Here is a 118,062-nt window from a genome sequence, read left to right as displayed (position 1 = left end):
TACCAACTAGTATACAAGTAAAATGGTTTAACACTCCTTTTATTTCACTAATTTTTTTTAGTCTTTGTGTCTTTCTTATAAGCAACTAAATGTGCTGGGAACTAAAATTTGATACATATATAGCAATAGGGCACAGTGGCACACTGTTAAAGCAATCAGAAATTGCTCGACTATCTAATTCGTTTGCTGCAATCTTTACTTAGGACTGCATGGACCAGAAAATCAGAGAACTCAGTGAGGAGCTAGAATCAGCTAACCGAAAGTGTGAAGTTTATCGAGCCAACTTGCTTTCAGTTTTGAAGGACATTGAGGATCACAAACAACTGCTAGCAGTAAAAGTTCATAATGTGAAGCTTAGCCTCAAGAATGCCATTTAAAAGATACCGTGCAGTTCCCTCGATGTACAATTGTACATTATAACTTTATAAGAGATTTTTTTGTTTAGCTCAATTACTCACAGGATTTTTTTCTCTTTTCTACATAAAACATTGTACATTGTGTGGATAGTAAAGAATTAGAGTTATGTAGGCCTTTGACATACATTGTAACAGTGTGTGTTTCCTAACATCAATATGTAATTAACAGATCACACCAGTAAGTCAGCTTTCTTCTGATATTCTCGGAATAATATTATTTTCCTGTAAGATTTACCCATCTTCAAAAATAATTTCTCTTCGTAAGTTATTCTCCTGATTTATTGTGACTGATCTATTCCGAACTTCTTCATAAGTTTTAATTTTGCAGGTTGGCAAAGGTTGTGGCTTCATGCAGTTAAACTCTGACACTGCTATATGTCCTGGGTTTTTTTTTTTTTTTTTTTTTTGGTCTATAAGATTAGCTTTTGTTATTTTATTTTTATAGCCACATTAAATGGTACCTATTTATTTATTTATTTTTATTGGGCTTATGAGATACAATCGTACAAGAGTTAATGCTATATGACTGTAAATTATTCCTCAAAACAAAAAAAATGACTGAATTATGAGAGAAACATAAAACAAGGTCAAACTAGGTGAAAAACACAAATTTTAAGGTGATTTTTTATTTACTTATAAAAAAAAAATCACCTTAAAATTTGTTATAAGAGGATTATAATTATTCTAATTTGTAAAAAGTTATACTTATATATTATAAACTTTTATCATTTTTTAATATAAATTTTATTCTTAAAAAACACGCATAATAATGTAAGATATTATGGCCTCAAAAAAATGTAAGATATTATAATATAATCAAACTCAGAAATGAAAATATTTTTTTTCTTTTCAAAACAAGATTTTATTTTATGATAATTATTGGGATTTTTGTTTTTTTTGAAAGCATTGGGATTTTTTTTTTCATGCTTTATTAACAGTTTTTATGATATATTATATGTTTGACGTTCCCTAAAAATATAAAAAATATTTGACGAATATATTATAAAAAAGATAATTTTATTTCTCCAAGATAAATATCAAAAAAAAATATTATGTGTGCAATTACAATCAATAAAAGCTATAGCTTTGCCTTTTATGCTGGAAAAAAAAATCTGCATTGGCCTCTTATGATGATTGATTGATTGTAGAAGCATTGAATTAAAACCCTACAATAAGCTGTTGAGCTTATTTTCATTCTCTAACTACAATGCCCTTGCGTTATAAGAACAAGATGATGTTAAAAAAAAGGCAGTTTTCTACCAAATTCGAAGCGAACAAATTCGAATTGCTAAGCAAATATGGTTCAGACTTGACCGAATTGGCTGAGAAGGTATTCTATATACAACATACAATATTTCCTGTTACATTAAAACTGATTTTTGCAATCATGGATTGAGGTTCGGAGAAAGTTGTCACATTCACTTCAGTAGAGTGATAGTTTATGTATATTTGTAGAATTGTATGATTGTTAGATACGAATCATACGATAGATTGGGATAGTTTGACATCTAATTTTGAACCGAGTGAGCATATTATGTTGTCACAATGTCACTGACAGTTTTGTGGTTTCGCAGGGTGAATTGAATCCTGTTATTGGCAGGGGAAGAGAAATTGAACTTGCTATGCAAATTTTATGCAAAAGGAGGAAAAACAGTCCTTGTTTTCTTGGGAGTCCTGGCATTGGACTAACTTCAATTGTTGAAGGCCTTGCGCAACGAATTGCTGCTGATTCAGCTCCTCTTCGATTCCTGGGGAAGAAGGTACGTTCCTTTATACTCACTACAAGCCTAAATGCTAGCATTATTGTACAATACAATAATTAAAAGGTACAATTTATATACTGTATTAAGTAAAAGTAATGCTTCAAATCAAACGTTGGTTGTACAGGTTATAGCGATTCAGAAGAGAAATATTTTTTCGGGTTGTGAAGCTTCTTTGTCTGAGATTGAGCAAAGGGTGACCGCGTTAATTGAAGAATTAAAACAAACTGATGGAATGGTCATTCTGTTTATGAATGAAGTTGATCTTCTTTTAAGAATAGGGGACAAGATTGATCAAGTAAGCCTTATGTGCAATACTCACTATACATTCATATATATAATCAAGTAGAAGATGTCACACAAACTTGTCGATGCATTTTTCGTTCCTCATATGACATTATACCAAACATACAGGTATAATGTATGCTCACATTAAGAATTAAGAATGTATAAATAAATCAGTGTGTAGGTGCCTTTACAAAGAAAGAGTACCAAACTTACATAGAGTCAAATACAACTTTAAGAGAACGTTTTCAGCCCGTCGACGTGCCAGAGCCAACAGTTGAGGAGACTCTCCAATGCTTGAAACTTTTACATGTAAAATATGCAGCACATCACAATGTTAAATACTCCAAGAAAGCTTTAGTTGCTGTCGCTCAGCTATCAAGACGTTCCCATAGGTAATGTTCTAAATGACTCGTGTACGTTCTTTTTAGTTGAAACATATTTACATTTAATAGTGTGTACGAAATTAAACATGCCTAAATGAAATGTATCAACTAATACAAAACGAAAGAGCCTAAACAGTTCTTTTAATTTGATTAATCTACTGCAGTGATGGTTTTGTGATCGACAAGGCAATAGACATGATGGACGAAGCAGGAGCTCGTGTGAGTCTTCAATTGACAAAAGCGGCATCAGACAAGAAAGTAAAGGTGACAAAGGAGCACATAGCATCCTTAGATAAGTCAGCTAAGAAGCAAGTCGGAAAGTCTTTTATGCATAGAGTTAGCACCCTAGAGAAGCCTAAATCACTCCTCGAAATGGAAGCATGTCTTAGGAAGCATATCATAGGACAAGAAAAAGCAATTGAAACACTTAGCAGTGCCCTCCTTCGCGCTAAAGCAGGAATCAGGGATACTAAGCGGCCTATTGCAAGCTTCATTTTCACTGGCCCAACTGGTGTAGGGAAAACAGGACTAGCCAATGCTGTAGCCATCGAGTACTTTGGATCGTTGAAGCACATAATAAAGCTCGATATGAGTGAATACAAGGAACAACATTCTGTTTCAAAGCTTTTTGGTTCACCTCCTGGATATGTAAGTCATGAAGCTGGAGGTCAACTAACCAAAGCAGTCATGAATCAACCCGAGAGTGTAGTTATGTTTGATGAGGTCGAAAAGGCTCATCCAGATATCTTCAACACGTTACTTCAAGTGCTCGAAGATGGTACTTTGACTGATGGTAAAGGTACCAAATTCAGTTTCACCAAGACACTCATTATTTTCACATCAAACATCGGTCACAACTTGTTCAACCAATCAAATTACGATTCAGAATGTGGTGGAGAACAAAACTATCAAGACCTAAAGGAGCAAGTTATGGAAGAACTTAAGAAGTTTTTCAGACTTGAACTGCTAAATCGATTAGATGATATTGTAGTGTTTCAACAAATTAGAAATCGCGATGACCTGATGAAGGTATTGGAGATAATGCTTGACAAATTATACGAAAGGTTGAAACGCAAAGACATAACTGTAGAGATAAAGGATAATGTGAAGAACAAGTTAATAGAAGAAGGGTATGATCCTATCTATGGAGTTCGCCCATTAAGGAGGTGCATTACCAGGCTAATCGAGGATGCCTTAGCTCAGTGGATTGTCGATGGAGATGTTAAGACGGGCGATTCACTAGTCATTGATCTCGATAGTCATGGCAATGTCATTAAGCTCTAATTTTTTTGCATTATCTACGCAAAGCCTTGTTTTAGAGACAGTCACAATATAACTTTTCATTATAAGGGTGATTCTTTTTTACTCTGTTGATTTCTTACCTTGTTTTTACAAAAAAATATTTTATGGTAACTTTTAGTATCTCATGATAAGTTATATTATATTATGATTTAGAGCTTATTCTGAGGTCTATAGTTTGAGCAAATGCAGATTGAGAGTACATCATAAGAATCAGTGGCGTATCCAGGAATTCCGAACTGTGGGTTCGGAATCTTAAAAAACAAACGATGCTCATATATTAATTAAATATTCAATATATAAGTTCAAATTTTTTATTACAAATGGATGGATTAAACAGTTATAAAATAATAAATAAAAAAAAAACCTACAAAAGCATTCTTCGAGTTTTATACTTTGAAAGCGTGCTAAAACATTACTACTTCTATAAATGATAAATCTATAATTATATTGCAAAAAATCAATATTACACGAAAATTCGAAAAACAAAAATCCCAAGTCCCCAATAAACACAAATTTGATAATGAAATTTTTTTCTAATTATCAATTAAAAGACCAAGTAAAAATTTTAAATTCTAAGTTTCTAAATTCAATTTGTACGTCAACAATATATCAAAACTAATTAAACAAATCAATAATTAATCTAATTATCACTAATTTACAAACAAATAATGATTTAAGAACTAAGAGGAGTAGAGGAATACGAGGACCGTTGAAACTAATACGTACTAAAGGATAAAAGCAATAATAATATTAGATAAGTATGAAGCAAGTAAAATAAAGAACTCATAATATTTCTTCATGCTTACTTCACCAAATACAAGAGCCATATATGTAGGCTAACAAACAACAAATAATAAGCTAAAAAAACTGAAAGTATTATGCCATGTTTAACCCATAAACCCACTAAATAAACTCATTAACTTCTAAATTCATTTAATTCTCTAACTTAACAAAATGACCAACATACTACTCCTAAAATTATTGACCCAACTATGGACTAACTCATGAAGAACAACGGAAGAAATCGAAAGGGGGGGGGAAAAAAAAAACAAAAAAATGAGGGTGGTTGGTCTCGAACCCATGATCAAGAGGAGCCTCACTACTCTATTAGTCACTCCCTTACCAATGTGCCAGAGTTACATATTTGTTTATTTACTTCACAAAAATTTGTTTTAACCTTATTTTTTTTTCTTTTTTAAAAAAAAAAAAAAAAAAATCAAAACTTATAATTTTTTTTTCAAAAAATCAAAACTTATAACCCCCCTAGATCCGCCCATGATAAGAATCATTCCTCGTATTTGTTTTGAATTGTTGTATATGATTTAAATTTTTAAGGAAAATTTGTTGAAAATCATCTTATAAAAACCAAATTTTGTTGAAAATCATCTTATAATTTTTTTAATTTTATTTTTTAATTTTTTTTTTTTTTTTTTGTCAAATCACACCTGTTTAAAATTTTTTTTGTTGAATCCCACCACTTTTCGAATTTTGACTATCGATTCACATTTTCGGCGTTGATTAGCATGTGCACCTCACGTGACCTACTTAACCCCACTTTTCTATTATTTTCCCCCCTTTTCCCTTCATTCATTCTCTGTTCGTCACTAACATTTCCGTGCAATTATATAAAAGGCTATAAAAACCAAAGTATGATGAAGAGAATTGACGAAGAGGGGAATGAATGGTGGGAAATGGGGGAAAAACAAAAAGAAAAGTAGAGTTAAGTCTTAAGTGGGTCGCGTGAGGTGCACATGTTAGTCAACGTTGGAAATGTAAGTAATTAGTCGGAACCCGAAGAAATGGAGGGACTTAACAAATTTTTTTTTAAAACTGGTGTGCCTTGACAATTTTTATTTTTTAAAACACAAAACAAAAATTAAGATGGTTTTCATCAAAATTTGGTTTTTATACAAAACAAAAATTACAAGATGATTTTCAACAAAATTTGTTTTTTATAAGATGTTTTTTAACAAATTTTCCAATTTTTAATTAGTACAGTATTAGTAAAGTATGAAGTATAAGTTGTCCTTAATTAGCTTGGTACCTCGAAAATTGTCATGAGTTTGTTTAGTTCATGTACTAGTGTACTACCAGTACCATTAACTGTTGTAAAATTATAACTTTAAATCTTTAATTTGCTCTAGCGTAAAACTGAAAGAACTAATGGCTCCAAAAAAAATAAGAAAATGAAAAAGATACATATGCTAGCTAGGTGCAAATAAGCTAATAATCAGTGTGTTCTTTAGTTAAAGAACGTAGTACGTCTCTATTAGATACATATGGTATCAAGGAAAATACAAAGGAGGATTATGATGGGCAAAAATAACTTAGGATGAAAGTGAAGAGATTCCTAGACATAAATTAAATGGGATCTTAAGAACAATAAATATTTTGTTGCAAACCCATTAGAAGATAAAATATATGAACTTCAAATAAAAGGTAGTACCAAATTTTTATTGAACAAAGAATATCGAGTACAATTGTATAATACAAATTAAATACACCTAGGAGGGATTTACCTTCTAGGAAGGGCCTTCCCAATACCTAGGGTCTAGAACAACCATGTATAACAAAATATAACAATTAAAGCTAATAAAATCAAGATAAGCAGACTGCCTGCTTTAAAATAATCGAATCAGCTGATCTTCAAAACAAAATTATTCATCCCATAACAGTAATAACTCTGATCGACATAACGGACAGGTTCCTTTTCTCTTATGTATCCAACCAAGAAAGCAATTCTTGTGAAATACATGAGAACAAGGAAGCATCGCCACACCGTCCGACTTCCCAAACTCCTCTAAACATATTGAGCAATTCTCCTTAACCCCCGAATAACCATTACAAAACCGTACTCCACTTGCTTCTAGACGAAATTCTATGTCTTCTTCCTTGTCGATAATCTCCTCATCATCACCAATATCATCCAAGTACATAGGCTCCTCTTCCTCCTCCTCCTCCTCCTCGTCTTCCTCCATCAACTCATCATAGTTGTACGCGTGATCATCACCATTCTCCTCCTCCACATGGTACACTTCGGCCTTGACGTGCATAACAAGTGACTTACGGCCACAATCACGAACATCATCGAGGAAGAGCTCACAACTTTGTACCACAACATCAACAATAGAATCCCAAGCATTACTATTAACATCATTATCCTTGAGGCAATTCACGACCACATCTTGTAATTCCCAATAAGGGGACTCTCTCTCGAACTCTAAAATTACATTCATTGTCTTCACGTTAACGTCGACGTCAAGGCCGTCTTCTTGGTACGACATGTTGACGGTAAAGAGATCATCAACTGGTTTATGGTTATCACTACTAGTGTTGTTTGGCTCCACCCAAGATGTAACTTCAACCCCTCGTTTTATCGATGAGGTTAAACATTCCATATTATTCATAATTAAGGTTTAAGGCAAGGCTTAGATCGATGTTATGAAAAAGTTAAGGCAATTTTTTTTTTCAACGGAGGTTAAAGGCAATTATTTATAAACAAACAATATATAAGTGTGGCTGACTTGCCCCACAAGGTCACGCCAATTTTTTTTTAATTTTTTTTTTAATTTTTAGATTATCTAATTATTTTTAGATTATCTAATTGATTATAGTAATGATTTGCCATCTATCTTATTACACTCATCCTAACCGACTATCTTTTTCTTTTCTTTTTTACAACTAATTTTGGAAATATATAATAAGAACAAAGATATTATGAGAAAGATATACAAAATCTATATAGGATTCTAACTTAAATTTGGAAATATATTTTAAACATGATTTTGGAATTTCCTTGCGTATAAAGAAAAGTTCTTTTTTAAGGGTTTGGTTTGAGAATTTTCTCTACACATAAATTACACTTGAAATTTTTGTTATTCCTCAAAAGTGGAAACACCACAAATAGCTCTACTTTAATATTTCCATGACCAACCAAACCATGAATTCCCCTCTATTGTATTCAAGGTCAATTTCTGGATATGATGTGTTATCTTGGGCATTTGATGATTACTCTACTTCAACCTCAAACCCGAACCCAAACCACCAACTCGACGACGTCTTTACAATCCATATATGTTACAATGATAGCCGCATCCCTAACGGAGAAAAAATTGTTACGCATATGTTAGATAGAACTACTGATTTCGAAGATGAGCTTACAGAATTGGAAGTTAAGGAGTGGCTTGGAGAACTTTACGAGGATGAATATTCTGATGAATGTGTCTATGAAGCAATTGAACAAAGTTGTCAGAAACTTCTAGAAGATGTTGAAGCTAAAACGTGTACTTCTCTTGCATTGATTGTCAAGATAGCCAAGGTGGCTGAGACTATGGATATGGATATCGAGGATGTTGCTAATAATAATAATAATGATTTCGAGGAAGATATGAATGAGGATTATGATGATATCGATGAAGAGCTTAGGATGGAAGTGAAGAGTTTCCTACGGAAAAGGGAGTTCCTAAGGCCTATGAATAAAGAAGGGTTTTCATCAAGTAAAGAATCGAGGGGTTGTTCGATTTGCTTGGAGGAGTTTGATAAGTCAGATGATGGTTGTGAACAAGAAGGCGCGTTTCTTCCTTGTTCTCATGTTTTTCATGGGGAGTGTGTTGTTTCTTGGATTCTTGAGGGGAGGAATACTTGTCCATTGTGCCGATTTAAGTTTATGCCTTGTTATTTGGTCTTCGATGAAAATTAAGTTGTATTACGCCTCCTTGTGTATAAGGGTGGTGCTATTGATGTATATAAGAAAACGTTCCAATTTATTACTGAATATATGTTGTATCGATCTATTCTTTCACAAATTTTAAAATAACTCTGTTTTCTTTTTTAGCCATGTTTTAGGATTGTATTATAACTTGTGTGACAATATTGATAACTCATCAATGACATACGGTTGTATAATACTAATTGTTTGAAACTTTATATTGTAGCTTTTGATGCGATTGTGAAAGACACGCTGATTGAGCCTATTGTAGAGTATATACTATCAATCCAAAATACATCAATTATTAGACAACCAAAAGTTGATTTATATTTACATCACAAGTCTAAGGTAAGAAATTTGTATTGAACAAAGAATATCGAGTACAATACAAAGACCCTAGGGAGGGACTTACCTTCTAGGAAGGGCCTTCCCAATGCCCAGGATCTTGAAAACTGGTTTATAAATAAAATCTTATTACAACTTTTTAAAAAAATAGTAATTATATTCCTGCAGGCTGCAACATGCGAGCTGAGAAACATGCTTCGTATGTAATTAGCTTGTTCTGTGTACGATTGGAGAAAAGTGGGTAGACCGGGAGGCATAGAGCTCAGCCTGGTCTGGTGATCTGAATACCTCACCAACGAACGTGTTAACATCAGATTGAGGGCCATAGCTATTGTAATCAATGCTCTTTACAACAGAGTCTGCTTGAATTTCTTTCTGAAGGAGCTGTAGCATATACAGAAATAAGTAAGACTACTTGATAACAAGAAAGCTGCTACATCAAGCAAAACAGAAGATGCAAAAAGTTCGCGATCTTTACCTTAAATGATTTTGCATCATGTTTTGCTTAGCTAAGTACTGGTGGAGCTAGCTTAGCAAAAAGCTAGATATAGGAATCAGGATATTCTAAGCCATATGTACTAAACTAATAAAAATAACACCTTTTAATATAAATTTATAGTCTTCATATACTGCAACCCCCACATTTACTAACCTAATTCTAGCTGCAAATTACATTTAGGCTTCTTAAGATAACATATGGCAGAAAGTTCACCTAGTTTTCACAATGAATTTTTATAATTAAATTAAATCAGCAACAATAACTCTATTATTAGGGAGCAAACATACACACAATCACACAAGATAGAAGTTGTTGCACAAAGGCGACACACATATAGATGTAGATGTATGGAACAATGAAAAACAACAATGTCTAATACTAGTACATAAACTGAACAGAAAAGTGATCGAGTTGGATATATACCTGAAGGCCTTAGGTGACATAAAAAATGTCTATGCCGGCTGATAATAAGCAAGACAACAATTGACCAGCACAACTAGCAGATCGAGCAATTATGACCTGTTAGAAGTTAAAAATGGATCACAGATTACTGTATTAGACGAAACTTCATACACTAGTCTGCTAAAAAAAATAATGACATGTGGTTGATTCGAGGAAGGGATATGATAGACTAGATAGAATTTGCATTATGTTAAGTTCTAAAATAAATGAAAAGGATGCAAATTATATGACAAACTATTTTTAGAGCAGAGAGCTTATAATAAATAATCAAAAATAGAATGAATTGATAGATTGGAGTGCACATACTCAGTTAATTGTAATGTTGGGGATGTGTTGAATGTTGGGCCAGTCCTTCCCGTCGGGTTGTTTACAACTTTCTTTTAATTCATTTGGACACTTAAAGATCTCAAGTTTCCGAAGGGAGGTGAGGTTCCGCATTGATTCAGGAATTGATTTTATGGCAGTGCAATCAATGATGGTCAGGGAACGGAGACAGTGATGAAGCGATTTCCAAGGCATGCCATCATCAGCGACCTGGTCTTCAGAGAAGCTAAGTTGATGATTGCGATCCAACACTAATGACTCCAAGGCAGTGAGATGCTCCAAACCCCCTTTTCCGAGTCTCAGCAAATTTGGGCAATAAGAAATTCGAAGGCTTTGTAGGGTAGAACTGTACTTCCGAAATACATCCTCCAATTCTGATAAACTCTCCACCTTCTCATTGGATATTATGTGGAGGTAATTAAGAAATTGGGAGCTGTGCATTGACTTGAGAACACCCATGTCATTCAAGTCCAACTTTTCGAGGCTTGGACATGAAGGAAATGATGTTAACTTGGGGCAATGTAAGATAACCAATTTGGAGAGACGAGGAAATGTGAAGCTACTCCTCAAGATATGGTCATCATCACCCTCAACCAAATCCTCCTCCCTCCACCATCCTTTCAAACTTTTGAGTCTGCGAATTTCAAGAGTTTCAAGGGAGGGGAAGAAAGTAGTCAAGTCTTGACGGTCATTGCCGGTGTTGCTGCCTTTATTTTCTATGTACTCCAACTTCCACAATCTATCAAGAGATAGAGATTTCAGAAAATGCAATTTACTCAACAGTGGAATTTGCACCAAGTTGCTACAAATTTTGAAATGAATGTTGACAAGGTGCTGGAAAAAAATAGCCCAATTATCTTGTTCTCTACCCCACCTTGGAATTGTAGTACCCTTGTAATACCTCAAGTCAAATTTCTTGAGATTTGAAGGTGGCTCCAGCTTTTCCATCACCCTTTCCCATTCTACACACCCATCATCATCATAAGAAAATTGTATTTCAACCTCAGTGAGATGTTTCATACCCTTCAAATATCCTCCTCCTCCTCCATCATCATTCATGTAGTTTTTGCCGATTTTGATCTTAAAGCCACCTATTAAGTTGGTTAGGGGTTTTAGATCTTTCAGGTCTCCCGCAAATCGCTCCTCTGTAGCAACTCTCCTTTCCATACCCACCACAAACAATGGCAGCACCCGAAGGTTGGTCAACTTACCCATGCCTGATGGCATACTAGTTAACTTATAACACCTACTTAAATCAAAGTGCCTAAGACTTGTCAACATATCCATGCCTATAGGCATACTAGTTAAATTGTGACAGTCACTTAAATCAAAGTGCCTAAGACTTGCTAACTGACCCATGGTTGTAGGAATACTTTTTAAGCTATAACAACCTCTTAAATCAAAGTGCCTAAGACTTGTCAATTTATCCATGCCTGAAGGCAAACAACTCAACTCATGACAATAACTTATATTCAAGTACCTAAGATTAGTCAATTTATCCATGCAAGGCATACCAGTTAACTTTTTACAAGTATTTAAATCCAAATGCCTAAGATTTATCAATTCCTTAAATTTTTTTGGCAACTCCCTCAATTTTCCACCGCAATGATTTAAATCTAATGTATGCAAGTTATGTAGTCTACTAATAGAATCAGATAGTCCCTCTAAATTATAATTAAAAGAAAGGTCAAGATACCTTAAATGCAGTAGCTTACCAATTGAATCAGGCAACTGTACTATACCTGCACCCCGCAAAACCAACACCCTTACACACATCCAACTGTCAATCTGTGCATTCACCGGATAACCTAATTTACCCCTTGATATAAACGAACGTATGTTAGTCTTCAATGAGTAATTTTGTGAAAAGGTACCACGACCAAAATACACATGACGAATTTTATCTCCCAATTTGGCTGTATTATAGCTTACTACACCTAATTCCTCCCTCCCTACTTCTAGAGCAACATCATGCATCAAGTCATGGATTTTCACGGTCTCAATTTCACCATATCTATCCTTCTTTACATCTTGAAAGAAACATCTCCGTACCAAAATAAGAAAATGCTCCTCTGCCGCATCTTCTATGCTTTGACCTCTGTCTAGAGACACAATATATCCTTGTGCCATCCAAAGGCTAATCAACTTCTTCCTCTTGAGTTTAAAATCTTTGGGAAATAGTGCACAATAGCTAAAACAATTCTTCAAAGAGGGTTTAAGGTTGTAGTAGCTAAGCTTTAGTATAGACATAATTTCATTATCACCTTTTCCAATTCCAACAAACCCGCTGTGGTAAAATGTCTGCCACTTATTTACAGGCTGCCCAAATAGAAGGCTTCCTACCGCCTTTATAGCAAGTGGGATGTTGTAGCATTTTTTAACAATCTTCTTCCCGATTTCAACTAATTCAAGATGACTTGCGTGCTCGTGTTCCCCTTTATCAAATGCTATAGACTCGAACAAGAGCCACGAATTCTCTTCAGATAAACCTTGTAGCTTGTGCGTATGTTTTTCTCCAATAATCTTTGCAGTCATCTCCGAACGTGTAGTCACCACAATCCGACTACCCTCTTGACCTAGCGTTAAGAACCTGCAAAGATTACGCCATTTCTCACAATCTTCATTCCATACATCATCAAGAACAAGCAAGTACTTCTTTCCTCTTAATTGCTCTTGAAATTGCTTTTGCACCAACTCCATTGAGGAGGTATCGTCAGGCCTTTTACCAGAAAGTAATTCTAGAATTTTACAAAGAATCACTTTGACATCAAACTGCTCCCCATCTTGATCAGAGACACAAACCCACAACCTTAACTTGGGATCCGGAAACTCTGCTTCAACTTCATTATCGTTACACACAAGTTGGGCAAGAGCAGTTTTACCCAACCCTCCAACTCCCACAATAGTCACAAAGCGAAAACTTTCCTGAACATCATTGGGACCTAACAACATATCAATGACAGCCTTTTTATCATCCTCTCTCCCAATGATATCCCCTGCATCCACATAGGAGCAAGTTTCCTCCCTTCTTCTACAAATAGGCTTATAGTCAACACTAAGCCCAAATTTGTGATGGTTACTAACAATACTATCCAACTGCAATTTAATTTTCTTAACCTGACTAGACATTCTATAAGCTTGACTTACCTCCTTACCAGAAAAAAAGCGGCGTACCTTTTTAAGGAATTTATCATCCTTGTTGCCATCAAGCAACTTGAGCTCAGCAAGGATGAAAAACTCATCGAACAGATCATCAGCATCATAAATAGCAGCCTTGAGATCCTCGATATAGCCTCGTGTTTCGAAGGGGAGCTTCCGCTTGGAGTCGGCATCAAGGAGGACGTTCTTGATGGTAGAGACGGTTTTGGTGAGGTCTTGGAGTTGAGATTTGTAACCCCACATGTCACAAATCTCTTCGATGATTGCAGACCCGGTAACTTTAATGAGCTTTTCAGCAAGGACGATTCCGAGTTCGGCCATTGGGATATGGGAATAGAATTTCAATGAGATGTAATGAGAATAGAATGGGGAGATGGGATGAAGAAGTAGATTTATTGTCGAAATGAGGCTCCACTTTTGAATAGAAATCAATACCTTCCAGTTGGTTTCCATGAAATAGAATAGAAATGGACAAGAAAAAGCAAAGTTATGCAACAGTTTAATAATCATGTTTTACATTGTACCAACATCTGCATGTTCAAACTACTTTTTAATTAAAGTCTACCTTCCCTCCGACAATCAAGCTTGATTTTCACAACTTTGAACTTGAAAATAGCAGCTTAATTATGTGCTTTGCATCTGGTCCATTGTTCAAGTTTCGGCTCCACGCCTTCGTTTTCTACGTACAGTAGGATAGGATAGTTGTAGGAACTTGTTAGATCCGTCTTAGTTTTTAGTTTTCAAGATTCGAACCCGTGACCTTTATGTCACGCTGGCTCCGATACCATGTTAAAGGACCAACTCAACCAAAAGCTTAAGCTGATGGTTGAGGCCCAGGAATATGTTTTATACTCAGTTAATATGAGAAAATAATGTAGAAAATACTAATAATACAATTATTATTGAGAAATTTAGAAAGTAATAACCAACAAGAAATAAAAGTTAAACTAAACCATGTAATCTGTATTAAGAAATAAACAAAGTATAATCATGTCCGACACTAGCTATAATTGGTTTTTGGTGCAGTAGTGATTGGGGTTGCACTTAGTAGGGTGGACTGTGTGTTTGATCTCCCACAACAACAATTGAAAGGGGGAGAAAAACTTAATCATCCTGAACTGAGCCCCAACCGAATGAAGAAAAAAAAAGTACAAGAAAGTCCACAAATCCATAATGATAATTCTGGAATCAAGATTTAGGAGATTTAGCAAAGTGCAGAGATTTACTAGGAACAATTAGATATATGGTGTAAACTTTGATAGATTTATGGTTTATGTATCTTGGATTGATAATATAAACATCCAATTAAGGTAATCTCAAATTAATAGTTCCATTCTTATTAAGTGGAAATAAGCAATCAAAATACGCCAGTCAAATCTTTGAATTCAATACAAAGATCCTAGGGACGGACTTACTTTTTTAATCAACCAAATTTGGTGGAGTTCGTATTGTGACTTTGAGGTTATAAATTCGACAATTGACACATATTTTATTTACCCAAATTGGTGCAAGAGATGTGATCGAAGCTTTTAGAAATCAAATATTACTTCAATATATTGAACATTAGCATATATAAATAGTAGTCACAACTCATTGTTGAAAGCAATATAAAGTTGTCAGAGTTGAAATCTTAAAGAGTTTATCATTGCAAAAACCATTTGCTCACCTAATGCTGCAAATTATATCCAGGCATCTAAAATGCAAGATTACTTGGCAGAAGATTGCCTAGCTTCTCATTACGAATTTCTTATTATAATCCAATCTAGTAACAGCTCCAAAGCTTTAGTCTGGTCATGAATCAAGTATGCATGCATTACCTCGATTTCACTAATCCGATTTGTGTGTATAATCTCAACTATCAGTTCCTGTGCAAGGTTCAACCATTGCAATATTTAAGTTTGCAAAATTAGTTTTAAATTAAGGAATTTATACATACTTCTTAAAATTAGTTTTAACTTAAATGTGAGTGATACCAAACCCTAGCAGAAACTTATTATGATAACAAATTGAAGATATTAAAATTAAATCAAATTCTGGTAATTAAAGCATATAATTAAGAATTGAGTTTTCCGGCAACATACCTTGAACCAACGAACTTCGGCAAAGTGAGAGGGGAGAGGATCAAAATTGATGAAAGTGAAGAGATTCCTACACATAAATTAAACGGGATCTTAAGAACTATAAATATATTGTTGCAACCCCATTAAAAGAGATAAAATATATTTCCTCAAAAAAAGATAAAATATATTAACTTCAAATAAAAGGTAGTAACAATTTTTTATTGAATAAAGAATATCGAGTACAAATGTACAATACAAATTAAATACCCTAGGGAGGGATTTACCTTCTAGGAAGGGCCTTCCCAATACCTAGGGTCTAGAACTCTAGAACAACCATGTTTAACAAAATATAACAATTAAAGCTAATAAAATCAAGTTAAGCAGACTGCTTGCTTTAAAATAATCGAATCAGCTGGTCTTCAAAACAAAATTATTTATCCCTTTGTTATTTGAAAGTACCCCAATTAACACGTAATAACTTCGATCGACATAACGGACATGTTTCTTTTTTCTTATGTATCCAACCAAGAAAGCAATTCTTGTGATATACATGAGAGCAAGGAAGCATCGCCACATTGTCCGACTTCCCAAACTCCTCTAAACATATTGAGCAATTCTCCTTAGCCCTTGAATATCCATCATAAAACCCTACTCCACTTGCTTCTAGACAAAATTCTATGTATGTCTTCCTTCGAACCTCAATAATCTCCTCATTGTCGGTATCATCCAAGTACATAGGCTCCTCTTCCTCCTCCTCGAGACCAGGAACCTCCACTTCTTCCATCTCCATCGGCTCATCATCATAGTCGTCGTACGCGTGATCATCCCCACCCTCCTCGTCATCCACATGGTACACTTCGGCCTTGACGTACATAACAAGTGACTTACGGCCAGAATCACGAACATCATCGAGCATGATCTCACAACTTTGTACCACAACATCAACAATATAATCCCAAGCATTAATTTCAACATCATTATCCTTGAGGCAATTCATGACGGCATCTTGCCATTCCCAATAAGGGGACTCTCTCTTCAACTCTAAACTCACATGTATTGTTTTCACGTTCACGTCGTCGAGGCCGTCTTCTTGGTACGATAGGTGAACGGTAAAGAGATCATCAACCGGCTTCTGGTCATCATTACTAGTAGTATTGTTTGGCTCCATCACCCAACATGTAACTTCTACCCCTCGTATTGTTGATGATGTTAAACACTCCATGTTATGCAAAATCAAGGTTAAAGTTTTTTGATACTTTGTGTTATTATTACTTCAACATTCATACATAATAATTATATATATAGAAAATATGTAAGTGGGTGGCTTACTCACCAAGCTAGCACTTCATTACCCACGCGGATATGCCTGATTTTTATTTTTTGAAAAATAAAAATAAAAATCTTAATTTTCTTATTGGAAAGAAGCACTGTGATTTTCTTGAATTAGTGTACTACAAATCTTCCAAGGATTCCAAGTTTGACTTATCTATTTTATTATTACAAATAAATTCAAAAAGTTGCCATAAAAGAATGAGAATAGATAAGGGATCGAGTGAATATTATTAAGGAAAATAAAATTTTAATTTTTATCCTGATTCTTTTTAATTTACTTGTACATCATACAAGTATATCAATATATCATTCTTTGTAATTTACTTGTAATTTGCAAATTATACAGCATTTAGGCTTCTTAAATAAGACATGGCAGAAAGTTCACCTAGTTTTCACAATGAATTTCCAGAACTTATTTACAATCGAACCAGCAACAATGACTGCAATCTCGTCAGTCAGGTTTGCAAGCAAGTTTTACCTGGATTTCTTTAGTCCAGTCTACATTAGGAAGCAAACGTAAACACAATCAAACAGCGTGGATATTAGCCTTCAATTTAGGAGTTTTTTTGAATATTTTTTGCCCAGAAATAAAAATTGCCGAAATGTTTACCACGGTCTCTAATACCCTCCGGAAGTCCAATTGGGTTGGTGGAACTATCCAATTTGCCTTTAAACGACCAATTTACCAGTTTAGAACTTGCGCCGATTTCATTAACTCAATTCTACGACAAACATTTATGACAACATATAATGATCATATATGGTTCCAAACGGCATTATATGACCCCGAGATGTATCCCCTATAATCTAAAGGCTTTTCGACACCGGGCCCCGAAACCTCCGAAATTTTTCAAAAAGCGTGGATATTAGCCTTCAATTTTGGAGTTTTTTTTTACTTTTTTTTGCTCGAAAAATAAAAATTGCTGAAATGTTTACCATGGTCCCTAATACGCTCCGGGAGCCCAATTGGGTGTGTGGAATCATCCTATTTGCCTTTAATAAACGGCTAATTTACCGGTTTACAACTTGCACCGATTTAATTAACTCAAACCTACTACAAACATTTATGACAACATATAATGATCATATATGGTTCCAAACGGCATTATATCCACGGTTTACAACTAGAATTTTTCAACATCGGGTCTCGAAATATCCCAAATTTCTAAAAAAGCCTGGATTTTAATTTTGGAATTTTTCAACTTTTTTTCGCCCGGAAATAATAATTGCCGAAATGTTTACAAGGGTCCCTAATATCCTTCGGGAGTCCAATTGGGTGGGTGGAACCATCCAATTTGCATTTAAAAAGCCAATTTACCGGTTTACAACTAGCACCGATTTCATTAACTCAAGCCTACCACGAACATTTATGACAATAAATAATGATCATATATGGTTCCAAACGGCATTATAAGACCCCCGAGATATATCCCCTAGAATTTCAAAACTTTTCGACATCGTGCCCCGAAATCTCCAAAATTTCTCAAAAAGTTTGGATATTAGCCTTCAATTTTGGAATTTTTGACTTTTTTTCGCCCGCAAATAAAAATTGTCAGAATGTTTACCATGGTCCTTTATATCTTTTGGGAGTCCAATTGGGGGTGGGTGGAACCATACAATTTGCCTTTAAACAGCCAATTTACCGAATTAAAACTTGCACCGATTTCATTAATTCAAGCCTATTACGAACATTTATAACAACATATAATGATCATATATGGTTCTAAACGACATTATATGACCCGAGATTTATCCCCTAAAATCTCAAGCCTTTTCAACATCGGGCCCCAAAACTTCAAAAATTTGTCAAAAAGCGTGGATATTAGCCTTCAACTTTGGAATTTTTTGACTTTTATTCACCCGAAAATAAAAATTGCCGAAATGTTTACCATGGTCCCTAATACCCTCCAAGAGTCCAATTAGGTGGGTGGAATCATCCAATCTGCCTTTAAACAACCAATTTACCGGTTTACAACTTGCACCGATTTCTTTCACTCAAGCCTACCACGAACATTTATGACAACATATAAAGTTCATTTATGGTTCCAAATGACATTATATAACGCTGAAATGTATCTCTAAAATCTTATTTCTTTACGATACCGGGACCCAAAACCTTCGAAATTTTTTAAAAAAGCATGGATATTTTCAATTTTGAAATTTTTTTACTTCTTTTCGCACAGAAATAAAAATTTTCGAAATGTGTACCATGGTCCCTAATACCCCCCCGGGAGTCCAATTGGGTGGGTGGAACCATCCAATTTTCCTTTAAACGACCAATTTATCAGTTTACAACTTTCACCGATATCATCAACTCAAGCCTACCAAGAACATTTATGACAAAAATAATGATCATATATGGGTCCAAATGACATTATATGACCACGAGATGTATTCCCTAGAATTTCAAGACTTTTAGACACCAGGCCCAAAATACTCAAAAATTTCTCAAAAATTGTGGATATTAGCCTTCAATTTTTTGACTTTTTTTCGCTCGGAAATAAAAATTACTGAAATGTTCACCATGGTCCCTAATACCCTCTGGGAGTCCAATTGTGTAGGTGGAACCAACCAATTTGCCTTTAAATGATCAATTTACCGATTTACAACGATTTCATTATTTCAAGCCTACCACGAACATTTATGACAACATATAATGATCATATATGGTTCCAAACTTCATTATATGAACCGAGATGTATTCTCTAAAATCTCGAGTCTTTTCGTCTACGGGCCCCGAAACCTCCAAAATTTCTCAAAAAGCATGGATATTAGACTTCAATTTCGGAATTTTTTGACTTTTTTTTCGCACGGAAATAAAAATTGACGAAATGTTTACCATGGTCCCTAATACCCTATGAGAGTCCAATTGGGTGGGTGGAACCATCCAATTTGCCTTTAAACGAACAATTTACCGGTTTACAACTTGCCCGATTTCATTAACTAAAGCCTACCACGAACATTTATCACAACAAATAATGATCATATATGGTTCCAAATGGCATTATATAACCCCAAAATATATCCCCTAGAATTTCAATACTTTTCGACACCGGGCCCCAAAACCTCAAAATTTCTCAAAAAGTGTGGATATTAACCTTCAATTTTGGAATTTTTCGACCTGAAATAAAAATTGCCGAAAGGTTTGACATGGTCCTTATTACCCTTCGGGGGTCCAATTGGGTGGGTAGAACCTTCCAATTTGCCTTTAAACGACCAATTTACCGGTTTACAACTAGCACCGATTTCATTAATTCAAACCTACCACGAACATTTATGACAACATATAATGATCATATATGATTCCAAACATCATTATATGACCCCGAGATGTATTCCCTAAAATCTCAAGGATTTTTGACACCGTGACCTGAAACCACCAAAATTTCTCCAAAAGCGTGGACATTAGCCTTCAATTTTGGAAATTTTTTACTTTTTTTCGCCCGAAAAAAAAATTGCCGAAATTTTTACCATGCTCCTTAATACCCTCAGATAGACCAATTGGGTGGGTGGAACCATCCAATTTGTTTTTAAACAGCCAATTTAGCGGTTTAAAACTTGCACTGATTTCATTAACTCAAGTCTACCACGAACATTTATGACAAAAAATAATGATCATATATGGTTCCACACGACATTATATGACCCCGAGATGTATTCCCTAAAATCTCAAGGCTTATCAACACCGTGTCTCGAAACCTCCAAAATTTCTCAAAAAGCGTGGATATAACCCTTCAATTTTGGAATTTTTTAACTTTTTTTCACCCGAAAATAAAAATTGCCAAAATGTTTACCATGGTCCCTAATATCCTCCGGGAGTTCAATTGAGTGGGTTGACCCATCCAATTTGCCTTTAAACGGCCAATTTACCCGTTTACAACCTGCACCGATTTCATTAACTCAAGCCTACCACGAACATTTATCACAACAAATAATGATCATATATGGTTCCAAATGGCATTATATAACCCCGAGATTTATCCCCTAGAATTTCAATAATTTTCGATATAGGGCCCCGAAACCCAAAATTTCTCGAAAAGTGTGAATATTAGCCTTCAATTTTGGAATTTTTTTGACTTTTTTCGCCCTGAAATAAAAATTGCCGAAACGTTTACCATGGTCCTTAATACTCTCCGGGGGTCCAATTGGGTGGGTAGAACCTTCCAATTTGCCTTTAAACGACCAATTTACCGGTTTACAACTAGCACCGATTTCATTAACTCAAGCCTACAACGAACATTTATGACAACATATAATGATCATATATGGTTCCAAACATCATTATATGACCCTAAGATGTATTCCCTAAATTCTCAAGAATTTTCGACACCTTGACCCGAAACCACCAAAATTTCTCCAAAAGCGTGGACATTAGTCTTCAATTTTGGAAATTTTTGTCTTTTTTTTTTGCTCCGAATTTTTTTTTCCAAAATGTTTACCATGGTCCTTAATACTCTCAGATATTCCAATTGGGTGGGTTGAACCATCCAATTTGTCTTTAAACAGCCAAACCGATTTACAACTTGCGCTGATTTCATTAACTCAAGCCTACTGTAGGGAATATTTCAAGCATTACCCCAAACTTGAATCCCACTTTGATCATACAATAAAGTACAGTGGCGTCAAAAGGGAAAGAAGATAGAGCAAAAGAGTCGCCAACAAGTTTTAGGAACTTGTAAACTGTTCACAGGGTGAATGCCAGGTTACACCCCTTAACGATCCATGAGATCGTTAACTCCAATAGGTCTGGAACCATGATTGGTGTTCGGGGATGAAGGTACAAATTCAATCTAAAAGAGAAAGAACCTGCCCTAAAAATAGGCCTCTACTTTATTCTTCTCGTATTCATGTGCGCTTTTTTACTAACTTGCAATCAATAGGTTTATCCTAAACCTGTTTATCTATGTTGGTTGAATATTAATGCACAAATATATCTATTATTGGCGATCACTTGAATTATAATCATATTAACCCTAAAACAAGATTATTAATTATCTTATTAAGCGTGATTACAAGTACAAATTCCCTTTAAACATGCATAAAATGCGTGATCAAGCAATAAAAACAAATATATTTCAAGCAACATAATAATTATCCAAATAATAATAATAATAATAATAATAATAATAATAATAATAATAATAATAATAATAATAATAATAATAATAATAATAATAATAATAATAATAATAATAATAATAATAATAATAATAATAATAATAATAATAATAATAATAATAATAATAATGTTAAACTTGCACCGATTTCATTAAATCAAGCCTACCAAGATCATTTATGGCAACACATAATGACATATATGGTTCCAAATGCCATTATATGACCCCGAGATGTATTCCCTAAAATCTCAAGGCTTTTCGACACTGTGCCCCGAAACCTCCAAAATTTCTCAAAAAGCGTGGATATGACCTTCAATTTTGGAATTTTTTGACATTTTTCGCCCGAAAATATAAATTCCCGAAATTTTTACTATGGTCCCTAACACCCTCCAGGAGTCCAATTGGGTGGGTTGAATTATCTTATTTGCCTTTAAACGGCCAATTTACCGGTTTACAACTTGCACCGATTTCATTTAATCAAGCCTACCTCGAACAATTATGACAACATCTAATGATCATAGATGGCTCCAAACGGAATTATATAACCCCGAGATGTATCCCCTAGAATTTCAAGACTTTTCGACATCGGGCCCCGAATCTTCCAAAATTTCACAAAAAGCGTAGATATTAGCCTTCAATTTTGTAATTTTTGACTTTTTTTTGCCTGGAAATAAAAATTGCTGAAATGTTTACCATGATCCCTAATACCGTCCGGGAACCCATTGGGTGGTTGGAACTAGAGGTGGTTATTGGACAGGGTACCCCAATGATAATAGGGTCAGGGCCAAGCTTATAGGGCTTTTAATGGACAGGGCCCTTATTGGGTAGGGTCAATATAGGGCCAACATGTTTTTCCAATTTAGTTGATAAAGAAAATACATAATGTAAAAATAATTATATAGATTAATTTGTATTCATATGTATTTAATAATGACTTTGTCCAATATTTATTTTAATTGATATTTTATAGGCCCGCTCATTATTGACCCGCGACCCGCATTGGCCCGACCTATATTGATCCTATAAAATGTGACCCTCTTTGACCCTGACCCGCAACCGACCCGCACCGATCCTGACCCGACCCGCCCAATAACCAGGTCTAGTTGGAACCATCCAATTTTCTTTTAAACGACTAATTACCAGTTAACAATTTGCATCGATTTCATCAACTCAAACCTACCACGAACATTTATGACAACAAGTAACTATCATATATGGGTCCAAACGACATTATATGACCACAAGATGTATTCCCTAGAATTTCAAGAATTTTAGACACCGGGCCCCAAAAACTCCAAAATTTCTCAAAAAGTGTGGATATTAGCCTTCAATTTTTTGACTTTTTTTCGCCCGAAAATAAAAATTGTTGAATGTTTACCATGGTCCCTAATACCCCCCGGGAATCCAATTGTGTAGGTGGAACCAACCAATTTGCCTTTAAACGACCAATTTACACGACTTACAACGATTTCATTAGTTCAAGCCTTTCACGAACATTTATGACAACATATAATGATTATATATGGTTCCAAACGACATTATATGACCCTGAGATGTATTCCCTAAAATATCGAGTCTTTTCGTCAACGAGCCATGAAGCCTCCAAATTTTCACAAAAAGCGTGGATATTAGACTTCAATTTCGGAATTTTTAGACTTTTTTCGCTCGAAAATAAAAGTTGACAAAATGTTTACTATGGTCCCTTATACCATTCGAGAGTCCAATTGGGTGGGTGGAACCATCCAATTTGTCATTAAACGACCAATTAACCGGTTTACAACTTGCACCGATTTCATTAAATCAAGTCTATCACGAACATTTATGACAACAAATAATGATCATATATGGTTCCAAACGGAATTATATGACCCTGAAATATATCCCCTAGAATTTCAAGACTTTTCGACACCGGGCACGAAACCTCCAAAATTTCTCAAAAAGCATGGATATTAATCTTTAATTTTGAAAAATTTTGACTTTTTTTCGCTCGAAAATAAAAATTGCCGAAATTTTTACCATGGTCCCTAATATCCTATGGGAGTCCAATTGGATAGGTGGAACCATCCAATAATTTGCATTTAAACAACCAATTTACCGGCTTACAACTTGCACGGATTTCATTAACTCAAGCATACTACAAACATTTATGACAACATATAATGATCATATATGGTTCCAAACGACATTATATGACCTCCAGATGTATCCCCTAAAATATCAAGACTTTTCTACACTGGGCCCCGAAACCTCCAAAAATTTTCAAAAAACGTGGATATTAACCTTCAATTTTGATATTTTTTTTTTTACTATTTTCGCCCGAAAATAAAAATTGCCGAAATGTTTACCATGACCCCTAATAAATTCCGGGAGTCCAATTGAGTGTGTGGAACCATCTAATTTGCTGTTAAACGACCAATTTACCGGTTTACAACTTGCATCGATTTCATTAATTCAAGCTTACCACGAACATTCAGTACAACAAATAATGATCATATATGGTTCCAAATGATATTATATGACCCCGAGATGTATCCCATAGAATTTCAAGACTTTTCGACACTGGGCTCTTAAACCTCCAAAATTTCTCAAAAAGCGTGGATAATAGCCTTCAATATTGGAATTTTTTTGACGTTTTATTCCACAAAAAATAAAAATTGCCGAAATATTTACCATGGTCCTTAATACCCTATGGGAGTCCAATTGGGTGTGTGGAACCATCCAATTTGCTGTTAAACGACCAATTTGCCGGTTTACAACTTGCACCGATTTCATTAATTCAATCTAAATTATAGACTATAGTTCCCTAGTATGTTGTCATGTATATTATAGTCAAAGGAAATAATTAGCTTGATAAAAATGATGATTATCTATTTATAGTTAGTTGAACCCGAATATGACCTGATTTGGAAATGACTCGACCTGATTGTAACCTGCAAATTATTGACTTGAACATAACCCGACTTGAATCCGAGAATTACCTGATTGGAAATTACCTAACCTTGTTATAACCTGCAAATTATTGACTTGAACCGAACCCGACTTGAACCCGAGAATGACCCGACTTGAAAATGACCCGACCTGATTATAATCCGTAAATTATTGACTTGAATCGAATTGAACCCGACTCAAACCCGAGAATGACCCAACCTGATTCTAACCAGCAAATTATTGACTTGAACCGAACCCGAGAATTACCCTAACCCGTTTTAATTTAACCCGTGAAAACCCGACCTATTGTTCACCCGACCCGAATGTAACCCGACCTATTATTAACCCGATCTACACCCGACCCAAATTCGATAAGAAGTATGACCTGACGTGAACCGACTCAAGCATGACCCAACCCAAACCCGACCCGCATAGGTTATGGAATTAATCCGAATTGACCCGACCCGAGTTTACCCGACCCAAACTCGACCCGTTTACCCGAATTGACAGCTCTAGTTGCAACCTCGTTAAATTAGAAGATAACATATATATATTTTTGAATAAAAGGTAGAAATTGAACAAATATTGAGTATAAATAATGTATAATACAAACACCCTAGGAAGGGATTTACCTTCTAGGAAGGGGCTTCCCAATACCTAGTGTTTCTGTCTGATCCCGACACCACAGAGAACTTGGACTTGAGATCCTGATACTCCTATCGGCAAGCTGAGAACCTACACAATGAGAAGAAGTTAGCTAACCCCGGGGTGATCCGGGGATAACCACTCCGATGATAAAGTCAGAAAGGTGTTTAAGAAAAAGAAAGTAAGAGAGAGAAAAAGTAGAGAGAGATTAGAGAGATAAAGAGTGTAATTAATGTCCTCATTAATGAGGTCTTACCTACTATTTATAATGGTTTATCTTGACAGGTGGCTCTCATCCATGCAGAGCCTTTTGTGCCAAGTGTCGAGCTTCTGTTGCCACGTGTTACATTTCGGTGGGCCGACATGTCTTCAATCTGTGACATATCAGCATCTTCTCCATGATTACTAAAACCTGATCATGTTTTCATAAGATATCGGTCATGCCAGATATCATCCCATACAATTAGCCCCCCAAGTGAGGACGTATGATTACTCATCGTCGTGCTCAGTTTATACCAATAACAAGCTGATTCCGACGAAACAAACTTTGGGTTCCACATCTCATTCTTTAGAGTTTTCCTTGTGGTGTAAATTCTACTGTAGCAACGTTTCTTGTACTCTGTCAAGCACCACTTGTTAACAAAGTTTTACTACTGATGTTGTTGTCTTGGCTTCGTCACAATTCATCTTACTTGCTTGCTTGATTTATATTCAGATAAATTAGCTTGCACATATGTATTGTAGGTCTATATTTAAGCTCTATGTTCTTTTGCTGAGAAGTTTTATACTTGTATAAACTCCATTTCCCCCCCAAGTGACCTTGTGTGCTGATAGCAGACAAGGTCTACTTTCTGTAAACTATCTGGGAGCGAAAAACTCCGTTTTCCCCCCCAAGTGACCTTGTGTGCTGATAGCATACAAGGTCTACTTGCTGTAAACTATCTGGGAGCGAAAAAACTCCGTTTTTCCCCCCCAAGTGACCTTGTGTGCTGATAGCAGACAAGGTCTACTTTCTGTAAACTATCTGGGAGCGAAAAACTCCGTTTTCCCCCCCAAGTGACCTTGTGTGCTGATAGCATACAAGGTCTACTTGCTGTAAACTATCTGGGAGCGAAAAACTCCGTTTTCCCCCCCAAGTGACCTTGTGTGCTGATAGCATACAAGGTCTACTTGCTGTAAACTATCTGGGAGCGAAAAACTCCGTTTTCCCCCCCAAGTGACCTTGTGTGCTGATAGCAGACAAGGTCTACTTTCTGTAAACTATCTGGGAGCGAAAAACTCCGTTTTCCCCCCCAAGTGACCTTGTGTGCTGATAGCATACAAGGTCTACTTGCTGTAAACTATCTGGGAGCGAAAAAACTCCGTTTTTCCCCCCCAAGTGACCTTGTGTGCTGATAGCAGACAAGGTCTACTTTCTGTAAACTATCTGGGAGCGAAAAACTCCGTTTTCCCCCCCAAGTGACCTTGTGTGCTGATAGCAGACAAGGTCTACTTGCAATAAAATTGAAGTGTAACCGTTCCTAAAAATATATTTTACTAATTTTTTTTTTTAGGCGGGAAAATATTTACACGTGTCACAAATCCTGCCGTTGCTTTTTGAAAGGGCTTGTTAATTAACAGCCGTAGGATTCCTGAACCGCCTTTCATTTCAATTGGCGATTCAGTTTTTCCTTTTTAGATCAAAAATCCACCATTTTTACCATTTCACACCTCTTCTCCTTCTTAATTTTCTCCCGAAAGAAATTCTTATCAATCTTGCGCTTAGTTTGTGCATTTCGTCTCGTCGGGCGTTCCTTCTCTTTCTTCGTCGCTTTCATCTGTAAAAGGCGTTCCTTCTTTTTGCGATTTTCTTCGAAGGTATTTTCGTACCCTAACCCTTGATTTTTATGCTGTTTTATGTGCTTATATTCAATTAAATGTCTGAGGATAGTGTTGAAGAGAACTTTCCTAACCTTAGTACTGCTAGGCGTCGTTTAATTAGGCAGTCTTTAGGTAAAGAAACTGGTAGTAATAGGGGCAATTCATCTTCCCTTTCTGACAATATCGACTATCCCTTTGAGACGTTAACTTCTGAAGAAGAAAAACGTGCTTTTATGATACATAGGACTATTGCTCACCGTGAAAGTGCCTTTCACCCCTTTAACCCTGATATTCCTACCGATACTGAAATTCTTGACGTTGAGCCTGTTAGTGTCCGTTATCACTTACGCAACTTTACTGGGAGACGCTATTTTAACCAATACGGCACTAACGTTGGCAATATAGGTATTAACACTATGCCAAGGGTAAGGAGTACCAGTTATCAGCCTGAAGTTGCTGCTCGTGAAGCCGCCGAGGCTGCCAAAGCAGCTAAGGCAGCTGAGGCCGCTAAGGTGGCGGAATCTAGTAAAAGACCTGGTCAAGGTCAGGTTATAAGTTCTTCTTCAGAAGAACTTGGGGACGACATCCCACCAAACCCCCAGGAAGGTCAGGTATCTCCTGTGCATGATTCTGCCGTCAACTCAGTTTTAGGAGATGACGAAGCTCAGGAAGATAGTGTAAATAACGAGAGTAGGGATAACATTGTTGATTTAACGGCTGAGGTTATCCAAGAGGAGAGTTTGGACGAAGGATACAATTCCGAGACTGACAGGGCTGAATTCCGACAACCCATAGTCCTTGCCAACGATGGAAAAGTTGCGAAGGAAACAATAAGTGAAGCTTTTAGGAAAACGGCAATTACAAAAGATTACTGCCGTCGTGCGAAGAGGTTTTTTAATCTTCCTGACGGCTATGAGTTGTCTCTTCCTCCATCTGGTGCTTCAGTATTGGATTGCCCAGCCGGGTCCGTGGCCGTTTATCTGAGACATCTAGACTTCGGTCTCCGTTTTCCCCTACACCCATTTGTAGCCAAAATTTTGAAGGCCTGGAACGTTTGCTTAGTTCAGCTAACCCCTCAAACTATTCGTGCCGTTATTGCCACAGTTTGGGTTATGCTTTATCGGAACTACCCTTTGACCCTTAATGTATTTCGGCGGCTAATTACCCTGAAGAGAGATGGACAGTCTGATGGGTGGTGGTCTTTGTACACTCAACCTCACAAATATACCGTCCATCCAAAACTTTCTAGCTGCAAAAACTGGAAGGACAAGTTTTTCTTCATGTCTGTTCCAGATGATTATCCCTTGAGAAGGACTTTTTTCAAGCCTCATCCTCATTTTGACTCAATCCCCGAGAGAGATCTCGGGAAACATGAAGAGAGGGCCGTCAACCATTTTGACGTTTCCGAATTCGACGAAGGTGACGGCAAAGTCCGTCTCATTCCTGCGGTGTGGGTGCCGAATGTGAGTTACATTCTGGGCAACGCGCCGCTATCACGCGTCGGTCTCTGTTGGACTGACCAGCATGGTATAACTTACTTTTCCTTTTACTCCTATGCACTCTCTTATTTCTATGACGAAGACGGCATAGCTTACATGCTACCTTCCTCGTCCTTTCTTTATTGTCATTTGTATCTCTCTCCTTTTTTTTTGCATTTTACCGATTTTTTTTATTTCTTTTTCTAGGTACCGACAAGTTGGATAATAGGCTACTCGGCCTATCTGCTGACGGGACTAGGGTTATCAGGCGGTGTCCCAAAGCTTGCGATCCGTACGACACCCTTGCTACTGTTTGCGGTCGCGCTCCAGCCATCAGTGCTAAAAGAAGAGCTGAGATCATGGCCGATGAGAATGCTAAGAAAAGAAAACTTACACCTCTTGCCAATCGGCGGGGTGGGATCGTGATCTCAAGCCCTCGGCAACCTGAAGGGCGTGCCGAGAAGAGAAGGGATCAACCGGCGCCCGAGAAAAATAAAGAGCAGTCGGTTCCTGAGAAGACCCCGACTGCCAGCCAAGTTAAAAGCCCCGAGGCCATTGTGAAGAAGGTCATTCAGGGTATTGAGATTGAAGATCTCACCTCTGCCGAGTCTCCCCCTCAGCCTCAGGTTACAACCGTAATCGCTCCTATGACAGTTGGATCGGACTCCAGCATTCCGGCCTTGACTTATCGATCCAATCAGTGGATCGAACGAGTGTCTGGACGGTTTCCAGAGGAAGTTTTAAGGGGGTTTTCTGTCCCTCCTGGCCATTCCGGCGACCGCTGGCAACCAGCCATGGATGTCGGCCGGAATGAATCCATGATAACCGACGACCCTATGCAAGGTGGGAATCTCGGTTACCGGCTGCTGAGTAACCTGACGCTGCCAATGGACAGACCCGCTGGTCCAATCGGCCCCCTTGCTGCGTCTCATATGCATAATTTGATGAAGGTTAGTGTATTACTTACGCGTATATACTTATCGTCTTTATCTCTTATTACTATTGGTATTTCTATATATATATTTCAAGTACTGATATCGGTTTTTTTTTTTTTTTTTTTTTTTGTATGTATCGTACAGGCCGTCATGTCTGGCACAGAATTGGTTGAGATGTACCGCTATTACCAGGAAAAACATCATCAAGCATCTGCCAACGAAAGCGCCATGCAGGAGGCCATCAAGAATGCTGAAAAGGCCCTCAGTGATCTGAGGAAGATAAAAGAAAATGACGACAAGGAGATGTCGGCCTTGAAGATCAAGGCTGAGAAAGTTGCTGGGTTAGAGTCGGAAGTGCAGAGTCTGAAGACTCAAATTGCCAAAAAAGATGAAGCCATCCAACGTCTTCCTTCCGTCGAGAAGAACCTCGAAGATGCCAAAACCAAAATTAAGAGCCTTGAAGAGAAGGTTCAAAAAATGGAGGCTGACAAACCTGGTATTCGTCAGCGTGCGGTTGGCCGTTATCTAGCGTCCGATGAGTTCTGCTCCAAACTCCAGGACCGTTTCGATGGGGGTTGGACTGCTGCTCAGAGGTGTATTGCCCACGCCGCCGGTTGGAAGAAGGATGATTGGGCAAAAGTTGAGAAGGCTTTCAGCGAGGAAGCCTATAAGATTCCTTCCGGCTTTGAGGCGCAGCAATTCTCCGAAGAAGACTTATATAACTTGGCGCCAACTGCTGACGACGGCCCCAGCAACCCCAGTATTCTGGACTCCCCGGTGCCTGAAAACGGTCAATCTTGAAGGGGCGGGCAGTCATCACCGACATCTTCTTGTGGGTCTTGTATCATTGGGCCTTATCAGCTATAACTTTACTTGTTTTTTGTATGTATGGACATTTCTTTTGACAGTGCTGTTTTATCGGCATATACCCTTTTTTTGTGGTGATGCCTGTCGATTGTTATTTTTATCTATTATGTATTAACTGTGTATAAATTTGTACACTTTTCGCTATAACTGTATTGCTCTCTATCTGCTATTTTCTAACTTGTTTACAATTATTCCAGTATGATAACTGCATAATCTTGCAAATTAAGCATATATATAGAGAAGAACTTGTAAAAAATAAAACTTACTTGGTAGTTTGCTTGAAATCTGCCACTGAAAGCTCTCTAAAGAATGTCGGCCTCTGTAGATACCAGACTTCGAAATTTCATCCTTGGTGGACACTTTATCAAGACTGCATTTTAAAAGGTGCCGACATACTATGGATACCATTATTGTACTGAAAACTTTAAACATTTTTTGAAATTTTAAATATTCTTCAAATAACATATCATCATGCAAACAACATACCATACAACCTCCAATAGCATATAATATATCCAAATAACATATCCAAATAACATATCATCATGCAAGCAACATAATATATCATTATGGTACTCCTTGCCCCCCTTAGTATACATAGTTCTTCTCGGAGCTATGTATACTGATTCGTAACTGGCTGTTGGTAGTTCAGATTATAACAACGGTCACCCACTGCTTTGATATTACAGTCAGTTAGGTACCCTCTCGGCGATCACATTCTGAGCTATGCCTCATGTCGGCATATACTCGAATTGATTTGGCCGGTATTTATACTTTGAACCAGCAACCTCATGAGTTAACGTATACAACTGATCAGGTTGTACAACTGTTAACTGCATGGAAGCGGTTTTGAGCTGTCCGTCCCATTTAACGATGTTTTGTTAAATGGAGGATGCCTATTGAAATGCACATTGTCTGAATACTTCTTCATTCATCACCGATATCTTTGTCCGATATCAGCTTCAAAAAGTGAGGTTTATTCTCTACACATAGTATTTTTTCAATACAGCTGAATTCCATACATTCTTTAGAGGAGTCCCATCCAAAGTTTCCAAGTAGAATGACCCTTGGACGATGATAGCTTTAATCCGATAAGGTCCTTCCCAGTTTGCAGTCAGTTTCCCGTCTTCATTTCCCTTACCGGTTGCGGCGGTTCTTCGTAGCACCAGATCCCCTATCTTTAACGGCCGATGGGATACCCTTCTATTATATGCCCTAGACATTCTTTCCTTGAATGCAGCTGACTTAACGGCTGCTTTTTCTCTTAGTTCTGGCAAGAAATCCAGTTGTTGTCGTAGGAGTAAATCATTTTGATCTTCACAGTAATGCTGAACTCTGAATGTCGGCAGTCCAATTTCTGCCGGTATGACTGCTTCTGTCCCAAAAACCAGGTTATATGGTGACTCTCCTGTGGCCTCTCTTATTGTTGTCCTATTTGCCCACAATATCTCCGGTATCAAATCTGCCCACAAACCCTTTGCATCTTCGATTTTCTTCTTTATGGCCGTTATGATCTGCTTGTTTGCTGCTTCTGCCTGGCCGTTTGATTGTGGATGGCATACTGCTGCATATGCAAACTTCACTTTATACATCATCAGAAGATCTTTGACTGGCTTGCAATCAAATTGAGTTCCATGATCAAAAACCATCGCCATCGGCAACCCAAACCTTGTAAAGATATTTTTCCATATAAACTTCTTCACTTCTGCTGCCGTGATCTTTGCTACCGGCTCTGCTTCTATCCACTTTGTGAAGTAGTCAATTCCTACTATCAGATATTTTCTGCCTCCTGTGGCTGATGGGAACGGCCCTACTATATCCATTCCCCACTGGGCAAATGGAACTGGGTTTAATATCGGCGTAAGGTCATTTGGGGGGAGGTTGATAACTGGGGCATACTTTTGGCACTTCTCACATTTTCTAACATAAGCCAAAGCATCGGCGTTCATTGTCGGCCAATAGTATCCCCTTCTCATAGCTTCTCTGGACAGGGCTCTTGCCCCAAGATGATTTCCACAACTTCCTTCATGCAATTCTTCCATTAACTTTACCGATTCAGATCCTGTTATGCATCTCTGTAACGGCAGTGAAAACCCTCTTTTATATAACTGGCCTTGATACATAACAAACCACACACTATCCTTCTGTAACTTCTTTAACTCCCCCTTGTCTGTCGGCCCTACACCATGAACAATGTATGCCAGTATTTTATCATACCACTGATCCCCTATCTCAACAGAACAGACAGTTGCCGGTATCTCATCTATGCTTCTCTGCCTGAGTATCTCAACCATTACTGTTCTCTCCAAGTCATTAAAACTTGAACTTGCCAATCTTGCCAGTGCGTCTGCTTGAGCATTTTTCAATCTGGGAACTAATTTAATCTCAAAGTATTGCAGCTGAGCCGCTAACTGCTTCATTTTCTCCAAATACTTCACCATTGCCGGCTCTCGAGTTTCATATTCCCCACTGAACTGGCTTGACACCAGCTGTGAGTCAGTTGTCAGAACTAGCCGTTTTGCCTCTGCCGCTATCGATAGCTGCATTCCAGCCACTGCAGCTTCGTACTCGGCCTCATTATTTGTTGCCTTGAACTTGAATTTCATGGCGTATTCAAATATTTTTCCGTCTGGGGCCGTTATCACAATTCCAGCGCCTGCCCCCGTTGCTGTGGCTGACCCATCAACGAATACCTGCCACGTCCCCAACTCTTCTTCTTCATCTATGTATGTGGTTTCTACAATGAAATCTGATAGTGCTTGAGCCTTAATTGATGTTCTAGGCTTGTAACTTATCTCATACTCCGACAACTCTACTGCCCATGCAAGTAACCTTCCAGACGTATCCATTTTTCGCAATGATTTCTCCAAGGGATGGTTGGTGAGGACTTCTATCGGATGTGCGTCAAAGTAAGGTCTTAACTTCCTGGCCGCTATTAATACAGATAAAGCCATCTTCTCTATAACTGGATATCTTCGTTCTGCCGCATTCAGAACATGGCTGACAAAGTAAATCGGTTGTTGACGTCTCTTCCTTTCAACCAACAAAACGGCTGCTACCGTTTTTGGTGACGCCGAGATGTATAACTGCAATACTTCTCCCTTCTCAGGCCTGGCAATTGTGGGAAGAGATTTGAGATGATTCCTCACTACTTCCAAGGCATCACTTTGTTCTTTTCCCCACTCAAACGCCTTATTCTTTCTCAGCACCATAAAAAACGGAAGAGCCTTATCAGCTGATTTGCTGATGAATCTGGTTAACCCTGCCATCCTGCCCGTTAACCTCTGTATATCACGAATGGTTTGTGGTTGTTTCATTTGAAGCACTGCATTCACCTTATCTGGATTCGCATCTATCCCTCGTTCACTGACCATAAAGCCCAGAAACTTCCCTGATCTCACTCCAAAAACACACTTCTCCGGATTCAGCTTCATTTGATACTTTCTCAAGGTTTCAAATGTTTCCTTCAAATCGGCTACATGGTCTTCTGTGCTCTTGCTCTTAACTATCGTATCATCTACATATACCTCAACATTCCGCCCTTTCTGTTTCTCAAAAATCTTATCTACCAACTTCTGATAAGTTGCCCCAGCATTTTTCAGTCCGAACGGCATTGCCTTATAACAATACACACCTGCATCCGTTATGAAGGCCGTTTTATTCCTGTCGGCTCTATGCATGCTGACCTGATGATACCCTGAAAAAGCGTCTAGAAAACTAAGCATTGCATGACCGGAGGTTGAATCAACCAGTCTATCAATCCGAGGTAGCGGATAGCAATCTTTTGGGCAAGCTTTATTCAAGTCTGTAAAATCTACGCACATCCGCCATTTCCCTGTCGGCTTTCTCACCATAACTACATTTGCCAACCATTCTGGATACGTGCAGGGCTCTATAAACCCTGCCGCCAAGAGCTTATTCACCTCGGCCTGGATCGCCTCTATTTTCTCAGTCGAGAAGTTGCGCTTCTTCTGCCTTATCGGCCTGAATTTTCTGTCAACATTCAGCTTATGTTCCATTACCTCAGGATGTATTCCTGGCATCTCACTGGCCGAGAACGCAAAGACATCAGCGTTCTCGCGCAATAAACTTATCAGATTGCACCTAGTCTCCACATCCATATCAGCCCCAACTTTCACTGTTCTACTGGGGTTGCCTGGCTGTAACTCAACTTGGATGGTTTCTCCTCCTGGCAACGGCCTTGGTGTTTCTTCGGGCCTTGCATCGAAGTTTTTCATGGCCAGATCTTGCACTGTCGGCTCACTCTCCTTTGCTGGGTTACATGGAACTGCAGTACTTCCAACTGGGTTCTTCAACGCTGTTACATAACAGGCTTTTGACATAACCTGGCCTCCATACACCTTTTCCACGGCTCCCAGGTTTGACACATAGGCTATAGCCAAATGGTATGTTGATACCACAGCCTGCATGTCATGAATTATCGGTCTGCCGATAATTGCATTATAAGCCGACTTGACATCCACCACTAAAAATTCTGCCATCACATCCCTTGCTTGTGGCCCATCACCCATCCTTACAGGCAACACAATACTCCCCTCTGGCCTCACTGTCGACCCATTAAAACCAATTACGGGATATGATACCGGCTTCAAGTATTGTCTTCCGATATTCATCTCTTTAAAGGCTTGAATGAACAGGACATTTGCCGAGCTACCCCCATCTACTAGTACTCTTTTGACATCAGCACCATTTATCCTGGTTATCAGGACTAACGGATCGTCATGCGGGAATACTACACCTCGTGCATCCTCTTCTGTAAATACAACTTGCGGTATTGATGCCGGCCGAGGACGATTGTCTATATCTAGAGCACACACCAGATGTCGGTGCTCCGCCAAATGTTTCTTTGCTCCACTAATCGTTCCCCCATGAATCGGCCCGCCCGTTATCACATCTACTCTTCCAGTAGATAACGGCGGCATTCCCGTGTCCCCTTGTCGGACTATCCTCCCTTGAGTCCTTTCGGGCCTCGCTTCTATTTGTTGCCTCTCAGCTATTTGCGCTGGTTGTTGATTTCTACCAGTATTCAACCGATACTGTGCTAAGTGCCCTTTTCTAATCAACTCCTCAATATTATCCTTCAACTGAGTACATTCCTCTGTGTAATGTCCCACATCCCTATGAAACATACAATACTTCTTTACATCTCTAGACTTCGCCTTCATCGGAGTCGGCCTTGACCAATCTTCTCTATTCTGATTCACTGAGTAGATTGCGGCCCTTGGTGCATTCAAGGGAGTGTAGGTGCTGTATCTCATTGGGAGTCTTGTCGGCCTGGTATCTTGCCGACTTCCTCCTCCCCTTCCTGGGGCAGGAGCTCTTGACCTGTTTCCTCCAGATGAAGTCCCTTCATACTGACTTGGTCCCTTTCCAGCTGCCACATGTCTACTACTTGTTTTCATCAGCTCTTCACTTTTTATGTAATCATGGGCTTTACTGAACGCCGCTGCCAATGTCGGCAGGCTTTTTCTTGTTAGATATCTTTTGAAATCCGAATCAACCAACCCATTCATCAAAGCCATCACGGCTATCTCCTGTTGCAACCTCGGAATTGTGTTTGCCTCATTATTAAATCTCCTGATATAATCCCTCAAAGATTCATCCGGTTTCTGCTCTACAGCCATCAATTCTCCAGAAGTTCTCTGCCTTACACTATTACTGACATATTGCCCTACAAACATCTCAGTCAGTCTTTCAAAGCTGTCTACTGACCCAATTTCAAGGTTGTTGAACCAATCGGCTGCAGCCCCAATCAGAGTTGTCGGAAATACCTTGCACCAAACTGCATCCGAGTTTGTGTATAGCATCATGTGTCCCTCATAGGACGTTATGAATCTTGCTGGATCCCCTCTTCCATCATACCTACAAGTCGGCATTTTCACCTTCTCCATTGGTTGATCCAAGATGTGCTGGGCAAACGGGGATGCCCTTAACTGCACCACCGTGCGCACTGCTTGCCCTTCCACTTGCGAACTCCTTTGTTGCTGAGTTCTGGTGCTCATAGCACGGCTCGAGGATTGTTCATCCTGCCGTAATGTTGTATGCGTCCTTACCGGCGACTCATGTCGGGGCCTCCTTGACGGGTTCTCCAACTGATTATACTGTTCTTCTTGGTTTCGGTGCAATACTCCTCTTTCTGCCTGAGCAGCTTCTCTTTCAGCTCGTGCTGCCTCTGCTTCCTTCCTTTTCCTACTCATTGCACTCATCACCCTGGCAGCCGTTTCCAACTCATCCGGGGTGAATGCTGCCATAGGATCCTCTGCCTCCCCTCCTCCTGCTGGGGGAGTTATCGGCATATGGAACTGGTTATCCTCTAGGGTATGGGTTTCATCTACTATCTCCACCTGGGGTTGTCCTACTGGTGTTCCATTGTTTCCAGTCATGATTGTTGTTGTTATACACGTGTTTTATTTTTGTGTGAGGTTCTTAGGCGATAGAAGTGATCAACTGCTCCCCTCCTTCTAGCGCCAAATTGTTTCTGTCTGATCCCGACACCACAGAGAACTTGGACTTGAGATCCTGATACTCCTATCGGCAAGCTGAGAACCTACACAATGAGAAGAAGTTAGCTAACCCCGGGGTGATCCGGGGATAACCACTCCGATGATAAAGTCAGAAAGGTGTTTAAGAAAAAGAAAGTAAGAGAGAGAAAAAGTAGAGAGAGATTAGAGAGATAAAGAGTGTAATTAATGTCCTCATTAATGAGGTCTTACCTACTATTTATAATGGTTTATCTTGACAGGTGGCTCTCATCCATGCAGAGCCTTTTGTGCCAAGTGTCGAGCTTCTGTTGCCACGTGTTACATTTCGGTGGGCCGACATGTCTTCAATCTGTGACATATCAGCATCTTCTCCATGATTACTAAAACCTGATCATGTTTTCATAAGATATCGGTCATGCCAGATATCATCCCATACACCTAGGGTCTGGAATAACCATGTTTAATAAAACCTAACAATTAAAGCTAATAAATCAAATTGCATACTAGTACTGAATATATGTCTTCTAAACCTACTTTTAAGAATTCTTGAATCAAACCATCCGATCACGTCTTCGATCACAACAAAATTATTCCTTCATATTCTTTTGAAATTTGATCCAAATTAAAGTACCCCGATAAGATTTAATGCAACAGTAATAATTTTGATCGACATAACGGACATGTTCTTTTTCTCTCATATATCCAACCAAAAAAGCATTTCTTGTGATATACATGAGAGCAAGGAAGCATCGCCACATTGTCCGACTTCCCAAACTCCTCTAAACAAATCGTGCAATTCTCCTTAGCCCCTGAATAACCATTAGAAAACCTTACTCCACTTGCTTCTAGACGAAACTCGATAATCTCCTCATTGTCGATATCATCATCCAAGAACATAGGCTCATCTTCCTCCTCCATCAGCTCATCATCATAGTCGTACTCGTGATCATCACCATCCTCCTGCTCGTCATTTACATGGTACACTTTGACCTTGACGTACATAACAAGTGACTTACGACCAAAGTTACGAACATGATCAAGCAGCAGGTCACAACTTCGTACCACAACATTAAGAATAGAATCCGAACCATCAACATTAATATCATTATCCTTGAGGCAATTCATGACGGCATCTTTCCGTTCCCAATTAAAACAAGGCGACTCTCTCGCAAACTCAAAACTCACATTCTTTGTTGGTACGTCGTTAAGGCCGTCTTCGTAGTACGATAGGTGGACAGTAAAGACATCATCAACTGGCTTTTGGTCATCATTATTGTTTTCCTCCATTATCGAAGATGAAATTTCTACCCCTCGACTATTATTTGGGGATATAAACGCCATTACTGCCATGTTAGGCAAAGTTGAGGTTGAAAGGCTTAATTAGATGTTAAAGAGTATATAAACTTTAATTAATAAAAGGCTTTTTGATATTATTACTTAAACATCCATAATACATAATGATCGTATATATAGAAAATATGTAAGTGGCTGATCGACTTGCCCACCAAGCAAGCACGCGGATATGCCTAATTTTTATTTTTGGACTAGTATACCGATATCTTCCAAGGATACTTATCTATTTTTTATTTTATTTTTTTGAAAGAAAATATATTTTATTATCTTATTACCGAGTATTACTTAAAAAAAGTATATTAGTTACGTACAAATTAATTTAACAAACTGAATGATTATAGGGCAAAGATGATCTTATTAGCCGCGCATAGTCGTCCCTATTTGATTGATTTGGAAATATAAAAAATAGTATATTTCTAAAATAGCTGTAAAAATAAAAATAAATAAATAAATAAATAAAGATAACTAAGGATTCGTTTGACATCGATGTGGTTTTTAGTTTTTTGGTTTTTTATTTTTCAAACTTATATGATGTATGTCATATAATGAAACAAAAATTAGACAAACTTATTAAAATTATGATATTTTTGAAAACTGATAACAAAAAAGTAGAAACATCTTTTTCTTGTTTCTTATTTTTGGTTTTTTGTTTTCAATGCCAAACAAAAAATAATGCCAAACAAGCCCTAATATATACTCTAAATTTGATTGATTTGGGTGCACTATTTGAAAAAAAATATTAAAAAAATTACACATTAGCCGTAAGGTACGACATTCCGCTATTTTCACTATCTTATTACATTCATCTTATTGACTATCTTTTTTTTTTTTTTTTTACAGCTCATTTTGGAAATATATTTTTTGTTTTTACAGATATGAATATTGAATAAGGAGATATTCAAAATCAGAGAGATATACAAAATCTATATAGAATTCCCATTAATATTTGGAAAGATATAATAGGCATAATTTAGGAAATTCCTTGCGTTTAAAGAAAAGTTCTTTTTTAAGGGTTTGTTTTGAGCATTTTATAGGTTAGATATACAAATTGCACTTGTAATTTTCTTTATTCTTGAAAATAAAGTGAAAATACCACAAATAGTTATTACTTTAATATTTCCATGAACACCCAAACCATGAATTCCTCCTTATTGTATTCAAGGTCAATTTCCGGATATGATGTCTTATCTTGGGCAGTTGATGATAGCCTTAATCGCCAACTTGACGACGTCTTTACAATCCATATATGTTACAATGATAGCCGCATCCCTAACGGAGAAAAAATTGTTACGCATATGTTAGATAGAACTACTGATTTCGAAGATGAGCTTACAGAATTGGAAGTTAAGGAGTGGCTTGGAGAACTTTACGAGGATGAATATTCTGATGAATGTGTCTATGAAGCAATTGAACAAAGTTGTCAGAAACTTCTAGAAGATGTTGAAACTAAAACGCGTACTTCTCTTGCATTGATAGTCAAGATAGTCAAGGTGGCTGAGACTATGGATATGGATATCGAGGATGTTGCTAATAATAATAATAATAATGATTTCGAGGAAGATATGAATGAGGATTATGATGATATCGATGAAGAGCTTAGGATGGAAGTGAAGAGTTTCCTACGGAAAAGGGAGTTCCTAAGGCCTATGAATAAAGAAGGGTTTTCATCAAGTGAAGAATCGAGGGGTCGTTGTTCGATTTGCTTGGAGGAGTTTGATAAGTCGGATGATGGTTGTGATTTGTGAACAAGAAGGCGCATTTCTTCCTTGCTCTCATGTTTTTCATGGGGAGTGTATGGTTTCTTGGATTCTTGAGGGGAAGAATACTTGTCCATTGTGCCGATTTAAGTTTATGCCTTGTTATTTGATCTTGATGAAAATTAAGTTTTATTATTACGCCTTCTTGTGTTAAGCCTTTAAGGGTGGTGTTATTATTGATGTATAAAAGAAAAAGTTCAAAGTTATTACTGAATATATGTTTCACAAATCTTCAAATAACTCTGTTTATTTTTAACCATGTTTTAGGCTTTTATAACTTCTTGACAATGATTATAATTCACAATTATATATTGTTATATAATACTTATCGTATGAAACTTGACATTGATTGTGTGACAACAATGATCCTTTATTAGATATTGTAGCTTTGGATGCGATTGTTAAAGACATGCTGGATGACTAATCATATAAAGAACCGTTCAATAAAAAAAAAAAAGAAAAAAAAAATCATATAGAGAAAAAAGACTTGCCAAAGAGGCAAAGAGCGTGGAATTTTAATGTTCTACTGTAGTAATTAGCATAAGGAAATTAGTTTGAGACTATCGGAATTCAGAGTATTTACTTTCAATCCAAGATATATCAACCATTAGACAACCAAAAGTTGATTTACATTTACATCATCAGTCCAATTGTTCCTACCTGTAACAAGCTTTGCATATTTAAGGAAACCATATAGGTAGTACATTGAGATAAAGAGAGGCAAAAAAGGAGAATCTTATTTATACGTACGTTCTTCGTAGAGGAGGTAAGATTGATGATTCTTTTTTAAATTAAAAGGTAAGAAATTTGTATTAAACAAAGAATATCGATCGAGTTCAATACAAAGACCCTAGGGAGGGACTTACCTTCTAGGAAGGGCCTTCCCAATGCCTAGGATCTCGAAAAACTGAGCTTATGAGCAAAATCTAACAACTGCTAGTAAAAAAATGGACCAATAAAAAAGAACAAATAAAAAAGAACCGATCTAACATAGCTGCAGCCTGCGAGCTGAGAAATATATGTAACATTACTTGTTCTGTACGAATGGAGAAATGTGGGCTTGCCTGTAGGAGGCATAGAGCTCAGCCTACTGATCTGAATACTTGATCAACGGATGTGTTAACATCAGATTGAGGGACATAGCTATTGTAATCAATGCTCTTGAAGGAGGCGTTACAACAGAGAGTCTGCTTGAACTTCTTACTGAAAGCAGCTGTAGCATATACAGAAATAAGTAAGACTACTTGATAACAAGAAAGCTGCTAAATCAAGTAAAATAGACGCTGTAAATAATAAGGTCGTGATTGATCTTTACCTTGAAGGACTTTGCATTATGTTTTGTATAAATACACTAGGTACTGGTGGAGCAAAAATCATTTTATAGGAATCAGGATATTCTAAGCCATATTTGTTCATAAGAACAAAAAGCTAGTCTTGCTCAAAACGACATTGACAAGTGACAGGCTGACAGCTCCACCCTTGTCATAGTGTTAGAATCCAACCTCTTTATTATGTATTCTTCTTTATTTTCCTTGTAATTTCCCCTTTGTAATGTCTCTTTAGTCCTTCTTTTTATTTTCTAGGCTCCAGGGAGAATTATTGTGTTACTGTCATTTCAATGTTCACTTGTAATTCTCTACTAATGCAATATAAAGCTCTTTAGGGAGCGCATGGTTATTCAATCTACGCTCTCTACCCCTTTGCTATTGCTTTAAGACTTGTGTGTTGTTTAAGCCTTTATAGATATTGTGCTTACCTTGTTTTAAAGCATACCCTCCAAACCAAGAGACCCTCAAAAGACGCCCTCATCTAGTCGGTTCTGCTTGTGCCCGCTTCGAAGTATCGGCCGTCACAAGCCCCGGCCTAGCACCCGTTGTTGACGAGTGCTTTCTTAAGATACCTTGGTCCGTGTTGCTGTGTGCTTACGAACCTCCCTCACTTTAGGCTTGCGTCCTTGTCGCTAATAGACAAGCGCGCGCCGCACGATCCGGTGTCAAAACTCTCGGACCGTGACAGCTGGTATCAGAGCCAAGTTAATCGAAAATGTCGCTCGACGAGACGCTAGAATACTCATGGGAAGAACGACTTGCATGGCTTGAAGGCAAGTCGGAAGAGTGGGCTGTATTGGGAGAAAGGTTGCCTAAGCTCGAAGATATTGTGATAAAACAAGCCGAGCAAATAGAGAGGCTTACTTCGGCAATCGATGGGTTGACGGAGCAGCTTAACTTTGTGCAAGGCGTAGCTGACGAGGCACAAGATAAATGTGCAACCTTGATGCATGCTCAAAGAGGGCTCGGGGGAACCGGAGGTGCTAGAATAAAACCTCCCAAACCTCGAACCTTCAATGGCACGAGAGATTCGAAGGAAGTGGATAACTTCATCTTTGACATGGAGCAGTACTTCCGTATCTGTCAGTTGGAGGATGGACTAAAAGTAGATACTGCCACGATGTATTTAGTGGACGACGCCAAACTCTGGTGGCGCACGAAGTACGCCGACATCCAAGCTAAGAGGACGTCGGTAGACACGTGGGAAGATCTAAAGAAAGAATTGATGGCTCAATTCTACCCGGAAAACACTGAGTTCATTGCTCGCACCAAGCTTGCGACTCTGCAACACAAAACCTCCATTCGTGAATATGTAAAAGAATATTCGGCTTGCATGTTGGAGATCCATGACATGTCGGAAAAAGACCGTCTATTCAACTTTGTGCGAGGTCTAAAAGATTGGGCCCAAAGAGAGATATGGCGCCAGAAAATTGATACCTTGTCAAGTGCTATAGCTGCAGCTGAAAGGTTGATGGATTATTCATCAGAGAGGGTGCCTAACCAAAAGAAGAGGAACATGGGGTCAACTTCAAGTACTCCGAAGAGCACTAGTGGTAACTCTCAAACCAGCTCGAACAGTGTTGGGAACAGATATAGGAGTGGGGGAGAGGACTCATGGAAGGGCGGAGTCGCGACATCCACAAACAGAGGTGGGCCCGCCGGCTCATCATCATCATGGAACAAACCCCTCACTTGCATACTCTGTCGCGGACCGCATAAATGGTTCGAGTGCCAGCACAAGGCGGAAATAGACAACCTCCAGAAGAAGTTGTCCACGATGTCCTCAGAACCCACTAAGGGAGATGACAAAGAGGAGGACGTTGTCAGCGAAGAAGAACCCTCTAAGTTAGGGGCAGTGTATTATATGTGTGCAATGGAAAAAGAGACATACGGGAACAAGAGCCGAGCCACCAGCTTGATGTACGTTGAGGTCGTGATAAATGGGAAGAAAGCCCGGGCAATGGTTGATACGGGAGCTACCCACAACTTTGTCACCAAGCGAGAGGCAAGCAGATTATTAGGCCTGAAGGCCGTGCATAGTGGAGGTCGAATGAAGACCGTTAACTCTGAAGCTCAGCCAACTTGTGGGGTGGCAAAGAACGTACACACGAAGATTGGGGAGTGGAATGGGACTCTGGATTTCACAGTGGCCACAATGGATGATTTTGAGCTGGTTCTCGGGATGGACTTCCTACACTCCAGTAAGGCTGTCCCGATGCCCCACCTAGGGTCCTTACTTGTGACCAGCCGCCAACCATGCCTCTTGCGGACACACACCCAAGCAGAAGAAGGGAAAGAATTGAAAGGCCCCCTCCTCTCGGCAATGCAACTCAAGAAGGGGATTAGGAGGAATGAGCCTACGTTCCTTGCTACTCTCTCAATGAAGGAGGAAGAGGAGGAGGGGGACATTCCCGAGGTCATTAGTGAGTTACTGGGGGAATATTCTGACATCCTCCCCAAGGAGCTCCCGAAATCTCTTCCCCCTCGAAGGGCCATAGATCACAGCATTGAGCTGGTGCCCGGTGCCAGACCACCCGCGAGAAGTCCCTATCGGATGGCCCCTCCAGAGCTCGCAGAGTTACGAAAACAATTAGATGGGCTGTTGGAAGCCGGATTTATCCGTCCTTCTAGAGCTCCCTATGGTGCGCCGGTCCTTTTCCAGAAGAAGCAGGATGGGAGTTTGAGATTGTGCATCGACTACAGAGCCTTAAACAAGCTTACGGTGAGGAACCACTATCCAATTCCTTTGGTGGCTGATTTGTTCGACCAGCTAGGAGATGTAGTGTACTTCACCAAGCTCGACCTAAGGTCTGGATACCATCAGGTTCGAATTGCACAAGGAGATGAACCAAAGACGGCCTGTGTCACCAGGTACGGGGCGTTCGAGTGGTTGGTCATGCCATTCGGGTTAACAAATGCTCCTGCAACATTCTGTACGTTGATGAATCAAGTTTTCCACGAATATCTGGACAAGTTTGTGGTGGTCTACTTGGACGACATCGTAATCTTCAGCAACACCCTTGAAGATCACTTAGAACACTTGAAGAAAGTGTTTAAGAAATTGAGACAACATCACCTGTTCGTGAAGCGAGAGAAATGTGCCTTTGCGAAAAAGGAAGTAAGCTTTCTGGGTCATTTCGTAGGAGGTGGCCACATAAGGATGGATCCGAAGAAAATCCAAGCCATTAGTGATTGGCAAGCACCAAGGAACGTCTCGGAGCTAAGGTCGTTCTTGGGGTTAGCTAATTACTACCGACGCTTCATTCAAGGATACTCTGAGATAGCGAGCCCTTTGACGGAGTTGCTAAAGAAAGACAACAAGTGGGATTGGTCAGAGAAACAACAGGGGGCTTTCCTCAAGCTCAAAGAAGTAGTAATGAAGGAGCCGGTCCTAGCGCTCCCCAACATCAACAAGCCGTTTGAGGTTGAGACAGATGCATCTGATTATGCTTTGGGCGGGGTCTTACTCCAAGAAGGACACCCAATCGCTTACGAGAGCCGGAAGTTGAGTGATGCAGAAAAGAGATATGCAGCACAAGAAAAAGAGCTCTTAGCGATTGTTCACTGCTTGAAGGGGTGGAGACACTACTTGTTGGGCTCGAAATTCATTGTCCGCACCGATAACACGGCGGCTAGCTACTTCCTCACCCAACCAAAATTAACGGGAAAGGAGGCTCGTTGGCAGGAGGCCCTTGCCGATTTTAATGTGGAGTTCACTTACAGGCCGGGAGCAAGCAACAGAGTCGCCGACGCCCTGAGTAGGCGTGCGGATCTTGCCGCAACATACAAGCTTGCCCCCATGACTTCAAGCAGCATTGCCACGACAGTTAGGGATCAAGTTCGAGCTTATCTACCAGATGACCCGATGACAACTACCTTAACGAAGATGATTGAAGAAGGGAAGACCAGACGTTTTTGGATGGAAGATGGTCTCATCTTCACCAAAGGTACAAAACTTTTCATCCCTAAAGCAGGAGGATTAAGGAAGATGTTGTTGAAAGAATGCCACGATACTCTGTGGGCGGGACATCCAGGTTGGCAAAGGACGTTAAGCTTACTCTCCATGGGGTATTATTGGCCCGGGATGAAGGAAGACGTTATGCACTACACCCGAACTTGCTTGGTTTGTCAACATGACAAGGTAGATCGTCAGAAACCTGGAGGCCTCCTAGATCCCCTCCCTGTTCCGTCACGTCCGTGGGAAAGCATCTCGATGGACTTTATCAGTGGTCTCCCCAAAGTAGAGCAGTATTCAGTTGTGATGGTGGTGATCGACAGATTTTAAAAATATGCCACCTTTGTTCCCTTGCAGAAGGCCTGCGGTGCTGAGGAGACGGCGTCATTATTCTTCAAACACATTGTGAAGTATTGGGGGTTGCCGCAAAGCATCGTCAGCGACCGAGACACGAGATTCACGAGCATATTTTGGACGGAATTGTTTAAGTTAATGGGGTCCGACTTGAATATGTCTTCGAGCCACCACCCTCAATCTGATGGGCAAACTGAGAGATTCAACGGTCTCTTAGAGGAATACTTGAGACATTTTGTCAGCGCCAATCAGAAGGATTGGGTGAAACTCCTCGATGTTGCTCAACTGTGTTTTAACGCCCAGAAGAGCACAACATCCAACAGAAGCCCTTTTGAACTGGTGATGGGCCAGCAACCCCTCCTGCCTCACACAATAGCAACCTCCGAAGAGGGGAGAAGCCCTTGTGAAGCACGAGAGTTCAAGCGAGAATGGCAGCAAAACATGGAAGTTGCTCGTGCTTACCTAGAGCGAGCATCGAAGAGAATGAAGAAGTGGGCAGACCAGAACAGAAGGTCGTTGGAATTTAGTGTGGGGGACATGGTGATGGTGAAAGTCCTGCCAGAGCAACTCAAGTTTCTTCGAGGAAGAGATCGTCGACTGCTCAGAAAATATGAAGGCCCCATCCGCATCACCAAACGGATTGGGAAGAGTGCGTACAAAGTTGAACCGCCAACGTGGATGAGGATACACCCAGTCTTCCACGTTAGTCGCCTCAAACCATATCATCCAGATGCAGAAGACGATAGCCGCAACAAAAGCTCCCGCGCCAACATCAGAACCAGGACGAGAACCTCCCCAACAATCGAAGGATGAAGTTGCTATTTCTTTTTCTTTTGTGTGTAAGTTTGTTTGTGAGTCGACGAGGTCGTCGACGGCTTAAGTGGGGGAGGATGTTAGAATCCAACCTCTTTATTATGTATTCTTCTTTATTTTCCTTGTAATTTCCCCTTTGTAATGTCTCTTTAGTCCTTCTTTTTATTTTCTAGGCTCCAGGGAGAATTATTGTGTTACTGTCATTTCAATGTTCACTTGTAATTCTCTACTAATGCAATATAAAGCTCTTTAGGGAGCGCATGGTTATTCAATCTACGCTCTCTACCCCTTTGCTATTGCTTTAAGACTTGTGTGTTGTTTAAGCCTTTATAGATATTGTGCTTACCTTGTTTTAAAGCATACCCTCCAAACCAAGAGACCCTCAAAAGACGCCCTCATCTAGTCGGTTCTGCTTGTGCCCGCTTCGAAGTATCGGCCGTCACAAGCCCCGACCTAGCACCCGTTGTTGACGAGTGCTTTCTTAAGATACCTTGGTCCGTGTTGCTGTGTGCTTACGAACCTCCCTCACTTTAGGCTTGCGTCCTTGTCGCTAATAGACAAGCGCGCGCCGCACGATCCGGTGTCAAAACTCTCGGACCGTGACACATAGGAACTCATCAAGAATTCACTGCAGACTCAATGGAAAGGGGTTAATACAATGATCACCAAGCATTATAAACTTCAGACTGATAAAACAAATTGCATTAGGTACATACTCTAACACGTATGCGACTGGACTAATCAAGAATCACTGCAACCCCCGTTTTAGCTCTCTTACTTAATAAGCTAGACAGGAAAGCAAATTACTCCAAACTTGTTCATCAGAGCACAACCAAATTAAATCCCAATAAACAAGACACTTTCTCTTTGAGATGTGTACATTTATTTCACAATCGAACCAGCAACAATGACCCAGGAGCTGCAATCTAGTCATCAATCAGGTGTGCACACAAGCATTACCCGGATTTCTCCAGTCCAGTCTATATAAGAAAGCAAACACATAATCACACCAGATAAATTAGTAATTGAGAGGGAAAAAAAAAATGAAAAACAATTTAAACGCAGACTGAATGGATTGGAGTGCGCCTACTTATCTGATTTTAATGTCGGGGATGTGTTGTATCTTGGGCCAGTCCTTTCCGTTATGTTATTTACAACTTTTTTGGGGGGAATATTAAATCAAATCTGGGGTATCTGTATCAGAATTGGGAAGAAATTAAAAGGTAAAAAGATAGAATGCAGAGCAAATGGCGAACACCTCAGTGTAAATGTGTAATTGCTTACTGGAATGATATATTGGGGATGTGTTGAATCTTGGGCCAGTCCTCCCCATTTGGTTCGTTGCATCTTTCTTCTAGTTCTGGACATTCGAATATAATAAGGTTCTGAAGTGAGGTAAGGTTCCGCATTGATTCAGGAAGTGATTTAATGGCACTGCAATAAGAAATAGACAGGGAACGAAGACAGTGTTGGAGGGATTTCCAAGGCATGCCGTCATCATCTTCAGAGAAGCTTAGTTGATCATTGCAATCCAAGTGTAATTCCTCCAAGGCAGTGAGATGCTCCAACCCCGCTTTTCCAAGTGTCCTTAAATTTGAGCAAAAAGAAATTTCAAGGCATCGTAGGGAACAAGTGTATTTGTATTTCAGGAATACATCCCCATACTCTGATAAACTCTCCACCTTCTTATTCTGATGTATGTGGAGTTTATTGACTGGATAATGTATTAAGTTGAGAAGACCCACGTCATCTATCTTCACCTCCCTTAGTGTGACGTCACCTTGTGAATTTCCAAAACAGTCAACCTCATCCAGGTCCAAATCTTCGAGGTTTTGACAGGAAGGAAAGGAAGTTAACTTAGGGCACTCACGGATAACCAATTTGGAGAGACGAGGAAATGTGAAGCTACTCCTCAAGATACGGCCATTATCATCATTCTCAATCAACTCCTCTTCCCTCCACCATCCTTTCAAACTATCGAGATGCCAAATGCTGAGTGATTCAAGGGAGGGGAAAAATGCCGTCAAATCTTCTTCGTCATTGCCTTTGTAACTGCTTGTATTCTCCATAAATTCCAGCTTGAACAGACAATAAAGTGACAGTGACTTCAGATTACGCAGTTTACTCAATAAGGGTATCTGCTCCAAGCTGTAACATATATTAAGTTGGATCTCGACAAGATGTGGGAGGGAGAGTGCCCAGTTATCCGATGCTCTACCCCACCTTGGAATCGTCGTACCCTTGTAGACCAATAAGGTGAATTTCTTAACATTTGAAGGTGGCTCTAGCTTTTCCATCACACCTTCCCACTCAAAACATTCATTATTTCCATCCTCATCCACAGAAAATTCGATTTCAACCTCAGTGAGATATTTCAGACCCTTCAAATACTCTCCTCCTCCATCATTCTTGTTAAATTTGCCGATTTTGATCCATATTCGACCTTCTAAGTTGGTCAGGGGTTTAAGGTCTCCGAGTTCTCCCATACATTGTTCCTTTCCAGAAATTCTCTTTTCCATACCCACCACAAAGAATGGTAGCACCCTAAGATTAGTCAACTTACCCATGCCTGATGGCATACTAGCTAAGCTATGACAATAACTTAAATCAAAGTGCCTAAGACTTGTCAGTTGACCCATGCTTGTAGGCATACTACTTAAACTATGACAATTACTTAAATCAAAGTGCCTAAGACTTTTCAACTGCCCAATGCTTGTAAACATACTACATAAACTACGACAATTACTTAAATCAAAGTGCCTAAGACTTGTCAACTGACCAATGCTTGTAGACATACTACTTAAACTATGACAATTACTTAAATCAAAGTGCCTAAGACTTGTCAACTTCCCGATGCTTGTAGGCATACTAGTTAAACTACGACAACCACTTAAATCAAGGTGCCTAAGACATGTCAATTTATCCATGCCCGAAGGCATAAGACTCAACTCATGACAATGACTTAAATTCAAGTGCCTAAGATTAGTTAATTTATCCATGCAAGGCATACCAGTTAACTTTGTACAAAAGCTTAAATCTAAGTGCCTAAGTTTTACCATTTTGCTAAAATCTTTTGGCAATTCCATCAAATTTTTGCAACCATTTAAATATAATGTCTGCAGATTATGTAGCCCAGTAATAGAATAAGACAGTGCCTCTAAATGTATACTCCAAGACAGGTCAAGATACCTTAAATGCAACAGCTTACCAATTAAATCAGACAAACTTTTTATACCTATTGAGTTCAAGCACAACACCCTTAGACACATCCAACTTCCAATATGTGCATACAATAGATCACCTAATCTAGGCTGCATTGAAATAAACGAACGTATCTTACTATCAAATGAGTAACTTTGTGAAAAAGTACCATGAACAAAATACACATGACGAACTTTATCTCCCAATTTGGCTGTATTAGAGCTTACTACACCTAATTCCTCCCTCCCTACTTCTAGAGCAACATCATGCATCAAGTCATGGATTTTCACGGACCCAATTTCACCATATCTATCCTTCTTTACATCTTGAAAGAAACATCTCCGTACCAAAATTAGAAAATGCTCTTCTGCCGCATCTTCTATGCTTTGATCTCTGTCTAGAGACACAATATATCCTTGTGCCATCCAAAGGCTAATCAACTCCTTCCTACTGAGCATAAAATCTTTGGGAAATAGTGCACAATAGCTAAAACAATTCTTCAAAGAGGGTTTAAGGTTGTAGTAGCTAAGCTTTAGTATAGACATAATTTCATTATCACCTTTTCCAATTCCAACAAATCCATTCTGCTCAAACGTCTTCCACTTATTGACATGTTGGCCAAATAGAAGGCTTCCTACCGTCTTTATAGCAAGCGGGATGTTATAGCATTTTTCAACAATATTTTTCCCAATCTCAACTAATTCAAGATGATTTTCATGCTCGTATTCCCATTTGTCAAATGCTACAGACTCGAACAAGAGCCAAGAATTCTCTTTAGACAAACCTTGCAATTTGTGCACACGTTTTTTCCCGATAATTTTCGCAGTGATCTCCGAACGTGTAGTCACCACAATCCGACTACCCTCTTGACCCACCATTAAGAACCTGCACAAGCTACGCCATTTCTCACAATCTTCATTCCATACATCATCAAGAACAAGCAAGTATTTTTTTCCTCTGAATTGCTCTTGAAATTGCTTTTGCACCAATTCCATTGAGGAGGTATTATCAGGCCTGAAACCAGAAACTAATTCTAGAATCTTACAAAGAATGACTTTGACATCAAATGGTTCTCCATCTTGATCAGATACACAAACCCACAGCCTTAACTTGGAATCTGGAAACTCTGCTTGAACCCTTTCATCATTACACACAAGTTGGGCAAGAGCAGTTTTACCTAATCCTCCAACTCCCACAATAGTCACAAAGCGGATACTTTCATAAACATCATTGGGACTAAACAACATATCCATGACAATCTGTTTATCATCCTCCCTCCCAATAATATCTTGTGCATTCACGTAGGAACAAGTTTCCTCTCTCCTTCTACAAATAGGTTTATAGTCAACACTAAGCCCAAATTTGTGATGGTTACTAACAATACTATCCAACTGCTCCTTAATGTCCTTAACCTGACGAGACATTCTATGAGCTTGACTCACCTCCTTTTTCTTACCAGAAAAAAAGTGACGTACCTTTTTAAGGAATTTATCATCCGTGTTACCATCAAGCAGCTTGAGCTCAGCAAGGGTGAAGAACTCATCGAACAGATCATCAGCATCATAAACAGCAGCCTTGAGGTCCTCAATATAGCCTCGTGTTTCGTAGGAGAGTTCCCGCTTGGAGTCAGCATCAAGGAGCACATTCTTGATGGTGGACACAGTTTTGATGAGGTCTTGGAGTTGAGATTTGTAACCCCACATGTCACATATCTCTTTTATGATCGCAGACCCAGTTACTTCAATGAGCCTTTCAGCAAGGGTGATTCCGAGTTCGGCCATTGGAATTGAATTTCAATGAGATGAGAATCAGAAGATGGGAAGAATTAGAATTATGGTCGAATTAGCACTTCATTACTACCTAATTCTAATTATAATGAGCTCTGCTTTTTACTGGGGCTCACTTTTAAAGTCACTTTTAAATAAATTTCAATACCTTCCAGTTGGTTTCCATGAAATAGAATAGAAATGAACAACAAAAAGTAAAGTCATGAAATTATTGAATCATATTTTACATTGTACATTTGACTGTTCGGATTAGTTTGCATATGTGCATATCACCAATTTTCACTGATCATTTTACATTGTATGATAGTATATATTTTTAGGTAACTTTTTAAATAATGTACTGTAGTATCTTTCAAATAGGTGTTATCTAGAATTAGTAGGTAAAATGGTTAGAAGACTTAGAACCTTAAATAATAATAATAATAATAATAATAATAATAATAATAATAATAATAATAATAATAATAATAATAATAATAATAATAATAATAATAATAATAATAATAATAATAATAATAATAATAATAATAATAAAAATAGTCAAGTTACTTTGTACATTTCACAATACTTCGTACGTTTTCTTAAGAACTTGATTAGCTTTAAATATCGTTAATTATATTACCGGGTCATAAAAATCATAAAAGTACACTTCAATAATATACTACATATAGATTAACTCAAAAACAATTAATTAGATAACAATTTTTATTGTTACACATATTAGTCATGGTCAAAGTTAATACGAAAAAAATAATTTAAAAAGTCCTATATATAATGCAATTAAGAAGTGGGAAATGGAGAAAGTAGTAAACTGTGGAAAAAAAGTTAAACCATGCTCCTTTAAAATTAAAAAAACAAAAAGATAAACAATGTATTATGAGATAAAGAAAGCATAATCATGTCCAGTAACAACCAATATCTTTCGATTTTAATATAGTAAAGTAAATTGCTTAATGCTTGGTGGCCCTGACTTGTGCTCAAAGTCCACAAATCCACAATGATAAGAGGAAGACATCCAATCTGGATCTTTTGTCCATTTAGGAGATTGAGCCAAGTGCAAAGATTTACTACGATTTAGCCACATAATTTATTAATTAGATTGAACAAAGAAGCCAAACTTGTAAATGATGGTTTTGCATAGACATTGTATGTAATCATAAACAACCCCGTCAAAAAAAGAAAGGAAAAATAAAAAAGAGAATCATAAACAATACAGTATCAAGTATAAAATTCCAATTCTATTTGGCTGGTAGACTTTTGATTTTCTTATTTCCACTAAATAAGAATGGAACAATTAATTTGAGACTATCTCTGAATTAAAAGTTTATACTACGTAGTATTAATCACAGATATATCAATCATAAGGCTACCCATAGTCTATGGAGTGCTAAAGTTTACACCATATGATGTCTAATTGTTCCTAATCGGCAACAGGCTTAGCATAATGAAAGAAACAATTACGGAGCACATTGAAACAAAAGGAAAAATATCAAAGGTGAGAAATTTATATTGAACAAAGAATAGGAAGTGACTTACTTTAACCAAACAAGCTTAGTGGAATTGATGGGAACTTTGTTGTGACTTTGAGGTCACAAATTCAAACCTCACCAACTACATTTTCCCTTGGCTAATCTTGCTTAAAAATCTGATGTCGACAACTCTGCCTGTATCATAGGATCTCGTCAAGAAGTAACTACAAATACAAGGCATGCAAGAAGTTACTCGTAAAAGATTGAGCACAAAACATTTTAAACTTGAGCACAAGACCAACTGAAAGGTTAAATTGCAGTAGTTACTCCAACTTGTGAAAACAAGATCTTTTAAATTTTGCAAATCACATGTATTGTTGGCCTGGGTTGGCTTTCATCAAGTTCAAATCTCCATAAAGTTGGGTTTTTTTTTTTTCTTTTCAACAAGTATTAAAGTATACAACGGTCAGATTAGTACAAGAAGATAGGTTTAACAATTATCATAATTTAAGTGTACATTGAGATAGCATCATTTGAAAGTTTCTTTTAATGCAATACAAGCATCATTTGAAAGTTTATAACTTTAATCATATTTTTAGTAAAAAATTATCATAATTTAAGTGTACATTGAGATAGCAGTAATTCTTAAAAAGGATCTCCTAATGTTAAAAAAAAAATAATTGGACAACCTTGGTAGATAAAAATATTATGTAAAAAAATTGAAGCTATGAGGTATTATCTCCTCAAAAGAACCGAATATACATAATGTTTTGAAGTTTGCAAATCACATGTATTGTTGGGTTATCTAAGCTTTCATCAATTCCAAATTTCTAAAAAGTTGGTTTGTTTTATTATGATTCCAAATCCTAAACCCAGTTTACAATACAATGATACAACGGTTAGTACATTTTTTGTACAAGAAGATAGGTTTGAAGGGAAATTTCAAGTTTATATACTCCCTCTGTTACATATTACTCGCAACAAAGGAATATTTTGTGTCTCACAAATAATACCCCTTTGTTGCGAGTAAAATGTAACGGAGGAGTACATGTTTTTTTTCCACTGTTCATTGGCAAAACCGCAACTTTTTATCTGTACTTTTACAAATTCAAACCAACTACTCTAAATTACTAGCTCAGCTCCAGTTTAAGGTTCAACCATTGCTAGATTTCAATAGCATTAATTTGCAAAAAGGAAGTTTTTGTGTCCTTAAAAGTTAAAATTAGTTTTAACTAAGTGTGATACCAAACCCTAGATGTACAAATTGGATCAAATTTCCTAATTCAATCAACTTACTATGATTACAATTTACAAATTAAAAGTGCGATACCTTTCAATCCTAAATATACTCCGTAATTAAATTCTGGTAATTAGGAATTTAGGACCTATATAAGAAAAAAAAAAAAAAAAAAAAAAAATCTGTTTTCCGGCGACATACCTTGAACCAACGAACGGCGAAGTGAGAGACGAGTGGAGTAACGGTGGAAGAGTTGTCGGAAAATATCTGAAGTTCCGAGTTCCGACCAGTTTCTGAGCTGTACTTACTACATACGATTACTGAAGGCTAGCTACCAATTCAATTACCATTGTTTAATTTTTTTTATTTTAGAGGGAACCATTGTTTAATTTAGTTCAATTTATTTTGGTAATTCTCAATGATAGCCTCATAGAAATGCAACACTAAAATGGTAACTTAATGAATTTATTCTCATAAAATGACCTCAATTTTTTAAATGGTTAATTCATACAAAATAATCCTTTTTTATTCATATAACCAACCTTACTTATGGGATTAAAGCTTTGATTATTGACATGGTTGATTTTTATTTTTTTTAAAGAATAAATAAATGAAAAGGCTGAGCCACCAAGCCAGCCACTACCACTGAGTCCATCCACTTGAGCCACTCCCCAACCACCCCAACCTGAACCGAACCAGTCACCCACCACTCCTCCTACCTAAAGCAAACCATAACACAATTTCCGAGCCAAAACCCTAAACCCACGGTGAATGGAACACTTTTATCATGCTATCATTACGAGAATTTCTCATTTATTTTTGCCTACATAAAGATAAAGAGAGTAAAAACTTTTATAAATTAGGGGTGCATGAAAACATTAACTAAATATCACTAGTCCGGTGGTATACATTAGGGATCAAACACATAATCACATCAACAAATTTTTTGTCACACAAACATGCAAATATAGAGGAATCAATAGAGTACAATGCCTAAAGGCGCTAGAAGATAATCAGCAAGGCAGAAGATGATAATCACAAGTAGCTGAGCAATCATGTGACCTCCTAAATGTTGAGATAATGAGATGGAGGGATAACAAACAACAGCATTAGATGAAATTTTGTAGTAAGTGTAACAGACTAGCAGCTATGATTGCTTAAAATTAATGTCATGCCGTTGATACGAAAAAGGGGTGCCCCAGTAGAATGAAAGAAAATCGAGTTATTGGTAGTGTGCTACATAGAGATGACTAAAAAAACTAAATACAGAGAGCCAGATAGCCACAACACCCACAAGGATCAACTTTAAGCTAAGACAATCAACCAAAAAAACCCCAATTCACCTCAAAAAATGAATCAAATGATTTACCAAGCAAAATCAACTAAAACGGACAACAAGAGTAAGCAGCAATATGGAATAATTAAATCATAAGGACACGCGATGTATACGTGGACTTGTGAGGAGTCCACCCTTTCTTCTTCTCTTATTATGATAAAATTGAGGGCAAAAGAAACCCAAATTAGTCTACAAAGATTTTACAACCAACTAACAAATACAAAACATAAGACTAAAACATAATAGAAGTGCAAAATTGAAAAACATCACCAAACGAAAGAGTTCTGAGACAAGCTGAACAAATTTTAAGACGATGCAACGGTCAAAACTCTGGCAAGGCAGCAAACAACAGTTTTGTGCTGAGAAATCCGAACTGCAGCAGCTTCTCTGAAACCCTCTGCCTCTCTCTTTCTTCTGTTTTGTGCGTGTGCTTCTGGCTTCTTCCATCCACCTTGTTGACTTTTTGGATACACACCCCTTCAAGCTTCTTCTAGAAGCCATCTCATAAAGTCCAAGATGGACATAAAAACCATGAGGCCGCCATTTCTGGACTCACAGACACAAGATAAAAGCATACTAGCTTGTGTTACAAGTAGGCTACACCCATAACACCGAGAAACATATGTACTTTTTCCCGTACGAACTGGAGACATGTGGGTGGGCCTGGTGGCATAGAGCTCAGCCTTGGTGATTCGAACACGTGACCAACGGATATGTTAACAGATTGAGAGCAATAGCTACTGCAATCAATTCTCTTGAAGGAGGCATTACAACAGAGTGTCTGCATCTGCTTGAGCTTCTTTCTGAAAGAATGTAGCATTATATAGAAATAAGTATGACTGCTTCATATTAGAAAGCAGCTAAATTAAGTAAAAAGGTTAGTTCCAAAAAGTTCCAGATCTTACCTGAAAGGAATTTGCATCAAGTTTCACAGAAATACACAGGTACCAGTGTAGCAAAAGGCTTCTGATAGATTAGTATAGTCTATATCATATTTGATCTAAGAAAAAAACGCTAGGGCCAACAGAATTATGACATTGCCCGCTTCACAATTCACAAATCTCATAGGAGATCATCAAGAAGTCACTGCAAATAAAACGGCAAGGAGTTAATAAATTGAGAAAATAAATTTGAACCCGAGCATGAGGCAAACTGAAAGAACATAATAAGTTAATACTTACTCTGACATGTTTGGGACTAATAATGAAACACTGCATATCTGATACTCATCAACAAGTACCTGAGAGGATAAACAAGCGGCCATTTGTAGGTAAACAAACCAAAATAAGATAAGGAAGTACACCCTCCGGTCAATTTAATCACCTAAAGCTATATATTAAATCTAGCTAGGCATCTAAAGATGCAATGCAAGAAAATGAGAAATGTCAGGAAATTACCTAGTTTTCACTATGAACTCATTATTATAATCCAACCCAGTGAGCTGTAATTTTCTCATCATTGATCTGATGTGCACACAAGCATTACTATAAAATTGCTGCACAAACAAACATACAGATGTAAGTCATGTAACTGAACAGAAAAGTAGTCAGACCTGAAGATGTGGGGCAATCGCGATCTAGATTTATGGAACTGAAAATGTCTACACTAGCTGATAATAAGCAAGACATCAGATGACCATCACAACAAGCTAAGCAATCATGAACTCTCCTAAAAGTTAAAAATAAAAAAGGTCACAGATTATTGTATTAGACGAAAATCTGTAAACTAGTACCTGTTGTGATTGCTAAAAAAAAATAATGGCATGTAGTTGATTTAAAAAAAAAATAGCTTATATAGAAAAATAAATGAAAAGGTAACTTAGTTAGATCTTTGTAAGTTTTCTATGGGGATGATTACAAAAAAGCCACACATGCTAAATTTTAGCTCAGGAAGAAAGAGAGATGCAAATTAGAAATTGAGAGTGGAAAATATTTGACAAACTGTTTTAAAGCAGAGAACTTAGGAATAGAAAATAAAAACAAAAAATGAGTGAATGGATTAGAACGCACCTACTCAGATCAGCTACGAAGTAAAATCAATGTAGGGATGTGTTTAATCTTGTGCCAGCCCTTCCCGTTGGGTTTTTTTGCAACTTTCTTCTAGGTCTGGACAGCTATTTATCACAAGTTTTTGAAGGGAAGTGAGGTTCCGCATTGATTCAGGGAGTGACTTTATAGCACTGCATTTTTTAATTGACATGGACTGAAGGGACGATAAGTAGCTTATCCATTCAGGCAGTGCACTAAAATTCTCACAATTTTCAAAAGTGAGGCTTCGAAGGGAGGTCAAGTACTGCATTCCCTTGGGTAGACTTTTCATATTTTTTAGGTAGTCAAAAGTCAAGGAATGGAGACTCTGATGAAGATATCTCCAAGGCATATCATCGTCATCGACCTCGTCTTCAGAGAAGCTAAGTTGAACGTTGTTCCTCAACTTTAATTCCTTCAAGGCAGTGAAATGCTCCAACCCCCCTATTCCAAGTCTCCTCAAATTTGAGCAATCAGAAATTTCAAGGCTTCTCAAGGAAGAGATGTATTTCTGGAATACAACATCCCCAAATTTTGACAAACTCTTCACCTTGTTATTCTTAGATATGTGGAGTTTATTGATCGGAGAGTTTATTAAATTGAGAAGATCCACGTCATCTATCTGCACCTTCTTTAATCTGACGCCGCCTCGACAGGAAGGAAACGCTGTTAACTTAGGGCACTTCAAGATCGTCAATTTGGAAAGACAAGGAAATGTGAAGCTACTAATCAAGATACGGTCATCATCATCCTCAACCAACTCCTCTTCCCTCCACCATCCTTTCAAACTATCGAGATGCCAAATGCTAAGTGATTCAAGGGAGGGGAAGAATGTTGTCAAATCTTCTTCGTCATTGGCATTGTTGCTGTTTGTATTCTCCATATATTCCAGATTCTCTAGAGAATCAAGTGACAGTGATTTCAGATTACGCAGTTTACTCAATGATGGTAATTGCTCCAAGTTGATACAACGATAAATCTTGATCTTGACAAGATGTGGGAGGGAGAGTGCCCAGTTATCCTCTGCTCTACCCCACCTTGGAATTGTCGTACCCATGTACCTCCACAAGGTGAATATCTTGAGATTTGAAGGTGGTTCTAGCTTTTCTATCACACCTTCACTCTCTAAACATCCACCATCAACAAAATCGATTTGAACCTTAGTGAGATATTTCAGTTCCTTTAAATACTCTTTTCCTCCATCATTCATGTAAAATATGCCGATTTTGATCTCTATGCCACCTTTTAAGTTGGTCAGGGCTTTAAGGTCTTTGAGCTCTCCCATACATTGTTCCTCTGTAGAAACTCTCTTTTCCATACCCACCACAAACAATGGTAGAACCCTAAGATTAGTCAACTTACCAATGCCTGATGGCATACTAGTTAACTTTGGATAGTTAAATAAATCAGCAAAGCGCCCCCTAATTTCAAAGTGCCTACAACTTATAAATTCATCTATACTACTCAACTTATAACAACCACTTAAATTCAAGTGCCTAAGATTACTCAATTTATCCATGCAAGGCAAATCATTTAACTTACTACACATACTTAAATCCAAGTACCTAAGATTTACCAATTTGCTAAAATCTTTTGGCAACTCCCTCAATACAGTGCAATAATTTAAATCTAATGTCTGCAGATTATGTAGTCCAGTAATAGAATCAGAGAGTGCCTCTAAACAACAATTAGATGATAGGTCAAGATACCTTAAATGTAGTAGCTTACCAATTGAATCAGACAACCTTTTTGTACCTACTGACCGCAAGCACAACACCCTTAGACACATCCAACTATCAATATGTGCATCCACTGGATCACGCAACACCAAAGTATCCAATGTACACCGCGTTGAAATAATTGAACGTATCTTACTTTTAAATGAGTAACTTTGTGAAAAAGTACCATGAGCAAAATACACATGACGAACTTTATCTCCCAGTTTGGCTGCATTAGAACTCACTACACATAATTCCTCCCTCCCTACTTCTAGAGCAACATCGTGCATCAAATCGTGGATTTTCACGGACCCAATTTCACCATATTTATCCTTCTTTACATCTTGAAAGAAACACCTGCGTACCAAAATTAGGAAATGCTCCTCTGCCGCATCTTCTATATTTTGATCTCTATCTAGAGACACAATGTATCCTTGTGCCATCCAAAGGCTAATCAACTCCTTCCTCTCGAGTATAAAATCTTTGGGAAATAGTGCGCAATAGCTAAAACAATTCTTCAAACTGGGTCTAAGATTGTAATAACTAAGTTTTAGTATAGACATAATTTCATTATCACCTTTTCCAATTCCAGCAAATCCGCTGTGCTCAAATGTCTGCCACTTATTTACAGGTTGGCCAAATAGTAGGCTTCCTACCACCTTTATAGCAAGTGGGATGTTATAGCATTTTTCAACAATCTTCTTCCCAATTTCAACTAAACTAGAATGATTTATGTCCTCTTGTTCCCCTTTGTCAAATGCTACAGACTCGAACAAGAGCCATGAATTCTTTGGAGACAAACCTTGCAATTTGTGTACATGCTTTTCCCCAATAATTTTTGCAGTGCTCTCTGAACGTGTTGTTACCACAATCCGACTAACCTCTCGACCCAACGTTAAGAACCTTCGAAGGCTACGCCATTTCTCACAATCTTCATTCCATACATCATCAAGAACAAGCAAGTACTTCTTTCCTCTGAATTGCTCTTGAAATTGCTTTTGCACCAATTCCATTGAGGAGGTATCATCAGGCCTTTTACCAGAAACTAATTCTAGGATTTTACAGAGAATGACCTGGACATCAAATTGCTCCCCATCTTGATCAGACACACAAACCCACAACCTCAAATTGGAATCCAAAAACTCTGCTACAACCCTTTCATCGTTATACACGAGCTGGGCAAGAGCAGTTTTACCCAATCCTCCAACTCCCACAATAGTCACAAAACGAATACTATCATGAACATTGCTCGGACTTAACAACATATCAATGACAGCCTTTTTATCATCCTCCCTCCCAATAATATCCCCAGCATCCACGTAGGAACAAGTTTCCTCCCTCCTTCTACAAATAGGTTTATAGTCAACACTAAGCCCATATTTGTGATGGTTACTAACAATACTATCCAACTGCTCCTTAATCTCCTTAACCTGACGAGACATTCTATGAGCTTGACTCACCTCCTTTTTCTTACCAGAAAAAAAGCGACGTACCTTTTTAAGGAATTTATCATCCTTGTTGCCATCAAGCAACTTGAGCTCAGCAAGAGTGAAGAACTCATCAAACAGATCATCAGCATCATAAACAGCAGCCTTGAGGTCCTCGATATAGCCTCGTGTTTCGTGGGAGAGTTCACGCTTGGAGTCAGCATCAAGGAGCACATTCTTGATGGTGGACACAGTTTTGATGAGGTCTTGGAGCTGAGATTTGTAACCCCACATGTCACATATCTCTTTTATGATCGCACACCCGGTAACCTCAATAAGCCTTTCAGCAAGGGTGATTCCAAGGTCAGCCATTGAGGTGTTTAGTGAGGAATCAGTGGAATGATAGATGAGCAGGTTAGGGGAATGATGAGCAATAGAATAGATTAACAGGTATTCTGTATTCAAGGCCTTGCATTGCTTTAAAGAATTTTCATTTATGTTTTAGAATTAAAAAAAAAAAAAAAGGCAAAGAGCAAGAGCACATGAACATTGTAAGAAAGCTGGCAAAAGTAAATGTTGAGATCCATCAATTCCGGTGAAATTTGAAATTAATTAAACCATGTACAAGTACGGAGTAATATATTATTACACGACTTCGCCAAAATCATGACCGATTATATTCTTTTCAATGACAAACGTGGAACTATACATGAAGTAACATGATCATTGGGAGAATTATTGATTGGGAGAATCATGAAAAACGTGGAACTAGACATGAAGTAACAAGGAGTAACATGAGTGTTTGACTGTTTGTTCTAATTCTAAAGTACTCCATATCTATTAACTATTATTAAAACAAATCATTGCTAACATCATCAGCCCCTAAAACTAGCATACGTGTCATTTTCACATTAAAAATATTCCCTCTATTTTTCTGTATGATGTCATCAATTATTAAATTTTTTAAAATCTACGCTATACAATTTTCAAAAAAACAAAAATAATTGCCAATAATCTTTTTTACACAAATGATAAAAACTATTTTTATGCATTATAATAAAAAATAAATAAATAAATCGTGCAAAATGCACGAGTATGATCTAGTATTGTTATATTGGCAGAATTATAAAGTTATTATACATGAGCATTGTATCTAGAATCTCGACATGAATTAACTAGGGTTATATTTAATTTAACTAATGTCATGTTTATTTCACCTTATTTTAAAACTTTATTATACATTTTATATCAAATAAAAAAAAAAAAAAAAGATCAAATCAGAAAAATAAATTAAGATCAAAATCAGATGAGGAAAAAAGTTCAAAACATACATTATCGTTTTATGTGCAAAGTTTAATCGTTAAATACCTTAGATTCTTAATGGAAAAAAAAAATGAAAATTACACATTACTACAAATCTAGCAAGAATTCACTACATAAACATTTTTACTTTATAAATTAACGTATATATGAGGTCAAAGTTAAGTCAAGATCAAATCCAATGAACATACATTATCGTTTTATGTGCAAAGTTGGTTTGTTTTATTATACAATGATACAATGGTTATTCGGTTAGTACATTTTTTTCGTACAAGAAGATAGGTTTGAATGGAAGTTTCAATACATGTTTTTTTTTTTAACTGTTAATCGGCAAAACCGCAAAACCACTAGTTTTTATCTGTGATTTTACAAATCCAAACCAACTACTCTAAATTACTAGCTCAGCTCCAGTTTAAGGTTCAACCATTGCAAGATTTCAATAGCATTAATTTGCAAAAAGGAAGTTTATGTGTCCTTAAAAATAGTTTTAACTTAAATTGTGATACCAAACCCTAGATGTACAAATTGGATCAAATTTCCTAATTCAATCAGTGTGATACCTTTCAATCCTAAAATATAATTAAATTCTGGTAACTAGAACCTATATAAGAAAATTAAAAAAAAATAAATAAATAAAATTCTGTTTTCCGGCGACATACCTTGAACCAACGAACGGCGAAGTGAGAGACGAGAGGAGTGAAGGTGGAATAGTTTTCGGAAAATATCTGAAGTTCCGACCAGTTTCTGAGCTGTGCTTACTACATACTGAAGGCTAGCTAGCAATTCAATTACCATTTTTTTTTTTTTCTGAGGAAACCATTGTTTAATGTTTTTTTGAAGGGAACCATTGTTTAATTTAGTTCAATTTATTTTGGTAATTTCTCAATATAGCCTCATAGAATTGCAACACTAAAATAGTACTCGTATTTGTAATTGTTTCTAGAAACAGAATACTCCTCAAGGGTGTTAAGGTAATAATATCAAGATGTCCTATAAACTAAGTCCAATAAATGTTTAAATGTCCTTCGGCTCCACCTAGCAAGGGTATATATGAAGGCTTTGTCTTGATATCCGAGATTTTAGCCTACAAAAGAGAGTAGGTTAGTTGCCTGAGGGTGTGACCCGGAAAAGCCCCTTTGACGCTTAAGTCAGCAAACGTACTTTTTAAAGAGAGAAAGCAGAGAGAGAAGGAGAGAGAATTCAGAAAAAGTCTTTTCAGGTGGCAAGGTTGTACTTAGTTGGATAGATTAGGGATAAATCTGTACTTTGCAATCATTAATGATGGGCTGATATGAAGGGGTATTTTAGTAATATTAGGTCATTGGGCCTAGGATAATGAACTTGGCCTAAACAGTAACCTAATGATTTATTTTTATTCTTATAACCGACCTTACTTATGGAATTAAAGCTTTGATTATTGTTATGATTAGTTTTTTTTTTAAATAGAATAAATAAATAAAAAGGCTGACCCACCAAGCCAACCACTACCACTCAGTCCACCCCCACTTGAGTCACTCCCCCACCACCCCAACCTGAACCGAACCAGCCACCCACCACTCCTCCTACCTGAAGCAAACCATAACACAATTTCCGAGCCAAAACCCTAAACCCACGGCGAATGTAACACTTTTTTCGGGCATCATTACGAGAATTTCTCATTTATTTTTGCCTACATAAAGATAGAGGGAGTAAAAACTTTAATAAATTAGGGATGCATGAAAACATTAACTAAATATCACTAGTCCGGTATACATTAGGGATCAAATACATAATCACATCAACAAAATTTTTGTCACGCAAACATACAAATGTAGACGAATCAATAGAGTACAATGCCTAAAGGCGCTAGAAGATAATCAGCAAGGCAGCAGATGATAATCACAAGTAGCTGAGCAATCATGTGATATCCTACATGTTGAGATCACAAATAACAGTATTAGAGGAAATTTTGTAGTAGCAGACTAACAGCTATGATTGCTTAAATCCAATGTCATGCCGTTGATACAAAAAGGAGAGCCCCAGTAAAAACAGGTTGCACATGCTAAATTAATCCAAGCTCAAGTAAAAAAAGAGAGAAATTATTATATGTTAATGATTTTCAGAAACTTTTATCAAGTAAAGAATATCTTGTACAATACAAAGACCCTAAGGAGGGGTTTAACTTTAAGGAAGGGCCTTCCCAATACCCAGGATGTCGAAATATAAACAACAAAATAAGCTTATAAAACCAAACTTGTACTGTATATATTTTCTAAGTCTACTAAATAAAGCAAGGCCTTGATTTTTGTTCCTGAAAGCTTCTAACATTTGCCGATAGATTATGCCTGCAATTCGATCATACGGAGCTACCAGTCTATAACTAGCACAGAGAGGTCAATGTTGTGTACATGGACAACAACTCGTTAGGCACGGAAATTTTATCAAGTGTTGTTTCAGGTTTACAAACTCGTAGCAAAAATAAAGGCAACTCGATCAATCCAAGATGATACACCGATCAGGATAAATCAAACTTTAGATAACGTGAATTTATCAAACATAGCTGCAGGCTGCAGCATGAAAACCTAGTGTAGGACCTGTGTAGTTACACAACATCCACAAGGATCAAGTTTTAGACAATCAACCAAGAACAACCCCAATTCACCTCAAAAGAGCAATCAAATGATTTACCAAGCAAAAATCAACCAATACGGACAACAAGAGCAAGCAGCAATATGGAAGAATTAAATCACAAGGACACGCGATGTATACGTGGAAAACCCCTTCGATACGAAGAGTAAACCACGGGACTTGTAAGGAATCCACCCTTTCTTCTTCTCTTATTATGATAAAATTAAGGGCAAAAGAAACCCAAAATTAGTCTATATAGATTTTACAACCAACTAACAAATACAAACATAAGACAAAAACATAATAGAAGTGCAAAATTGAAAAAAGTCACCAAACAAAAGAGTTCTGAGACAAGCTGAACAAATTTTAAGACGATGCAACGGTGAACGGTCAATACTCTGGCAAGGCAGCAAACAACAGTTTTATGCTGAGAAATCCGAACTGCAGCAGCTTCTCTGAAACCCTCTGCCTTTCTCTCTTTCTTCTGTTTTGTGGGTGTGCTTCTGGCTTCTTCCATCCACCTTGTTGACTTTTTGGTTACAACAATTAAACACACCCCTTCAAGCTTCTTCTAGAAGCCATCTCATGAATTCCAAGTTGGACATAAAAACCATGAAGCTGCCATTTCTGGAGTCTGGACTCACAGACTCAAGATAAAAGCATACTAGCTTGAGTTACAAGTAGGCTACACCCATAACACCGAGAAACATATGTACTTCTTGTTCCGTGCAAACTGGAGATATGTGGATGGACCTGGTGGCATAGAGCTCAGCCTTGCTGATTCGAACACGTAACCAACGGATATGTTAACAGATTGAGAGCCATAGCTACTGCAATCAATTCTCTTGAAGGAGGCATTTCACAACAGAGAGTCTGCATCTGCTTGAGCTTCTTTCTGAAAGAAGGTGGCATTATATAAATAAGTATTCACTGCTTGATATTAGAAAGCAGCGAAATTTAGTAAAAAGGTAAGTTCCAAAAAGTTCCAGATCTTACCTGAAAGGAATTTGCATTAAGTTTCACAGAAATACACAGGTACCGGTGTAGCAAAAGGCTTCTGATAGACTTTAGGATAATCTATATCAGAAAAAAACGCTAGGGCCAACAGAATTATGTCATTGACAGCTTCACAAGTGTCATAGGACCTCATCAAGAAGTCACTGCAAAATAAAAGGGCAAGGAGTTAACAAATTGAGAACAAAAAATTAGAACCCAAGCATGAGGCAAACTGAAAGAACATAATGCATTTGATACTTACTCTGACATGTATTGGACTAATACCAAAACACTGCATATCTGATACTCATCAACAAGTACCTGAGAGGAAACATAAGCGGCCATTTTCAGGTAAACAAACCAACATAAGATAAGGTAGTACACCCTCTGGTCAATATAATCGCCTAATGCTGTATATTAAATCTAGGCATCTAAAAATGCAAGAAATGTCAGGAAATTCACCTAGTTTTCACTATGAATTTATTCTTATAATCCAACCCAGTGAGCTGTAATCTTCTCATCATTGATCCGATGTGCACACAAGCATTACCCAAATGCCCAGAGTTCGTACAGTCACACAAGATAAAATTGCTGCACAAACATACAGATGTAAGTCATGTAACTGAACAGAAAAGTAGTTAGAGACCTGAAGGTGGGGGACAATTGCGGTCTAAATTTATGGAAGAAATTGTCTACGCTAGTTGATTATAAGCAAGACAGCAGGTGACCATCACAACAAGCTGAGCAATCATGACCTCCTAGAAGTCAAAAAAGGGTCACAGATTATTGTATTAGACGAAAATCTGTAAACTAGTACCTGTTGTGATCTATTAAAAAAATAATGGCATGTAGTAGATTTAAATAAAGGATAGCCTATAGCTAGATAAGTAGATAGAAAGATAAATGAAAAGACAAATTAGTTAGATGTTTATTAAGTTTACTACGGGAATGACTACGGAACTGAAAACAGATAGGCATTGGATCTCCCTAAAAATTAGTATCACCCCGGAGGCACACACAAAAAAGTTGCTCATGCTAAATTTTAGCTCAGGAAGAAAAAGAGATGCAAAATAGAAATTGAGAGTGGAAAACATTTGACAAACTGTTTTAAAGCAGGGAACTAAGAAATAGAAAATAAAAACAAAAAAAATGAGAGAATGAATTAGAGCGTACCTACTCAAATCAGCTACAGAGTAAAATCAATGTAGGGGATGTGTTTAATCTTGGGCCAGTCCTTCCCATTGGGTTTTTTGCAACTTTCTGCTAGGTCTGAACAGCTATCAATGATAAGTTTTTGAAGGGAAGTGAGGTTCCGCATTGATTCAGGGATTGACTTGATGACACTGCATTGTTTAATTGACAGGGACTGAAGGGACGATAAGCAGCTTATCCATTCAGGCAGGGCAATGAAATTCTCACAATCATAAAAGGTGAGGCTTCGAAGGGAGTTCAAGTACTGTATTCCCTTGGGCAGACTTTTCATATTTTCGAGGGAGCTAAATTGTAGGGAACGGAGATTCTGATTAAGGGATTTCCAAGGCATGCCGTCATCATCGACCTCGTCTTCAGCGAAGCTCAATTGATCATTCTTGTAAAATCTTAATGACTCCAGGGCAGTGAGATGCTCTAACCCGCCTCTTCCAAATCTCCTCAAATTTGAGCAAAGTGAAATATTCAGACTTCTTAGGGAAGAAGCGCAGCTCTTGAATACTTCTCCAAATTCTGACAAACTCTACGTTCTCATTGAATTTTATGTCGAGGACAGTAAGACAAAGTGAGTGTATTGACCTGAGATAGCCCACCTCGTCGATTTCCACCTTCCTTAATCTGGCTTCACCTTTTCCATCACAGTCAACCTCATTGACTCTAACTGGTAACCTTTTGTTGTTACAGCGGAATTTCAAATCTTCCAGGCTTGGACAGGAGGGAAACGACGTCAAGTTATAACAATATTCAATCATCAATTTTGAGAGAGAGGGAAATGTCAATCTACTACTCAAGATATGATCATCATCCTTCTCAGCCTTGTATTCCTCTCCCCTACACCATCCTTTCAAACATCCAAGATCGCTAATCTGAAGAGATTCAAGGGAGGGAAAGAATGTGGTCAATTCTTCTCCGTCCCTGCTAGTGTTGTTGCTTCTATTCTCCATATACTCCAACTTCAGCAAGCTCCAAAATGACAGGGATTTTAGATAGCGCAATTTACTTAACAATGGTATCTGCTCCAACTCACTACAAAATTTAATCTCGATGTTGACAAGGTATTGGAAAGAAATTGCCCAATCATCCTCTGCTCTACCCCACCTTGGAATAGTTGTGCCCTCATAATTTTCCAAGATGAACCCCTTGAGATTAGAAGGTGGCTTTAACTTTTCCATCACAGCTTCACACTCTAAACATCCATCATCATTATCCATGCTCCTCGTTATTTGTAATAAGGACTGTAACTCATCCTTATAAAAAACGATTTGAACCTCACTGAGATGTTTCATGCTCCTCAAATAGTCTCCTTCTCCATCATTCACGTAATTTTCACCGATTTCGATCTTTATGCCACCTTTTAAGTTGGTCAAGCCTATTAGGTCTTTGAGTCCTATATTTTGCTCCTCAGCTGAAACCCTCTCACCTTTACCCACCACAAAGAATGGCAACACCCTCAAACTAGTCAGCTTATCTATGCCTGAAGGCATACTACTCAACCCCCAACAAAGATTTAAGTTCAAGTATCTAAGATTAGTTAATTTATCCATGCCTGAAGGCATACCAGTTAACTCACTACAGCCACTTAAATCCAAGTGCCTAAGTTTGACCAACTTGCTAAAATCTTTGGGCAACTCCCTCAAATTATAGCAAGTGTTTAAAACTAATGTCTGGAGGTTATGTAGTTTAGTAATAGAATCAGAGAGTACCTCCAAACTACTATTACAATATAAGTTAAGATACCTTAAATGCAGTAGCTTAGCTATTGAATTGGGTATACTTCTAATCTCTGCAAACTGCAAGTTCAACACCCTTAGGCAAACACAATTGCCAATTTTTGGATCCATCAGACCTCTTATATCATTACTTAAAATAAAAGAACGAATTTTACTCTCAAGTAAGGAACTTTGTGGACAACTATCACCGACATAATACACATGACGAATTTTATCACTCACTCTAATAGTATTAGAACTTACCACGCCAATTTCTTCCTTCCCCACTTCTTGAGCAACATCGTGCATCAAGTCATGAATTTTGACTGACTGAATATCACACCATATTCATCCTTCATTACATCTTGGAAGAAACATCTATGCAACAAAATCAAAAAATGTTCCTCTGCAGCATCTTCTATGCTTTGATCTCTGTCCAGGGACACAATGTATCCTTGTGCCATCCAAAGGCTAATCAACTCCTTCCTATCAAGTTGATAATCTTTGGGAAACAATGAACAATAGCTAAAGCAATTCTTCAAAGAAGGGCTAAGGTTGTGGTAACTAAGCTTTAGTATAGACATAATTTTATTACCACCTTTTTCAATTCCAGCCAACCCACTCTGCTCAAATGCCTGCCACTTGTTCAGAGGTTGACCAAATAAAAGGCTTCCTACCACCTTTATAGCAAGCGGTGTATTAGAGCAATTTTCAATAATCTTCTTCCCGATATCAACTAATTCAAGATAATTTACTTGCTCTTGTTCCCCTTTGTTAAATGCTACAGACTCAAACAAGAGCCAAGAGTTCTCTTCAGACAAACCTTGCAGCTTGTGCGTATATTTTTCCCCAATAATTTCTGCAATCATCTCCGAACGTGTAGTCACTATAATCCGACTACCCTCTTGGCCCAATGTTAAGAAGCTCTGCAGCCTACGCCATTCCTCACAATCTTCACTCCATACATCATCAAGAACAAGCAAGTACTTTTTTCCTTTTAATTGCTCTTGAAATTGCTTTTGCACCCATTCCAATGTGGAGGTACGATCAAGCCTTATACCAGAAACTAATTCTAGAATCTTACAAAGAATAACTTTGACATCAAATTGTTCCCCACCTTGATCAGAGACACAAACCCACAACCTTAACTTGGGATCCGGAAACTCTTTTTCAACTTTTTTATCATTACACACAAGTTGGGCAAGAGCAGTTTTACCCAATCCTCCCATTCCTACGATAGTCACGAAACGAAAATTTTCATTAACATCATTAGGACCTAACAACATATCAATGACAGCCTTTATATCGTTGTCCCTCCCTATTATAATCTTTGCATCCACATAAGAACAAGTTTCCTCCCTCTTATTACTAATAGGATTATTATCTACACTAAGATCGAATTTTTTATGGTCACTAACAATAGCATCCAACTGCTTCTTAATTTTCTTAACCTGGCGAGACATTCTGTGAGCTTCACTAATTCCATATTTCTTAGATTTAAAAAAGCGCCATACCTTTCCAAGGATTTTATTATCCTTGTTGCCATCCAGGAGCTTCAACTCAGCAAGGGTTAAGAACTCATCGAACAAATCATCAGCATCATAGACTGCATCCTTCAACTCCTCAATATAGCGGCGTGTTTTGTCGGGGAGCTGCACCTTGGCCTCAGCATCACGGAGCACATCCTTAGCGTCGGAGACAATCTTCATGAGCTCATCAAGTTTAGCTTCGTAACCCCACATGTCACAAATCTCTTTGATGACCGCAGACCCGATAATTTCAATGAGTTTTTCAGCAAGGCAAATCCCGAACTCAGCCATTTGGAGTTTCAGTGAGATAAGCAGACAAAGGGATGAGAAAACAAGGAAATCTAATGACTGTAAAGTGCAAGTGAGAATGTGTGATAAACTCCATACTAAACTAGCACTATTTATAATATAAGAATACAAGTCTATCACCTTCTACCATTAATTAGTTATTTACTATTTTTTTTTATTTAACCATGTGTGGCTGAGTTGTTAACTTGCGAGCTGGCGAATGGTGATTGGATGCAGGTTATTATCTTTGACTAATCATGCTCAGTCTACTGTAGATAAAATATTATGCTCACTTAATTTAATTTTTACTGTGTGATGATTGGTTGTTATCATTGACTAATCATGCTTATAGTTTATTACAGAAATACGGAGTATAAATATTAAGAAAATGCTATACATATCCCTTAGGGCTACATATAAGCATTATCCTTGAACTATCTAACTACCATTGCTTATTTTTTACTGTGATTATTGGTTAGTTTACATATATATGGCGAAAAGTGATTGGATAGTGCAGCAATGGCATCGGACGAGTGAAACTGCACGGCTTCCGATGACATTGGTCATTACAATACTGCTTTAATTATTGTGAAATGATAAGTCATGGACTAATATACTACTCATAAGTCGTATGAACATAACACATGGTGAACTGAGTGATTTAGAAGTGTGAAAATATACAACCCGAACGACCAGGAGATTCATTACCGTATTATTTGCAACACCCATGTGTTCCTTCATACTCACCGAGGGTTTGTTTGAACTACTTCGTATTAAAATAGTCTACATACGGACGACTCAATGTACTTAACTTTGTATATTTGCATTTCTACCTACCCCTCTCACTTCACCTCAAAAAATAAAAACAAAGCATTAATCAATAAAAATCTAGTTGCATTCCAATAAGTAAAAATTAGTTATACTCTCTCTAAATCAATTTTGATTAGTAAAAAAATTAGTGCCCTCGTACAATAAATGACTAGTATTCCATAGTAATTAAGTAAAAGTTGTTTTAATCAGTGAAAATCAATTAATTTTTCAATTTTGATCAGTGGTATTCAAAGTAATTAGTATATATAAAAATCAAGCGAACCAAACAAGTTATGTACTACGTATATTTTTTGAAAATTCCACACAATGGATATTACTAACATTGGACTCTGCACAATAGGTGGCATATGAGATGTACGTAAAAGTGGCCAGTGGAACGAAGTAACGAATCGGTTTAGGTGTGCCTTTCAGTATCGACTAGTTCATAGCAAAGCCAGGCTGTGGGTTTGAGAGCTAGGATTGGGCTGGTAAAGAAATTGGGCTGGACCAGTTAACATGCCTTTTCTGGGCCTATTAGAGCAAGGCCAGGCCAAACCAGCTGGGCTTTAAAAGCCAGTTAGAGCCAGGCTGACTTTTATAAGGTTAGGCCCATGAACCACACACCAGCCTTGCTAGATTCACGTTAGGCCAGGTCTTAGCAACAGACTGGGTCAGGTGATCTCAGAACAACAGAGACCTCTGGCCACCTCCGGCTCTAGCTAGATTATAATGCTCCAAAAACTCAAAACCAAACCACAGTTAAGAAGACAAGGCATAAATTTTAGAGAGAAAAAAGCAATTCTGCACCTTGTGTGGGAAGAAAGAGAGTGAAACTGTGAAGCTCTAAAACACTTGTTCACTGACGGTACCATTAGCAAGCGATGAGCCGGAGACTAAAGGCTGGTTGAACCTTTTGCTGCAGAATGCAAGGAATGATAAAATTAGCAACCATTCTGATTGTAAAAGAGCATTTCGACTATCATCTATCATGATGCGTTGTCTATAATACGAATGCACCTCACAACACATCAATACATAATTAGAAGTATGTCACATTTTGTTTCATATGAGTTTTTTTTAAAAATAATTTTTTGCTCCTTATTGACTAATATCTAAACCAAGTTAAAGAAAATCCTTGGCTTTCTTTTTTTGGCAACTTACTCTGTCAAATTTAGTCTTACATTATGGACTTTAACAGAAAGCTTCAACTTCTGGTCCTCCACATCTTTCAGAACTGCTAGCAAGTTGCAGTTGTGCATGATAGACCTCACACTGCTTGGTGATATTCAACAGCTCCGCTGTAAATTGCGGGATTTTCTTAGCCTTCTCCTGTAGCATAACAATTCATACGTAAACTATCAGCAAAAGACAAGAAAGTAACATCATATTCTCGCAGCACTATTCTAAATGTCAAATGTCATTAGGTAATAATTAGTGCAGCACTGCAATCACAAAAAAAAAAAAAAAAAAAAAAAAAAAAAAAAAAAAGCTTGATTTCCACTGCACAAGTAAAATAACATTCAAAATCATAATAAGCCAGCCAGTAAGCAATGATGCTTTTGCATAGTAATGGAGTTTGATCATAAGCAGCAATGCAGCATGGTCATTCCATTTAGACATGGCAGACAGATGCAGGTTAGGAAAGAAGACCTTGAGTTAAAAGGATCCATATTTCACAAATGCAAAAGCAGGATAAACCAGTGAAACTCAAATAAGCAGAAGCAAATTGGCACTAATGCCTAGCCAGTAAAACTAATCATGGTCTATCAACTCAGCATTGATGCTTCCACATGTTCTACATGTAAAAGATTTCAAAGATTCAGAAGTAGCACAGTCAAGTATTCAACAAGGATATAGAAAAAAGGAAGAATGTACAATTCCGAAGAAAGGATTTTCATTATTGTACTATTTGCAACAGATGTGTTGCTTCTTATATGACTGTGGGTCCATATACACTTACAACGTCCACATTATTAAGTTTCAATAGAAAAAACCAATATAAAAAGATGCTAAACCAAAGTAACTGCAGCAAATTGCTAAAGATGTTTATAAAACTACTTTACAGCAATAAATTTCATTCCTGCAGCGTGCTATGCATCCAAGCCCTTCATTTGACAGAGCGGGCATGTATTTTTGATGATGAGCCACTGTTTGATACACCTTGTATGGAACTCATGACCACAATTCAACTCTCCAATTTCTTCTCCTTGAGCATACTCTTCCTGCCATGATAACGTTTCAAGTCAGTAAATAAAAAAGGAAAGGAAAAGAGGGTAGGTTGACCTCATGTCATGGTAACGTTTCAAGTCAGTATAACAAACTGAGTAAAGGCAAGAGAAGGTTAACTTCATGCACTGCAACATTTCAAGTCAGTACAACAAACCGAGTAAAGGAAAGAGAAGATTAACTTCATGCACTGCAACATTTTGTTATGAACTGGGTCAACGGGGTCAACACCGCAAGTCAACCACCAATGTTGGTGTATACGAGGCGCACAAAGAGAGGGGAACAAGGGTCCAAGGAGTTGGGGCAGCCAAGGTCAGAGGAGGCAGGAAACAAGGAGCAACAGGACAAAGGCCATTAAAGGGAAGTTAAGGAAAGAAAGCAGCTCCCTTTAATCATGGTCATTGTGGGTATCTATTTTAGTTAATTAATGTCACAAGTATTATCTAAGTCTTGAGTATAAGTATTGTAGTTTAGGAGCAGTAGTAATTATCCAGAAAATTGAGTGAAGTACCTTGTGAGATTTGTGGCCTAAAGTCACTGAGAGACTCATAGCCTAAAGTTATGCCTATCCTTGTTAGTTTGTAATTCAGTTGCTCATTAATCAAAATACTCAAGCTTACCCCTTAATTGTGTTAAATTAATATTAATTGTGTCGCAAGAATCTTGTACATAACATCTTGGTATCAGAGCACCGATCAAGGAGGCCAGAACACCCCAACGCCTGACCGCTGTGGAGGAAGCCCTCACCGGGCTGAAAACTCAGTAGGCAGCATCGAAGAAAAACTCCAGCCGCAAGGAGATTCCCTCACCAGAGTAGTGGCGGCGGCGGTGAAAGCTGCCATGGAGGAGGAACGAAAGAAAATGGAGGACGACCGGAAATAGATGGAGGATGCCCTGGCGGCTGCCACCACTCGGCTGGAGGGCCATATAGACCGTTTCCGTGTCGATGTCGACACTCAAGGGGTTATTGATCGTGCGAAGATCACGAAGTTGCAGGATGACTTGAAGGCGGCGAAACACAGCCAGCCACAACAGCCAGTACGTCCGGTGGTTCACCTCGACGGCGAGAACAGCCTACAGCTAGAAGAGGACCGGATTCAGACGCCTGTAGGAGGAAGGCCAGAGGACGAGCAAGAGTGGCCACCCCCTGACTCGGGAGGGTGGCACGGCGGCTAGAGGGACGGCGGAGACCGCGGCAGGGGTGGCGGGGGTCATTGGAAACATAGAAGGGTTGTGTTTTAAGTGTGACGAAAGGTGGGGTGTGGGCCATAGGTGTAAGCGGAAGGAGCTTAGCATCTTAATCGTGAGTGAAGGGGTGGATGAGGAAGAAATCAAGAATGAAGATGAGTTGGTGATGTGTGAACCACCTCTGATGGAGGTGTCTCTATGTTCGATAGTGGGATTGTCTAATCCTAAAACGATGAAATTGAAGGGTGTGGTGCAAGGAAGAGAGGTGATCGTCATTGGTGGACCCGGGGGCCACTCACAATTTTATTTCCACAAAAGTGGTGCAGGATGCGGCGATTAGGGTGGAAGAAGGTGGGGGATTTTCGATTGCCTTGGGAAATGGGGACACGGTTCGTGGTGACGCAGTATGTAAGGGTGTGAACGTGGAATTGAATGGGGGGTCACCGTGGTAGAGGACTTTCTACCCTTAGCACTAGGCAATGCGGAGGTGATCTTAGGGCCTTAGGGGTCTAATGGTTAGAAAAACTAGGTTGGTGGTCACTAATTGGAGGACCCACGTGATAAAGTTTGCGATTGGGGGAACACCGGTGATGCTTACTGGCGACCCATCGTTGGAAAAGGCCCAAGTCTCCTTTGAAGGCCATGATGAGAGTTATGGCCAAAGAGAAAAGGGATTTTGATGGAAGTTAACAAGTTAGAAGAGGATGGGCTAGGCCCAACGAAATCAGGCGCACCCGAAGGAGTTATTGGATCAGGTCAAGGGGGTTTTTGAGTTGCCTAGTGGGCTTCCACCACAAAGGGGCCATGAACACTCAATTATTTTAAGGGAGGGTTGTGATCCAATTTCAGTAAGGCCCTATGAAAGGATGATCCAAGAAATGCTTGAGGCAGGAATCATCACTCCGTCAAGCAGCCCATTCTCAAGCCCGATGTTGTTGGTCAAGAAGAAAGACGGGTCGTGGAGGTTTTGCGTGGATTATCGGGCTTTGAACAAGGAAATCATCCCCGACAAATACCCGATCCCCGTAATTGATGAGCTACCAGATGAATAACATGGGTCGAAAATCTTCTCCAAGCTAGACTTGAAATCGGGGTTCCATCAAATACGAGTGAGACCGGAGGAAACACACAACACGGCGTTCCGGACTCATGAGGGACATTATGAATTCCTAGTAATGCCCTTTGGGCTTACTAATGCCTCGGCAACGTTCCAATCATTGATGAATGATGTGTTTCGACCATTTTTTAGGAAACTCGTGTTGGTTTTCTTCGACGATATCCTCATCTATAGTAGAGGGTCGAGGAGCACCGGGAACATCTCAAGTTGGTGTTGCAAAAATTAGAGGAGCATAGCCTCTATGCTAATTGGAAGAAATGCGAATTTAGGAAGGAGGAGGTGGCTTACTTAGGCCACGTGATTTCTGAAAGAGGTGTTCCCATAGACCAAGAGAAAATCAAAGCGGTTCTCGAGTGGGAGGTGCCAAGGAATCTCAAGGAGCTCCGTGGATTCTGGGGCTTACGGGATATTACCGCAAGTTTGTGCATCACTATGCTCGAATTGCGGAACCTTTGACTTCGCAATTAAAGAAGGATTCGTATGGTTGGCCGGAAGCGGCCACTCAAGCCTTCAATAGACTCAAGGCAACCATGACTACCACACCCATTTTGGCGATGCCCGACTTTAGGGAGAAGTTTATTGTGGAGACGGACGCCTCGGGTTTTGGCCTAGGTGCAGTCAATGATGCAGAAAGGGCGACCAATCGCCTATTACAGCAAGGTGTTGGGAGTTCGTGCTCAAGGGAGGTCCATTTATGAAAAGGAGCTTATGGCCATAGCTCTTGCGGTGACTAAGTGGCGACATCACTTGTTGGGTAGGACGTTCGTGATTCAAACGGACCAACAAAGTTTGAAGTTTTTGATACACCAACGCGAAGTAGAGAGCGAATATCAAAGATGGATTCGAAAATTAGTGGGATTCGACTTCGAAATACACTACAAACCAGAAGCCGCGAACCGAGTCGCTGATGCTCTGTCTCGCAAAGGAAACCAGGGAGTGAAGAAGAAGGTGATTTTTGTAAGGCTGAAATAAAAGCCATGGTCCACTCACAATTCGTGGACTGGGCCGAATTGGAGAAAGAACTTGAAGTTGATAAATGGTTGGCCAGCATCATTAAGGGCCTTAAGGAGGGAAAGGGCGGGCCCAAGGGTTTTCATATTGAAGGGGATCGAGCCTTTAACTCTAAATTTATCCCCCTCTTCTTGAGCGAGTATCACATTACACCGGTGGGAGGCCACGACGGGGAGATCAAAACCTACCTCCGTATCTCCACTGATTGGTTCTAGGCCGGGATGCGGAAGGTCGTCGACAAGTTTGTCAGAGAGTGAAGTCTGCCAACGAAGCAAGTCCACCACCAAAAGTCCACTTGGATTGCTTCAACCGCTGCCGATTCCCAATGCAATTTGGGAAGACATCTCTATGGATTTTGTGGAGGGGTTGATGTTGTCGCGTGGGGTTGACACCGTACCGGTGGTTACTGATCGGTTGTCGAAATATGGCCACTTTATTGGGCTAAAGCACCCTTTTAATGCCCTTAAGGTGGCCGATTATCTCGTGAAGGAGATTGTTGAACTTCATGGTTTTCCCTCATCAATTGTCTCCGACCAAGACCGTGTTTTCATGAGTACTTTTTGGAAGGAACTCTTCCGATTGCAGGGCACACAGCTCAAAAGAAGCACGGCCTACCACCGCCAAACCGACGATCAAACGGAGATCGTCAACAAGTGTTAGGAGTCGTACTTTCGGTGTTTCATTGCAAAACAGCCACGAACGTGGGCTAAGTGGCTGCCGTGGGCGGAGTACTCTTATAATACATACCCTCAGACGTCGACTAAAATGGCTCCATTCAAAATTGTTTATGGGAGAGACCCTCCGAAATTATGGCGATTAGGGGCTAATGAGACGGTGGTCAGCAGCTTAGAGGAGGCATCGAAGGAAAGAGATGGAATTTTGCACGAGCTACGTATGAACCTCAATCGGGCACAACAGGTCATGAAGAGTAACGCTGATAAGAGCCGAAGGGAGGGGCTGTTTGAGGTGGGTGAAAAGGTGTCCCTAAAATTACGTCCATACCGTCAGAAATCCCTCGCAAGGAGGCCTTTTGAGAAGCTTGCGGCAAGGTTTTATGGTCCTTTCGAAGTATTGGAAAAAATTGGGCGAGTGGCGTACAAACTCCGTTTGCCTGACAATTGCAAAATTCACCCTGTTTTTCATGTATCCCAACTTAAACGCGCCTTGGGGAGCCTCACCTGCCAACCCCTCATTCCTCAACAATTGTCGCCGGACTTGGAGATGATAGTAAAGCCGGAAGAACTCATGGAAGTGCGCTGGGGGAAGCAACAAACCACTCCGGGTCTCGAGGTGTTAATTAAATGAAGAGACCTGCCCGAGTTCGAAGCCACATGGGAAGAGTATGACGCCATTAAGCAGCGGTTTCCGTCATTCCACCTTGAGGACAAGGTGAAACTCAAAGGGGGGAGTGATGTTATGAACTAGGTCAACGGGGTCAACACCGCAAGTCAACCACCAATGTTGGTGTATACGAGGCACACAAAGAGAGGGCAACAAGGGTCCAAGGAGTTGGGGCAGCCAAGGTCAGAGGAGGCATGAAACAAGGAGCAACAAGACAAAGGCCATTAAAGGGAAGTTAAGGAAAGAAAGCAGCTTCCTTTAATCATGGTCATTGTGGGTTTCTATTTTAGTGGGTCCAAGGAGTTGGGGCAGCCAAGGTCAGAGGAGGCAGGAAACAAGGAGCAACCGGACAAAGGCCATTAAAGGGAAGTTAAGGAAAGAAAGCAGCTTCCTTTAATCATGGTCATTGTGGGTTTCTATTTTAGTTAATTAATGTCACATGTATTATCTAAGTCTTGAGTATAAGTATTGTAGTTTAGGAGCAGTAGTAATTATCCAGAAAATTGAGTGAAGTTCCTTGTGAGATTTGTGGCCTAAAGTCACTGAGAGACTCATAGCCTAAAGGTATGCCTATCCTTGTTAGTTTGTAATTCAGTTGCTCATTAATCAAAATACTCAAGCTTACCCCTTAATTGTGTTAAATTAATATTAATTGTGTCGCAAGAATCTGGTACATAACACATTTCAAGTGAGTATAACAGAGTAAAGGCAAGAAAAGGTTAACTTCATGAGTTCATCCACTGCAACATTTCCAGTCAGTCCAATTCTCTTACTCAAATAAATAATTCACATAGTCATAGATATGATGTGATATAAAAAAAAATCCTTTATATTAATTCTAAGCTTAAATCTCTTCTATCAGCAACCACGTTCTTTTAAGAGAAACATATTTATTTCTAGTCACAAACCATAATGATGTTGAAAAAGGTAATAATTTCAGACATCCTAAAATACTATATGCGACTACAAGCTATGTTACTTGGACTCGGGTACCCATGTCCAACATGGGTACGTGTCCAAGCGTCAGACTCGGCTATTTTGCGAAAAAAAATCCATGAACTAAAAGTGAAGTGTCCGGGTGTCATACCCATGTCCGAGTGTCGAGGGTCCGACACTGGTACGTGAGGTGAAATGAAGAGTCCGATTAACATAGACTACAAGTCTACAAAGTCAGATAGAGGGAGCAACTCTCTTATATGATATGACTAGAAAATCAATACTTACTCTGCATACGCAACATATCTCATCATCTGAAATAGGTTCTTTGACAGCACATTCATAATATCTCCGCTTTAGAAGCTCCATAATGGTTTCATCACTTAAACCAGAAGAAACATTCCCAATATGATCTTCTAGAGCTAACAACTCCTGGAACATAACTAGCATTGTGTTAGGAATAAAAGGTGACCCACAAATTGACCTTAGAGGAAAATAAATAGGCAACTATTACCTCATACGACATATTCTCTACGTCAAGTCTCATAACATGGTGCATATCTTGCAGAAACATTCCCACTGGATACCCAATTGCGATGTGATGCACATAGTGCACTGGAAGCATAAGTGCTGCCTGATACAAATGAATTAAAATCGGTGGAACATCAGTACATTTGTATTTCAATATTTATGCAGTACAACTGTACAAGAGTAAGCAAAGTGAGAGGAAGATAAAATCAGAGCCAAAAAAAAAAAAAAAAAAACAAAACAAAACAAACAAACAAAAAAAAAAAAAAAAAAAAAAAAAAAAAAAAAAAAAGAAAGAAAGAAACTGTATTAGGGAAATTATGTAAAAGGGAGCCTTCTTGACGTAAATTAGCAATAAACTACCCCCTTAGGAAGAAGGAGCTGCCAACAGCATCCTGGAAAGCTCAGCTGAATCAGAATCTCACCCTTTTTATGAGTTCCTCTATTTTTGTTCTTAAAAGATAATTATATTGTTCATATAATATGAAAACTAGTAGGTGCATATTCAGGAAAGGAAGATATAAGAAAACATAAAGCCAAAGAGTTCGCTTTCATTGAAGAAATCAATTATACACGGATAAAGATGGCATGAAATCACCCAGGGAAGGGAGGAGAAGAAATTGAGAAGCGGGGAAGAAATAAGTTAAAATATCATAATATTTTGATATTTTACACTTTATTTAAATTCTCATGACAACCTTTTCCAAATTCCTTAAAAACACACGATGCAGCATCCTAAAGTTTATAGATTTTCATACGTTCCTATGTTTGGTACTAACAAGACTTTACCAAAAGAATAAAGATATGTTGTTAATTATATTGAGTGAAGAAGCTATAAATCTCCATTGTTATAAAATTTATTATGAAGGGAAAGATTTTACTAGTTAAGCAGAACATCAAATAGAGAATGGAAATAAATCAGATGATACCATATATGATGCTAGGTGACTGAGGAAAATTATAAGAACACGATTTAATTACAGCTATTATTCTAAGATACCTGTGATTGCACCAAGTACATCTGGTGTTCAATCTGTGCACCAACAATATTCTGAAGATGTGGCTACACAAGTAAGAGCAAACATTAAGGCATTAAGCTCCATAGCTCAGCAGCAAAAATAAGTTACTAACCAAGGCAAGACAAATAACATAGGAAAAGCATGAAAAAAAATATGATGATACAAAAGCATAGTAGAAATACAAGGTATTGACCGAAAAATGTAAACACAAAACATGAACAAACAAAGAAATTATTGCTATTTTAAATGATGCAGAACCACTGAAAATATGAAGTAACATAATGAAATACTACGTAATAAATTTGAATTAGGCCAGCTGATCCTGTATGAGTAAAGATTACATAACAAGAAGTGAAGGTAAAGGCAACGACTTAAGTTAGTGTCTGCAAAGGCTGTTAGTTCTAATAGCGAAACATGTTTTAATAAGGGAAGATCCAGCCAGGGACTGTACTCCACCAGGGGGGTCAGTTTTTCTTTTACATAGTTTCATCCGCTCACTCCATTTCTCGGCTGGAGGCCCTTTATGTCCAATTACGAGCGAAAAGTCAGAATAAGCAAGCAAACCGTCTGAGAGCTTTCAATTTCAGAGGGTCAAGCCAGATAGGAAAGAGAAACTAATGTCCACCTGACCATCTCAATCTAGAAATGCTACGAGCAGCTAGCCATAGTAAGTATCCCTGAAAGAAGTTCTCACCTAGAGATATTCTATGGCATTATCAGCAAGTTACCGATAAGAAATTAAGAATCATACTTCAACAATAAATATTCAAGATGTCCGTCCAAAAACATATGTACAAATATGGCAGGTACCAGAATCCTTTTCACAACAGTTCTAAGTGTTCAACCAATTAGATTTCTGTTTAGACAGAATCATCCACGTGACAATCAAACTCTAGTACTGAAGCACCCAACATTGCATGATAGATAAAATTATGAAAGAGAATTAGGAAAACATGCCTATTTGTTCAGGGATGTCACTAAAACAATTTCATAGGAATAAATGTTTTCTAATGCATTGGAATAAAATAGGTGAATCTTTCAGATGAACAATCTTTCTTAACAACACATTCTACTTGTATATCTTTAAGAAGTTGTTGTGTTGACAACTTGACATGTCTAGAATGGTGTACATGATCTCTTAGCAACAAAGGACATACATGACAATGAAACATTGCATCAATGGTAAAAGTTGAGGCTTCGAACAGTTGAAACTAGAACATGGAAAAGCTTCGCAAAGTCTCAACCTAAGAAACCTATAAGAAGAAAGGCAAATATTTGTTAACGGTTGTAACGACCCATGTGCCTCCTACAGATGCTAAATATTACTATAGTGTCAGTAAAAGCTCCCTAAAGTATCAACCTAAAATATACACAGGAAGTATAGGATTTAAAGGAGAGAATAAGGTAACATAAAGCTTGGATAAGTCTCATAAAAAAATAAATAAACAACTATTGAGAAGAGAAATAAAGAAATTAGTGGGTGTTTGCACATCAGCTTGCTATCACGAAAACAATATCAAAGAGATGATAAACAGGTGATAATTAGAGTTTGCTTGTAAATTTATTCCAAGGTGTTGCTATTTCCAAAACACCAAGATGCCATTACAATATCACTCTGTCATTCAACATGAGCAATTGTAGAAAGGTGGTCAACTTGAAAGTAGATATTGCACAATGAATGTATAAATCCTTTCAAGATCCTAATCAAAGAAGAATCTTTTAGTTTTTTTTACAAAAATACTAATTAAAAAAAAAACTATCAATGACGCTATTCAAATGATATGCTATCATTGAGTTTTTAAGATGTGTTCTCTTAAAGTACACTCTCTTTTGAAATTTATAGCTCAAAAGAACCGTGTGCAATAGTCATGTCGATGGTCTATAAGGGATATTCGTTCCAAGTCTGATATGATCAAACATGTAAATTACATGTTTATCCATCATTCTACTTCCGACTATGGAGTGTTCTTAGGTAACAATCTAGTCTCTTCATTTTCCAAACGTAAGTAACTCTATTGATCTAGACTTGTTGTATGTGTAATATACCGTTTAAGCTTCAATGGCCTCTTATTGGAGCTAATATGGCATTTTGTGACAATGACTAAATCTCAAAAGCAATTTGATGCCTACGAAGGCACAAATCGCGTTCAAATGGATTTCCACTTAGCACGAGAACAAGTTACTTTAGGGTTTGTTTGTGTTCAGCATATTCCTTCCTCTTTAAGCAAACATCTTCAATTTCTTCACGAAAGGTCTTCCCCATCAACTAATACATATCTGATTATCGGGTGCCCGTTCTCCAACCGCATTTATATGGTCAGGAGATTGATAGAATATCTTACAATATTCTTGTACACAATCCCTTAAAATCACCCTTTATAACAACAAGGGATACACATTAAAAGAGTATACGACATCTTAATTGGAGGAGAATTTACCAATTTTAACACATCATATCACAAGTGTTAAGACAATTTAGCCCATCATTGTGATTTGTGACAATGTGTAATCCTCAATAGCAATTAGGTGCCCACGAGTCACATTCAAATGGATTTCTACTTTAGCCGAGAACAAGTTGCTTTAGGGGTTGCTCGTGTCTAGCATATTCCTTCCTCTTACGCTATGCAAAATCTTCAAATTCTACAAGTAGAATCTACCTCATCAGCTTTTGATCTACCGATCCAATTGGGCTATCGTTCTCCTATTACTTAGGTTGCAAGGTGCAAGAAAGTTATAAAATAGCTAAGTACTGCTTGGTATAAATAGGGGAACTAAAATTTATGTGAATTTGGATAGGAGGTTAGTTTGGTTGGCCACAAAAAGTGAAAATGTAGAAAACGCAAATTCATGGGAATTTCCGATGTGCACAAAACATAGGAATTACATTACCGACCCCCCTTGATAACTCAATTCCCATGATTTGCAAAATGTTTTCATAACAACAACAAACTTTAGCCAATTCCAAAGAGCTTTAATGTGGAATTTTAATTCCAAAGAAATACAAATGTCTATGAAAATTCACGCTATGTTTGCATATAGTGAATGGAAAGGGAGGCGAAGGAAAAGAGGGTATATAGAAAGGGAGATGGGGAGGGAGAGTGACCTTCCATTTTCCTTCCAAAGCTCTCCAAATCTTTCCTTTTCCTTTCCCTATCACTTGGTTTGGATAGCAAAGAAGGAAACAAAGGAAAGGGAGGGGAAAGGTAAGCTCCATTTTTCCTCCAAATTTGGAGGAATAATGCGTATTACAGAGAGAGAGAGAGAAAATATATCTCTCCCTCTCCTTCTCCTTCCTCCTTTAATTTTTTACCCAAACAAGAGAAATTATCCTCCTCCCTTTCTCTTCTTTTCCTTCCATTTCCTTATATCTAAACAAAGTGTTAATTCTTATATCAACCTAACAATATCTTAGAATACTTGTGTAGACAATCTCTTATAATCACCTTTTTCCTACCGTTATGGACATACATTAAAAGAATATACGACATCCAAACTTAAGAGGGATTTACCAATTCTAACACACCATATCATAAGCATTAGACGATTTAGACCATTGCAATATCTAGTGACAATGTATAAATCTTAATTGCAATCCGATTCCCGCCAATCACTTTCATATGGATATCCACTTTTGGCAAGAACAAGTTACCATAGGTGATGTTCATGTCTTGCATGTTTCTTCAGTCTTCCGCTATCATCTTCAGATACAAAGAATCTTCTTCATGAGCTACTAGTCAGTAGTTCCTACCGCTTTGATTGTAGGGTGCAAGACGAGGTGATAGGAAATCTTAAATATACTTGGAAACAATGTCATACAATTGATTAGATACCCCTTTTCTACCATAATGGGAATACTTACAAAGGATACACAACATCCTAACTCAAGGGGAATATACCAACTCTAAGACGTAATATCATAAACATTAAGACGATTTAGACACTTAAGCATAAAAAAAAAAAAAATAAAAAATAAAAAAATAAAAAAACACCCTAAAGGCGAAGCATAAAATATTGGCCTTTGCCATTATTTATGCAAAAAAGAGGTAATGATTAGTGTCCAAACCAAAACCAAAACCAAACAAACAGCCACAAGACTCATGGTTGATCAGAAAATCATCTACACAGTCCTTGAGTTGTAGACTTGGTCTGTCAAACTATATCCATGTGTGTTGATGTTTTAAGAACTAAATAATTTCTCTTCAAGTATTCACCAACCTATAGTTCTGTACAGTATGTCTGTACCCATAGCAAACTAAAACTGGAAAAAGCTAAATTTTATTACCAACAAAACCTATCATACATGAATGGAAAAGTCAATAAACATGGTTATGCTACCCAAACCTAAAGCACATAGATAAATGGAAGAATTATAAATGTGTAACAGATGGATTACTAGAAAGCACCGACATGTAATATCAAGCTTGCAGTCTAAATCTTGCATATCCTTATTGACGTTTCCTAAAGCATAAAAGTTTCCTTCTAGTTTGCCTTACTTAATTACTTTGCTTCCAAATTTATTTGCAATCATTTGATGGACTCCACTTCCCCTTAAGTAATCTACCACTACAAATAATATCCTTAGTCTTAAAGCTTGGACTTAGCTAATAGACTTGCTTCCAGTAATGATTCCATCATTAACATTATAAGTCAAATTATGGAAACAGTAACTTGTAATCCAAATGAGAAGGAATGAAGGATAATTATAACAATAAATGCAAATTAATGCACAGCCATAAATTTAAAACATATTGGATATGAGGAGCTAATGCCAAATCAAATAAATCCACAGAATGCATCAATTAATTTCTACTTAGTATCAGTTCATAATAGGTCTCATAGATTCCTTATAATAATTGTGCAAACTGACTCTGCAACAACATAACAAGCATAGCAATATAGCTTGAGAAATTCTCTGCCTTCATCTAAAAACATGTGATGCACCTTTGGACAGGAAAAGTTTAAAAAAAAAAAAAAAATTAAATGGCTTTCCTCTGAAATGAGGAAGTAATGTAATAAAAAGAAAAATGGACGATAATAACTGAAAATAGCTCAGCAAATTAAAAAACAAAGATTCTGCCTGCCACAATGTTAGGTGAAGTAGGCAATCTAAAATATAGGATACATAAATAAAATAAGTGGCTTGAGTAAATCTAGAAAAGGGAATACTCTAGTTCACAAACCTCGGACATTGGCCTGTGATGTCTTTCTACTTCAGCCTCCGTAGACTGAGAAGCATGGTGTACTCCAAGACTTAGATGATGACCAGATTGGGTGACTGATGGACCCGAAAAATAAGAATTCTGGCCGACAATGTCATGTCCATGATGCCCATAGGTAGCAGGATTTGGACTAGGAGTGAAAACAAAATTCCCAACACCTGATCCTGGACCAATCCCAGGAGAAACAAACCCTGGCAGGAAATCTAATGCTGTTTGCTGCCTTCCAGCTGGATTAGTGGTTAGAGGAGCCCAGGGAAGGGAGGGCCACTGATGGTAATATAAATTATGCTCCATTTGATGAATATAATCACCACCAAGAGTATCATAGCTTCCAACGGCTAGGCTGTGATGATGCAGATGATGTGAGTGGCCTTGTAGGTCAGGCAAAAGTCCACTCTCAATTATATTGCCAGCCCTTAAACTGGAGTCGATAGTAAAAGCCGACTGAGACAGATTTCCAGAAAAGCTAGGAGCAAGCACCATCCTGGGCATGTCTGGTGAGGTGTAAGGCCTGGAACTTACAGAAATATCATTGAGCCACTGCCACATAGGCAATGGTGATTGTGAGGGATATAGAACTAAAGGAAAAAGAGGATTCCCATATGCAAGGAGTGGATTATACAGTGTGGGGATCTGAAAGGTATTGATGGCTAGCCCTTGGTTGAAATTTTCATGAGGCATTACAGGAAGGATACTGGCGATTGGACGAGGATGGGTGTTATAGCTTGAGTGAAGACCAGCGCCTGTTCCCAAGACAGGATGTTCTTGAACATTCATCTGATTAATATTCCAAGATGACATCAATGATGTATGGGAGGAAGAATCATTCAAATGAACTGAAAGATTATTCGACAAGTTGTTTTCTGCTTGAGGAGGACCACTAGAGCTTCCCACTTCAAATGTCTGTCTTGAACCACCTGGTACTTCCCTTGTCTCGTCAGCTATATTTTGAATGCTGACTTTAGGATCTGAGCTAATATCCTCTTGCTTCCCCAAAGAGCTGGGAGCTCCTACAGAATAATCGACATTAGAGGAGGAGCCCATTGACAATCTTGGCTCAGCAACATTACCGACAGCTACATTACCGACAGCTGCACCTCCTGCATTAAAAGACCCTGGTCAGTATTATGTCAGAGATCATTCCCAGTTGAACCAGGGACTTTGTTGAAATTACTATCAACTAAGCTTGGGACAATGCCAACATGGTTTGGTTCCTTCAGCAATGAAGGGGTGAACCGTGATTATGTTGTGTCATGCATGGGCTAGACTGATCAGAATTACTGCTTATGCTTAAGCATACATCCTGATCAGCTACATATATATACTACATATGTAAAACACATTAGAATCAATTATTGAAAACCAAATTAATGAGGATTCATCATACAACTTCAGAAAGACAAGAAGCACACCATTGTTAAGAGAAAGAGAATTGAGATTGATCTCAATGCTCTCAGTACTGGATTCAGCATCACTACTTTGACCTCTGATTAGGGACATTGTGCTTCTCAAATCAAAGATGTATCAACAACTTCCAACTAGAAAATTTGATTTATATTCCAAACCCCACCCGCACAACTTACCTGCATAGAATTAAAACATTAGTAAGGAAAAAATTAGTTGATGGTAAAAAAATAAAGACATAATAATACAGCTTGTAAACTAAATACAGAACCAAATAAAACATTTCAATAATACAGCTCGTAAACTTGATACAGAACCAAATAAAACATTTCAAATGATTTTTCATGTAATAAAGTGGAAGTTCACTTTGCAGGCATGTAATCTGTGCAAATACTTTAGTTTTTGTTTACAGCATAAGAAACTCAGCAAAACTCAGCCGAGTTAGCGTAACATTCCAAGCCCTATTCTGTGGCAAAAGTGACTTGATCTTGTCTTGGGAACACATTGATACAGACACCTTATGAACTTGAGACTTATATGCTATGTTAGACTAACAAAATGCAACCTATGCTATAATAAATATTTGTCAGAATATACAAAGTTCCACCAGGCAGTGTACATTGTACAGTACATACTCTTACCCCTGCTGTAGGATTTCAGGGTCTTAAAAAGTATTTTGGAAAGTGGCCCCCTTTACAGATGAAACTCTAAAATAAACAAAACAATCGGACTAGTAGGGATCAAAACACTAAAGATTACCTTATAACTTTAAAAGGCTAATAAGATACTTCACCTTTATTGATTTGAACTTGTATGTGGTCAAACTCTCATATCCTAACTTTCAAAACCTGTTTATAGGCCCAATGAACATAATTACGATAAATAACATAAAAATTTAAACCAAAAATTTCAGGTTGTTTGATAAATTCAGATTAGGAGCTACAATTAACAAGAGTTCTTTTTAAGAAAATCTAGAATGCCACGTGTCTCTCTTTGAACACCTTTTTTTTTCTTTTCTTTGTTTGGGGGTGGGGGCAGGGGAAGGGGGGCCTTTCTTATGCTTCCTCTCTTTAACTCAATCTTTATTTTCTTCCAATTTCATGCCCATTTAATAACAAATTTTCCTTTCTATTACATTTTTTATTTTACTCTAATATCATGCCTCTTCTTCGCCTCAAATAAATTTCATGTCCTCATTGATTGAAACAGAAAAGATTTCCAAAATTCTAATATTAATACAATTTAAAATTTCAATACAAAATGCAACATATAGTCTTTTAGTCATATGATGAAATATAAAGTAAAAGTCATTTTTATAACCAAAACAAAAATTGTGGACATTGTCATTAAAACTAGGTTTATATCAAAAACTCATTATTTAAAGTCGCGTTTTTGAAAGGGTCATCAGCCCTAGTATTCCGGTCGTATACGAAAACTACATCCCTCCCTCCCGACAACACACAACACAACCTCAAAATTCGAGATTAAACATAAATACAACTAATGCTCCACCAACACATGCAAGATTAAATAACTACATTTGGAGAAATTATATTAACACAACTATATACATTGTATTAAATGAATAAAACTATTTTAAAAAAGGAAAAATTGTTCGCAATAATCCGACCTTTTGTCCGTCCGCTGAAAATAATCCCACCTTTACCCCCCGATCTTTTTTATTGGTCCCAACCGGTTACTTAACTTGCTTTAGCAAGTTACTTGACACGTGTCGACACCCGATTAGTCCAAATAATAAAATTAAAAAAAAATTAAAAAAAAACAATTAATTAATATTAAAACCACCCACCAGCCAAACCACCTCCCCTGCCACCATTTTCGGCGCACCGACCTTCCCAGCCACCATTCCCGGCGCGCCGACCTTCCTAGCCACCAATCCCAGCTTTCCCGACATCCCCTGCCCCCTCTATCACCCTATTCCGGCCACACAACCAACCCCGAACCACCAGCCCTTCTCTCCCCCACGAAAACGCAGAACAACCTTCCTCCACCCTCGAAAACCATTTTCTGTCTCGATTCCGGCCCCTTACCTGTCCCCCGACCTGAGCCCCTCTTTCCGTGTGCTGAAACTTGGAATCAGGGTTTGTGGGGTTTCGAATGGGCATGGGGTTGATGGGTTCCGAAGGAGTTTTGGGGTTGGTTAGGCTAGGGTTCCGGTCGGAGTCAGTTGGGAGTGGCGTTTCGGTTTGGTGGGTTGCGTTCAGGTGGGGATGGTGGTGGGTTACGGTCAGGTGGGGAGGTCGGGATGGTGGTGGTTAAAGTGATGTGGCTTAGGGGGCTGGGCCTGGGGCTGATAGAGGGGTGGCTGGCTGACTTTTTTTTTCATTTTTTTATTAAAATTTTTGGTCAAATTGTATAGTGACACGTGTATTTCAAACCCAAAAAAAAAAAATTACCTTAGGACCATTGAAAGCGGACTAGGGGTAAAGGTGGGATTATTAAAAAATAATCCAAAGGTGGGATTATTTTCAGTGGACGGCCAAAAGGTCGAATTATTGCGGGCAATTTTTCCTTTAAAAAAAACAGCATATCAAATGTAATAATAATAACAGTCAATTCCAATGAAACAATCAATTTAATCAACACCCAGTACACCACCAAACCAAAAACCACATTCATGAAACAATCCCAGAATTCAAATCGGAGAAACAAATACATAAGCTAACCGCAAATCAATCAAAATTGAAACATCAAATTATCAAAAGGAACCAAATTTAACAAATAAAACCAAGATAAAGGATTGAAAAAGTGATATAATCAAAATATTTAGAGAAAAAGAAGTATACCGAAAAATAATTAAGTCGATGAGTAAATTTCACCGAGAAAATGGGTTGAATTTGATAGAAATGAGTTTTGAAGAAAGATGGGTTGTCTTCTTGAGTAAAAACGGTAGAAGACAATCCAGTGTGTTGAAAATAAGAGAGAGAAAGTCAGAAAGAGTGAGAGAAAAGGAGGAAAGCTGGAGAGCGAGAATAAGTGAATTGAACAAATAATGCTCTTTGACTATATTATTTTTATTTTATTTTATTTTTTATTTTTGTTAGAAATGAACCATTGGATCAATAATTAGAGATGGTATTAAATGTGAGGTATGAAAATTAATGTGAATATGAATTGTTACTATATAATTTGATTTCTTTCCATAGATGAAGTAGCATTAATTGGAAAGTATCCGGATTGATTTTCATATTTATTGCCTTTTGTAGTTTTGTTAAAGGAGTTTTTTATCATGTCATAACTAGTGTGTGACGCGGGCTTTGCCCAGATTGATACTTTGAATAATATTATTTTTATATTAGAAGGTTTAAAAGACTTATTAATTTATTTAACATGGGTAAATTAGAATATATTGACATTAATAATTTATTTTGGATTTTTTTGGTTTTTATTCTGTATTCTAATACATTTATGTATTTATATATAAATTTTGATTAATAAAACATGAATTAATTCTAGCTAAGATGGTAATGCATTTGGTTTCCATTCAATGAGGTTGGGGGTTCAAATCTCTTTGTATGCATTTTTAATTAAGATCATTGGATGAGATGATGTGGCAAGATGCTAAAGGCCGTTGAATGATGATGTGACGCTATACAGGTGTAAGAAAAGAAACACGTGGCACATACACAATTTTATAAACATTTTAATATTTAGTATAGATTTATTATGTTGTGAAATTTTTCTTCAAATTTGAATTGATATACTTCCTTTGTTTCAAATTAATTGCAACAAATTAAGGAAAATGGAGCAAGTGGACTTTGGTTCCCACATGGGGAATGAGATTGGACAAAAAAAGCCCTTATATAATGAAAGGAGAGTTAGTGGGTGTTGGTCTTCACAATGCTACTAAATATAGTTACGTTGCAGCTAAAATAACATCCATTTTAGGGAAGTGTTGCAACTAATTCTAAACAGAGGAAGTACTTTTTGTTTTCCAAATAACTGCCTATCTTTAAAAATAAAGTCAAATTAGACCTAGTGTTTGGTTCATGGCATTGCATGTCATACAATTAATTTAACGTTTATGTGAATTAAATAGATCACCTCGAGGAATTTTACTTGTTTAGCCTTGGCTTATGTATTTTTCTATTCACCACTACATTTTTCAATCTAATAGGTTACCCCTAGTACCCTACAATATTTACACTTTTACACATTATCTTACCACAACTCCGTAGTTTTTTATTATTATTATTAAACTCACAAATCTTTAGTCCCTTATACTCAACCTCTTTCACTTGAAGAAAGAAAACGCAGGTAAAAGTTGGGATTATTGTAGTTGAGATTATTTAAAGAAAATTGGACGAAGTTGGGATTATTAAAATGACTTTTTCCAAAAAAATATTTAACTATGTAAGCTAAAAAATTTATTAAAGACACCAATTCAAAAATCAATCAGTGGTCTCAAATAACGAATAACTAGTATATAAGTAAAATTTCTTTTAATCAGTAAAAATATGTTACAGTTATTAAAAAAAATAATTTTGATCAGTAGTACATAATTTTAATCAAAAAGTAAAATCTTGTGAGATAGACATGACCGTATAGAAATCTCTTTTGGAAATCTTACAAGGTTGGTGTCATGTTGTAACCAGACTATCAATCATTTAACTCTTGTAGCTTGGTGTCATGTTGGTAAAGCCAACAAAAACAAGGAATATAAGGCAGTCTTGGGACATATTAAGCATGTACGGTAGCTATTAGCAAGCAAGCTAAGTGATTCTACCTTTAAGGTAAGTATAACATCCACAAACATGTTCTATTTTGTGTATGATGGTCTTTTATAGAATACAAACCTTCTCAAAAGTAATTCTATACACAGTACAAAGTTCTAGCATGCAAGGAGATGACCATATATGACCAATAAAGTAGTATTGTAAACATTAATATTCATTAATGCAGCCTGCAAGAGATCTTGTAGTCATATAAGTTCAATTTAAAAGTGGCCAGAGTGAACCAGTCTAGGTGGGCCTAAAGCCCTCGACTAGTTCACAACAAAGCCCAGCTATGGACATGTGACCTAGGATTGGGTAGTAAGGAAATTAGGTTGGAGTATTGGACACTTGGACGAGGTAACATGCCTTTTCCAGGCATGTTCAGAGCTTCAGGCAGACCTTATGTTTTTGTCAAAATTGAAAATTCCACCAGAAAAGGCTAGGCCAAACAGGGTGGGCTTAAGTGGGCCAGTTAATGCTAGGCTGATTTTATGGTTGGGCCCATGACCCACCAGCCTTACTGGGCCCAAGTTGGGCCAGCACTAGCAACAAACTAAGTCAGGTGATCTCAGAACAACAGAGCCATCTGGTCACCTCCAGGCTCCAGCTATATTATAATGCTAAGACAACTCAAAAACAAAGTTCAGCAAAAAAGGCATAAAATTTGAGGATAAAGAAAAACTCTGCACCTTGTTTGGGAAGAAATAGAATGAAAGTATGAAGCTCCGGGATACTTGTTCTCTGAGGGCACCTTTAGCAAGCAATGATGGCCGGATACTAAAGGCTAGCTGAACCTTTAGCTGCAGGATGCAAGGAATGATTAGATCAGCAGAATACTGATTATGAAGGATAAAATTGTTGTTTGTCTATCATACTGCATTGTCCATAATATGAATGCGCCTTACAACTCACAAGAATACAGAATTAGAATTATGTCATTTTGCTAATAACCATATGGTCCTTAATGACTAATATCTACAACCAAGTTAAAGAAAATTCTTGGCTTGTTTTTTGGCAACTCACTCTTTCAAACTAAGTCTTGCATTCTGGACTTTAACAGAAAGCTTTAACTTCTGGTCCTCCATATCTTTCAGAACTGCCAGCAAGTTTGCACGATAAACCTCACACCGCTTGTTTGTAATATCCAACTCAGCTGTCAACTCTTGGATTTTCTTAACCTTCTCTTCCTGTAGCATAACAATTAATTAGTACTCTTATCAGCAACATACAACAAAGCAGCATCATATTCTTGCAGCATTATTCTAAGTGTCAAATGTCATCAGTTAACCCATTGGTGCAGTCACAAGCAAAAGCTTTATTGCCAGTTTCCACTAAAACGACACTGAGTTGGAAATGACCCATAATTCACAAATGCAAAAGAAGATAACCTTAATCTGCCAGTAAATTTCAAATTAGCAGAAGAAGTATGATGCCACTGCCTAGCCAATAACTTGTAAAATTAAATTGTTCCACTAATACTACATTAAAGTTTCCACAGGTGCTACGTGTATAAGGTTTTAAAGTTCTCAAGAGCAGCACATGTAAGTACTTGTACTTATCAAGAATATATAAAGGGAAGAATCTACTATAAAGAAGAAAGGGTAGAGTTAAAAATTACAGCATATAAGACATTGTAATGTAAATGGTATTTCCAAAGCTTAAGCTAAACTTACTGCAGGTTGGACGGATGCCACTGAACTGTCACCATTTGCCAGAGAGCGACCTTGTGAAACTCCATGACCTTGGTTCTTCACAGAAGCAACCTTTTTTGCAGCTTCCTCCAGAGCACTCATAGCTACATTGTAAACCTGAATAGATTTTGCACCTTCTTCCACAAATTTAATGGCTTCTTGCCGTAGGTTGTCATATCTAATAGTCAGAGACTCTCGGGCATTGGTTAGTTCCCTGACAGAATGTTCGTCTAATGAACCTCCGCTTTTGGCATTTCTTGTCCATCTTTTCAATAAGTATTCTGAAGGAAGAGTAAGAACATTTTTTGCTCTGAAAACTGCTAATATGTGCCTACATATGACACCTGAAAATTCAAACATTTGGCAGCTACAATTAGCATTTGTTTCTAGAGGATTGTACGTAACAATATGAGCACTATGATCTTCCCCAAACTTAGCTACACGAAGCATGGTGACTCCTTCTGATTCCTCTAGTTCCGTTGCAGTATTAGCAAGTGTCTCAACAAGCTCCTCTTGGAACTTCATGAATATTTTCCTGGTGTAAACATTAGCAGCCTGTTTCTCCATTGGTGATGGGGTCTTCAGCATAGGCATTGTATTACTCGTATCATCTTCTGCCTGTAGTTCCTTCTCATGCCAACTCCCAATGGCTTTTTCATAATCTTTTATCAGCCCTTGTAATGTGGTGTCAGAAGTTATAAAACCATCAAAGTATATATTTCTACCCTCATTTTCATCACCATAGAGCTCGCCGAAGAAAGTGTCTCGCATGTAAACAGGCACCCACATACGCCGAGCATCATAAACTGACTGCATCCATTTATCATTTATCAAATAATACTCCTCCGAAAGTGTTCCCCACCTTGATTCAAATTCTCCAATCGTCTCACTGTCATCAACACACTTCCTGAACTCTACCTCAAAAGTATGATGTGACTGGTACACATGACCCAAATGGGTTTGTGTCTCTCTAAACATGTTCCATTTACAATAACGAAGCCGGGTATTGGGCAAAACTTGAGATACTGCCATCTGCACAAACCTAGCAGGCTCTGTTGTGATCGAGACTGGGCTTTGACCTGACATCGCATGAAGCCATGTTTGGAACAGCCAAACATAGGCAGCCTCTGATTCATCAAGCATTAAGGCACAGCCAAAAAGTGTTGGCTGTCCATGATGATTTAATCCCGTAAATGTTGCAAAGGGTACTTTATAACCATCGCTACAGTACGAGGTGTCGAAAACCACAGTATCACCAAAGTAGGTATAGTTAATGCGGGAGGCAGCATCAATCCAGAAAATATTGGCAGTCAAAGGATCATGATCCCCCTGAATTGCATAATAGAAATTAGGATTCTCGGTGTGCTTTCGCTTCAGGTAATCCAATACAAGCTGACTCCCACCGCCCACGGACCTTTGCCTACTCATGCTCATCAATATCACTGCAATAAAAACAATTTTCAAACAAATGAACCAATAGCCTTATTTATTTCCTTATTTAGGTAAAACAAATGAACCAATAGCACTTATATGCAGCGATATGCTAGTCAACTCATTACTGAATACAAAAAAGGTCTAGTTTTATACCAGGAACCAATTTTAGGACCATAATTCAGCTAAATTTTCACTTTACTTCAAAATATAACCGCGAAAAATTAAATCATTAATGCAGGTGAACAAAATTAGAAGAACATAGCTTACTCAAAAAAAGTTCATAAATACTCATCAAACAAAACACACATGAATTGTCAAGCTCATTCATAAATCATAATACTCGAACAAATTTGATACGAACATTCACTAAAATCTTCACATTTCTTCAAAATACAGCACATGATAATTTAACCTTACTGAGAAATATCAAAATTAGAAGGAAAAATTACTTAATTTAAACAAAAAAAACATTAGTTTTTCCAAATTCCACACAAAATATGCTACATTATGTATAATTGGCTATGAAGCAAGATGAATCCATAAAGTAATAATCATAAAACAACAATAATAAACATATAAAACAATGAAAAACAAAAAGGATTCAAATTACCTGGTAAACTGATGAATCAAAGAACCCTAAAAACAATATGAAGTAATCCAAGGTAATATTCTAAGAAACTTTAGACAATGGACACTGGGTAAGCTGCGCGCCAAAACCTAAATCACCGGAGAATTTCTTCGGTCGCTAATACCTAACTGTTGTGCCGGTAAAGGGAGATACGAGTAGGATTTTTGGTGACGTCTTTTTGAGCTACATTTAGAAAGAGCCGGCACTATGGGTAATTGGGTCGTCTTCGTGCTTCATTTCGGGTTGATTTTATGATCGTCGGGTTGATTTACCGTTTTGTCACAATAAATTAGGGCCTATTTCGTATTAGACTAATCAAGTTGAGCCCGGCCCGATTTTGGACGGCCTTTAGACTTTTTTTATCGAAATCGGGTCGATTCAAAAAAAAATTGGTTGGGCTTGGGAAAACGATTTATACAATTTTATTAGATTTTTTGGACCGATTCGAAATTGACCTGAAAAATCTGCCCGGTTTGTCTAGTTTGGGCACACATTTTACGGCCCGTTCCGTGGAATGGGCAGGTTTTTTTTTACCTTTGGCATGGTCTGGCCCGCTCATTGATTACCTCTAGTTCGTATTGACCTCTAGCCTCTAGGTGGAATTTAAACTAGAAATCAATATGCTAAGACCTCATTATTACAATAGTAGATGTTTATTATATTCAATAAGTATATTTTCCTTTAAAGTTAGTATTTTGTGAATAAATCACAAGTAATATCATAAACTTTTTACAATGTTATTGTAAATATATTACTTTAATTGTATTAATGATTAAACTTTTTTTGTAAGAAGAAGACTAAGATCAGAGAATTTTTTTTATTAATAAAAGAAACTTAACAACTTCAAGCGCTAATGAACAACAAACAATAGTACATGAAAAATAAAATTGTTGCATGTTCATAGTAACAAAATACTTGCATCTAGATTTGTGCATTGTTTGCCAAAATAAAAAATACAACCTCAAATACACGCACCATACGCGTCCTAAAAGTGAATTACAAGTCTCAAATGATCGATTACGGAAAGATGAGAAATACAGCATTACAATTATTAAGAATCGAATAAATGTATCCTCTTTTTTTTACTGGCAACATATCTCATTTTACGCTTCACTCATAACTCTAATTATTACTAATATTGTATGCAAATTTAATAAAAAAAATGTTAATCCCCGTGAAAGCATGTTTGGTAAGGGTGTTTATTTTGTTGGAAACAAATTTAATTAAACCATTGTCGTTACAAAATTTTTGCTTAAAAGGTTTAAGACCAAACAAATGAAAAGCTAACACTTAAAGTATTCCTTTTCCCCTTTTTTTTTCCATTTCGTTTCCAATATATTTTGATGTATGGAATGAAGGTAAATTTTTTTTAACAGTTTCCATGAATAACATTAAACTGTAAACTAATTTATGGTATGTGTTGATTTAAATATTAATTTTGTTTTGTTTCATGATTTTGTAACACTGCTAATGGTGATGTCGGTTTTGGTTAAGTAGAACCTCTAATTTTATTATAACCATTACTCCATTGGTGGTTCTAGCATAAAGTTGGGAAAAAAAGGAAACTTAGAATGGTAGTGTTAAACCAATTACAAGTGAAAATATTGTTAAATGAAAACCACAAATAACTAGAGCTGTCAATTCGGGTAAACGGGTCAGGTTTGGGTCGGGTCAACTCGGGTTGGGTCAATTCAGATTAATTCCATAACCTATGCAGGTCAGGTTTGGGTTAGGTTATGCTTGAGTTGGGTCACGTCAGATCATACTTCTTATCGCGTTTGGGTCGGGTTTAGGTCGGGTTAACAACAGGTCAGGTTTAGGTCGGGTGAACAATAGGCCGGGTTTAATTCGGATTTTCATGGGTTAAAACGGGTTAGGGTAATTCTCGCATTCAAGTCGGGTTCGGTTCAAGTCAATAATTTGCGGGTTAGAATCAGATTGGGTCATTCTCGTGTTTGAGTCGGGTTCGGTTCAAGTCAATAATAATTTGCAGATTATAATCAGGTCAGGTCATTTTCAAGTATGGTCATTCTCTGGTTCAAGTGGTTCGGTTCAAGTCAATAATTTGCGGGTTATAATCAGGTTGGGTCATTTCCAGGTCAGGTCATTCTCGGATTCAAGTCGGGTTATGTTCAAGTCAATAATTTGCAGGTTACAATCAGGTCGGGTCATTTCCAAGTCAGGTCATATTCGGGTTCAATTAACTATACATAAATAATTATCATTTTTACCAAGCTAATTATTTCCCTTGACTATAATATATATGGCATAACTATAGTCTATAATTTAGGAAGATAATCTCCTTTGACCATATAAAAAATATATACTATATTTAATTAACTCTTAAATTTGAGGATGATGCTCCTTTCTTTTGTTGGCCTGGACCGACTTTGTCTCCCAAGACAAAATGCTTTGATCAACAATAATAAGGTGGTCTAAATTGCATTTAAGGTAATTTGAAATTGGGTCAAGAACAATTTGGGTTAAATTTAGGTCGGGTCAATAACAAGTAGTGTTAATTTCGAGTCGAGTTAGTAACAGATTGGGTTGAATTTTTAGGTTTGGTAATAATAGGTAAGGTAAAATTCAGGTCTGGTTAATAACAAGTCGGGTTGAATTTGGGTCAAGTCAATACAAGACAGGTTAATTTCGAGTCAGGTTTGTAACAGGTTGGGTTAAATTCAGGTCCGGTCTGGAACGGGTCGGGTTGAATTCAGGTCAGGTTAGTAACAACTAAGGTTAAATTCGGGTTTTGACGGGTTAAAACGGGTTTGGGTCAATTTCGGTTCAAGTCGGGTTCGGTGCAAGTAAATTAAATTGGCCGTTGTAAATTGGTGCAAGTTGTAAACCGGTAAATTGACCGTTTAAAAGCAAATTGAATGGTTTCACACTCCCAATTGGACTCCCGGAGGGTACTAGGGACCATGGTAAACATTTCGGCAATTTTTATTTCTGGACGAAAAAAAATAAAAAAAAATTCCAAAATTGAAGGCTAATATCCACGCTTTTTGAGAAATTTTGGAGGTTTCGAGGCCCGTTGTAGAAAGTATTAATATTTTAGGAGATACATCTCAGGGTCATATAATGCTGTTTGGAACCATATATGATCATTATTTGTTGTCATACATGTTCGTGGTAGACTTGAGTTAATGAAACCAGTGCAAATTGTAAACCGATAAATTGGTCGCTTATAGGCAAATTGAATGGTTTCACCCACCCAATGGGACTCCCGGACGATATTAGGGACCATGGTAAACAATTCGTCAATTTTTATTTCCGGGTGAAAAAATGCCAAAATTTTCAAAATTGAAGGCTAATATCCACGTTTTTTGAGAAATTTAGGAGGATTCGGAGCCTGTATCGAAAAGTCTTGAAATTTTAGAGGATACATCTCGAGGTCATTTAATGTCGTTTGGAACCAAATATGATCATTATTTGTTGTCATAAATGTTCGTGGTAGGCTTGAGTTAATGAAATCGGTGCAAGTTATAAACCGGTATATTTACCGTTTAAAGGCAAATTGGATGGTTCCACCCACCCAATTGGACTCCCGAAGGCTATTAGGGACCATGGTAAACATTTCGAAAATTATTATTTCCGGGCGAAAAAAGTCTAAAAATTATAAAATTAAAGGCTAATATCCACGCTTTTTGAGAATTTTGGAGGTTTCGGGGCCCGGTATCGAAAATCCTTGAGATTCTATAAAATACATCTCGGGGTCATATAATGTCATTTGGAACCATATATGATCACTATTTGTTATCATAAATGTTCGTGGTAGGCTTGAGTTAATGAAATCGGATCGGTGCAAGTTGTAAACTGATAAACTGTCCGTTTAAAGGCAAGTTGGATGGTTCCTCCCACCCAATTGGACTACCGGAGGGTATTAAGAACCATGGTAAACATTTCGGCAATTTTTATTTTCTGGCGAAAAAAAGTCAAAAAATTCCAAAATTGAAGGCTAATGTCCACGTTTTTATAAAATTTTGGAGGTTTTAGGGCCCGATGTCGCAAAGTCTTGAGAATTTAGGGAATACATCTAGGGGTCATATAATGTCGTTTGGAATCATATATGATCGTTATATGTTGTCATAGATGTTAGTGGTAAACTTGAGTTAATGAAATCGGTGCAAGTTGTAAACCGGTAAATTGGCCGTTAAAAGGCAAATTGGATGTTTCCACCCACTCAATCGGACTCTTGGAAGGTATTAAGGACCATGTTAAACATTTCGGCAATTTTTATTTTCGAGCTAAAAAAGTCAAAAAATTCCAAAATTGAAGGCTAAGATCCATGCTTTTTGAGAAATTTTGGAGGTTTCGAGGCCCGGTGTCGAAAAGCCTTGAAATTTTAGGGCATACATCTCGGGGTCATATAATGCCGTTTGAAACCATTTATGATCATTATATGTTGTCATAAATGTTCGTGGTAGGCTTGATTTAATGAAATCGATGCAAGTTGTAAACCGGTAAATTGGCCGTTTAAAGGCAAATTGGATAGATACACCCATCGAAGTGGACCCCCGGAGAGTATTAGGGACCATGGTAAAAATTTTGGCAAATTTTATTTCCGAGCTAAAAAAGTAAAAAAATTCCAAAATTAAAGGCTTATATTCACGCTTTTTGAGAAATTTTTGAGGTTTCGGGTCCCGGTGTTGAAAAGCTTTGAGATTTTAGGGGATACATCTCGGGGTCATATAATACTGTTTTAAGTCATATATGATCATTATATGTTGTTATAAATGTTCGTGGTAGACTTGAATTGATGAAATCAATGCAACTTGTAAATCGGTAAATTGGTCGTTTAAAGGCAAATTGAATGGTTCCACCCAACCAATTGGACTCCTAGAGGGTATTAGGGACCGTGGTAAACATTTCGGCAATTTTTATTTCTGAGCAAAAAAAAAAATTTAAAAAATAACAAAATTGAAGGCATATCCACACTTTTTGAAAAAATTTGGAGGTTCTGGGGCTCGGTGTCGAAAATCATTGAAATTTTAGGGGGTACATATCGGGTCATATAATGTCGTATTTAACCATATATGATCATTATATGTTGTCATAAATGTTCGTGGTAGGGTTGAGTTAATGAAATCGGTGCAAGTTGTAAATCGGTAAATTGGTCGTTTAAAGGCAAATTGGTTGGTTCAACCTACTCAATTGGACTCCCGGAGGGTATTAGGGACCATTATAAACATTTCGACAATTTTTATTTCCGGGTGAAAAAAAGTAAAAAAAAAATAAAAAATTGAAGGCTATATATATCCACGTTTTTTGAGAATTTTTGGAGTATTCAAGGCCCGTATTCGAAAAGTCTTGAAATTCTAGGGAATACATCTCGGGGTCATATAATGCCGTTTGGAACCATATATGATCATTATTTGTTGTTATAAATGTTTGTGGTAGGCTTGAATTAATGAAATCGGTGTAAGTTGTAAATCGGTAAATTGGTCGTTTAAAGGCAAATTGGATGGTTCCACACACCCAATTGGAGGCCCAGAGGGTATTTGCTACCATGGTAAACATTTCGGCAATTTTTATATCCGGGCGAAAAAATGTCAAAAAATTCCAAAATTGAAGGCTAATATCCACTTTTTTTGAGAAATTTCGAATGTTTCGTGGTTCGATGTCGAAAAGCATTGAGATTTTAGGGGGATACATCTCGGGGTCATATAATGTCGTTTGGAACCATATATGATCATTATTTGTTGTCATAAATGTTTGTGGTAGGCTTGTGTTAATGAAATCGACACAAGTTGTATACTGGTAAATTGGTCGTTTAAAGCCAAATTGGATGGTTACACCCAGCCAATTGGACTCCCAGAGGATATTAGGGACCATGGTAAACATTTCGGTAATTTTTATTTTTGGGTGAAAAAAGTCAAAAAATTCCAAAATTGAAGCCTAATATCCACGATTTTTGAGAAATTTTTGAGGTTTCGGCCAAATAACAATACCGTTAATATCACTAAGGGGTTTGTTAAATGAACCATTATTGGAGTTAAGACAACAATTAGGCCCTCAATTCTTGATTTTTTCGCCTTTTAGGTACGTTTTTTTTTTTCACCCTTTAGGGTCTATACCAAATTTTCAGGCCAACTAACTCACCCTAACTCACATTTCACCATACATGATTAAGATTTTCTTAAAAAAAATAATTAATTCAACTATTTCATCATCCACGATTCGCCAATATTTTTTTTAAAAAAAATGACATTGTGAACTCCACTGTCATCCATACAACTTCCTAGTTGAAGAATTGCAAAATCAGAAACTCAGTCCAGATTGATGATTTTCAATAGAGATTGTATATATATACATAAGAGACCAAAGCAATAGCATACAAATCAATCGGGTGTATACAAACTTTCTCCAATTGATGATTTTCAATAGAGATTGTAGCAATCATTATAACAAACTTACAATAGCTTGAATTTTGGGTTTTTCAAAATCAACAATATCCTAATTTTTTACTCTAATTTCACCAATCAAACACTTACAAGCCAACATAACCCATTAATTCAAATTCACTACTTTGCCATTCAAAAATCAAAAGCATAATATTTACCTAGCATTAAAATCACTCTAATTGACATGTATAAACCCAAACTATATGAAACCATTAATTCGAATCCACCAATTTTCCTCTTGAAAACCAGCTACCAAATATCCTAAACACATCAAAACCCATTATGAAAAATTCTGAAATCAACAACATTTACCCACAATCCAACAACAACACTCACATATAGCAGAAACATACAACATCACAAGCACAAATAATTCGACAAAACAATAACAAATCACCATTTTAATTTCGTTCTCAACCCACAAAACCAAAAACCCTAAATCGCAACAAAACGATAATCAATTGCCCAAAAAAATCGAAATTTTTAACAAATTAACAACTACATGATTGCGTAATCAAACATACCTCAACAAATGGCTGTGATTCTTGTTGTTTTCCCCAAATTTGGCCACAATCGAGCTCGTGTTCTTCACCAACCTTCGCGACAAATTTCCAGATAAGGCAAGAATAAAGGAATATGAAAAGGGGATAGAGATGAAGCAAACCGCGGTTTTTTTTGGGTGGGCCCACATGACTTAACCCAAGGTACTCAATTTTTAATCAAGGGTACTCAATTGTTTGAGTGATTTAATTGTTTTTGGCCGGAAAATGGGTAAGAGTACCCAAACGGTGAAAAAAAAACAACTAAGTACCCAAAAGGTGAAAAAATCAATAATTGAGTACCCAATTATTGTCTTAACTCCCATTATTGTTATTAGCCATTTTTACCCTCAGATAATTTGTAAAATAAACCTCCACCAATTGTACGTATACGATACGATGAGAATTATTTATTAATCCAACCAATATAAGAAAGTAGTTTACGTTTAATCATTATTTAGTCAAAGTACTACGAAGTAAGAGTACATTTTGGGTTACACAAAATTTCATATGTGATTGACCACACCGTGTAATTGGGGTTATTTATTCATGGGTTACCCGATCATGGTTTACTCGGTTAGAAACTATTCATTTAGGAGTTACTCAATCAGGGGCTACTTGGTCTGGAGTTACTCAATTGGTCAAGGATTACTCAATCAGAGGTTACTCGATTGATTAAGAGTTACCCATTTAATCTTTTGGTGTGTGTTGTAAAACGCGATTTAGGTTATCAAATAAAAAAAAATAAAAAAAAAAACACAAAAAAAAGTTACATAATTATAGGGAGTATTTGTGCTTTTCCCCTCTCTCTCCCAGTCTCCCGCTCGATCTCTCTGTAAGATCCCCATCGAAGCGCACTCCACGCTCTCCATTGATAATTCTATCCTCCATTGAAGCAGCTTTTGAGGTAAGATGTTGTTTCTTTTTGTAATTATCGAATATCAATTTCACATTCTAGGATATATCGTTGATTTTATCTCAATATAGTCAGTTTAGGGTTCTTCAAAAGTCGATTGTTATTGTTGAACCATTTGTGATTCTAGGGTTACGAAATATCATTTTTGCTAGAGAAGAAAATCATGTGATTATTCGAGCCTAATTTGATAATTGAATCAAATTTATCACTAATGTTAGGATGGAACGATGAAATGGGACCTTTTCTCCCTAACAGTATGTGATTATCAAGCCTAATTTGATAATTGAATCATATAATTTTCCTTTGGGGTTGGCAACTATGAAATTGGACCTTTATTCCCTAAAATTATTTGATTTTCGAGCCTAATTTGATTATTGAATAAAATTGTGCTAAATGTTAGGATATAACTATGAAATTGGACCTTTATTATCTAAAATTATGTGAATTTTTAGCCTAATTTGGTATTGAATAAAATTGCATTTAATGTTAGGATGGAACTATGAAATTGGACCTTTAATCCCTAAAGTTATGTGATTTTTTAAGCCTTAGTTGATAGTAGAATCAAATTTGCCTTCGATGGCAGGGCGGCTGCCCCTTCTTCCAGGGACGGGCCTAAGCAGGATGCTAGAGTGAGGGTTGGAGAAAGGCATGAAGTTGTTACATGCCCAATGTATTAGTAATTTAAACCTTGAATTCCACATGTTTTCCCTGTTTTCCTTTTTACTATTATTACTTTTCCCCCACCCCTTCAATAGTGACCAGCATATAGACTGCTTCATAAAGATGATTATAGATCTTGTAAAAAAAGTGTGACATGCTTTATTTATAATTCGTATGAGAATTTTTGTGCTTCGGCCATAGATTTTACTCATATAATCTTTTTTCTTTTTGAGTTGATTGGTGATGACTCTGATGAGTGATGAGTGGTTTGTCTGGATGTACGGGTCTTCTAATGTTGGGTTGTGGATTGTAATGGCAGGATGTCAACCTTGAGAAACTTGAAGATAAAGACTAGCACCTGTAAGCGCCTTGTTAAAGAGCTAAACTCGTATGAGATAGAGGTCAAAAGAGAAGCTGCTAAAACAGCTGAGATGAAGGAGAGAAGCGCTGATCCTTATGACCTTAAGCAACAGGTATGGCTGAACAGTCCCATGAACCAACTTAAACAAAAATTAAATTTATTTTATGATTTTCTGCTCATTTCCTCCCTAACTGATTTCCTCTATTTATATATTTTCTCACTTCTTTTCCCTCTCGCACGTCTAAACAATTACCCCCTCCTCTCAATTTAAGAATGACAGACTAATTTTTTTTTATCAGGAGTCCAAGAGTGTCTCTTTACCATAGGCTAGTTTATTACGAAAGTTTTCTGAGAAACATTGGTTAAGGCAGAACTTTTATACATGATGAGTTAAGAAAGGAACTTAGTTGCTTCTTTGATTATTTAGTTTAGATCTATTGAGACGTTAGTGAAAGAAAAATGGGTTCAAAGGGTCTGTTGTTAACTATGTTAAGCAATAGCACAAAAGTTACCTCAATTCTATTGAAAATTTTTACATGCACAGACTTGGGAGTTGGGGGCCTTGGGGCCACCGTTCTTTGATTAAATGTGAGCTGGTTTTGCACGATTGTTTTAGTCTTAATATATGATGACAAAGCAGTTAAAGACTTATGGTAACTATTTGGATAACTTGAGTCTAAAATGTATTCTTTATCCCAGATTACAGAGTCCTACTTAAAAAATTATTTTAGGCTTTGAAGCTCACGCCAAAGGCTTTTGCTTAATTCCCAATATTCATTGTATAAATGATCAATGATGCCATTATTAGGTTATTATTATTGATTCTCATAGGGAATAGAGCTGTCAATTCGAGTAAACGGGTCGGGTAAGAATGGGTTGGGTCAACTCGGGTCGAGTAAGAATGGGTTGGGTCAACTCGGGTCAATTCAGATTAATTCCATAACCTATGCGGGTCGGGTTTGGGTTGGGTCATGCTTGATTCGGGTCACGTCGGGTCATCTTTCTTATCGGGTTTGGGTCGGGTTAATAACAGGTTGGGTTACATTCGGGTCGGGTGAACAATAGGTCGGGTTTAATTAGCGTTTTCACGGGTTAAAACGGGTTAGAGTAATTCTCGGGTTCGAGTCGGTTTTAGTTCAAGTCAATAATTTGCGGGTTAGAATCAGGTCGGGTCATTCTCGGGTTTGAGTCGGGTTCGGTTCAACTCAATAATTTGCGGATCATAATCGGGTCGGGTCATTTTCAAGTCGAGTCATTTTCAAGTTGGGTCATTCTTGAGTTCCACCCACCCAATTGGTCTCTCAAGACAAGATCGGGTTGGATTTTTGGGTTTGGTTAGTAACAGATCGGGTTGAATTTTTGGGTTTGGTAAGTAATAGTTAAGGTAAAATTCGGGTCGGGTCAATAACAAGTTGGGTTGAATTTGTGTCAGGTTAATAAAAAGTTGGGTTAATTTCGAGTCGGGTTTGTAACAGGTCGTGTTAAATTCGGGTTGGGTTAGGAACTGAACGGGTTGAATTTAGGTCAGATTAGTAACAAGTCAGGTTAAATTTGGGTTTTAACGAGTTAAAACGGGTTTGGGTCAATTTCATTTCAAGTTGGGTTTGGTGCAAGTAAATTAAATTGGCCGTTGTAAACCAAACGGTGCAAGTTGTAAACCGATAAATTGTCCGTTTAAAAGCAAATTGAATGGTTCCACACACCCAATTGGACTCCCGGATGATATTTGGGGTCATGACAAACATTTTGGCAATTTTTATTTCCGGGCGAAAAAAAATCAAAAAATTCCAAAATTGAAGGCTTATATCCATGTTTTTTGAGAAATTTTTGAGGTTGAGTACGGTGTCGAAAAACCTTTGGATTTTAGGGAATACATCTCACGGTCTTATAATGCCGCTTGGAACCATATATGATCATTATATGTTGTCATAAATGTTCGTGGTAGGCTTGAGTTAATGAAATCGATGCAAGTTGTTAAACGGTAAATTGACCGTTTAAAGGCAAATTGGATGGTTCCACCCACCCAATTGGACTCCCGGAGCGTATTAGTGACCATGGTAAATATTTTGGCAATTTTTATTTTCGGGGGGAAAAAAAGTTAAAAAAATCCAAAATTGAAGTCCAATATTCCCGCTTTTTGAGAAATTTTAGAGGTTTCGAGGTCCGGTGTCTGAAAGTCTTGAAATTTTAGGCAATACATTTCAGGGTCATATAATGTCGTTTGGAACCATATATGATCATTATTTGTTGTGATAAATGTACGTGGTAGGCTTGAGTTAATGAAATCGGTGCAAGTTATAAACCGGTAAATTGGCAATTTAAAGGCAAATTGGATGGTTCCACCCAGCAGGATATTAGGGACCATTGTAAACATTACGGTAATTTTTATTTCCGGGCGAATAAAAGTTAAAAAAATTCCAAAATTGAAATTTTATACCCACGCATTTTGTGAAATTTTGGATGTTCGGGGCCTGGTGTCGAAAAAGTATTGAAATTCTAGGGAATGCATCTCGGGGTCATATAATGTCATTTGGAACCATATAGTATGAATTATATGTTGTCATAAATGTTAGTGGTAGGCTTGAGTTAATGAAATCAGTGCAAATTGTTAACCGATATATTGGTCGTTTAAAGGCAAATTGGATAGTTCCTCCCACTGGACGCCCAGAGGGTATTAGGGACCATGGTAAACATTTCGGCAATTTTTATTTTCGGGTGAAAAAAAGTTTAAAAAATTCCAAAATTAAAGGCTAATATCCACTCGTTTTGAGAAATTTTTAAGGTTTCGGGGCCCGGTGACGAAAAACTTTGATATTTTAGGGGATATATCTCGGGGTCATATAATATTGTTTTAAACCATAAATGATCATTATATGTTGTCATAAATGTTCGTGGTAGGCTTGAGTTAATGAAATCAGTGCAAGTTGTAAATCTTTAAATTCGTCATTTAAAGGCAAATTGGATAGTTTCACTCACCAAATTAGACTACCGGATTGTATTAGGGACTATGGTAAATGTTTTAGCAATTTTTATTCACAAGCGAAAAAAAGTCAAAAAATTAAAAAATTTAAGGCTAATATCCACGTTTTTAAGAAATGTCGGAGGTTTCTAGGCGTGGTTTCGAAAATTTGAGATTTTATGGGATACATCTTGGGGCCATATAATGCCGTTTGGAACCATATATGATCATTATATGTTGTCATAAATGTTTGTGGTAGTCTTCGGTTAATTAAATCGGTGCAAGTTGTAAACCGGTAAATTGGTCGTTTAAAGGCAAATTGGATGGTTTCACCCAGCCAATTGGACTTCCGAAGGGTATTAGGGACCATAGTAAACGTTTTGGCAATTTTTATTTCGGTGTGAAAAAAGTAAAAAAATTCCAAAATTGCAGATTTATATCCACGCATTTTGCGAAATTTTGAAGGTTTCGGGACTTGGTGTCGAAAAGTGTTGAAATTCCAGGTAATATATCTTGGTGTCATATAATGCCGTTTGGAACCATATATGATCATTATATGTTGTCATAAATGTTCGTGGTAGGCTTGAGTTAATGAAATCAGTGCAAGATGTAAATCGGTACATTTGTCGTTTAAAGGCAAATTGAATGGTTCCACTCACCCAATGGGACTCCCGGAGGATATTGGTGAAAAAAAGTAAAAAAATTCATAATTTAAAGGCAAATATCCATGCTTTTTGAGAAATTTAGAGTTTTCGGGGCCAGGTGTCTAAAAGTCTAAAAATTCTAGGAAATACATATCAAGTTCATATAATGTCGTTGGAACCATATATGATCATTATTTGTTGTCATAAATGTTCAGAATAAGCTTGAGTTAATGAAATTGGTGCAAGTTGTAAACCGGTAAATTGGTCGTTTATAGGCAAATTGGATGGTTCCACACACCCAATTGGACTCCCGGGGGGTATTAGGGACCATTGTAAACATTTCGGCAATTTTTATATTCGGGCGAAAAAAAGTTAAAAAATTCAAAAATTGAAGGCTTATATCCTTGCTTTTTTAGAAATTTCGAAGGTTACGGAGCCCGGTGTCGAAAAGAAATGAGATTTTAGGGGATACATCTCGGGGGTCATATAATGTCATTTGGAACCATAAATGATCATTATATGATGTCATATATGTTCATGGTATGTTTGAGTTAATGAAATCGGTGCAAGTTGTAAATCGGTAAATTGGACGTTTAAATGCAAATTGGATGGTTTTGCCCACCCAATTGGACTCTCGGAGGGTATTTGAGACCCTTCAGCAGTTTTTATTTCCGGGCGTCAAAAGTAAAAAAATTCCAAAATTGAAGGCTATTATCCACGTTATTTGAGAAATTTTTGAGGTTTCGAGGGCAGGTGTCTAAAAGGCTTGAAATTTTAGGAGATACATCCCGGGGTCATATAATGCTCTTTGGAACCATATATGATCATTATATGTTGTCATAAATGTTCGTGGTAGGCTTGAATTAATGAAATCGGTGCAAGTTGTAAATCGGTAAATTAGTCGTTTAAAGGCAAATTGGATGGTTTCTCCCAACCAATTGGACTCCCAGAGGGTAGTATGGACTATGGTAAACATTTCGACAATTTTTATTTCCGGGCAAAAAATACTCAAAAAAATTCCAATATTGAAATTGAGAAATTTTGGAGGTTTCGGGGCCTGGTGTCGAAAAGTCTTGAAATTCTAAGGGATATATCTCGGGATCATACAATGCCGTTTGGATCTGTATATGATCATTATTTGTTTTTATAAATTTTCTAGGTAGGCTTGAGTTAATGAAATTGGTGCAAGTTGTAAACCGGTAAATTGGCCGTTTAAAGGCAAATTGGATGGTTCCACCCAGCCAATTGGACTCCTAGAAGGTTAATATCCACGCTTTTTGAGAAATTTTAGAGGTTTCAGGTTGAGCTGTCAATTCGAGTAAACGAGTAAACGGGTCGGTTTGGGTCGGTAAGAGTGGGTTGGGTCAACTCGGGTTGGGTCAATTCGGATTAATTCCATGACCTATGCGGGTCGGGTTTGGGTTGGGTCATGCTCGAGTCGGGTCACGTCGAGTCATACTTCTTATCGGGTTTGGTTTGGGTTTAGGTCGAGTTAATAACGTGTCGGGTTACATTTCGGGTCGGGTGAACTATATGTCGGGTTTAATTCGGATTTTCATGGGTTAAAACGGGTTAGGGTAATTCTCGGGTTAGCCTTAAATTTGGTAATATTCAAATTTAGTTGAACTCAAATTTGGTGTTCAAGTAACTATAAATAGATAATTATCATTTTTATCAAGCTAATTATTTCCTTTGACTATAATATATATGGTAATATACTAGAGAACTATAGTTTATAATTTAGGAAGATAATTATCTTCTTTGACCATACAACAAATATATACTATATTTAATTCTTAAATTTGAGGTTGATGCTCTTTTTTTTTTTTTGATCGACTTGGTCTCCCTAGACAAAATGTTTTGATCAACAATAATAAGGTGGTCTAAATTGCATTTAAGGTGATTTGAAATCGGGTTGGGAACAATTTAGGTTGAATTTAGGTCGGGTCAATAATAAGTCGTGTTGATTTCGAGTCGGGTTAGTAACAAATCGAGTTGAATTTTTTGGGTCTGGTTAGTAATAGGTCCAGTAAAATTCGGGTCGGGTCAATAACAAGTCGGGTTGAATTTGGTTCAGGTCAATAACAAGTCGGGTTGATTTCGGGTCGGGTTTGTAACAAGTTGTGTTAAATTCGGGTCGGGTTGAATTCACGTCAGGTTAGTAACAAGTCGGGTTAAATTCGGGTTTTGATGGATTAAAACGGGTTTGAGTCAATTTCGGTTCAAGTCGGGTTCGGTTCAGGTCAATAATTTACGGGTTACATTCGGGTCGGCCATCTCTAGGTTAGTTCATGTTCGGGTCTCACATAATCGGGTCTACTCGGGTCTAGGGTTGGTTTTTAGGTCGGGTCAGGTCAGGTTTGGGTCACCATTTTCTCGGGTTCGGATGGGTTGGTTAATAATCGGGTTTGAGTCTGTATTTCGGGTCGGGTCAACTTTTGACAACTCTAATAGGGAAGTGATGCAAAGGGGAGTAGTATGCTACCCATATCCTTTTGCCATCACCTTTCCAATTTCTAATTGTAGCTATATGACTTATCATGTTATCAATGTTACATCCCTTCTAGAAAAATGTTTGTATTTTTCTCTCAATTGCACCATAATATTGCCTTTTAGATAGAATTAAGTTGCAGTTGCTAGAATACAGTCTTACTTTTTAACTTCTAAAGAAAAAGCATTTTTTCTCTCTAGCCTCCTTGATTCTACATCAGCCATATGCCTGTGGAAACAACTATTTTCAGTGATTCTGTGATTGTTGTTCTCAATGCTCGTTTATTCTCTACTTCCAGGAGAATGTGTTGGCTGAATCTAGGATGATGATTCCTGACTGTCGCAAGCGCCTGGAGTCTGCACTGGCTGACTTGAAGGGAACACTGGTACAACTTATTTCATCCTCCACGTTTGATATCTCTTTCTCAGCTGCCAGAATTTTGTACATTATTCAATATTCATAGGGTAAACTTCTGCTCGAGTGCTAGAGGCATGAAACCACTGTCCTGTTTGTCTTAGGACATGAACATATTTCAATGAATAGACAACATAACACAGGTGATCAAGATGAGATGTAGTTCTTCTGTTGCTAATGTCTTATTACACAGTTACTCAGAACTATAGCTCTATTAATATTAAATAAAGCTCCCTTTTTTGTTATATTCATTTAATCAATCTACTTGCAGGCGGAGCTGGAAGAGTCTGGCGAGAAAGAAGGACCAGATATCGATGATGCTCGAAGTACCATTGCGGATGTTGAGAAAGTGTTTGAAAGTGGAGATGCATAGTAAAAAATTTGAATCACAAATTAAGATTCTATCTAATGTAAGAGGTTGTGCACTCAGGAAAGAAGTCTGTTGAGGTTTTGTGGTGTAATTGTAGAAATTACTGAAGCTGTCAGTTCTCAGGTGTGGATGGCACAGTTTATAAATTTTCATTTATTTTTAGCCTATGACATGAACTTCCTTGCTTTTCTGGCCTTTTGAAAACTGACTGATCTTCTTGTTGACTTAGAAAATCAAACTCAATCAGTGGTTCTTAATACTTTGTACTACGTTTTGAGTAAATAATTGAAAGTAATTACCTTAGTTTGATGTTGCATATCAAGAAATTGTGTAAAACTTTTGATCTTAATGTTCAATTCTGATTTTTACTGAAGATAACAGCGCTATACTTCATTGTTTGTGATGGCATTAATTTGAGGATATTAGTTCTCATTTGGCCGAGTGTTCAATACCTATACTCGATGTTTAACCGTTATGATACTTTTTTGTGAAGACTGTGATTAAGATATGTTGCTTGATTGCCTATAAAAGATTGAAATACTGACCAACTTCTTGATAAAGATATGTTGCTTGATGGTTCAAAAGCTCGAAATACTCCCCTAGATGAAAACAGCTTTTCTAACTCCTTTACAATATCTTGGTTATATTTCCAACTCCCACCATATATTGTAACCATTTCTTCAAAGTTATTCCAAAATTCAAAATCTCACGCAAAGATTAGTTTCTTGCCTTTTCTACTGTTTAAAAATAGATAAAGTCAGTAACTTTGAAATCATTTATTATTAGACCATATATAAGAACACAAGCATGCCAAAAGAAGATGCTTGCTTGCAAGAAATGTAAGGGTAATCATGAAAATCAACAAGAAGTTTTCCCACCCAATTCACCCACAGCACAAGCTAAAGCTAGAGAATACCGAGATCCCATTCAATTGCAACGGATGCAAGGAAGCTGGAATTGGGTTAACATACAAATGCCATGCTTGCGATTTCAACCTTCACAAGGTATGTGCCTTAGCACCTTCAACCCTAAACCATCCCTTCTACAAGAAATGTCATTTCAAACTCCACAACATTCCCTTAGGCTCGATCTTAAGGTTATGTGATGCTTGCCATAAAGAAGTTCAAGGGTTCGTGTACCATTGTAAGAAGTGTGGGTTCGATCTTCATCCTTGTTGTGTGAGTTTACCTCAAGTGCTGAATGATAGAGAACGTGATCTTTACTTGCATAACAAGCTATCAAGGCCGTGCCATTATTGTAGTAAGAAAGGGCAAGGTTGGGCTTATGTATCTGAGTGCAAGATGTATAATCTCCATGTATCCTGTGTTAAAGAAACGCTTTTGGAGAGTTGGGAGGCTAGATACTTGAATGTTGACAAGAGCTTGGTAAGGGAGTTGGAGGATAGGATACCTAGTCTTAAGGGGACTTCGACAAGTCATCGCGGTGATGGATCCGACAACGGCGACAATTTGATCAGGTGTTGTGAGATTGTAGGGAGTGGTATTAATATCATTGTGTCCGCAATCTTGGGTGATCCTACAGCACTCATTGCTGGGGTAATTGGTGGGTTATTCTCTAATTAATAGGGAGGAAAAGAAGAAAAAATGTTAATGTGAACATTTTGTGAATATTGATTATAATTTATGTGTGTTAATCTCCAAATTCAATTTCGACAATTGTACATAAATTATACGAAGCACAAGTCTAGTGACTAAAATTCGTGTGTCTATGTTTGGAAAATATTGAGCACAAATACGCTCAAATGATTGGTATAGCAATTCTTAAATATTTTATGGAGCTCTCGATTATGAAAATGTTATGTTTTTTTGACAGAAAACGTACTTATAAAAAAAAAAACCTTACTGACTTACGGTATATTTGTATAACGTTCAAAAAGAAAATAAATCGTGTTAGTGAGTTGTACGTTATGGAATTGAATTCTCTTACAAATTTATTTTGGTGTACTCCTTAACGAATGAATATTAGCCAATATATTAAGTATAATTAATTAATTATTGCTGATCCAAATTCAACGTCACATACTAGTTATATTATTATCCAAGGTTCATACAAACAAAGCATATACGTCTACAATTATCGAATATCCAGATTATTCCAGCTATAGCCTATAGCTCATAATTTTTGTTACCATTGATGCCAGATTCTCTCTTATAAATACAACATTACTAACCACAAAATCAACTCAAATAATCAAAATATATACACAATTTTATTTTTCAATAAAATAAAGATAGTTAACTAAGCAAGCTATTCTCATATGTACATCATGTACAATAACCGTGTACATGAACGTAGTATCATGGTCCTATTAGTCCTACTCTTGCTGCTGCAAGCAGTGACATGGTCCGACGCGACACGAGCTCATGTAAGAATCACAAACATGATGGAGGGGATCAATGCTCGTATTCGTTGTCTATCAAAACACGGTGGAGGGGATGTAGCGGAGCAGGATGTTCCATATCAAGGCTTGTACGAATTCGGGTTTACGCCTAGTATACTTGGTATAACCAAGTATAATTGTGAGTTTGTGTTTGATAACAAATCACAATGGTTTCAAATATACAATGAACACAGAGAACAAGGTGTTTGCTGGAGAATGTGTTGGTGGATTATTTATCAAACTGGTCCTTGCTATGTTTATGGGATTGATAGTGATATTAATGAATTAAATGGTGGTCCTTATCAGTGTTTTCCTTGGAACAATTAGTAATTTATATGTTTAGTACCTAGTGTAATAATGAGATTATTGGATTTTTCTATGCTCGGATCCTAGACATACCTTGTACCTTAAATTATTGGATTTTTATACAGTTATAGTTTTCGGAGGATTGTGATTTATATTTGGTTTCGAGTTTAAGTCAGACTACCTTAATTCAAAAGTAAAGCAGAGTAAACTAGCTCGACCTATCAATCAATAAGGACAATAACCTGGCAAGTAAAGACCTACACCTTCCCTATACATTATATTTGATAGAGGATCGAATGATTGATAAAATGCAATGAACTGGTTTTTCATAAGGGGTGGAGGGAGTAATAAAATATAATTGATCAAACAAAGTAAACCAATGAACTAACCAACAATGGATTTTTAATCAAGACCTAAAAATATGATTAATTATCAAATGTTCAAGAGCAACAATTTAATTAATTACTCAAACTTAATAAAATAAGTAAATTTCAGAAAGATTGATTGACATGGAATTATTATTGTAATTCTGATGCATGCATGAAGTATTCTCATCCTCAAATTAAATTTATTTCCATTATTTATATGGCTATAAATTTTCATCAAATGATAAAAACTTTTTAACGATCAATAATTTGCATGTCCGATAATTTGATATACTGTATATGATTTTCAGACGGGCTATAATTAATTAAGTAAGCTCATCTCGATTTTTAAAAAAGTTTTTTAAAGGAACTTATATATGATTTCTAAACACATATAATTTGTTACTCGTTTTTAACTCTAGGCGTATGTATGCTCCCCATTAATCTCCTGATTATGAATTGCTTGCCTTAACTACCGCGAAAAGCTTGGAGATTTTCCAAACAAATAGAAGCCTATATTCAAAGAGTTTCCTAGTCCAACAATCTTCCATTTCTCAATCTCTCTTCATAATTATTATGGCCCTATAAAAGCCAAATAAAAGTTTAGGTTTAAATCCCATAAAAAAAAAGTCTTTAAACTCGGCATAATATAATTTCCTACACCAAAATGTATCAAATTATGCATAAACATGCTATTTTCTTCCTCCTCCTAGTTGTATCTCTCCATGTAATTGGTACATGCGAGGCAAAAACAACGGTTAATATTTATAATCAGTTGAAGGGGAAGTCGAATCTTCAAGTTCATTGCAAATCGGGGGACGATGATCTAGGGACACATAACATCCCATATAAAGGGGTATATGATTTTAGCTTCAAACCAAACTTACTTGGTTCAACTTTATACTTTTGTAGCTTTAGATGGGGAAAATCGTTTAAGAGATTTGATGTTTATAAATACTCAAGAGATGTTGATAATGTTGATAGTTGTGGAAGTATTTGTTCGTGGAATATTTATGAGACAGGGCCTTGTAGGGGTAAGGGAGGTGGATGTTTTGATTGGAAAAAATAGATGATTATGTTATATTCACATTAAGACGGCGGGTTATGTTTTAACATTGAAATTTTGATTATAATTTTATATTAATTATAGTGTGTAATAATAATCCTACAATTATAACTGTAATTGTGTAATGGTTTTATTTTATATCAAACTTATTGAAGCAGCTTCAATTCTTTTTGTATAAAGTATATATAAAAAGCAGCTTCAATTCTAATTAGCCTTGTTTTTCAAAAAGTTGAATAGTTTGCACATATATGATATTTACAGTAAATTTGTTATAAAACCTTTTTGGAAAAAAAAATTGCTCCAATTTCAAGACAGATCTTATTTGTGATGTTTTATTTTACATTACAAAATTACAATGCATGTGTTATCTAGTGAGGGGAAAAAAAATAAGTGAGTAGAAAAATAATTTATAATAAGGGTTGATAAAGGTTACCTAAGTTCAAATTACAAGTACAATTAATTTTGATAAGAAGTAATAATTTCAAATTAGAGAAACTCTTCTGTCAAAATAATAATAATAATAATAATAATAATAATAATAATAATAATAATAATAAAGAAACTCATGTAAAAACACCCTTAGGGTGTTACAAAATTACCTTGAGAATTTAAGGCTAACAGAATAACTAAGATGTACATTAAAGTCACAAAGATAATAACCAATATTGCAAGAGACATGTGATATCTTAAATATAATTTTTTCAGGAAAAAAAAAACAACTTTTTTTTTTTTTACAGAAACTGCAGCATAGCCCATTTAATTAAGTCAACAAAAGATTAACATCATTACAAAGAGCACCCTGTATTTCAGCAGAGGATTCTTCCAGCCACGCATGAAAACTACTAAAATTAAAACTTAACTTAGCTAATTTATGGGCAACTTCATTACCCAATCTTCTAACATAAGAAAAAGAAACAGAGCGACAACCACGGGCTAGCAACAAAATGTCCTTCACCTCCTTCCCAAACGCACATGGCAATGTGATTCCTTTCTTCATATGGTGAAAAAGCTTTAGATTATCCGTCTCAAGGATGAGCTTATCAAACCCCGCTTCCATGGCAATCCTTAAGCTTGCTCTCATTGCCATTGCCTCACCAATATCAACATCCATCTTGCCTGCTTCTGTCGAGCAATATGTCACAACAGCGTCCCCCATCTCATCTCTTAACACACCACCCATACCAAGCAGATGATCACGAAAGGCAGCGTCTGAATTTAGCTTATAGAACCCTGCAGCAGGGGCTTGCCATTTCTCTGATGACAGCAGACCATCTCTAACAACCTTCTCCCTATAATTAGCCACCTCATACTCCCCAATCAAACTCATTGCCTTGTCTAAAATATCAGATTCCCTCCTCTCTTTTTTTTTTCAAAAATCCACATATTGCGCCTAAGCCATATACCCCACGCAAGACTCCAAAAAACATCCCAGCATTTGCTATCTGTGATTTTCTCTTGCATCAATACACACCAGCCACGAAAGTTATCAACTTCTAGAACACTTGTGTCAATTCGGAAAGCAGAATGTCTCCATAAGGAGCATATGGATGGGCATAAGAGAACCATGTGTGCAGTAGTTTCTTCCCCTTCCCCGCACATAGGACATCGAGGATCAACTTGCATACCCCTAGATGATAAACGGCTCATCACAGGCAAACCCTCCCATACGCATCTCCACGCAAAAAGTTTAACTTTCGGTGGAATTTAGCCTGCCAAACCTTCTTCCAGTTGAAAGGAGCCAAAGTAGCAGACGAAGAAGCTTTTCCCCTCTCCTCCTCTTCCACCAGCAGATGGTAAGCGCTCCTAACCGTATAAGAGCCATCTTTAGACTGGTGCCAAGACCAACCATCTTCGTCGTCAAACATCGGAATGGGAATGCTACTTATCTCATCGATTTCCCTTTGAGTGAACAAACCCGAAAGAGTCTCCAACTTCCATCTCCTATTTTCCCATAATTCATTCACCATTCTCGGAACACTGTCATCCTCCCCTCTAGTTGATATAACTCTAAAGTTTGGGAGATTAGGGATCTATGGGTCCTCCCAGATGCGGATACTACTCCCTTTACCAACAATCTTAAGAGC

General features: G+C 37.5%; 12 protein-coding genes, 1 long non-coding RNA gene and 1 pseudogene across 15 annotated transcripts in view; 7 read left to right on the top strand and 7 right to left on the bottom strand.

Moving 5' to 3' along the window:
• Positions 1-540, top strand: part of LOC145558982 (protein FAR1-RELATED SEQUENCE 5-like) — a 4,616-nt gene extending 4,076 nt beyond the window's left edge. Inside the window, exon 2 of the mRNA XM_081620365.1 lies at positions 204-540. Coding sequence (XP_081476491.1) covers positions 204-377 — 174 coding nt within the window. The 3' untranslated portion in view covers positions 378-540. The remainder of the gene's footprint in view (positions 1-203) is intronic.
• A 1,083-nt stretch (positions 541-1,623) lies between these two features.
• On the top strand, positions 1,624-4,131 carry LOC145558073 (chaperone protein ClpC2, chloroplastic-like). The gene is made up of 5 exons (XM_081619223.1): positions 1,624-1,746; positions 1,991-2,176; positions 2,304-2,474; positions 2,639-2,856; positions 3,012-4,131. The coding sequence occupies exons 1-5, from the start codon at positions 1,624-1,626 to the stop codon at positions 4,129-4,131; spliced, it is 1,818 nt and encodes a 605-aa protein (XP_081475349.1).
• A 6,338-nt stretch (positions 4,132-10,469) lies between these two features.
• Positions 10,470-13,967, bottom strand: LOC145558072 (putative disease resistance protein RGA4). The gene is made up of 2 exons (XM_081619222.1): positions 12,010-13,967; positions 10,470-11,733 (listed from the first exon to the last, which is right to left on the bottom strand). The coding sequence occupies exons 1-2, from the start codon at positions 13,965-13,967 to the stop codon at positions 10,470-10,472; spliced, it is 3,222 nt and encodes a 1,073-aa protein (XP_081475348.1).
• An 11,803-nt stretch (positions 13,968-25,770) lies between these two features.
• Positions 25,771-26,385, top strand: LOC145560345 (uncharacterized). Its single transcript, XR_014093132.1, has 2 exons — positions 25,771-25,909; positions 26,014-26,385. It is a non-coding gene; the product is annotated as an uncharacterized LOC145560345 (long non-coding RNA).
• A 2,886-nt stretch (positions 26,386-29,271) lies between these two features.
• On the top strand, positions 29,272-30,802 carry LOC145558071 (uncharacterized). The gene is made up of 2 exons (XM_081619221.1): positions 29,272-30,016; positions 30,146-30,802. Exons 1-2 carry the CDS (start codon positions 29,426-29,428, stop codon positions 30,800-30,802), a joined length of 1,248 nt encoding a protein of 415 aa, XP_081475347.1. The 5' UTR covers positions 29,272-29,425.
• A 17,409-nt stretch (positions 30,803-48,211) lies between these two features.
• On the bottom strand, positions 48,212-51,913 carry LOC145558070 (disease resistance protein RGA2-like). Its single transcript, XM_081619220.1, has 2 exons — positions 49,950-51,913; positions 48,212-49,520 (listed from the first exon to the last, which is right to left on the bottom strand). Exons 1-2 carry the CDS (start codon positions 51,911-51,913, stop codon positions 48,212-48,214), a joined length of 3,273 nt encoding a protein of 1,090 aa, XP_081475346.1.
• Positions 51,914-58,013: 6,100 nt separating this feature from the next.
• LOC145560344 (putative disease resistance protein RGA1) lies at positions 58,014-61,505 on the bottom strand. Its single transcript, XM_081621599.1, has 2 exons — positions 59,530-61,505; positions 58,014-59,379 (listed from the first exon to the last, which is right to left on the bottom strand). The coding sequence occupies exons 1-2, from the start codon at positions 61,503-61,505 to the stop codon at positions 58,014-58,016; spliced, it is 3,342 nt and encodes a 1,113-aa protein (XP_081477725.1).
• A 3,733-nt stretch (positions 61,506-65,238) lies between these two features.
• LOC145560343 (disease resistance protein RGA2-like) lies at positions 65,239-72,460 on the bottom strand (annotated as a pseudogene). The gene is made up of 6 exons (XR_014093131.1): positions 68,812-72,460; positions 67,230-68,739; positions 66,519-66,647; positions 66,319-66,377; positions 66,057-66,220; positions 65,239-65,955 (listed from the first exon to the last, which is right to left on the bottom strand). The product of XR_014093131.1 is annotated as a disease resistance protein RGA2-like (transcript).
• A 1,035-nt stretch (positions 72,461-73,495) lies between these two features.
• LOC145560341 (uncharacterized) lies at positions 73,496-93,126 on the bottom strand. Its single transcript, XM_081621595.1, has 7 exons — positions 93,016-93,126; positions 87,599-87,769; positions 86,148-87,286; positions 80,949-81,011; positions 79,935-80,054; positions 79,709-79,852; positions 73,496-73,823 (listed from the first exon to the last, which is right to left on the bottom strand). Exons 2-7 carry the CDS (start codon positions 87,684-87,686, stop codon positions 73,692-73,694), a joined length of 1,686 nt encoding a protein of 561 aa, XP_081477721.1. The 5' UTR covers positions 87,687-87,769; positions 93,016-93,126; the 3' UTR covers positions 73,496-73,691.
• On the bottom strand, positions 93,019-96,257 carry LOC145560342 (protein FAR1-RELATED SEQUENCE 9-like). 2 transcript variants are annotated; one of them, XM_081621597.1, is made up of 4 exons: positions 96,062-96,257; positions 94,000-95,459; positions 93,350-93,513; positions 93,019-93,126 (listed from the first exon to the last, which is right to left on the bottom strand). In XM_081621597.1, exons 2-4 carry the CDS (start codon positions 95,449-95,451, stop codon positions 93,123-93,125), a joined length of 1,620 nt encoding a protein of 539 aa, XP_081477723.1. In that variant the 5' UTR covers positions 95,452-95,459; positions 96,062-96,257; the 3' UTR covers positions 93,019-93,122. The 2 variants fall into 2 exon arrangements, with proteins under 2 accessions (XP_081477723.1, XP_081477724.1); XM_081621598.1 differs by lacking the exon at positions 93,019-93,126 and having other exon boundaries at positions 93,161-93,513.
• Positions 96,258-103,774: 7,517 nt separating this feature from the next.
• On the top strand, positions 103,775-112,097 carry LOC145560340 (tubulin-folding cofactor A-like). Its single transcript, XM_081621594.1, has 4 exons — positions 103,775-103,932; positions 104,921-105,074; positions 111,355-111,441; positions 111,742-112,097. Exons 2-4 carry the CDS (start codon positions 104,922-104,924, stop codon positions 111,841-111,843), a joined length of 342 nt encoding a protein of 113 aa, XP_081477720.1. The 5' UTR covers positions 103,775-103,932; position 104,921; the 3' UTR covers positions 111,844-112,097.
• A 594-nt stretch (positions 112,098-112,691) lies between these two features.
• LOC145558069 (uncharacterized) lies at positions 112,692-113,423 on the top strand. Its single transcript, XM_081619219.1, has one exon. The coding sequence runs from the start codon at positions 112,692-112,694 to the stop codon at positions 113,421-113,423; it is 732 nt and encodes a 243-aa protein (XP_081475345.1).
• Positions 113,424-114,127: 704 nt separating this feature from the next.
• On the top strand, positions 114,128-114,568 carry LOC145558068 (S-protein homolog 5-like). The gene has a single exon (XM_081619217.1). The coding sequence runs from the start codon at positions 114,128-114,130 to the stop codon at positions 114,566-114,568; it is 441 nt and encodes a 146-aa protein (XP_081475343.1).
• A 2,170-nt stretch (positions 114,569-116,738) lies between these two features.
• LOC145558067 (uncharacterized) lies at positions 116,739-117,305 on the bottom strand. The gene has a single exon (XM_081619216.1). It carries the CDS (start codon positions 117,303-117,305, stop codon positions 116,739-116,741), a length of 567 nt encoding a protein of 188 aa, XP_081475342.1.
• Between the last annotated feature and the right edge of the window lie 757 nt (positions 117,306-118,062).

This window comes from Chenopodium album, chromosome 9, assembly GCF_948465745.1.
Source record: "Chenopodium album chromosome 9, dcCheAlbu1.1, whole genome shotgun sequence".
In the NCBI taxonomy this organism is placed as follows: Eukaryota; Viridiplantae; Streptophyta; class Magnoliopsida; order Caryophyllales; family Amaranthaceae; genus Chenopodium; species Chenopodium album.
This window is presented reverse-complemented; position numbering and strand designations above follow the sequence as displayed.

Coding starts and splice junctions, on each gene's coding strand:
- LOC145558073 (XM_081619223.1), top strand. CDS start 1,624: ATGCCCTTGCGTTATAAGAACAAGATGATGTTAAAAAAAAGGCAGTTT. Junction 1,747..1,990: donor TGACCGAATTGGCTGAGAAG/GTATTCTATATA, acceptor GTGGTTTCGCAG/GGTGAATTGAATCCTGTTAT. Junction 2,177..2,303: donor TTCGATTCCTGGGGAAGAAG/GTACGTTCCTTT, acceptor TTGGTTGTACAG/GTTATAGCGATTCAGAAGAG.
- LOC145558072 (XM_081619222.1), bottom strand. CDS start 13,967: ATGGCCGAACTCGGAATCGTCCTTGCTGAAAAGCTCATTAAAGTTACC. Junction 11,734..12,009: donor GATTTAAATACTTGTAAAAA/GTTAACTGGTAT, acceptor TGATTTAAGTAG/GTGTTATAAGTTAACTAGTA.
- LOC145558071 (XM_081619221.1), top strand. CDS start 29,426: ATGGCCGATGAGAATGCTAAGAAAAGAAAACTTACACCTCTTGCCAAT. Junction 30,017..30,145: donor ATATGCATAATTTGATGAAG/GTTAGTGTATTA, acceptor TGTATCGTACAG/GCCGTCATGTCTGGCACAGA.
- LOC145558070 (XM_081619220.1), bottom strand. CDS start 51,913: ATGGCCGAACTCGGAATCACCCTTGCTGAAAGGCTCATTGAAGTAACT. Junction 49,521..49,949: donor GATTTAAGCTTTTGTACAAA/GTTAACTGGTAT, acceptor TTATTGTCATAG/CTTAGCTAGTATGCCATCAG.
- LOC145560344 (XM_081621599.1), bottom strand. CDS start 61,505: ATGGCTGACCTTGGAATCACCCTTGCTGAAAGGCTTATTGAGGTTACC. Junction 59,380..59,529: donor TTGGATTTAAGTATGTGTAG/TAAGTTAAATGA, acceptor ATTTAACTATCC/AAAGTTAACTAGTATGCCAT.
- LOC145560341 (XM_081621595.1), bottom strand. CDS start 87,686: ATGTCCCTAATCAGAGGTCAAAGTAGTGATGCTGAATCCAGTACTGAG. Junction 87,287..87,598: donor TTCTCTTTCTCTTAACAATG/GTGTGCTTCTTG, acceptor CTTTTAATGCAG/GAGGTGCAGCTGTCGGTAAT. Junction 80,055..80,948: donor TGTACTTGGTGCAATCACAG/GTATCTTAGAAT, acceptor CATTTGTATCAG/GCAGCACTTATGCTTCCAGT.
- LOC145560342 (XM_081621597.1), bottom strand. CDS start 95,451: ATGAGCATGAGTAGGCAAAGGTCCGTGGGCGGTGGGAGTCAGCTTGTA. Junction 93,514..93,999: donor TGGCATCCGTCCAACCTGCA/GTAAGTTTAGCT, acceptor GTTATGCTACAG/GAAGAGAAGGTTAAGAAAAT.
- LOC145560340 (XM_081621594.1), top strand. CDS start 104,922: ATGTCAACCTTGAGAAACTTGAAGATAAAGACTAGCACCTGTAAGCGC. Junction 105,075..111,354: donor CTTATGACCTTAAGCAACAG/GTATGGCTGAAC, acceptor CTCTACTTCCAG/GAGAATGTGTTGGCTGAATC. Junction 111,442..111,741: donor CTGACTTGAAGGGAACACTG/GTACAACTTATT, acceptor ATCTACTTGCAG/GCGGAGCTGGAAGAGTCTGG.
- LOC145558069 (XM_081619219.1), top strand. CDS start 112,692: ATGAAAATCAACAAGAAGTTTTCCCACCCAATTCACCCACAGCACAAG.
- LOC145558068 (XM_081619217.1), top strand. CDS start 114,128: ATGTACAATAACCGTGTACATGAACGTAGTATCATGGTCCTATTAGTC.
- LOC145558067 (XM_081619216.1), bottom strand. CDS start 117,305: ATGAGTTTGATTGGGGAGTATGAGGTGGCTAATTATAGGGAGAAGGTT.